We start from the raw sequence: 121,896 nt of genomic DNA, 5'->3' as shown, positions 1-121,896 counted from the left end.
TCGAAGGATGGCCAATATGGAAAATTACACGTAGGTTTTGCAGACATGCCAAAGACATTATAAATTTGAATCAGTTTCATTTTTCTAGTGGACCTCAACTTTCTCATATCAAAATATACATCATTGTGACACACAAATACATATGTTTGCATAAATATTTTTCTCCACTGACTTTGCCTTTTCAAATGTCATTGTGACCAAGAAGGCTGTACATGTTCTGAATGAGATTTACAATGTTGTCTTGTGAGCGTTTGTAGCGTCATAGTGAGCATGAAGACATAGGGCAGGTCCTATATAAATATGGCAGACAATGTCCCATCCTTTAAAGTGGAAGAGGAGATCCCTACATGAGTTATTTATCCATTGATTCCACGCTTTTTTTCTTTATTCACTTTTCTTCGTCCCATTATATGCTCTTTTGTGTTCACATCAGGTCTCAGCAGGATGATGTAGCACTTGGGGAAGAATATACAACTCAGCAACCCAAAACTCGACGCCAGGATGGCAAAGATCTCCACTGACACCATGAGTGCACCCCTTGTGCTCAGGTAGGCAGGGACAAAGGAGACCCAGACACTAACAAACACCAGCATGCTGAAGGTGATCATCTTGGCCTCATTGAAAGAGTCCGGAAGCTTCCTAGCCAGAAAGGCCACCACCAGTGTGACAGAAGCAAGGAAGGACATGTACCCCAGCATCAGCCAAAATGCCCAAGTGGAACCGTCATTGCATTCATTTAGGATCCGCTTAATGGAGTACTGGAAATTCAGCTGTTGGGATGGAGGTGAAAGGATTAACCAGCAGATGCATATGAGGAGCTGAATCAAGGAACAAGTAGCTGTGATGCAGTACGGCACTTTAAACCCAAACCACTTCTGAAGCGGACTGTCAGGCTTGGTGGCCCGGAAAGCCATTATCACTGTGACGGTTTTTGCCAAAATACAAGACACACAGAGTGCGAAAGCAATACCAAATGTCACCTGGCGAAGCAGGCAATTCAGAGAACGTGGCTGCCCAATAAACATTAGCGGGCAGGCAAAGCACAGGACAAGGGCTAGGAGGAGCATGTAGCTGAGGAGCAGGTTGTTGGCCTTTACAATAGGAGTTTGATTGTGTTTGATGAACACCACAACAATACAGAGTGAAAGGAGGCTGCAGAGAAGAGAGACAGTGGTCAGGACTATTCCAAGAGGTTCCTGGTATGAGAGGTATTCGATGGGTTTGGGAATGCAACTGTCCCGTCTATCACTGGGCATCTGCTCAGCTGGGCAGGGGAAGCATTCAGTAGAATCTGAAAATGAGGCCAATAACCTTGTTAATACTTGTGAATAGGACTACAATTTCCATTTCATTTTGGAAAAGTATTCAGTAGCACTCAGCAAACAGAGATACATAGAGACATTCTGCAATACATACATAGCTTAATAAGTCAGCTAGCTAAAACATATGCACATATTTCTGTAAAAATAGTTGCATTATGGTCTGAACAAATCATTGTCATAAGAGAACACTCAATAAAGTAACATTCACAGGCACATTCACATTCTCCCATCCTCAGACCGCATTATACGTCGAGAATAACATTTTGCGCAATAACAGCCCAGGAAAGTTCTATTGTTGCATGATAAAGAAGTTAATATTTGTGCCCACTACTCTGGCTTTCCAGTTGGGTATTTCTAAATGACATGGGTGTGAAAAAATATTTGAACCGTTCTACTGTATGACACTCTATTTACGTAATGCTTTGGCTGCTCAGTTTTCTCCAATTATTATCTTAAAGGAATGGCAATAGTCAAACCCTGGGGTTGAATCAGAATTAGTGTGAAACAGTTGATTAATTTTGAATCGACTCTCAGAATGAGTTCATCAGTATGATAATGTGGACGTGTTCCAAGTCTAAATTACGCATATGATATCTATGAAATATAAAGACAATTTACAATTAGTGCATACGATGTGTATATTTAGCATAGATTCATTCAATTCCACATTGATCATTAAAGTAAAGTTAGAATTGAAAAACTCAACTCAATAAACGAAGCGTTGTCAGAGAGACTGCATCTATTGAGAATGTATGCAGAATTTACCCACAGCAAGGCATTTAAAAGGATTTTTCAATATTTATGCCTATAAAAGTGTAGACTGACACAACCTGATTCCACTCTTTTTTTAAAGGGATTTTTTTCTTATTTACTCTAAGATGGTGTAGAAAAAACATGAAATGCATTGTAGTTTGGAAAGATGTGTAAGGATTACCATCTTGAGGTTAGACGTATTTGTTTTGTATGGATAGCTTAACATATAGGGCAGGAGACACATATTGTAAGTGAATTAACAAACATATTTTATGGTCACTGCTCTCCCAATTTAAACAATCTTCCTGACTTTCTGCACATTAAATACTTCATTATACATTTACAGACACCTGACACAGTTTACTATCTTTTATTTCCTCCCATTTTAGGTCTCGGCTAGACAGTGCATGTACTGTCTCGAAAATAAATGTTGTGTTTAATCTGTGAGCTTTATCCCATCCACAGGATTACCATTTGCTCACGTTATTGTCTGTCTCATATTCAATATCACCATTTGGCCCTGGGATGTATGGTCATGCATCTTCTTGTGTTTAGCCCTACCCCCAGAGCATGGACAAAGTACTTATGAACATCCACTGCTCCCATTTTTATGTCCATTTTAGGACTTACTTTTTTCTTTCTTTTTCAGCAATCTACACAGTGTCATGCTTTTACCAGCTCTATATCCAGCCTGCAACCCACCCTCATGCCCTATCCACAGATCACTCACCTCCCCGTCGCTGCTTTTCCCTTCATTGCTACTTTCTGTTTTCCCCACCTCCCTCCTCCCGTCTCTGCTTGCACACTTGCACCTCCCGGTGCTTGCCCCGTCCACAGATCACCGCCTACCCTGTCACTGCTCTTCCCATCAATGCAGCTTTTCGTTCCCCCGCCTCCTCCCTCCTGTCTCTTCTTGCTCCGTCGCACCTTCCAGTGCTTGCCCCATCCACAGAACACCTCCTACCCCATCACTGCTTCTCCCATTGTTGCTGCTTTTCATTATCTCAACCCCATCCCTTCCGTTGCTGCTTCTTCCCTCACAGCTCCTGGTGCTTGCCTCATCCACAAATCACCATTTCTTCCGACCCCATCACTGATTTAGACCCCCATCGTAGTATGTTTTGTTATGGTGAGTGGTGGTGTTCTGCCTTTTAATGTTCGGTTAATGTACAGCTGACGTGCTGATTGGAGCATGTGTGCAAGGCTGCTATTACCTGGCACAGTCTCCGTTTATTTTCCACTCGTGTGGGTACTAAGTGTGTGTGCGTGTTTACATCATATGTGGTCATTCCGCAATGGTGTTTATAGCTGGAAAATCAGACCTCAAGTGAATTGGGCATGCATTATCACAGCACATGTCAGAGCTCCTAAAATACGTGTACCTTCTGCTGTAATTGCATAGCCAAATTTCTCCTGTGCAAAATGATTGAACAGTTTGTTCCACATTTTATAGGGTGGAACTTTTTCCGCATTAATCGCTGAAGCGTTTCCATGCATCATTGCTGCCTAACTTGAATTCTCTTGAAAGGAGCCAGACTGAATCTTGATATCATTAAGGTCTGCCTGTCCCTCCATGTCCGTTGTAAAAGTAGTCCTTTTAATGTGGTTTTAATGGTTTTAACGTGGTTATCGATGAGATGTATTTCCTCATGTTCACTACTGTAAACCAGTCTAAGACTGATTCTTTCTGGGTTTTTTGTGCAGTTTTATATAGTGCCAACACCACCCAAAGGTAGTGGAGCACTTTACATTGGCATTATTTACTTTTTTGTGCAGTTTTATATATATATATATATAGCACCAACTCCACCCAAAGGTATTGTAGCGCTCTACATTAGCACCAGTTCCTTTACACGAGGACACTTTCATTTTTGTAGGCACTTGCAGGCACATGCATCAAAGGATTTTGCGATCGCAAACGGTGCGAACCGCAAAAATCGGCCGTTTGCGATCGCAAAATCTGCTTTTGGAATGCATGAAGGGTGAAGGCCCTCGCAATTTGAGAATTCGCAAATATTTGCGAATTCTCAAATTGCGATTGCATTTAAGGAATCGCATTTTGCGATTCCTTAAATGCAATGCATGAAACTTTAAAAAAATTGCGATTTCACAACTAGGGGGAGCAAATTACCATGAGGTTGAACCTCTTGGTAATTTGCGAAAACTTTGAAAAATGCACTTTTGTGCATTTTTCAAAGTTTCATGTTGTGCACACACATGCCCTTAGGGCATGTGTGTGCACAACATATGTGCACAGATTGATTTCAGGGGTGCAACAGGGTGTCCTTTGGACACCCCTGCACCCTTGAAATCGCATTCTCAATTTGCGATTCGCTAATTGCGAATCGCAAATTGAGAATGTCTTCCCATTCATGAATGGGGAGGTATTCCTTAATTGCGACTTGCAATTTGTGAGTCGCAATTAAGGAATATTAAGAAATCGCAATTTTATTAGCGATTTCTTGATGCATTGCATTTTGCGATTCCTTAATTGCGATTCCTTATTTTTCGCAATTAATGAATCGCAAAAAGCAATATTAATGCATGTGCCTGTTGGAGATTAAGGGATTTGCCCAGAATCAAGAATGTTAAGCCGACATCTAAACTCGACCCTGGTTTCTCTGCTCCATAGTCGGCAGCTGTGGCCCTTACGCCACATCCTCTCCCAAGAGGACGCCACACGTTCTCTCCCTAGCCTCTGCCTCATTTCCACATTTTGTGATTATGGCCAAATCACTTATTCTTCTGGTGGCAGCCCGCATTTGTTGTTGGTTGCCTGTCCACCTCTCGGCTGTGGCTGCTTGCCCCGCTGAACTCCATTGCACAGATCACTTCCTTCCCGACTCTGCTTTTCACATTTTCTTCTGCAGTTTTATATAGCACCAACACCACTAGAAGATAGTGGAGTGCTTTACATTAGCACCAGTTACATTAGAGAAGGTGAAATTCAGTTTTTTAGGAATGGCGAGATTAAAGTACTGATTACGAACTTGGCAGATGGTATACTCCATCACAAACATGATGGATATACTGTACACTGTATTACATGTTCCAGAGGGTATAATGGTATTGTAATATGGCAGATGGGATATCTGTCACATTTGAGATAGAGTATCGCATCTGCCAAGATTGTAATCAGGCCATAAGTGATTTTCCCAGAATCAAGGATGTTAGGCTGATGCCAAAACTCAAATCCAGTTTCCCAGCTCCATAGTAAGCAGCTCTGGCCCTTACATCACATCCTATCCCAAGACGACGCCCCATTGTCTCCCTAGCCTTGGCCTCCGCATCACATTTTGTGATTACGGGCAAATCACTTAATCTCCCCAAGGGAGCCCGCATTTGCTGTTGTTTGCCCGTCCATCTCCCTCCCTTCGCTGCTCAGCTCTGCTGAACTCACTCTGTGGGAACTGGCCCTTTTTGCAGGGTAATCCCCAAATGTTTTGCCTTCTTCCTCCTATTTTTTGGACATTCTTTTTTGTTGGTTTTAGGACTCTGGGCACATTACCGCTGCTAAAGTGCATGTGGTCTCCCCCTAAACATGGTATGATTGGTATACACCTTTGTGGCATATTTGATTTACATGCAAGACCCTTGTACAGTGGTATCCTGTATATCCAGGGCCTGTAAATTAAATGCTACTAGTGGGCCTGCAACACTGATTGTGCCCCCCACAGACTTAACCTTTCAAACCTGTCTCAGGCCTGCCACTGCAGGGCGTGAGTGCGCAGTTTCATGTCACTCTGACTTGGCATTTAAAAATACTTGCCAAGCCTTAAACTCCCTTTTTCTCACACATATCACCCCTAAGGTAGGCCCTTGATCATCCTATTGGCAGGGTGCTGTTTAAGTAAAAGGTAGGACATGTGCCTTTATTGTGTGGCATATCCTGGTAGCGACAAACAGCTCTCATAGTCACGCATTGGGAATTCTCTTATATATGTTTAAGCAGTAATTCCTGATCTGAAAGGAGTAGCATTGCCATGTTTGGTGTGCTTAGAATGGTAGTGTTAATCCTGCTTATGGTATAGGCGGATGGTTTTACATTACCATTTTAGAAATGCCACTTTTAGTAAGGGGGAATTTCTCTGTGCTTATGACTCTTTGCGCTTTGCAGCCTGACTCCAATCCATGTCTAGGCCAGGGTGATAGGTAATCTGTGTGCATACTTTCCAGACAGCCATTGTACAGAAAGGGTTGGGTGTGGCAGGGTTACACCAGCATTCATCTGCATACTGATGGTCTTCCTGGGCTAGGAGAGAGAGGGGCGTCACACTTTACATTTGTATAGCTGTGTCCCACCCTCATGGAAAGAGCTGATTTACCCCCTACTGATGTCTGAGCCAAGGCTGGGGTTGATAGGGGGTGTTGTGCACTTTTAAGTTTTCCTTTGAAGTCACCTCTTGGAGAAAGACATTTTGGAGTATAAGTATAGGGGCTCTGACCCCATAATCATATATCTTGCGTGGACTGGTAACCAGATGCTGCTGGCTCCCCAGACAGCACGTTGCCAGAGGACTGTTGTGCATTTAAGAGGAACCTCAATTGGAACTACTTGCCTTGTGATGACCTGCTTGCCTGCTTGACTGCTGGAGGAACTGCCACTCTGGTCAAGGGAGCAAGTGTGCTGGCCTGCTAACTCCTTGCCTGCTCTTTGTACGCTCAGTGTTCTCCTATGGCTTGCCCAGTGTATTAGCAAACAACTTGTGTTGAGGTGCTCCTTGTTCCAAGGAAGTCAGTGCATACTCAGCGCTTCTAGGGCATTGAAAGTAGCGTGTGTGCCCAGTGCCGTAAATGCAGAGTAAAAGCTCACCACCAGCACGAGGAGAACCCTCTCCACAGCCACACTTGCATTGTTGTAGCAACCAGGCTTGCCTTCCACAGAGCAGCTAGGAGGAAGGCATCGCCTGGATGGAGAAGATCACATTGCGTGGCTGGGTTGGATTACCTTGCTTGGTTCAGGAGAGGTTGCCGTCACTACCAGGATCAAACTGGAAAAAAGGTACTGTACGTTGGACCTCCGTTGTCCCCTTCACTGCTTCGTGCACTAGCAAGTGGCAGAGTAGCCTTCAGTTCCCTGGCCTTGGAGGGGAGGGCCGCACTGAACCCTTGTTCAGTACTCGGACCCCCGTCTCTTGGAGCAGTACTATGATGATTTGAGGCCAAACAGTGCTCCTGCACGGGCGGTTCCGTCTCCTTTCTTTGTGTTTAAGCAGCTGCACTGCATGCTTGCAGGAAGCTGCATTTGAGCATATTAAGGTAGAGGGACCAAGTGAGGTCTCTGGCTGGTCTCCTGAGTTTGTTCCCCTTCCGCCTTGTATGCTGGGTGACATACCTGAGGGCACTTGTCCTTTGATTCAGCAGAACCGGTGCGGATCCTCAAGGGAAGTCCCAATCCCCATAGGGGAGTTGTTTGTTTTGGGAACTTGCCAAATTACAGAAGTTTCTGGAAAGTGTGCAGGTGCCCCTGTGCCCTATTATCATATATTATAATCCTTATGATATTCTTCCTAGACCTCCATTACCGTTAAGTGTCTAATAGGAGAGGAATGTTGTGCCTTGTTCTTAGCACTATAGGGATCCATTGCGTCCATAGGCTATAGTGGAAAGTATCCATTGTGGCTATGTAACATTTGGTGATTTATGTGTTTTCCCTAACTTAAACTGCTGCAGTTCATACCCTGATATTATAATGTATGTTGTTTTGATTCTTGCATTGTCAAGATAATGACTACTCTCTCAGGATTTGCATAGTATGCACAGTGTTTATGATTCATGTCCCTTTGGTCTATGTTATGCATAATATACTATATTTTTATATAATCCTGTGTGGTGTCTTTTTTGTGGTGTATTAATTGTTCTCTGTGTGAGTGTGTTGCGCATATAATTTACACATTGCCTCTGATGATAAGTCTGACTGTGCTGCACCCAGCTACCAGAGGGTAAGCACAGGTTATCTTTGGTGTGTAACGTACTTGCCCTGACTAGAGTACAGTAGCGGCTGGTAAGGTTTGTGAGTGGTAAGGCTGGGCTTGGTCTGAGGAGTAGGTGGAGGTGTTCACATTTGAGGTGCACAGCATTTTATGGGGAGGTTAGTCACCATTAATGGACTAATCTTAAGTCTCTTTCAGCACAAGCCCCTCTCTGTCACCTGCTGCTTCTAAAAGTCACCCAGTAACTCTTCAAGGCATCTTTTGAGGCCTCATTACATGGCCCGGACAGCACATGCATAAATGTCCTCAGTAATTAACTGGCGCTTGTGGTCAGTGCAGTCATTAACTGCCCCAGGATTTAAGGGGCATATGCAGTGGTCATGGACACGTGTTTGTCAAAAACCAGTTGCCCCTTTGCACAGCTGCCCTACCACATCACCAGCCTCTCCACCAGAGCTTTTACCTCCGGGCTTACCAAAGGACAATGCTATGTGGTCATGTTTCGGAAGGAGCAAAAGCATACAAGAGAATAAAGTCAATTACATGCATTAAAAATGTGCCTCGCATTTCCATAATAAAATGTTTAAGTGCAAGGAAGGAAGATATGTCTTTGTATACGTTAATCTCACTGCACAGTCCTGGCTTAAAAAACATAAGCATTTCAGAAGAGTCTTAGTACCCCGCCGGAGGCATTAAATGCGTGAGCACGCCAAACAGGTCGGTCACTGACCCACAATGGAACACATCTGAGGAGAGCCACCGAGCTGCAGACTGTAGACGCACCTTTACACACATGTTGCAGTGCACGTTTCATACAGAAAAGCACACATTTTGATTTATCAAAGTCATTCTCCTCCCACCTTGACACTTTTGTATTTACCAGGAGCTTCACTCTTTTCTTTGACAAACTACTTTAAGGAGGGAAGGGCGAGGGCCAGGTTGTTGCTTTGCTTTACATGCTCATCTGTGAGCTATATCTTTCACAGCAGATGGTGTAGCACCTTGTTCAGCCACAGACCAGATAGACTTCACTCAAGACCAGCTAATGAAGCTCCAAGCAGTGGTTGATGCTACTTCGCAGTACTCAGTAATAGAAACTGCAGCGTTTCAAATAGTGACAGAGAGATTGACTTCCCTCCGTGTGGGACAGACTCTGCTGGGCCTGTGAATGAGTTACAGACATGGAGTGACTTCACTGCATCACCGGTATAGCTGGCCTCTTTTCACATTGCTGACACAGGACTAACGCCCGTGTACGAGTTACTTTGGAATACATTGACAGTCCAGTCATTTAATCTTGAGGTAATTCTGACCCTCTTTGAAATTGTTGCCATCGTGCTGGACCGATCTTAATTACCGGACCAGTGATAGCTCTGACATTGAAATTGCGGAGTGAATCTGATTCCTCTGGAAATTGAACCAACTGTGCAGCGTCCATTTTCAGAAAACTGGATCCCTAGAAAAAGGGTCATTGCTATATTAAATATTCACCGTCCTGAAGATGGTCTGATAGACTGACGCCACGAAAGACCGAAACGTCGACTTGATCATCTACTTCCTAAATATTCAATGTACTTAATTTGTTTGTATCAACCGATATGTCACTTGTTGGATTATATTGAAATAGATGTTTTTATTCATGAATAGTAGGATAAGTTGCACTATACTTCCTTCATGATCTATTGCTGAATTAATTTCTGATTGACTGTACCCTTCTTAACTTGATTTATATATAAAAATACATTTGTGTATTTACAAAAAGATATTCCCGTGTTTGTTTGTTTCTCTCTGGTCATTCATTGAATGTGTAAATTTGTGAATTTCATTATAATTAATTACAAATCATACTTTTTCTAAATTAAATCCCTTATAGGCACCCTGACTTGACACTGTTTGAACTGCCCAAGCTTCCAAGGGTATATTGGGTTTCCCCACGTCCTTACTCTCTATTCACTGCATAACCGGCACCAGTGGGCCTCAGTGAATGACAGACACAAAAGAGCTCTTCTTAGTCACAGAAACAGAGGTTTTTCGTGTTCCCTGAACTCAGACCTTCACAGAAAGAAAAGCAAGTTTGTAAAAAAAATGCAGCGCTGCCAAAGCTGCAGTAGCCATAGGTGGAGTTGTGCATGTAGACGTAGTCTGGGGGAGAAAAGTGTGTCTTAAAGCAAACTTTAAAAAGACTGGCCGTGGTACGACTTATCACTAGGTGCACAGACTAAAACAGTCCTTTTGGGCAAGGCTTAGCGTGGACTTGCGCGTGCCGCCATTATGGTGGTCGCGCCAGTCCCCTGAAGCGCCCAATGGCTGTGCCCGGTGGGGGCACGAACCCGAAGCACTTTAGTGCTTTCGGTTCAGCCAGATTCGTCAACGTAGGGGCCAGGCCGGTCCTGACCGGTCTGCCCTGTCCCCCCATTAAAATGGGGCTGGGGGAGCGAGGACAGTCTCTTGTTCTCTCGCTCCCCAGCATACGGGTCTGGGCCATCTGAGGCCGGTCATTTGCTTTTCCCCACCCACCATTCCCTAAGGCAGGCAGTTCACGTGAGTGTTGCAGTCATATGTGTTTTGCCTTGTTTTCTTAAATTTCCTTGCCGGTATCTCAGGGGATATGGTGAATGTAAAGTGGTGTATTTGATGTTTGTGGTATGTTGTAATAAAAGTGTCAGTATATGTTGGTTTTAGTTACAGGTAATGTTTAATTTAAAGTAGTGTGTTGGTAATGTTTAATTTAAAATAGAGTGTTAATGCTTTAGTAATATGTAATAAAATTGTCGGTATATTGAATTTTGTTGCAGGTTATTGTCGCATTTTTTGTTTGTGTTTCCCTGGTCAGGCCATGATTGGGAAGCATAATTTTCGGTCCTTAGCGGCCAGCACCATGGAACTCCAGGGGCAGTTACAGACGGTCAGTAGGCTGAAAGGGTGCGGCGACCAAGGAGTCACGTTTTCCAGTCGGCTGGTCGGCCACCCTTGCAAGCGCATGCGGATCAGTGCGCAAGGATGCAAAAATTGCAGTGCCCCGTTATGGAGTTAAGGCTCAGGGTGTAGGTGGGACCGGGGGAAAATATCCGTCCAAGAAGCTGGACTCCCTATGCACTCTTACTCCAGTGGAGTCTTTGTAGTTTTACCGGGATCTGGGGCTGCCAGTCAATGACCTTGTCCTAGGCTCTAGCAGAGACACGCAGAAAGTAAAGTAGATACATGTTTAAATTACAGTAGGAATGGCTCTGTACTAGAAACATGTTAAGGTTAGCCAAGTAACATCATGTATCTACCAATGTATCTGGACTTTCTGCGTAACTGTACAGAATGTAAATAATAAGTTAATGTTTTGATTATGTAATAAATACAGCCGGGGGGGTTACTCCCCCTAATCCAAAAGAGTGTGGTTTGAAATGCTTGCCTTGGAGGAGGGAGGGAGTCCACATCCAAGGGTGGTCTTGGGTTTAAAAGTAAAAGGGGACTTAGGCAGTACCAGGCTAGATCTACAAGGCCAGACTGGCTGAACACTTAAAGCACCCAGCACGCCTTCCAATGTTTCATGCGAAAAGTGGTTGCTTACGCGACACATGGAGATATTTCCTTACTACGAACACACCAGGCTTTCAAGTATTTCCGCACTGTCAAGGGGAGATTTTGCAGCAGGATGAAGAAAGGTTTAATTGTCTCTTTACTTAAATAATTTATAAGTATTTCTGAAGGGAGAGAGTGAAATTTTTTTTCTATTACCAAGTTTCTCCCAAGGAGGAACATTGTTCCGAAAACTTTGTTTTGACACGTTTACCATAAACCCGTCCCATGGACACTTCGAGAGAGGGGGCATATAGCATTGTTGAAACGTATAAAGATGCATACCCATCTCCCCACAATGGCGAGGGGTTAGCAGCAGCGCCTCTGGGGTCGGTTGACTTCAGGAGACGGCAACCACCAGACCGGGTAGTGTGTTGCTGCAGCCAGGTTCTGACACTTTGTTGTAGACATGTTGAAACAGATCGGTCATGCTCTGCATGGACACTCCAAACAACAATGCACTAACTCACCTTGTTTGATGCTGCGAATGCCAGACCCATATTTTGAGATAACTCTAGAAGAAGCTTATGTACAAAAGCCAGTATTCTGCGCAAATCCCAGGTAGTTGCATAAAAATAAACATACCTGGCTCATGGCGTCTATCCTCGTCACCTCTCCGTGGCCGTTCCAGTAGACATGTTGAAACAGATCGGTCATGCTCTGCATGGACACTCCATACAACAATGCACTAATTCACCTTGTTTGATGCTGCAAATGCCAGACCCATATTTTGAGATAACTCTAGAAGAAGCTTCTGTACAAAAGCCAGTATTCTGCGCAAATGCCAGGTAGTTGCATAAAATTAAACATACCTGACTCATGACGTCTCTCCTCATCTCGGCTCCGTGGCGGTTCCAGGCAGGAAGCACCCAGGTTCCCTTAAGCCAATCACAACGCTACAACGTAGCATTGTGATTATTCTGAGCACCATGGTTTGGCACTCAGACTGGGACTGGGAGCCTGGGCATGTTCTCCACACAGGTTTTAACGCAGCCTGGGTGGAGAACATGTACGGTGCTCATGACGCCTTTGCCGGCCAAACTGTCATGCACATTCAGAGTGCTCACCACTTCTACCCCTGCTCCGCTGTCAGTAGAGCAGCCCTGCCCCGCCAAACTGGCTCAGCAAAAAACAAAATGAAATTAACACAGAGTTATTATCATTTTATTTTTCCTTTATTTACACTGCTGAAAAGCAGTGAGGTGACGTTCCTCCGCCTTAGCAGAGGAGGCACCACTGCTAGAGTGGTGTGTTCTGGTTGGCTTAGGAGCAGCATACCCTTGGCCAACCAGAAACACCATTTCTAACATCCTCCTCCACCAACTCTGGTTTTCTCTTTTTATGTGCAGTTCTATGTAGCGCCAACACCACCCAAAGGTATTAGAGAGCTTTACATAAGCACAAGTACATTTTATATAGCACCAACACCACCAGAAGGTATTGGAGTACTTTATATTAGCACTATTAACTTTGTTTTGTGCAGTTTTTTATAGTGTGAACACCACACAAAGGTACTGGAGCGCTTTACATTAGCACTAGTTACTTTACACAAGGACACATTTATTTTTGTAGGCATGGCGAGAGTAGGAGATAGGAGTACTTGTGTTTTCAAACCATCTCTCTTGAAACTTACACACATACCACTAAAATGCATGCATGTGTACATAAACAAATGCATTGCTTCAAAAGTTGTTAAAACACAAACTGCACTTGTTTCTTTTATTTTTTGCACGATCCAATGATATCGGAGCACTTGCTCTGTCCTCTTTCTGCCATAGCGCGAACACGAGCCAATGGTATTGGAGTACTTTATGTGCTTACCAGTTACATTCCACAATACATTCATTTTTGTTGCTGAACCTACTTCAGTTAAGGTATTTTTTCTACCACTTCATTGTTGCTTCCTCACTCCTGTCATTGCTTGCCCATGTCCCTATTCCCTCCTGCATCCCTACTCGACCCGTCCTTCCACTACATTCCTCATCACTGCTGCTTTGATTTATTTATTTGTTTTGTACGATCTGATGGTATTGGACCAATTGTTTCATCCTCCATTTTGCCATAGTGCTAACACCAGCCAATTGTATTGGAGCCCTCTAAGTATTCCACAGTTACATTACACAATGACACATTAATTTATGTAGGCTGGGGGAGCGTAAGTGATTTGCCCAGAATCACAAACTGTTCAGCTGACCATGAGATTCAAACCTGACTCCCCAGTTCCCACTGTTGACAGCTCTGGCCATTATGCCTCATCCTTGCTTCAATTTAAAGCTCCTCAACTGTTTCTCACTATCACTTCCACATTTGTTCAACTCCAAACAAGCATTGGCAAAGCCAATAGATCTCGGCAATTCCAAGACCTATTGGCCTTGTCAAGGAAATGTCTTTTAGCCATGTTGTCTAGCAGCTTATCTGTTGTTCAGCATGGCTGAAAGTCACTGAAAAAAGTGCTTGGATGTGACCAGCGCAAGCCAAGTCATAGCGCTTTTTTGTGTTACGAGGAGCAGGACAATTAACTCAACATGAGGGGAGAAGAGACTCGGCGTTGGCTCAACATCCAGTGATTCTGGGCTTTCAGTGACTTTCAGCCATGCTGAACAACAGATTGTCGTTGTCAGCAGCCACATTTATTTTCCCAGTTCGTACTTTACTGGGTCTCTTCGATATAGTAGTAAGCCTTGGCGGAGTTCACAAAGTTCTACATGCAAAAACAAATCTGCCGCGCTACGCGGAGCTGCAACCACTCGCAATGAGAAATCTGACTGCACGTTTTGAGACATGTTGCAAGGAGGTTGCTTTTCCATGCTCGCCAACTTGATGTTAACAATCGCCATTGAGGAAAAATATCACCTGAAGGTGGATTTTTAAAAAACTCTGCTCCGCGGAGCACAGTTTTTCAGAACTCTACGAGCCTCGGGTAATGTGGAGTGCGGAAAAATGCAAACTCCGCGAGCGGAGCAGAGTTCACTGCCCAGACTTATATAGTAGTAGACTCCATTATGTTTCTTGAAAGACACACACTAGTCCACAAGCCTTAGCATTTCTGGAAAAAACAACTGTATTTTCTGAATAAAGTAAAATACAATGGCCTGATTTTTTTTATTCCATGTACCTTAGAATGGGTCATCTTGAAGTGCTTACTGGGTACTGAATGTTATTCAATTAAATCCAAATGTATTGATATAGACCAACAACTGAGGCCAAAAATACAATGAAAAATGCTCAAAAATAAGGAGAAATGATATCCGTCAAAGTACATTATTATGAGATAAACTAATTATGGCTAAAAGCACAACCTTAATTATAGAAATGAGGATGGGAGTGCCTAACGAGGTACACTATTACAGTACTAGATGGTAAATAAATTTGTTAAAGCATCTTTAAAAAACTTTAAGAAAAATAAAAATGCTATTATAAATGCGTTCATTTATATGTAAATATATAAAAGCAATTAAAGAGAGTGCACTTTTGAGTTTTTTACTATTTCAAGTAAGAATGTATGATGTTGCCGTACAAGGGCAGGACACATAAGAAAGATGCTTTCCACATGCTTTACTCCTTCACTGCTTAAAGGGCCAATGATCAAAGGGGATATGCTTCTGTGGGACCAAAACCGATTGAATTGGAAGTTTATCTGACCTTACTAGAAATAGTGCTTTTTCAAGCTTATGATCAATTAAAAATATAAGTATGGTTGCATCCTGTGCTACAATACTGTGCGCAAACCATCTTTCCATTTGCCCTCCAATGTATCTATGCTTTCCTGCCTGAAAGGTGTTGGGAGTTAAGATTACATCAATCAATTTCAATCAACAGTGTAACCCATTTGGCTATAGATGAGGACCAAGAATCACTGACTATAGTTAAGAATGTTCATTTGAGACTTCATAAATCCACTATTCTGAACCTGATTCCCATTTGGCATGTTACCAGCATTGAAATGACATTCCTGCTTCCAATGCTCCAACTTGCCGCAGACGTGGCAAGGATTCAACTTTTTCAAAGTTGCCATATCAATTCCCGTACTCGGATCAATTGGACAACCACCACCTCTACTTTGAGGTTGAAACCCATTTCCACCTTGCATTCCCCGCTGATACACTCCCTGCATGGAGCAACCATTCCCAACAAACTGTTGACTCAGGCCTCACTGTGCAGCTTTCTGTTACGCCCCCACTCACCTGAAAACCAGGAACGAGGAATGTCCCACCACTCGCCCTGTGCCTTAACCATTCATGCCCAAGATTAAAACAGACATGAGTGGAAAATGCACCGGGGGAAGGCAGGTAAACAAGGAAAAGGTATGAGTCGTATCTTGATATCACTCTCTGGGGTATCTTAGGAGAAAGGCAACAACCACAAGCATCTTAAAAGAGAGAAAGAATAATAAAGATTCGTAACAGAATAGATTTAGTCAAGGAAATCTCTCCACTTAAATCATAGGAACAGTTATTGACATCATTATACACTCAGCTCACCCCTTAACATGTATAGCGTGGGGCCATATGAAATCCAGAGGAGAATTCTACAATATCTTCACCTCAGGAGTAATAGGAATTAGTGTATTTCCAATAGGCAAAACGTGAAGGACTAAAAGTGAAATAGAAGGGGGAGTGGAAAAAACCACAAAGACAAAAAACCCGCTATGTAGTAAAAAAAATCAGGAATGCAGATTAGTCCTTGGTGTAGATTATCCAAAATGAATTCTGTGCACTGAACAAAAATAAGAGCAAAACACAAAACAAAATAATCCAATAAATCAGGTGTTCACCGCTATTTTAGGGTGAGTCCGAGTCCAAGGAAGAATAAAATACCTCCAACACCAGCACATGAAGGCAATAGAAGAGCTGCCAGCAAATCGAAGAACATGAAATCCAAGGAGGTGCTGGCGAGAAACAACGTAGTATCAGCGGAAATGCTGATGGTGAGAGTCCTTCTGGGGCAGGAACCAGAAATGGAACTAAGCAACAATGGGGAGATAGGTGGCTCCTAAATACTCACTACCCACGTACGGGGAACATCACAGCGGCTGCGGCCCAAACATCCCTGCAAGCGGAACTAGGATCAAAACAGGCGTCAGTCGCCAGGAAGGAAGGAAACATGAAAAGAGACCCGAAAGTAAGGTAAATGGACAAGGTAGAAAAAAGAACCCAAAAAAGGTGCAGTGGAAATTGGAACTAAGGTGGAAGTGAACCACGGGTCATAACACTTTCATCTGTGCTATCATCAACTTTTCGTTCAATTTCTTAAGTTTCATTTCCAATTCATCAATGCAGTATTTTGGTATATAACAATAGCTCATCAATGGGCTTCCTGTAACAAATCAAATGCTGTTGAATCATCGAACTAATATCTGGTTTCAACCCATGAACAAACCTATACACAAAATTAGGGGTTGGTGGAGCTCACGGACTTGCACTATGTAGAATTCCGTGGAGTTGCATAAAAGCTCTGTGGAATTCCGCAGAGTTCTACTCCGCCCTAGTTACAGCCTTGAAGCTCCCAGGTAAATGGTTACTCCCTCTCTTGGGGGCTTATTTACAAGGCCCTTGCGCCACTTCTACGTCATTTTTAACATGGGAAAAGCGTCGCAAAATGTAAATGTAAATGTTTTTGTACTTGTATAGCGCACAGCTACCCGCAGTGGGTTTCCCGGCGCTTGTACGAATACCGCAAGGGAACCCTTCCTGGCTTTCCCTGTGAAGTGTCCACTCCTGGGCACCCCCATGGTGCAGACCAGGCATCCCTCGCGTTGTGGGGGCCGTTGTGCAGACTAAGCAAGCTATTGCCCAGAGTTGCAGCGCGGGACCCATGATCAGAATAGGCACTGAGGCGAGAATATCCGGTCAGGGGAATTAATGAGACCGAGACCCGCCGAGGCGGGAATCGAACCCTGGTCCCTGGCCAGAGCTCTGCATCGAGGTCTGCCTGCTCTAACCATTGAGCCACACTTCTCCAAGGCGCAAGGGGCTTGTAAATCTGCCCCTTGGTTTGTTTGGGGGGTGAAACCCCTTACATGTGGCTCTGGTGTGGCCAGCAGTGGGAAGGTCAGGTGTGAGCATTAAAAGCAGGACTACTGGACCTATGCATGCCACTCACCATTTGTAGTGTTGCATGGAGGGAGGGTGTAGCCTCTTACCTTCTTCCCGTGACTCCGAAGAAGCCCCTAAACAGATCATAGACACTCATGATGAAAGCAGCACCCACCGGGAACTGAAAAAGTTATGGTTTAAGGCCGAGATGAACACAGAAACCAACTGAATCTGTTAGGACTGTCACGCTGCCGGTAGACAGGCAGAGCTGCACAAATGTCCTAAACTGCCACACTGCTGGAAAACGGGTGGTAAAGACTGTCATAAAAATCTCACCCTTGCTCGACTAATGAATAATGATGCCCTTTAATCGACATCAGGGATCAATGTTTTAGGCTGATGTAAGACAGAGCTGATGTCTTTAGTGTCAGTGGGGCGGGATAGCAGCGCTACTGGATCGGGTCACAACCTGTAAGGTTGTTGTTTAAATTTTTATTAATTTGTGAAGTTTTGGGGCAACCTGTTTGACAATGGTTTTGTGCCCATATCTAAAGTAACATCTATGTTGTTTGTAGTGAGAGTGAAGGCAGGTTGTTCTTTTTCCACAGTCGCCCGTTCTTTAGGTACGACACAGGAGCCTACTTTTCTGGGATGCGTAGATGGGGTTGGGAGTGTGGTCTATTTCAATTATTTACTGTGGCAAAGTAAAGCAACTGTGTAGCTCGATCGCCTCAGATGTGTGCGCAGGAAGAAGGGTTTATGTTTAACGTGCCTGCCACCGTGTGGTCATAATCAGTATAGGTTCCAGTACAGCAGAGCACAATTATCCTTGAATGTTTTCAGCTTTAGGCAGTGCTCATATCTCTCTAGTGGGGTGGGCAGAGCGGTCATGCTCCACCTCGTGGCAGAATCAAAGATTTTTGCTGAACTCTGTGTTTCCAGCGGAGTGCAAAGTTATCAAAACCCCGCTGGCGGTGCGGAGTTCACCACCCACCTCTACACAAAATGTCTCATGTCTTTAGTATCTTTTTTTTTATTTTTATTTTTTTATTTTTTATTTTAATCTTTATTCTGTTTGTTCTTCTGGTAGCAGGAGAGTGCGCATCTGGTGCATAAAGGGCTTGGCATGAAAATTAGTTTCTCTATCTACAACTCGCCAGAGCAGTCTTTGTCCGTCCAGGAAAGTTTATTGTCCAATTGAGCGGTCACAAAAATCATATCAGAGGTAGAGGGTAGCGTTGTAGGAGTGTTTCCAGGAGCAGGGAGAGGCATCGTCTGGACCTGCCACGCCTGTGGGGGTAGATCTTAACGCTTGTGGATTGTGGGGGTGATCATTTTGGGAAAGGCATAGTACTCGCACTCCTTGGGAGGTACAAGATCCATCAATTTAGTGCTGATATCCTCCGCCTTGAAGCCTGCTTCCAGCAGCTGTGGGACCTGCGTCTCCTGAAACATCTTCTCAATGTCGGTGTATTTCGTTTCTTGATGAAGTTGAACTGGTGAGTGTGCCAAGTCTCTGCGGACAGCGGGTACGTGTCGTACAGGATGCCATCAAAGTGTCCATCGGGCAGCGTAGGAACAACGTCCTCCCACAAGCCCCTCAAGGGGACGATCTTGTGAGGCTGTTTCTTGGCCCACTCCTCGAGCCGCCCGAAGACCCCATTGTTGCACTCGATGAACCAGTGCTCCTCGATTGGAAACTCCTCCACTTTGGTGGCAGCAATGGCCATGCCAAAGCCGATCTCCAGCACGCGGCCGCCTCTGCTGGCCGCGGGCCCCGCCAGGCTGTGCATGTAGGGGGTCTCCCACCTCTCCATCACGGGCTTGCCCAGGATGCGCAGGTGCTCGTCCGTCTGGTCGTAGCCAGCGTCCGCCTCCCTCTAGCTGCCCTTGCAGTCCTCCCCCGAGGAGAAGATGGTGGCCTGGGCCGCCGGGGCGGCGTCAGGAGCGCTCATGGTGGGGCTGAGAGAGGGAGAACTTACACACACTTTTGGTAACCAGGTCATAGTATCAATCGTCTCTGACCCACTACACCGCTTAAATGACTTCAACAATCTCTCATAATAGGCATGTAGGGCCAGATGTACGACCCTCAGGGTTTGCAACTCGCAAATTGCGATTTTTTGAGACTCGAAATTTGCGAATCACAAAACCTGATGCACAACAGTGTCTCCGACACTGTTTGTGATTCCCAAATGGGCTGCAAGGGACCTGTTTCGCTAATATTCATGAGTCAGGTCACAATTTGAGACCCTTTGGGAATGGCAGACACTCACAGGGATGGTGGCTTTCTGTGGTCAGCAGACCACTATGTCTGTGACTGGTTTTTAAATAAACTCACACACACTTTGGTAACCAGGTCATAAAAGCAACAGGCGCTCTGAACTATGTATGGGGAAAGCAGAGCCACAATATCATTGAGTGGTGCTCAAAGAAAAAGGAGCGGCTACCAAAACAACCCTAATATGACCCTCAAAAAAGAGGCAAAAATATATTATACAATAAATCCGAGCACTCAAGATTTGAGAAAGTCCAATATTCAATCTGAAAGTTGATACTGAAAGGTCCACTTTAATCCAATTCATCATTGCAAGCCAAAGGAGGTGTTATCCATAAATCTTCACTTGAAATCAGTTGAAAGTTCACACAGCCAATAAGGGAAAATTCCAACAAAAGTAGAATTTACACTGCCAGTATAAGACAGTTCAGCCAACACGTGTTTCGTCGGTAGGCATATCATACTTCGTCTTTTTCAGGGCTGATGCGTGGAGGGAATCAACAAAAGACAAATTGTTCAAAGTAACAGGCCCAATGGTGCGGGGCAGTACAACTGGTGGTCATAATTGCTATGGTATTGCAACAAAGTAGCGGGCATGGTTGAGGTTTTACGGCCCGGCACAATTTTTTCATTTTTTAAGGGTCCACTGCCTTCTCTTAAAAAATATTTTCGCATACATTCACAAGTTTCATGGCAACCCCTTCCTGTTTGCAAATGGCTTACCACCTACTCGAGGTAGGTGGTAAATTGCGATTGCTTTGCAACCGCATTTGCGGTTGCAAAACAATTGTGCACCCCCCTGTGACTCGCTGTTAGGAAGGGACACTCTTAGCACGCCCTTTCCTAGTAGCAACTTGCAAACCATATTTTGCGCGTTGGTAATAGGTTACCAAATCACAAAATAGGGTTTGTACATGCTACAACCCTTTTTAGCGGTCTCAAACAGCATGATTGTCTGCTTGCAACTGTTAAAAACATGTACATCTGGCCTTAAAGTAATATGACTCAATGGTGCTGTCTCCTGCACATGTAACACAGAATAGCGACTTGACATGCTGTGCCGCATAACATGATGTCATTGTATATATGTAGCCATGGCCCAAACATTTTGAATATTTATTTTTTATCTCCTTGTTTACATCAAATGTTAGTGATTTGCATATAATTCTTTGAGATATTACATCATTACACATAGTTAAATCAATACATGGTATTGAATGTTAACTCAAGTTGAAACAAGAAGACTTTCTAAAAAAATGTTAAGTTAGGTTGGGTGAAGACAAGGTACACTCCTTTATTACTGATATCATCTGCTTTCCCTGACTTAACAGATAGACTGCCAGAATGTTTGGCTTCCGTCTGGCACGGGGTTCCAAGAGGACCTTGGACGGTGCTAGAGAATAGCATCTGTCTGGAGCCTGGCATGTGGCTTGCCCACTCCGCGTGGGAGCTGTGTGTGAGTCCCAGTGCCAGAAAACAGATGGCAAATGTCGTGATTGGGGTGTCCTGATAGGATCATAAGAGTAGGAGTTCTTTTTCTAGCTAAGAAGACAGTGTTCAAGTCCAATGTAAGATTCATTAAAATATATGTGTTAGTTATAGAGTTAAGTTACCAGGAGTTGCAACAGGTTAGATTTAGGTGCTACTGGAAGATAGTTATAGTGCCCAGCTCTGAGATAGGAGAGGTGCTGCAGTCATCATTGAGGTACCTAAAAAGAGTTTGTATTGGGATCCAAGGGGCATATTTGCAAGAACCTCGTTAAAATTATCGCCGTTTTAGCGGCAGGAAACTGCCGCTAAAACGGCGATAATGGGCTTGCTAATATGTGGTATAGAATTCCAATAGAAGCCTAGGTTGGATGTCCTGCACATCTAACCTGGGCTTCTATTGGAATTCTATAATGCCTATTAGCAAGCCCATTATCGCCGTTTAGCAGCAGTTTCCTGCCTCTAAAATGGCGATAATTTTAACGAGGTTCTTGCTAATATGCCCCCAACTTTTGAATAGTAGGGCGCCTGCAGGACAGAAGCAAGGTGAAATGTAAGTCCTATGTGTGAAATCCCTCACTGGAACAGCAGTGTTGTTGTAGGTCTTTTCTTTGGTGCCCGGTCTAACAGACCTCTGTTTGGGGGTTTCAGTGCTGGAGTAGCAGGGGTATTTGTAGAAAGTTTTAGGAAGGAATGAGGTACTTTGACAGAGCTATGCGTTAAATTTCAATATTGCAATATAAAGGTTATGAGTGAGGCGCAGTGACAGCTGGCTGAAGTGCCAGTGCTGCAATATCAGGTGGTGTTACAGTTAGAATTGAGGTGTGCAGTAGTACAGAGCTGGTGCGGGCACCATGAATGAGCACACAAAATTTAGAGACATATTTTCAAAACAATGTCTGAGCCCGGCGATGCGCCAAATTTGGCAGTGCTGCGCTTCCTTTTTAAAGTGCAGGTATCAGCCATATTCCCAAGAATACGGTGCACCCCTGTGTTTGCCCTGGTGCTGCCTCAAAAAAACCTGCCTAACGCCAGCACAGGCACCCTGCCGCCATGTGGCAAGGGTGCCTGTGTTTCAGGGACGGTTGTTTATGTGCAGGACGGAATACCTTTCTGCGCATAAGCAATCAATGGTTGGCGATTTGCTCTTTCTATGTGTGCTGCAGAATCCAGCACACATGGAGAGAGCAAAGAACAAGGAGAAGTGAATAGTTTCTCCTCCTTTCGCCATTCTATCACCTGCTATTCCATGGCATTCGTTTTTGGTGCTACCTCAGCCTTCTAAATCTGGGGCAGCATAAAAAAGCAATGGAGGTTGTGGTGGAACACCCACAGCAACACCCATTGCACGCCCCTTTGCAGCAGAGGACTATGGCGGAAAGGGGCATAATTACAAGGTGTCATTAAGCCACACTAAGTGGCTTTACACCACATTGTAACTATGGTAAATGGCATTATGGACTAAGAGAGTAAAAAAAAGTGACGCTCCGGTGGCGATAGGGGGTTGTAAATATGCTCCCCAATGTGCAGATGAACCACATACTTGATAACACGACCAACACATGCAGTAGGTTGCTTTCTTTTTGACAAGATCACAAGCTATCGATTTATTTCAGTCATTGTAAAAAGCTTTTGTGCAATCTATGGATTGAATCTGTTAATAGCCAAATGCCAGTTCATGGGCAGCATGAGAATATTAAATACCCTCTGAAGATAACACAGTGTAATGTAATATGCCTGGCAGATGCATTTGGAATTATGGACTGACGTTGTGTTAGTAAAGTAAAGCAGGTCACAGTGATCATACTACACACATAAATATAGGATAAAGTACCTCCTGCTGCATATTATAAGGAAATTGCAAGTCACTGAGGAGTTATTTTACCACATAGTGGAATATGGCTGAAGGCGTAGTTTCTTTATAAGGTCATAGAACTCTGAGATGACTTGCAATAGCCTTAAAATGTACATCTTTATAATACATGGTCACACTATCACCCTTCCTTCAAACCACGTGCATTCTTGTTATCTTGCTCTTTCGAATGTACGACAATATATAGTTGATATGCTTACATGAAGATTAAAAAACTTTGGCTCATCAAAACACCTTTTAGTGGGTTGTTGCAAAAGATATTAGATTCTGTCAAATTAAAAGCTGATAGTGCTCACAATGTGTACATAAATGCAGAGATTTTCTGTTTCCTGTAATGACCTTTAGTGTGCCAAAATAAACATGTACCCATAACTACATTCTTTCTGCTCATCACTGTTCATTTGGGAAAAAGATCAGATTAATTAAAAAGTAATTTTAGTTTTTGCTCCTTTTTTAAAAACTGCAGTTGTAATGGTGCTCATTGAACTGCCTTTCACCTTGGCTGCTGGGAGCAGGCATAATGACTTTACAACTTTACAGTAATAACTTATTACAGTTGGGCATTGTAAGAGATGGGGTTATTAGTTGAGAGGAGTGAAAAACAAACTCAAGTAATAATCACGATTGTAAGAAATTGGAGTAGGTAGCCAACTCCAGTAATAATTACAAACCTTGATAGTGTGAACCCTTAAAGTGACAACATTAATTAGCGCTCTACCCCTGGAAGGTATGGCACAGACCAGACAGTCCCAACTTAGAGGCAATGTGTAAAATATTTATGCATTACTAAAAAAAGGAATACATTGGAAACACAAAACAATAAAAATCCCCAAATTAATTATGAAAATAGAGTTACATTTAATAAACAAAATAACTCAAAAATTGCAAAAAATCCATTAGGGGTAACCAGAGGTATGAATTTAAAACTGTTTAAGTCGAAATAGCAACAAGAAGCACAAATTTTCATTGATAGTCAACTTACCTGTCAAATTATAAAATAACTTCACTGTATGAGGAAGGGGCGGGCCCTTGGAGGGGGGTGAAGACTGGTGCCGAGAGCTATCCAAGTGGCACTGTGACCCTCACCACACCCGCCACTCCCCCAAAAAAACAAAAACAAAGTGTCATTCAGGCTGCCGCTAATGTACTGGGCTGTTTTCACACCATTTAATGGACAACAGGTACTTACTGCATTCGAACATGGTAATCCACTGTTTACAATGGTTTCAGCTTGTTTTCTCTGAAACCATGTGATTTTGGCTCCTCACCCGGTGACCGGGTGAAAGGAGCTGAAATCGTGTGATACATGGTGGCACCATATTAATTAGCAGGTCTAGGTTAAGGGTCGTGGTGGAACAGGACCTAGACGCAATTTGACGATGAACATGTTGGAGTGCAGGTCAGATACACTAACCAGATTTAATCTGGTCAAAGATTTTACCTTCTAACTTTAGTCCTTCAAGTCCCAATCCACTAAAGGAGTACTTTTTTAAAACCTCCAGGACCTCAGTGGAGACCCTGACAGACTCACTTGTGTGGCAGACAGAGGCCACATCTGGGTCAAGTCTAGGTCCAGTTACCACTGGTCAGCTATCTGGTTGCAGGGAAAGGCCTCTTGCAGCTTGTAATTTACCTGTAGCTTCAAAAGGAAGTCACCCTTTTGACCCTTGGAGTTCACTTCTTTGTCCTGGGTACAAGAAGGAGAGCAGGTCCAGTCTTCTAGGCTATTCTCAGGTCTCAGACAGCAGGTTCAGCCCTCGTATGATCCTTCTGTATCCCGCCCGCTCGTTTCCCGCCGCTGCGTTCCCTGAGGCCCCACTCCCTGCTCGCCCATTCGCCATCCCGCTCCCGCCTCACAGCTGCTCCTCCCTCCCACCTCCCCATATATGGCGGCCACTGTGTGGCTGCGCCTAAGGCAAGCCCGAATGTATCTGGACCGCGCCCAGCGCCAGACCCCCTGGCCCCCGCGAATGCCATGACGCCAGTCACCGCTACGATGCCAGCACCCTCCACTCACTCAACAACGGACAATCACACACCTGCTTCCTGGTCGCCCTGAAACGCACCCAAGGACCCTTCTCCTGCCGGAGCTGCAGCTTCACCAGCATCCGATCCGCCAAACCATCCATTGAGAAAGGACACAACCACCTCAGATGCATTTTACTCAACACCCTCTCCGCCCGCAAACAACCCGTCAAACTCTGGGACCTACTCAACTCCACCTCCCCAGACGTCGCCTTCCTGACAGAGACCTGGATGAACCCCTCCTCGGCACCCGACATCGCCATAGCCATCCCGGACGGCTACAAAATCACCCGCAGGGACCGCACTAACGGAGTAGGAAGTGGAATCGACATCATCCACAAGAACACCCTCAGGGTCACGTCCAGTACCGACGACACCCTCACACCGCCGAACACCTACACTTCCAGATCCACACTGATCCCAACACCACCCTCAAAGGAAACCTCATCTACAGACCCCCAGGACCCCAGCTACCGTTCAGCGACTCCATAGCCGACTTCGTCAGTACGCACGCCCTCGCCTCCACAGACTTCATCCTCCTCGGGGACCTGAACTTCCACCTCGAGAACAACAACGACACCATCTCCACCACCTTGATTGACAACCTCGCCAACCTCGGACTCAGAAAGCTCATCACAAAACCGACCCACTCTACCAGCCAAACGCTTGACCCCATCTTCTCCGCAAGCTCCCACGTCTCCTTCAGCCACACCACCGAACTCCACTGGACCGACCATCGCTGCATCCCCTTCACTTTCTGGAAACCCACCACACACCACCGCACTCAACAGATCGCCCACCGCTGCTGGAGCAAAGTCACCAGAGGCCAGCTAAACATCACCCTCACCCAAAGCCCACCCGTCGACCCCACTGACTTCGACACCGCTGCCCGCAACCTCATACAGTGGATCGACTCTGCGCCAACACTCTAGCCCTGATCAAGAAACCCTCCAAAAGACACACCAACAAGAAAGCCAGCTGGTTCACCGCGGACGTCCAGGCCTCCAAGCAAAACTGCCAAAAAACTAGAGAAGAAATGGCACCGCATACAGACACCAGACAGGTATGCAGCCCACAAAAACGCCATCCGCAGACACATTCACCTTATCAGAACCGCCAGAAGGACCTCCTTCAAAGGCTGCCTAGACAAGAATGCGCACAACAGCAAAGAGCTCTTCAATATCGTGAAGGAACTCTCCAACCCCAGCTCCAACACCAACGACATCCCACCTTCGCAAGACCTGTGTGACTCCCTTGCCACCTTCTTCCATCGCAAGATCGCAGACATCCACAACAGCTTCAACATCCTGACGGCCCGCCAGCCACCAAGGCCCCCAACCTCACGGCCACCATCCACACCGATCCCCTGCTCACCTGGACAAACATAAATGACGACAACACCATCAAAATCATAAACACCATCCACTGCGGCTCTCCATCAGACCCATGCCCACACCACATCTTCAACAAAGCCAGTGCCACCATCGCACCCCATCTCCGCAAGACCATCAACATCTCCTTCGAGACCGCGACCTTCCCGGAGAGCTGGAAGCCCGCCGAGATCAACACCTCACTCAAAAAGGCTGATCCAAAGGACCTCAAGAACTTCTGACCCATCTCCCTGCTCCTGTTTACAGCAAAGGTCATCGAGAAGACCGTCAACAGGCAACTGACCCGCTACCTGGAGAAGAACAGCATCCTGGACCCAACCCAGTCTGGGTTCTGCAGCAACCCCACAGCACCGAAACTGCCCTCATCGCTGCCACTGATGACATCAGGGTCCTGCTGGACAATGGCAAAACCGCAGCCCTCATCCTCCTCGACCTGTCAGCCGCCTTCGACATGGTCTGCCACCGCACCCTACGCACACGCCTCCACAACGCAGGGATCCGAAACAAAGCACTGGAATGGACCACCTCCTTCCTCTCCGGCAGAACCCAGAGCATCCGCCTCCCCCCTATCTGCGGCATACCCCAAGGTTCATCCCTCAGCCCAACATTGCTCAACATCTACATGGCACCGCTCGCTCACGTCACCCGACTGCACGATCTCAACATCATCTCCTATGCGGACGACACCCAGCTGATCCTCTCCCTCACCAAGGACCCCCTCACCGCCAAAACCAACCTCCACGAAGGAATGAAAGCCGTCACCGAGTGGATGAAGAACAGCTGTCTGAAGCTGAACTCAGACAAGACAGAAGTCCTCATCTTCAGCCCCACCCCCTCGGCCTGGGACGACTCCTGGTGACTGACCGCACTGGGAGCAGCACCAACACCCACTGACCACACACGCAACCTAGTGTTTATCCTCAACCCCACACTCTCCATGACCAAGCAGGTCAACGCCGTCTCGTCCTCCTGCTTCAACACCCTCCTCATGCTCTTCAGGATCTACAGGTGGATTCCCACCGAAACAAGAAGAACAGTCACCCAGGCCCTCGTCAGCAGCAGGTTAGACTACGGAAACGCCCTCTACGCAGGAGCCTCGGCCAAACTCCTGAAACTACTACAAAGCATACAGAACACCTCCGCACGCTTGATCCTCGACATCCCTCACCTCATCCACATCACACCCCACCTGAGAGACCTGCACTGGCTTCCCGTCCACAAGAGGATCACCTTCAAGCTCCTCACCCACGCACACAAGGCACTCCACAACACCAGACCGGCATACCTCATAGATTGCTCACCTTCTACACCCTGAACCGCCAGCCCCGCTCCACCGACCTCACCCTTGCCTCCGTCCCCGCATCTGAAGAGCAACCACCAGCAGCAGATTTTTCTCCCACCTCACCGCCAAGACCTGGAACACCCTCCCCATACTCTTACGGCAGACCAAGGACCCACTCACCTTCAGGAGGCTACTCAAGACCCGGCTATTCGAGCAGTAGCAGCACCCCTCCCCCCAGCGCCTTGAGACTCTCATGGGTGAGTGGTGCGCTTTACAAATGTTCTAATTGATTGATTGATTTTGCAGGTCTAAGAGTGTTCTAAAGTGGTTGCGTGGAAATGTCAGATTTATGCTTGGCAAAAGCCTGTGAGAGGGAATGGCCCCTGGGGGCAGGACATTGGGTAAAGACTCCCAGGGCTAACAATACCACTTAGGGCCTTTTTAAGAAGGTCAAAGTCCTCAGCCACACAAACTTTGGCTCTGAGGTCTGAAGGTGTGTGTGGGAAGTGTACTCTGGTGATCCCAGTGTGCGCCTCCATATAACACCAAAATACAGATTTAGGTATTCCTTGTACCACAGCAAACTCAGAGAAAGAAAGAAGTATGGTAGGGCAAGAGCCAGGCTTTCAGCAACCAGAGAGCAGATAGACACAAAGTGTTTTGACTTTCTGGTTCCCTTCTTTGAAGTGTGGCCCAAATGCTATATATAAACCCAGCAGATACATCAAACAGGCTTTGACATGTGTGCCCCAAGTGTCATATGAAAAACCTTAGAAGACCTGTCAGGCAGGATGTGGCATTCAAGCAGGAATTGACACTTTAATATTAAAGAGAATCCTCAAAGCCTCCCCTGTATATTCTATTCGATTCAGATGGGTCATCTCTTTCCATTCAGATTAGGCTATTCTTTGCTCCTGGGAGCAGATCACCCCGCACAACGTGGGAGCCATCAGATTGCAGGCGACAGATTGGGAGAGAAATCTGGAATGAAGCTCCCTGTAGGGTTGGCGAATGTTCACTCATTGTTTGCGGTTTGCCCATCCTTTGTTGCGTAGTGCTTTGTAAGTGTGTGTGAGCAGCTTGACCTGGTAGCCAATTGAGTTTTCTAAGGTGAGGGTTGACTTGCTTCTGTCTGGGGAGGTCGAGGATCAGTCTGGCAGTTGTTCTCTGGATGGCCTGGAATTGCCTGATGAGTTGGGCAGTGATCCCCACGTAGAGGGAGTTGACATAGTCAAGTCTACTGGTGAAAAGTATATGTATATAGTAGGTTTGAGTTTTGGGGTAAAGGGGTATTTTTAGGGTTCAGGGCTAGGTTTGGGTTTTGGGGTACAGGGGTATTTTTGGGGTTTAGGGATAGGTTTGGGTTTTGGGGTACAGGAGTATTTTTAGGGTTCAGGGGTAGGTTTGAGTTTTGAGGTACAGGGGTATTTTAGGGTTCAGGAGTAGGTTTGGGTTTTGGGGTACAGTGGTATTTTAGGGTTCAGGGTTAGGTTTGAGTTTTGGGGACAGGGGTATGTTTAGGGTTCAGGGCTAGGTTTGGGGTTTGGGGTACAGGGGTATTTTTAGGGGTACAGGGGTATTTTTAGGGTTCAGGGCTAGGTTTGAGTTTTGGGGTACAGGGGGATTTTTAGGGTTACGGGCTAGGTTTGAGTTTTGGGGTAAAGGGGTATTTTTAGGGTTCAGGGGTAGGTTGGGGTATTGGGGTACAGGGGTGTTTTAGGGTTCAGGGATAGGTTAGGGTTTTGGGGTACAGGCGTGTTTTTAGGGTTCAGGGCTAGGTTTGGGTTTTGGGGTACAGGGGTATTTTTAGGGTTCAGGGCTAGGTTTGGGTTTTGGGGTACAAGGGTATTTTAGGGTTTAGGGGTAGGTTTGGGTTTTGGGGTACAGGGGTATTTTTAGGGTTCAGGGCTAGGTTTGAGTTTTGGGGTACAGGGGTATTTTAGGGTTTAGGACTAGGTTTGGGTTTTGGGGTACAGTGGTATTTTAGGGTTCAGGGTTAGGTTTGAGTTTTGGGGACAGGGGTATGTTTAGGGTTCAGGGCTAGGTTTGGGTTTTTGGGTGCAGGGTATATTTATAGGGTTAAGATGGGTTAGTGTTTAAGGGTGTTGGGGTATTTTAAGGAGTAAGGGTGGGTTATGATTATGGGGTGCAGGGGTATTTAAAGGGACCAGGGTGGGATTCGTTTTTAGGGTGTAAAGGGTAATAAAATAAAAATAAAAAATGAAATAATTTAAATAATGCAATTTAAAAGAATAACAGCCTGATTCATGTACGGGCCGTTTTGCGTGTCCCTAATAGCGATCAATAGCGACTCGCTATTGAGGAAACGCAAAACGGCATTCATGTACTTTTCGGAGAAAAAATAGCGACTCGCATGCGGGCGCTAAAGCCGTTAGCGACCCACAAAAAACGCAGAATAATCGCTATTTCCGGCTACCTGCGATCGGGATTGCGACTCGCAATCCCGATCGCACGAGATTGCGCTCGCAATCCAGATTGCACGGGATTGCGAGTCGCATTCTCGCGGGATCTGGAAAACGGGAAGACGCATTCCGAGCACCGTGATGACATCACAACCAGGAAGCAGCCAAATCCCACCCCCAAACACCACAGTGACGCAATCAGTCGACTGTCCACGACGGAAAGCTGCCACCAACCCGCCGTTTGCGCATCCCGACCCCGCCGAAATAGCGACCGCTATGTCAGACGACCCGCAGCCCGGACCCAGCAACAGCGCTGGCCGAAAGCGCAAATTGAAATTTTCCGAACAGGAGCTGGAGAACCTCATAGAGGGTGTGGTGGCAAACCACGACCAGCTGTTTGGTGCAAACTCCCGGAGGGTCCCAGAGCAGGAGAAGAGGAGGATCTGGGTGGGGATTGCCGCAAGCGTGAACTCTGTGGGCGTTGCGGACAGGTCCCTGGAGGAATTAAAAAAGCGGTGGTACGACCTCCGAGGGCGTGCCAAGGAGAGGGTGGCGGAGCGCCTTGATGAGGCATCAGGCACCGGAGGTGGTGGACCGACTGTCCCACCCAACACCCCCCTGGAGGACCGGGTAGAGGACACGTTGGAGAGGGAGGCGTGTGTTGGCGTGACCCCTCTGGACTCCTCCCGCCCCACCCAAGACACCCAAGGTAAGTGGCATGCGACTGCGACCCTGTCCCCTATGACCGCCCCTGACCACATAGGCTCACTCATTGGCCCTTAGTCATGCCGTGCATCAGGAAATGCCCTGAAGCATTGTGGGAGACGTAGTATGTCCACAATGTAGTAGTACCACAATGCGGCCCCAAAGGTTCCAAAGTGCGCATATACACAGCCACCCAGGGAATGACACCCAGCATGCATGTAACATCTGCACGTCTGACAGTCACATGCACCTAATGAGTATCCACTTACCCTCACAGGTGCGGGAGATAGCAGCGACAGTGAGAGGCTGCTGATCGACGAGGAGGCCCAGGAGGAGGAATCCCTACCTGCTACCCAGCCACCAGCCTCTGCGGCAGTGCCAACACCAGCAGCCAGGCCACCCACCTTGCCTGCTGCATCCGCCTCAGGCCCACCGGCTGCCAAGGCCAGGCCACCCACCTTGCCTGCTGCATCCGCCTCAGGCCCACCGGCTGCCAAGGCCAGGCCACCCACCTTGCCTTCCGCATCCGCCTCAGGCCCACCGGCTGCCAAGGCCAGGCCACCCACCACACCTGCCGCACCTGCAACACCAGCTGCTGCAAGACCTGCAGCTCGTCCACCACCATCTGGGCCAGCCACATCCGCTACACAGCGGCCTACCACCAGGAGGGGCAATGGCCATTTCCACGCCTGCATGAGTGTGGAGCGGCGCATGCTGCGTTTACACCAGCGCCAGTCGCAGCAGCAAGGAGCCATCCAGCTCCAGCTGCAGAAGATCGGCCGCAATGTGGCGGGAGTGGGCGAGAGGGTGGACCGCATGACGGCGGCCATTGACCGCATGGCGACGGCTATGGAACACAACACTGCAGCGCTGGTGAAGCACCGAAGTGTTGCTAGCAGGCGCCACCACCAGTTGCTGAGCCGGCTGTCTACCTATAGCCGCTCCAATTATGCCTCGGCAAATGCCACCACCCTGCTTGCGCGGCGCTCGTTAACCCAGCAGCACCAACTCGTCCAGTGCTGCGAGGATATTACCCGAGTGCTGGAGCATTTGACAACCGCCGTCACCGCACTGCACGCACCTGTGATTCCGGCAATTGTGGGGGGTGATGATGCTAGTGAGGGTGCCTCTAGTGTCAGCAGCCACTCTGCCACGCAGGCCCCCACACCTAGGCGCAGCACAAGGGCTGCCCCAGCTCCAGCTGCCCAGGAAGAGGAAGAGGCTCCCAGGCGCCTGGGAATTGTGCGCCGGAGGCGCCAATGACATTGTGTCAGGGACACAGGCGCAGGCTGAACTTAAGCCTGCCACGGAGCGTCTCATGCAGTATGCATGAATACTGCTTTTTGTAAATAGTTGTTACGGAGACCCATATATTTTTTTGTGATTCTAACAAATACATTTATTTTGGTGCACACATACGCCTTGTGTGATCATTACAGTTTGCATGCAATTGTGATATGTGGGGTGGGGGAAGGGGGTGGGCTAGAAATTGTTAGCTGTGATGTGGTTGCGACGTCTGTGGCCTTCAGCTGGGTTCTCCCCGCGTGCATGGTGCGCATGTGCTGGTGGCCGATCGTCCCCCTCAGATTCACTGCCTGAGATGTCAACTGGTATCCGGCGCTTGGTTGCAATGTTATGAAGCATTGCACAGACAGCCACAATGCGGCAGCACGCTGCAGGACTGTAATACATGGCCCCACCTGTCTTGTGCAGTATACGGAACCTGCTCTTGAGCAGGCCAAATGTCCTTTCAATACAGTTCCTTGTCCGGATGTGCGCAACATTGTAGCGGCGTTGCTGAGGTGTGGCAGGGTTGAGGTAAGGGGTCAGGAGGTATTCCCGTAGGGCGTAGCCACTGTCACCTGAATGAGAGGAGCAGATGTTGATTGCCTGTGCAGCGCAGTTACTTCATAGCAATGTGACATTGTCGACAAAGTGTACTTACCAAGTAGGTGTCCTTCCCCAAACTCTCCCCTGATCAGTCGTGTGTGGAGTCCGCTGTGCCTGAAGATAAAGGAGTCATGGGTACTCCCTGGGTACTGGGCCACAATGTCAGTGATGATGGTCTTGGCATTGCAGACCATCTGTATGTTGAGGGAGTGGTACGACTTCCTGTTGCGGTACATATACTCCGTGCCAGCTGGTGGGCAGATGGCGACGTGGGTACAGTCTATGCAGCCAAGGACATGGGGAAAATGGGCAACATTATAAAATTGTAGTTTTGTGAGGTCCAAATCCTGTTGGCTCGTGGGAAATGTGATGTGCCGGTGGAGCTGGGTGAGCATGGCGTCAACAAAAGTGTGGAGGCAGCGTGACATGGTGGGCTGGGAAATCCCCCCAGCAGCGGCTACTATGCCCTGGAAACTGCCGGATGCCAGGAGGTGCAGGCTGCACAATACCTGCACATGTGTGGGCACAGAATTGTTTCGCCTTGTTGGGTGCTGCATGATGGGGTCGAGTTCTTGTATCAGCCAGGTGATCATTTCCCCATTCAGCCTGTATTTCGCAAAAATCTGTTCTCTGGTTTGCCCCAGCAAGGTGACCCGCTGCCGGTAAATCCTTGCCTGCCTCATGCGTCTCCTCCGTGCTGCTCGCTGTAGCCTTCGCCGCCTCACCACCATGTACATCCCAGGCATTGTGGAACGCCTATTGCTGCTGCTGAATGTCCTTATGTGTGATTGGTCAGGCCTGGACCTGTTGGTGATTGGCTAACAGTTTTTCAAATTTTGGTTAATCATGGCTTTTATGGTTACCACCTGCTTTGAGTTGTCCTTAAATTGCGCCGCGCTAATGTGCGATTTAGCGATTTTTCGCTAATGTATTTCTTTCATGAATGCCGATTGAGACAATATTGCGTTTCGCTATTCAATTCGCAGATTCCGTGGTTGGTCGCTATTTCATTATCGCTAATGCTCGACTTCCCGGAGTCTGCGACTTTTACAGCGTAATCGCTATTCCGCTCGCTATTATTTTTTAGCGATTTCGCTATTTCGTACTTGAATGCCGATTCCGTGTTTTGCACCCGCAATTGCGTTTTCGCAGCCATTGCGGGCACTATTTCGCTTCATGAATCAGGCTGTAAGTGTTTTAATTAAATAAAAAAGTGTGTGTATATATATATATATATATATATATATATATATATATATATGTATATATATACACATATATACAAACATATATCATTTTTTAATAATCTACTTTTACAATGTATATGACTTTACCACACATGTATTTGCGTTATAATGGCATGTGTCATAAAGTCATATGCGTTGTAAAAGTTTTAGGAATGAAGGTTTTGCGGAGTAATGGTCCCACGTTATAAAAATTGCGGAGTGATGGTATGGGGGATGTTGGATTGCGGAATATCGTCATATATTCGAATAGGATATGCTACAATAAAAGGAAACGTTTCAGGGAGGGTAGATGATAATTATAGGGAAAAGCATAATGAGTAGCAAAGGAGGTATGGAAATTTGTAAAGAAAAAACTAGATGTATTTGAAAGCACTGCTCAAGATTGTGTTTGGAAAAGATGTGGGTGATTGAGTATAGTAAATAAATTAATAGCATACAATGTGTACAAAGTCACAGAGACAGGCAAGCACTAATATACTCAATTGCAGTCCTTAAACAATTATGAACCCAAAACAGATGTAACCGGCAGTAACTAACATCCTGAGAAATATACAAATTAAACAATCACACACCCATTCACTCACTGATAGAGGCACTTTCGTAGTCACACTTACTCCCATGCAGGCACTGTCAGATTTACTCAGACACATATACAGACATTCATGTATCCAGCAATCACTCTGTCACAGATAGATGTACACTGTCATATACACTTAGTCGCCCAGCCATACAGGCACTGAAATACCTATTTATAAAACCATAGAGCCAATCATACATTCAGTCAGAGGAGATCAGAGTCACTTATACATTCAGTCACACATCTGCACTGCACTTATGTATCCAGCACAAACAGAGCCACTTGTGCACCCATTTAAATACCCCCAGACTCACTAACAGAGACAGTAAGACATCCATACAGGCCCTTACAAACCCATTTAGAGACCCATAGAGACATTTAGACAGCTAGTCACACATCGACATTGTTACTTACATATCCAGTGACACATCTACAGAGCCACTGATACACACACTTAGATGTGTACTCAAGTACTGAGACAACCATGTCACTCATCCATACACTAAGTTATAAATCCATTTATATATCCAAAGTGCTAGACTTACACTGCCTGTTACACACTGCATAACCACTGCAGGTATACACCCAGTTACAGTCTCAGAAAAGTACTTATGAACTCAAAAGTGATGTAGCTAAACAGTAACTGTGCACTGTGAAACACAGTAATAAAACCATTCATGTAACCTCTTACTCACCTATATATGCACTCACATTGTCATTCACACCGCATGCAGGCAGTGGCAGACTCACTCAGTCACATATAAAGACATTCATGTATCCAGCAATCACTCTTTTACAGACAAGTATGCAGCCATACACCCAGTTAAACACCTAGTCGCATACTCATGTAGGCACTGACATACCTGTATACAAAACCATAGAGCCAGTCATACATCTAGTGAGAGGGGGACAGAGGCACGTACACATACAGTTACACATCTACACAGCACTCATGCACCCAGCAGTAACAGAGCCAGTTGCATACACAGTTACATACCCCAACACTCACTAACACAGCCAGTAAGCAATCCATAAAGCCACTTCAATACACATTTACAGACCCATAGATTTACAGTGAACCAGTTATATAGTGATATGGTTACGTATACAACCAGTGACACACCCACAGAGGGTCTGCTACACTCAATCAGATATGTACCCCAATACTGACACACCTAGACCCATATCCACACAAGGAGTCCTTTAAACATATCTCAAGCCTGCTACTGTAGAATCTGTGTGTGCAGATTAACTGCCAGGCCAACTTGGCATTTAAAACCCCTTGCCGAACCGTAAACCCTTTTTCTACATAAAAGTCACCCCTAAGGTAGGCCTTAGGTAGCCCATAGGGCAGGGTGCTATGTGCTTAAAAGGTAAGACATGTTTTTAAAGTTCCATTGAGTTAGAGACACACTTAGAGACCCATATACCCAATTATACATCCAGTCTCCCACTCATACTGCAGCTAACATACCTATGTACAAAACCATAGAGCCACCACGCATCCAGTGAGAGGGTGACAGGGGCACTTACATATCTAGTTACACATCTGCACAGCACTTATCTATCCAGCAGTAACAGAGCCAGTTACACACACAGTTACATACCCCAACACTCACTAAAACAGCCAGTAAGCAGTCCAGACAGACACTTACATACACATTTACAGACCCATTGAGTCACTAAGAGGGCCAGTCATATAGCGACATTGTTACTTATACATCCAGTGACACACCCACAAAGGGCCTGATACAGTCACTCAGATATGTACTCGAGTACTCACATTCCTATTCACCCATCCACCCAAGTAGCCCTTTGAACATGCCTCAGGCCTGCTACTGCAGAGTCTGTTTATGCAGTTTTACTGCCACGCTGACTTGCATTTAAAACCCCTTGCCAAGCTTGAAACACCTCCTTTTCTACATATATACGTCACCCCTAAGGTAGGCCGTAGGTACACCATAAGGCAAGGGTGTCGTGGTGAAAGGCGAGAGGTGTTCGGCTGTTTCCCTGCTGTTTAAGGATACCGGACCTGCATATTGGGGCTGATTGCCTGGGGACATTGGTTAGAGCGGGACTGCGAGTCCCAGCGGTGACTGCGGCGCCTAACCGGCCACACCTGGAGACTCTTTCCAGGTCCTTTTCACGACTCGCGGCCCCCGCTCCGCGGGAGCCGCTCGTAGTCGCGGTGAAAGGCGAGAGGTGTTCGGCTGTTTCCCTGCTGTTTAAGGATACCGGAACTGCATATTGGGGCTGATTGCCTGGGGACATTGGTTAGAGCGGGACTGCGAGTCCCAGCGGTGACTGCGGCGCTCAACCGGCCGCACCTGGAGACTCTTCCCGCCCCCGCCTCCTCCTACATAGCTCCTCCCACTACCGCGCACGCGGGACGAGCGCGGGACGGTGCCGGGTGAAGCCCGGGCCAAGGGCGGGCCCGTTGTAGCCCGTTCGAGCCCGGGGGAGACCGGACCAGGCCACCCCTCTGGGCCTGTAGCTAGCTTCCCCGGTCTTACCATAGCTTGTGTTCCATTGTTCTATCCCGGTGGAGATCCAGCTACATCAAGACTAAGGCAACATGTCATCAAGGGAGACAAGGAGTAAAGCCACGGCATTGTCTATCATGGTTACAGGTACTTTGGACAGTTTTCTTATTAGAGCTAACACTGCGGTAAATAATGAATTGACGGCCCTAGAAAGACAGCTCGCGGATGGGATTGAAAGTACTAGGCGGTCTTCCATAGGATTAACTGTGAACACTAGATCCCCGGAGATACTGGACGCTTCCCATCTATCTCTTTTGGATAGCATTGACCAAACAATTGAGCCTGTCTTACAACAGCTAAGGACTTCCTCAACTTCTCAGCGAGACTCCCACCAGATCATACCTGAGGTTGCTCCACTTCCAACATCTGACCCAGTCCTGAGACTGGGTGAGGGGAGCAAACTAAACCTATCTCATTCACGGGGTCTTCGAGAAGATGCTGTTCCTAAAAGAAAAAGAGCTAGACAGTCTAAGGGTGTAAAAAGGGCTAAACTGGATCATGCCCCCAGTACCACTGACAATATGCCTGACATAACGGAATCCTCTTCTCCCCTAACTGTCAATGAAACTGTGACTCCAATACAGCCCTCCCAATTGCAGGTGCCAGGGCAGGCTGGCCCGTTTATTTTTGGTGAGGGGTCTGTGGTGGGAGGGATCAGTCTATATCATTTATTACCAATGTTTTGAAGAAACTCCTAGACCCCCTATTGGTGAGGCTTGATTGTATTGATACTAGACTACAAGCAATTGAAACTGTGACTGGGGGTATGAAGGACCAGTTAAGAACCTTGGGTAGTAGTCTAGGTGCAACTTCAATGAATGCGGGGAGTCCTCTTCCCTCTAACCCATCTAGTACCTTAATCACAAAGAGTACTAACCCTCCTACGAAAGTAGTACCCACAGCTAGCCCACCAAATCCTGTCCCTCTACCCCTCCCAAAGCAAGTTCCGCCCGTGCCTTTAGCGCGGAAATCAAAGTTGCCTGTGTCAATGACCCTAATGAGACAAGAAAAGACGCCCACCAGGATCGGTGACCGCCCCGCCCAGAATGTTCCCAGCCTAAATCGGTCAAATATAGTCAATCTACCTCCAGAGATGGCAGACCATACTGTAATTTTGGCCGGAGTCCCGGAGCTTTCCAACTCTGTATTAGAACCCTTTGATTCCTTGAGAAACAAAGTGATTAGTTGGTTAAACATTCATAGGCCCCTGCCACCAAATATGAGAGGTGAAATATTGATGGTCAGGCGAGTCCCCTGGGTGGGATATACAACAAAGAAAATAAAGGGTGACTGCATTCTGGTAAATTTTAGGGATTCGCAGATCGCTTCCCATATTAGCAATTGGTTGGGCAGCCCGGGAAATACAACTATTCAACTGTTACCATTGTCCTTTTTCTATCCCCCAAGAAATCAAAACTTGTATTCTGGGGTGAATGATGGCTGGACAAGGGTGGGATTTGCCATTGATGGCACAAGGTATAGGCCCACACGGTATGATATACCAATACAGAGTAATTATTTACATCCCAACAGGTATAGTTGCCTTGACGAGGTGGACTGACTTCAGCGGGATGAATGCACTGGAGGAAGAGAAGGGGTGGTGCCCTATACAGCTGAGCTGGGGACAGTGGCAGATATCTCTGATACTGGAAATCCTCCCTGTGAACATTTACTCGCTGGTCGGCCAAGTACTATTATTATAGAATCCCCCATACAATCTCCCAGTACCGCCCCCGGTTCCCATGTACTAAAAATCCTCTCTTGGAATATAGCGGGCCTATGTAATAAATTGGCCTGCTCTGACTGGGGGTCATACATAGACTCAAATGACATCTGTTTATTCCAGGAAACATGGGCACGGGAGGACCAACATCGCTTAGGATTCGCCTCATTTTCAGTTGCTGCTAAAAGGGTGGGAAAAGGTCGCCCGTCAGGGGGGTTAACAATTTGGGTGGCAACTCATTTGGGCTGCAGTGCTAAAACTATGGATACAGCCTCAGATGATGTCCAGTGTGTAATTTTAGAGTGGCTGAATGGTTTCAGATTGGCAGTGGTCAATATCTACTCAAGACCTGTGAGTGTCACATCTGTGTCTGAAACCATTGAAGAACTATCCTCCTTTCTAACTAATATTCCAGAGGGTGCCACGTTTGTGGTGGGAGGAGACTTTAACTCCCAATTTGAACCACTGGATGGCTTGCTAGATGCCGTAAATCAGGAGGAGGATGACGTCTGGAAAATCCCTCAAGTGCCAGGCCCTCCGGCAAGAGCATGGACCCCCCTAGTTGTACCAATCACTTCATTGACGTTGACCCACTCGATTAGGGCATGCAATGGGCGCATAAAGTCTGATAATCGCCCTGCCTTCACCTTTTATCAGTCAGGGAGGAAGGCATGCCTTGACTATATTTTTGTGGAGTGTAGGGCTTGGAATAGAATAGTAGACTTTAGGGTCACACACAGGGGGGAGAGTGATCATAATCCTCAAATTTTAGATTTTAAAATTCCCGGTACCCATAAGGGCAATGTATCACCGCAATCTGCTACACCTAATATGGCTACCCTGTCAAGTAACAGACGTAGGGTAAGATGGGATAAGCTGGCCAAAAATCCTAATGGGTTAGCCAAACTGTACACCCAGGTAATCCCAGTATTGGAGGATGTAGCTGCTCTTATTAAACAGCATCCTGTGAATTATTTTCATGAAAGATTGGGAAAACTTAACAATGTATTAATAAGCACCCTCTCAGAAATTTTAAATCCCTCAGGTCCATGTGCAGGAGGGGTCCCAAGGAAGCCATCCTGGTATAACAAGGCATGTAGACAGGCGAAAAGTGAGCTGCTTGTGGCACTAAAGCAGAACAACAATAGGGATCTCATAAAAACCAGGAGGCAAGTATACCGGACCTCATACGCCATGCTAAGATCGAATGGGAGAATGATAATTGGGTAAAGTTAACATTGGCTCTTGCGGCTAAAGACGCACGTAAGTTCTGGCAAATTGTGAGCACTGGCTCAGTCGAACCAGAGCTGGCAGTAGCACCTAATATTGCTGCTGAGGTATGGGAAGAACACTTTGCTAGACTGTACGAGGAGGATATCCCTAGTACGAATATCCCCTCGCCTGATGTAGCGAGCACTCTAGTCTCTGTCTCGTTGGAGCTTAGGTTCACCTTAGGTGAGGTCCGGGCGGCTATAGCTAAGCTCCCCGCGGGAAAAGCCCCAGGGCTGGATAAGGTCCCGGGGAACCTCTATAAACAGGAACCCGAGATAAGGGCCCCCTATCTCCTAAAAATCTTTAATGCAGTTCTTGGGGGAATGGCACTTCCAAACACTTGGCTGGGAACTGAGTTGGTCCCTATCTTCAAGAAGGGGTCGCCTCTGCTCCCAGCCAACTACAGGCCAATCAGCCTAATAGATGTATCTCAGAAACTTTTTACTAGGCCGATTCTGGATCGCCTCTTGGATTGGGTTGAGGACTCAGAAATTTTAAGTGGCTTCAGAAGGAATGTATCCACCACCGACCAGATTTTCAGATTAAACTTGCTTTTCTGGAAAACGGTCAAAGTGGAGGGCGGTTCGCTTTACACTGTTTTCGTCGACCTTCGTGCGGCCTTTGACTTGGTTCCACCAAGGAAACTCTGGAGTGTATTGGGGGATTTAGGCATCCCAACCCCCCTTTTAAATATCCTAATACGCCTCCACTCGCAGAATTTCGCAAGGGTCAGGTGTGGGAGACAAGGCAATCTGTCATCTAGATTCTCCGTTGGCAGGGGGGTAAGGCAGGGTTGCGTTTTGGCGCCAACCCTGTTTTGCCTCTATGTCAACGGAGTAATCACCCACCTGAATACGGTCCCCAACAGAGATGCCCCAAGGCTCGCTGGTGCAGGTATCTCTGCGATTATGTTCGCAGATGATACCCTGTTGCTGGCAAAGACTCCAATGGGCATACAGCGAGTCTTGGATGGCTTTGTCTCATTTTGGCAAGATCGGGGACTAGAAATAAATACATCCAAAACGAAATTCATGATCTTTAATCCACCGAAAACATCTCACCCAAATCCTGCTATAGGTGGTGTTCGTTTGGAAAGAGTGCAAACATTTGAATACTTGGGATTAACTCTTAATGAGAAAATCCCTCAAGTGCCAGGCCCTCCGGCAAGAGCATGGACCCCCCTAGTTGTACCAATCACTTCATTGACGTTGACCCACTCGATTAGGGCATGCAATGGGCGCATAAAGTCTGATAATCGCCCTGCCTTCACCTTTTATCAGTCAGGGAGGAAGGCATGCCTTGACTATATTTTTGTGGAGTGTAGGGCTTGGAATAGAATAGTAGACTTTAGGGTCACACACAGGGGGGAGAGTGATCATAATCCTCAAATTTTAGATTTTAAAATTCCCGGTACCCATAAGGGCAATGTATCACCGCAATCTGCTACACCTAATATGGCTACCCTGTCAAGTAACAGACGTAGGGTAAGATGGGATAAGCTGGCCAAAAATCCTAATGGGTTAGCCAAACTGTACACCCAGGTAATCCCAGTATTGGAGGATGTAGCTGCTCTTATTAAACAGCATCCTGTGAATTATTTTCATGAAAGATTGGGAAAACTTAACAATGTATTAATAAGCACCCTCTCAGAAATTTTAAATCCCTCAGGTCCATGTGCAGGAGGGGTCCCAAGGAAGCCATCCTGGTATAACAAGGCATGTAGACAGGCGAAAAGTGAGCTGCTTGTGGCACTAAAGCAGAACAACAATAGGGATCTCATAAAAACCAGGAGGCAAGTATACCGGACCTCATACGCCATGCTAAGATCGAATGGGAGAATGATAATTGGGTAAAGTTAACATTGGCTCTTGCGGCTAAAGACGCACGTAAGTTCTGGCAAATTGTGAGCACTGGCTCAGTCGAACCAGAGCTGGCAGTAGCACCTAATATTGCTGCTGAGGTATGGGAAGAACACTTTGCTAGACTGTACGAGGAGGATATTCCTAGTACGAATATCCCCTCGCCTGATGTAGCGAGCACTCTAGTCTCTGTCTCGTTGGAGCTTAGGTTCACCTTAGGTGAGGTCCGGGCGGCTATAGCTAAGCTCCCCGCGGGAAAAGCCCCAGGGCTGGATAAGGTCCCGGGGAACCTCTATAAACAGGAACCCGAGATAAGGGCCCCCTATCTCCTAAAAATCTTTAATGCAGTTCTTGGGGGAATGGCACTTCCAAACACTTGGCTGGGAACTGAGTTGGTCCCTATCTTCAAGAAGGGGTCGCCTCTGCTCCCAGCCAACTACAGGCCAATCAGCCTAATAGATGTATCTCAGAAACTTTTTACTAGGCCGATTCTGGATCGCCTCTTGGATTGGGTTGAGGACTCAGAAATTTTAAGTGGCTTCAGAAGGAATGTATCCACCACCGACCAGATTTTCAGATTAAACTTGCTTTTCTGGAAAACGGTCAAAGTGGAGGGCGGTTCGCTTTACACTGTTTTCGTCGACCTTCGTGCGGCCTTTGACTTGGTTCCACCAAGGAAACTCTGGAGTGTATTGGGGGATTTAGGCATCCCAACCCCCCTTTTAAATATCCTAATACGCCTCCACTCGCAGAATTTCGCAAGGGTCAGGTGTGGGAGACAAGGCAATCTGTCATCTAGATTCTCCGTTGGCAGGGGGGTAAGGCAGGGTTGCGTTTTGGCGCCAACCCTGTTTTGCCTCTATGTCAACGGAGTAATCACCCACCTGAATACGGTCCCCAACAGAGATGCCCCAAGGCTCGCTGGTGCAGGTATCTCTGCGATTATGTTCGCAGATGATACCCTGTTGCTGGCAAAGACTCCAATGGGCATACAGCGAGTCTTGGATGGCTTTGTCTCATTTTGGCAAGATCGGGGACTAGAAATAAATACATCCAAAACGAAATTCATGATCTTTAATCCACCGAAAACATCTCACCCAAATCCTGCTATAGGTGGTGTTCGTTTGGAAAGAGTGCAAACATTTGAATACTTGGGATTAACTCTTAATGAGAATATGACTTGGGCACAACATCAGACTGAAACCCAATTAAAGCTCTCGCAAAAAGCAGGGGGGATCCTTAAACTCCTAAAACAAACTACGTCAAAACCTATTTGTCCACCTCTTGAAATCTATAAAATGCAGGCACGGGGAGCGGTGATCTATGGTGGAGAGCTGTGGGGCCACAGTTGTCACCCAGAAATCACTGTTACGGAAAATAGGTTTCTTAGGCAGTTGGTATCCCTGCCCGCTAGTACGCCCCTAATTCACCTTAGGTTGGACCTGGGACTGAGATCACTCAAGGAAGAACTAGGACTTAAGCCTCTTACTTTCTGGAGGCGTCTCTGGGTAACCCCTGAACTTGCCAGCTACAGGCGCGAGCTTGCAGAATTGTTAAAAGCCCCAAATGTTTGGAATTTCCCCTGGCTGAAATATATCAGGCAGGAATATGACAGGCTAGGTTGCCCTTTATTATGGACTAACCCTGAAGAAGCGTGCAGGGGTATATCCCGTAGGGAGCTAGTTAGTCTGTATTATGATCAAAATGTGTCCGCCTGCTTAACGAATGCCCAAATCGGGACAATGACGAGCACATTCCTGGGTTTAAAAGATCACTACAAACTAGAGTCTGCTTTTGATATCATCAGTCCTAATGGTCATAGGAAGTTGTACCTCCAATGGAGATATGACTCCATACCAATAAGAGCCCTGACCACCCGTTGGCACCCCAATGCTCCCAGAAACTGCCCTGCGTGTATTGCGGAATTGGAGACTGAGTTGCACATAGTTTTCTTCTGCCCTTCCTCCAAGATTCCTAGGAAGAAGTGGATCATTCCTATCTGCAAAAACCTGGGCATTAGGCAGTGTTTCCACTCCTATCGAATATTAAAAACAGATCTATCGCCAATAATTGTTTTTGCGGTTACGAAATTCCTGGCTGCCATGTGGAATACCAGAAGAAAGTATGCGGCAAAATGAGACGAAATGTAATCACGCAATATGCTCGGGTGTTTCGGGGGTATTGGTGACCAGAGGTTCTCCTGGCTGATTGGCCTTTTAACTTTAGACAATGTTTTTATGCAGAATGAATTTTATGGTACTTTGTACTTCTGTATTTTTTTTATCAATTGTAATGATGTATGTTGAAATTTTACTGTGTATTCTTTTATGACATCTTTTTTGTCGAAATAAAGACGAAATGAATGAATGAATGAATAAGGCAAGGTGCTATGTGCTTAAAAGGTAAGACATACTTTGAAGTTTCAGTGAGTTACATGCGCACCTACAGACCCCTACACACAGTTATACATCCAGTCTCCCACCCATACTGCGACTCACATACCTATGTACAAAAGCATAGAGCCACTAACACACCCAGTCACACAGTGAGACAGGCAGTTGCACATTCACTCACACCCACATAACACTTACATATCCAGCAGTAAGAAAGTCAGTGACACACAGAGTTACATACCCCAACACCCACTAAGACAGCCAGTATGCAATCTATACAGCCACTTATATACACATTTACAGGCCCATAGAGTTACTAGGAGAGGTAGTCATATAGTGATATAGTTACTTACACATCCAGTGACACACCCACAGAGGGTCTGATACAGTCACTGAGATATCTACTCAAGTACTGACACTCCTTTTCACCCATCAAGAAAAGTAGCCCTTTAAAAAAATGTTCAGGCCTGGCACTGCAGAGCCTGTGTGAAATTTTACTGCAAGCCTGACTTGGCATTTAAAACTCCTTTCCACGCCTTAAACTCCCCTTTTTCTGCATATAAGTCACCCCTAAAGTGGGCTGTAGGTGGCCCATAGGACCGTGTACTATGTGCGTAAAAGGTAAGACAAGCACTTTGAAGTTTCAGTGAGTTACACATGCACTTACAGACCAATATGCCCAGTTATACATCCAATCTCCCTCCCATACTGTGATTAACATACCTATGTACAAAATAACAGAGGCACTAACAGACCCTGTCAGACAGCAATAGAGGCTCTTTTTTATTTTTATTGTCCTCATCTCACCATTGGCACTTGCAAAAGAAAGACACCAGCAACCCTTTGTTCTCTCTTGTGCGCCCAGGGTCGGGTTCCTTGCTGCACCCGAAGCCGACCTGGCTACCCCTTTATCCCGGGGCCCGGTGTAATCATTGGACAATCTCGGAATCGGATACCAACCTCAGCTCGAGTGCCCATTCCCAAAGTGGGAGCCAAACTTTGGTATTTCTATTATGTATAGCCCCCAACTCTAGCCGTACAGTTTTTAGAACAGACTGTAGCCATTTATCATGCAGTGGGGGGGCTGGATCTTTCCACAGCATACACATTTCTAGCAATAGAGGCTCTTACACATTCACTCACACACCACTTATGTATCCAGTAGTAACTGAGCCAGTAGCACACACAGTTACCTACCCCATCATCCACTAACACAGCCAAAAAGTCAGTCATCCATACACTAACTCATAAATGCACTTATACACCAAAGTGGCAGACTTACACTACCTGTTACACACTGATATAAGTACGTATGCAGTTATTTAATTGCTTATAGTATGTGCCGCATCGTGTCATTTATTGATATTTTATATCATTGTTTCATAATCAAGATAAAAACCCACAAATAAAAGCAGCAATTAATAACATTAAATATCCATAAAATCAATCGAAGGATTGTAATCACAAAGGAGCATTCACCACCTAAGATTATGTGGCTTTTAACACTTTACTTCTAATTATACATGCTGAATACAAACTTCGCAGACTGCCACCATCACAATCGAGGCTGTATCACTTTTGCATATTCTATGTAGCTCTTCTCTCGTCAATAAATATCCATGTAGGCCTTGGTTTTGTATAGAGGGACAGAACAACAGCACATGCTCATCACTTTCACAGGAAATATTACAGCATGGGTAGCAAGCAGTTTCCTGGTTCGCCTTCCTCCATTTTACCATGTTGTTACAAATAAAACAAGTGTTAGGGGTATTAGGGACATGAACTCTGGCACAAATCAAAACATCTCTGTAATAGCAGATTTACCAGTAGAGATTTTTGGAGAACAGAAGTTACTGACATTATTTCATACGCTCACAAGATGCTGGAGTTTATGAGAGAATTCATAGGGCATCACAGAAACAGCATTTCAGATGGAGAAGGTTAGAACTACATGTACCATGAATCATTGTAGAGGTCAGTTACTCTATAACCCTTTGTAATTAATAACGCACCGGAATCCGTCTCTGGATCTATCTGGTACTTCTGCTGTTTTCATGAAAATCCTCATACTTGTGAGGTTGTAAAGGTGCTTGCACCGATTCCTATTCATACATTCTAAAAATCTAAGTCTGTGCTTTCTCTGTGACATTAGAGTAACGATTTATCTACAGAGTGCTTCAAATAACAGTTCTGATTTCAGAAAAGCTGTATTTGATCATATTCAGTTTGACAGAGTGTTTTCTTTTACATTTCCAAGTTCCTCAGTTTGAAATCAGATAAAGCTATAATTGACATCAAGGTCACCATAAGAAGTCGTAAATCTGGGCGGAGTTAATTATTTGCTGACTTGCTTAAACTGGGAGTACACCAAAGTTGCTGCTTAATTAAATCAAGAGTTGAACAATTTGCTTTCTAGAAACTCGGTCTCTTATGTTCATTCATGTATGGTGAAATATATGTGGATTGTTTACCAGAAGTAATTCATTTTTTGGAAAGAAGAGCTGTGCTTAGAAAAAGTGTGTCTCTCATGAAGATTTTCACATTTGGTTTCTATTGTTTTGTTGCTTTACTTGTTTTTGCTTGGTCATTAGACAAGCATAAGGACACACATACTACTTTTGAAACAGCCTCTTCCTCATCTTGGAATTACAAGAGCAGAAATATTCTTTTGTTTCGTTACAGGTAAAGCTTACGGTATAGGGAACATATTTATTATGTTAAACAATGTGTGGAGTGATTAATGTATGTTGTGCCAATTTCAGCCCTCCTTCCCAGCTGTTCCCTTCCCTTTCCTTCCCTCACTTGATCACCTCAAACTTCTGTGCTATAATGGTAGACAGAATTGAGGCTATTGAGTGGTGGACCCTATTGTGCATCGAACTAATCCTGAAGGCATTGATTGTCATTGTTACAGATGTTACAGATAAAGCCTGCGACAGGTAAGCACCAATTTCTAAAGTCAAGGTTAAGGCTTCATGCCTGCGGCGGGCATATAAAATCCAGGAATTGCTCCCCCTCACACACCAACTTATGGCAGAGGAATGCAATTGTCAGACTCTCCGCCATTGTGTTTCAGTCTCTACAACGAATGACTTTCTCTTCCACCATCTTCTTTACTACATCAGCATCCCCTCCCCGAATGGCCTGTGGCTCAATCCAAAACTTTCCGCGACACATATCATGCCAGGTTTTTTTGTGCACCCTTAGCTAGCCCACTCTACCTGCCCCATTGGCTGAAATGGCATCCATCAGGCCCTCCTTGAGGTGGCACAGTTCTTCATTGCTCCACACTTGTATCCAATACAATAAGGGTTTTACCACAAGGACTGTCTCTAACTCGTAGATTCCCAGATCTAAGTGGAGTGGAACCAGTGGCCTGCCCTTCTCTAGGCCCAACAAACCCCTAATGAAATTATTTTCTGCACTGCAGAGGGGGCTAGTGTTAGAATACCCCCATAGTTCCACCCCATATACAGCAGTCCCCCTGGCCTGCACCTTGTAAATGTTCACTGCTGAGCAGGCAGGCAACTAGGCTGATTGTTGCAAATTTTTGTATTTGGCTCCCACTCGATGTTTCACAATAAGAGTTTTTTTTTAATTTGTGAGTTCCAAGATCCACTCTCATCCAGCCTGATGCCTAGATAGTTAAACTCATGAAAGACCTGGTCCACAGTACTAACCTTCTGCCTGAAACTTGCCTGAAGGTTGGAGAGGATTTTGTTTTTTGTCACACCAATCTAATAGCCTCTCCAACACCTGTTGTCTAGGAAGCTAATACGACAGTGGTTGGCAGGCATTCTGGGGACCCCCCTTTTTAAAAATTGCTAACATTTCTGCACCCTTCCAACAGGAGGGTAACTCCCTCTGCCTCAATTGTGTTGCAGACTACATTAATATAGGGCACCCATATCCGTGGATTAGAATTGAAAACATAGTCCGGGATTTTGTAAAGGCGTGGGGCTTTCCCGGGCTTAAAAGAGGCAACTACATACTCTGTCTCCTCCAAAGAAATGGTTACTTGGTATTAGATCAAGTTTGATCATTTACACACATCCCTCCCTCTGATTTACTCTCAGTATCCACACCAGAGGCAAACAATCTCCCAAAGTGGTCAACCCACTCACTCGGGTAGATGGAGGTTTCGGCGGGTCTGGCCAGGTTGCCTTCTATTCTGCTTACATAAACTTTTTTTTGTCTTTATTGACTGCAGCATCCAATAGGTCCGCCCATATATCCTCAGCCCATTCTAGTTTGGCTGCTCTCACATTTGCCTGATAGATCACCCTGCATTCCTTATAATTTGTACATCCGCTCTTTTTATGGTTTGCAGAAGAGCTACTTTGGCCTTGTTTACACTGTTCATTAAACCATCTTCTTTGTGCTTTAGGATCCCCCCTCCCCTCTTTGGTTACAACACTTTTCAATTTATCAAATGCCAATTAATGCTGGTCATTGGTTCCCCAATTCCCCAATTCACAAACATTATTTCCATGTGCATAACTACCACAGCATACAGGTCCCTCACTTGCTCCAGTGAAGCACTTACTATTTTCCCATCTCACATTCTTTCTATTGTTTATACCCAAAAGGTGCACATAGCACTTGTCCACATCTGGGGCTCTAGAGAGGGCCATACACATTTGTAGCCTTAGTGCAGTGGATTGTGGCCACTCTCGCCTCTTTCTACAACATTCATATCCTCCAACTTTCTCCACATTCTTACTTCTAGAAGGATGTAATCAATTGTACTTTGGTAGGTCCCTCTTCTAAACGTCGATGCCAGCTGTTTGTCAGATGAGGTGCACCCATCGCATGACCTAATTCCATGGGCAATGACAAGGTCCATGGCCTGGAGTGCTGCTCTTGAAAAATCATCTCCTTTTAGGAAGGTCACTAAGCAGGTTACTAGGCTCAAATGTCAAATTAAAATCTCCCTCTATGATCACCTTTTGAGTCTTTACATACTATCCAAGTACTCTTTCCAGGAAATGTAATATTTGTGATTCCTGCCTAAGGCTAGTTCTCCTATTGTAGATGTTTATAAGCATGAGGGGATCTCATGTTGGCCCTGTGAATAGCAGCACTTGGACGTCTGGGGAGCCCAGGTGCATGGGTGTGACTATGTAAGAAAGAATAAGCTGAATCAACACCGTTAGCCTCCCTGAGGGACGCCCAGTGCTTGATTTAATTGTTGGGTGTAGTAACTTCTAAATCTACACCTGTTCACATGTTCAACCACCGATGCTTCCTGGAGGAGACAAACATCTTAACTATAATAAAAGGGCCCCAATATATGTCTCCTAACTTACTCCTGGTTCCTGCAATGTTCCAAATTAATGATGTCTGGGGCACACCAGGGGCAGGTTGATATGGTGGGACCATACACTTGTTGCTCCTCAAACGTTCTACATGGATCCGGGGCATTTCTAATCGGGCTCATTCACGCCACCCGTAGTAGCCAAGTGCCCTTCCTGCTGCTGAACAGTGCACATAAACTGAGTGGAGAAGATGACACTTCTATCTCTTATGTACCACCCCTCTCCTTTGCTGTCTGGGCATTGAGCCTTGTGGCCAGTCAATCAACCTCTGCTAAGGCAGATGATGGGTTTAATGTGACGGAGTTGCTATTTCTTCCAGTGACTGCCCCCCAGATCTGCTAAACTCTACAGGTCTTGGGAGATACCAACCTAATCCCTCTCTCTCACTCAAATGCTGATAAAAGAAACCCAAGGGTTGTATAACAATGTTAAATGCTCTCTGGTTTAAGTGTGTCCCTAAAATAAGTAAGTGACAGTCAATAAATTGGTCCATGAATTCGCAACAATACAGTCCCCCCAAGGGGCTTAGCCAGGGGGTTTACCCAGGCAACTCTCCTAACCATCAGTATTAGGAGTGAGTCAGCATGGGCAAAACCAGCATGGGAGCCAATGCAATGTTTTATTCTTAAGCTGGTCAAATGATGCCCCTGCGCCTTCTACTAAACGTGAGACAATGGTCAGTTTAACAACATACCTGCAGACCTCAGATGACAACCTTAATTTATCACCCTCTTGTCCCAAGTGATCCACTATTACAGGTCTAGCTTCATGGGGCCCACTACTCCTGCTCTCTCTTGTTTTGCCACCCACTGTTAGTCCTGCCATCCCTTACCCTTACCATAAGACACCTGTCTCATTGAGGATGTTAGTGCTACTCTCCAACTGCGAGCGCACTCTCAGGGCAACCTGGGTACGCTCTTTGCCCCCTATAGCACTCTTTTCCTTTTCAGCCAGGGGATAGGGTGCTACTTCATGCATTACATTTGTCTGGGGTAATGCATCCCTCAGTAGGTCTCGGTTTCAATTTTACCCAATCATCCAGTGAATGTGGTTTGCTTCGTTATTTAAATATGCATTATATATATAGCAATTTGCATTGAAGAATGAGTGGATATATAAAAATAAATATTTGGATGGAGGATTTAGTAGCAGTGTAATTGACTGTTTACTTGACCAATATATAGTGTCTCACTAAATATAGTGGATAGTGACTAAACTGTTTGAATATCTGTATCACTTTGTCAGTTGTTGTGTAAACAGGTTCTCCAGTTGGTTACTAGCTATGTGAAAGTCTATATTAGTTATTGATTAGTTAACTGAGTATTTGTATGGGAGAATGAATGTGTGTGTGGTTCGGTGGGAGGTGTGTGACTGCCCAAAGATGTGTGAATAGTTGATTCACTAGATATATGAAGTTAAAACTACATGTTCTAATAGTTGTTTGGGTGAGTGAATATCTTTATGGGTGTGGTGATGAGCAAATATATTGCTCAATGGTACATGTCCAACAAACTAGAAAAATAAAAGGCAGTGTATGTGTCAGTTGTTGTATATAAATAAGTATACATAAGACTCAATGATTGTGTGAGTGACTGTATGGATAACTTTATACTTGTAATAATGATTTTATAATTCACTAAGTATGACTTACTATCTAAATGAATAGATGAAGTTGTGTTTGTATAAGTGTGTAGCTAAGTAAATATGTAAGTATGATCCATTGTTTGCATAAGTGAGTAGGATGACTTCATATGTGAATAGGATGTGTGCTGGTGTGTAATGTCGATTTAGGTGTATAAGTATTTTTGATAGTGTTCTATTGTTTATTGACAGCATGTATGAGTGAATCTACAGGTAAGTGATTAGATGTGTGTATACATCTATGAATCACAGTGTGGGTTTTTAGATACTTGTATTGCTGTAACAATGGATTCAAATATGATACTCTGTATTTTACGAAGAGTGATGAAAGATTTTACTAGTGTATGAAAAGGTGTATGCTATTGTCACGTGGATGATGTCATCAGTGATGTCATCAGTGATGTCATTTGAGATGTCATCAGTGATGTCACTGACCATGTCATGAATGATGTAATATGTGACATCATCAGCAGTGGATTGCGGGTGCGCGAAATATAGTTAGTACAACTAACTATATAGGAGCAATTTCAATGGTTTTGTATGAGTGAAATGTCCAGCTAACTATAACACCCCAAAAACGTATATTTTTTTGAGTGAATTTTAAAGGTTTTTTAAATGCTAATTCCTAACTATATAAGGCCTGAAACCTATGGTTTTTTCAGTGAATTTCAAAGGTTTTTTAAATGCTAATTCCTAACTATATAAGGCCTGAAACCTATGGTTTTTTCAGTGAATTTGCAAGGTTTTCTAAATGCTAATTCCTAACTATATAAGGCCTGAAACCTATGTTTTTTTCAGTGAATTTCAAAGTTTTTTTTAATGCTAATTCCTAACTATATAAGACCTGAAAGCCCACCAGGAATCTACAGTATGCTCCGGCCCCCCGCGCACTTGGCCATATATGGCGACCGTGCGACGCAGGTGAGTGTGACCTAGTTCTAGGACACCCCCGCGCCGCACGGCCGCCAGCTGCTGCGTGTGCTCCTACCCTGCCTGACTGCCTCGCTACCGCCGCGTGACCACGCCCCCTGCCTCAGAGCGGCGTGGTCCGTGCTCGCCTGACCGGCCCCTGTTGTATTTGCTGTTTCCTTGAACTGTGTTTTGTCGATCTGTAGTGCCTGTTTTTCTTTTTTCCAGCTCTTTGTATTTTACTTCGTATTGCCTGTTCCCAACTGCCCTCGTCATCCCTCCCCGCTTCCCGCCACCGCCGCTAACCCCGCCCCTTTGCCTTCTGTACCCTCCCCGCTCCCGCCTCCCAGCTGCTCCGCCCCCCCCGCGCACTTGGCCATATATGGCGACCGTGCGACGCAGGTGAGTGTGACCTAGTTCTAGGACACCCCCGCGCCGCACGGCCGCCAGCTGCTGCGTGTGCTCCTACCCTGCCTGACTGCCTCGCTACCGCCGCTTGACCACGCCCCCTGCCTGAGAGCGGCGTGGTCCGTGCTCGCCTGACCGGCCCCTGTTGTATTTGCTGTTTCCTTGAACTGTGTTTTGTCGATCTGTAGTGCCTGTTTTTCTTTTTTCCAGCTCTTTGTATTTTACTTCGTATTGCCTGTTCCCAACTGCCCTCGTCATCCCTCCCCGCTTCCCGCCACCACTGCTAACCCCGCCCCTTTGCCTTCTGTACCCTCCCCGCTCCCGCCTCCCAGCTGCTCCGCCCCCCCCGCGCACTTCGCCATATATGGCGACCGTGCGAACGCGCAGCGTTGACGCGCAGCGGGCGCGCCGATTGTGCGCCGAAGGCGCGCCAAAGGTAAGCCCGTCTGCGCCCGTCCGCGCCTGGACCGCGCCCAGTGCCAGGACCCCTGTCTCCCGAAGACACCAGCCCACCCGACGGACCTACAACGCCGCCGAACTCATCACACTCAACACCGGCGGCATCCCGGGATGTCACCGAGCCACTCCGAGGCACACCCACGGACCCTTCAGCTGCCACGCCTGCAAGTTCACCTGCATCCGGACCGACACTGCACCAGCACCCGCCAAGCCGAACACCAGCAGCAACCACCTCAAGTGCATCCTGCTCAACACCCGCTCCGTCCACAGACACGCCATCGAACTCTGGAACCTCCTCGACACCACAGCCCCTGACGTTGCATTCCTCACGGAGACCTGGATGAACGCCTCCTCAGCGCCCGACATCGCCATCGCCATCCCGGATGGCTACAAGATCACCCGGAGGGACCGCACCGCCAACCAGACGGGAGGAGGCATCGCCATCATCCACAGGGACACCATCCTCATCACGACCAACACCGACGACACCCTTACCACCGCCGAACACCTGCACTTCCAGATCCACACCGACCCGAAGACCACCCTCAGAGGCACCCTGATCTACCGACCCCCGGGACCACGCACACGATTCAGCGAGGACATTGCCGATTTCATCAGCCCGCATGCCCTCCCCTCCGCCGACTACATCCTCCTGGGGGACCTCAACTTCCACCTGGAGAACAACAGCGACCGTAACACCACCACCCTGCTCGACAACCTCGCCAACCTCGGACTCAAGCAGCTGGTGTCCACCCCAACCCACCTCGCCGGACACACACTCGACGCTGTCTTCTCATCCAGCAGAGACATCGCCTTCAGCCACGCCACAAGACTCCACTGGACGGACCACAGCTGCGTCCACTTCACCTTCAAAAGAACGACGATCCACCACCACCAGCAACAGGTTGCCCGAAGAAGCTGGAACAAGATCACAGCCGACCAGCTCACCGCCTCCCTGAGCCAGCACCCTCCTACTGGCTCAGCGAACCCCAGCCAGGCCGCCGACAACCTCACGAAGTGGATCAGCAAATGCGCGGACGAACTCGCCCCTCTGAGGACCCCGCCCAGCAGACCCGGCAGCAGAAAAACCCCATGGTTCACCGACGAACTCAAGAGCTCCAAGAAGAACTGCCGAGCCCTCGAGAAAGTATGGAGAAGGGAACCAACAATGGACAACGTGACCACCCTCAAGCTGGCCACCCGGAAACACCACCAACTGATCCGCGCCACCAAGAAAACTGCATACAAGGACTGGCTGGACAACAACACACACAACTGCAAGGAACTCTTCAACATCGTGAAAGAGCTCTCCAACCCCAACGCCGGAAGCAACGACATCACCCCGTCGCAAGACCTCTGCAACTCCCTCGCCTCCTACTTCCACAACAAGATCGCGGACATACACAACAGCTTCAGCATCCAACCGACGCACGCCACAACCGCAGCAACGCCACCCACCACCACCCTCCGCGCCTGGTCTCCGATCAGCACCGAAGACACCATCCGCACAATGAACTCCATCCACTCCGGATCTCCGACCGACCCCTGCCCTCACCACGTCTTCAACAAGGCCGACGCTGTCATCGCATCCCACCTGCGGGACATTATCAACACCTCCTTCGACACCGCCACCTTCCCGGAGAGCTGGAAGCACGCAGAACTCAGCGCTCTACTCAAGAAACCCACAGCGGACCCCACCGAACTCAAGAATTACCGTCCCATCTCGCTCCTCCCGTTCCCGGCCAAAGTCATCGAAAAGACCGTCAACAAACAGCTGGCCACCTTCCTCGAGACGAATGGATCCCTCGACCCCTCACAGTCTGGCTTCCGAGCCAACCACAGCACTGAGACCGCCCTCATCGCTGCCACCGATGACATCCGAACCCTGATGGACAACGGAGAAACAGCGGCCCTCATCCTCCTGGACCTCTCCGCGGCATTCGACACTGTCTGCCACCGCACCCTAGTGCAGCGCCTCGGCAACATCGGAATCCAGGAGAAGGCACTGGAATGGATAACCTCCTTCCTCAACGGAAGAACACAGAGAGTCCGCTTACCACCGTACAAGTCAGAGGCCACCGAAGTCATCCGCGGCGTCCCTCAAGGATCCTCGCTGAGTCCCACCCTCTTCAACGTCTACATGAGCCCCCTCGCGGCCATCGCACGCCAACACAACCTCAACATAATCTCCTACGCCGACGACACCCAGCTGATCCTCTCCCTGACCAACGACCCCGCCGCCGCCAGAGCCAACCTGCAAGAAGGGATGAGAGATGTAGCCGAGTGGATGACGACCAGCCGCCTGAAACTGAACTCAGACAAGACGGAGGTCCTCATCCTGGGCTCCTCGCCCTCCGCCTGGGACGACTCCTGGTGGCCCCCCGCCCTGGGCACCGCACCCAAACCGACGGACCACGCACGCAACCTGGGCTTCATCCTGGACTCCTCCCTCTCCATGACCAGACAAGTCAACGCCGTCTCCTCGTCATGCTTCAACATCCTACGCATGCTACGGAAGATCTTCTGGTGGATCCCCACCGAGACCAGGAAGACTGTCACCCAGGCCCTCGTCACCAGCCGACTGGACTACGGCAACGCCCTCTACGCCGGAACCACCGCCAAGCTCCAAAAGAGACTCCAGCGGATCCAGAACGCCTCAGCCAGACTCATCCTCGACATCCCACGAAACAGCCACATCTCCGGACATCTGAGAGACCTGCACTGGCTCCCCGTCAACAAAAGAATCACCTTCCGTCTCCTCACCCACGCACACAAAGCCCTACACAACCAAGGCCCGACTTATCTCAACAGCCGCCTCAACTTCTACGCTCCCAAACGCCATCTCCGCTCGACCAATCACGCCCTCGCCGCCGTCCCCCGCATCCGAAGAGCGACAACAGGAGGAAGGTCCTTCTCCTACCTGGCCGCCAAGACCTGGAACTCCCTCCCGACCGACCTGCGCCTGACCCAAGACCACCTCTCCTTCAGGAAGAAGCTCAAGACCTGGCTGTTCGAGCAGTAAAGGCACCCCCCCTCCCAGCGCCTTGACACCCTACGGGTGAGTAGTGCGCTCTATAAATGTCTTGATTGATTGATTGATTGAGTATGTGCTAGGGGACTGCATTGCAGAGAGGTGTAGTGAAGCCACGCCCCTTGTTACACCTCTCTGCAATGCAGCCCCCATGCATGTTTGAAGAGGGGGAACTAATTCCCCTTGCATACTGGGGGCCCCTGGGGGCCGACTAGCCCACCTGGAACCTCCATTATGCACCAGGGGGCTGCATTGCAGAGGTGTAATGAGGCTATGCCCCTTGTTACACCTCTCTGCAGCGCAGCCACCTGCCGCGTTTGCAGAGGGGGAACTAATTCCCCTTGCATACTGGGGGTCCCTGGGGGCCAACTAGCCCACCAGGAGCCTCCAGTATGCGCCAGGGGGCTGCATTGCAGAGAGGTGTAATGAGGCCACACCCTTTTTTACACCTCTCTGCAACGCAGCCCCCGTGCATGTTTGAAGAGGGGGAACTTATTCCCCTTGCATACTAGGGGTCCCTGGGGGCCAACTAGCCCACCTGGAACCTCCAGTATGCACCAGGGGGCTGCATTGCACAGAGGTGTAATGAGGCTATGCCCCTTTTTACACCTCTCTGCAACGCAGGCCGCTGGCGCGGTTGCAGAGGGGGGACTAATTCCCCTTGCATACTGGGGGTCCCTGGGTCATATCTGCCCAAACGCCGATATTCCGAACGATTGAAAATGACTTTTCTTGAGAAACATTTGGATTTGGATTATCATGTCCTATACTTTGGAATTTTTGAAAGACTGACTTTGAGGATGCTATAAATTACTCAAGTCTGCCCGAATTGTGTGGGTAAAATTGATACCTAGTCACTTTGCATAAGAATGTACTTACGTCTCGTCTAACATTTGGAAGAAATATCTAGTTATATGACAACGGGATACCTACATAACTTGAAGAAAATAAGAACGCCCTGAAGAAGTTCTGTTGTACAGAACGAAACGTGTCGTCTGGCTGTGGTACATAAACTTAAGGAAAATAAAAGCATTTGAATATACACCAAGATTCAGTGCTTCAATAAGGACTCTAAGTGATATGATTTGATTAGACTTATTGTGCAAGTGGTGCTGTGCCAAACTTTGGAATATTCTCCACTACTCTCTACTACTTACTCTCTCCTACTCCACTACTCTCTAATACTCACTCTCTACTACTCATTCTCTACTACTCTACTACTCTCTACTACTCTCTCTACTACTCACTCCCTACTACTCACTATTTACTACTCTCTACTACTCACTCTCTACTACTCTCTACTCCCTACTACTCACTCTCTACTACTCTCTCTCTACTACTCACTCTTTACTACTCACTCTCTACTACTCTCTACTACTCACTCTCTACTTCTCACTCTCTACTACTCTCTACTACTCACTCTACTCTCTACTACTCACTCTCTACTACTCTCTCTCTACTACTCTCTACTACTCACTCTCTACTACTCACTCTACTACTCACTCTCTACTACTCTCTACTACTCACTCTCTACTACTCTCTCTCGACTAGTCTCTATTACTCACTCTACTACTCACTCTCTACTACTCTCTACTATTCTCCCTCTCTGCTACTCACTCTCTACTACTCTCTACTACTCACTCTCTACTACTCTCTACTACTCACTCTTTACTACTCTCTACTACTCACTCTCTACTGCTCGCTACTACTCACTCTACTACTTACTCTCTACTACTCACTCTCTACTACTCTCTACTACTCACTCTACTATTCACTCTACTGCTCTCTACTACTCACTCTCTGCTACTCTCTCTACTGCTCTCTACTAATCTCTACTACTCACTCTCTTCTCTCTATTACTCACTCTCTACTCTCTACCTCTCTACCTCTCTCTACTTCTCTCTCTACTAGTCTCTATCTCTCTACCTCTACCTCTCTACCTCTACCTCTCTACCTCTCTACCTCTCTCTACACGCACACATATACACATATATATATGCATATATATGCATATGCATTTATATATATGTATGTGTATATATATACACACATATATAAACATATATAATCTGTATATCTATATAAATACAAATAAAAATGCATGCATACATATACATATATGCATACATATGCATGTTATTTACATGAAAGCTTAAAAAACACTAATAAAAGCAAAGCTAAAAAGCCACCTCATTACACACAGAATGGCTTTAACTTAAACGAGGGCGAGATCTATTGCATTTTCAATGCTTGTTTACTTTGGTTCCAACAAGAAGGCATTCGGATGTGTCACACATTTCCCATAAATTCTGAATGTTAGCACTCTAGTTGCTCATTAGGTCACTGTAGTAAAGCTACTGCTCACCAGGGAAGTCTGCTGCTGGCATTCAAAGTGCATGTTTCAGTCTGCATGTCAGAATTTTTTTAATGAAATAGAAGAGGATTTGAGAAGTCACTCAAAATGTGCCCTGATTTTTCTTTCTGAAGCACTAATCATACTTTCTATGGCAAAATGAACCCCCTCATTTTGTTCCTTTTTAAATTAAATGTTTTCAGACTTACCACTTCATTCCAATCAAGATGGCTTCTGGTGTGCCATACTTTTGTCATAAGTAAGACTGTTAGAGCTCTAGTTGTTCTTTAGAACACTCTGGGACATTCTGTCATTGGGCTATACTTGGGCTACATCTGGGTGTTATTTGGGCTACATTTAGGCTCTTTTGTCTATGGTGGCCATCTTGGGAGACTGCATGTCAGAATTTGTTAATGAAATTGAAGAGGATTTGAGAAGTCACTCAAAATGTGCCCTAATTTTTCTTTCTGTAGCACTAATCATACTTTCTATGGCAAAATATACCCCCTCATTTTGTTCCTTTTTAAATTAAATGTTTTAAGAGTTACCACTTTATTCCAATCCAGATGGCTTCAGGTATGCCATACCTTTGTAATAAGTAGGACTGCTAGCGCTCTAGTTGTTCTTTAGAACACTCTGGGACATTCTGTCATTGGGCTATACTTGGGCTACATCTGGGTGATATTTGGGCTACATTTGGGCTATTTTTTCTCTGGTGGCCATCTTGGGAGACTGCATGTCAGAATTTTTCAATGAAATAGAAGAGGATTTGAGAAGTCACTCAAAATGTGCCCTAATCTTTCTTTCTGCAGCACTAATCATACTTTCTATGGCAAAATATACCCCCTCATTTTGTTCCTTTTTAAATTAAATGTTTTAAGAGTTACCACTTTATTCCAATCAAGATGGCTTCAGTGCGCCATACCTTTGTAATAAGTAGGACTGTTAGCGCTCTAGTTGTTCTTTAGAACACTCTAGGAGGCTGCCGTAGAACACAAAGGAATCAACTGACAGTCTCTGTCCTTGTTGGATGTACATGTTTTACTGAGAATGTCAGACTTCATTCTCACATGACTGAGAAAGATAATGTGAATTTACAGAAAATATGCTTTCAGTTTAGCTTATAGATCCCCTTCCAAACGACTCTGGGAAAAGAATGAGATAATAGTTTTCTTTCAAACATGATTCATGATATCACAGCAGAAGGCTTTTTCACATAGTAAAATCACCTTAGAACACACCACAATTCCTAAAATGAGTATGGTACCATCAACAAATGATTTATAATGTAACTAAAGTCCTAAAACCCTCTATTAACTACAATGCTTTTTAATGAGGTGCTATCATGTACATTGGTCCCAAGATGGCTGCCAACACTTCTTGGATGAAGTGCTGACAGCCAATCAGATCAGATGTGTGGTTAGGCTCCGCCCAGATATATATGTGTTTTTGAAGTTAATTTTCATAAAAACCACTGGAGCAATTTTCACCAAATATAGCAAAGGCACTTCTGCGTACCAGTCCCTACAATTTTGCCAAGTTTGGTGTAATTCCGTTCAGCGGTTCGGGCTAAATAATTAATTGTTTGCAGAGGAATGGTCCCAATCCCCCCAGCCGGGCCGTGAGCCCCCCGCATACATTTAATTAGAGCCCCGGGGGTGGTGGTCCCTGGGGCTGGGGGAGCCTCAGAGCCCCCCACCCATTTAAAAAAATCCCTGGGGGTGGTGGTCCCTGGGGCTGCGGGGGGGGCCCTGTGAGCCCCCACATACATTTAATTAGAGCCCCGGGGGTGCATTCCCCAGGGCTGCGGGGCCTCTGAGCCCCCCCACCCATTTCAAAAAGCTTCGGGGGTGGCGGTCCCCTGGGCTGTGGGGTCCTCCCACATACATTTAATTAGACCCTAGGTGGGTGGCGGTCCCTGGGGCTGCGGAGGGGCCCGTGAGCCCCCCACATATATTAACTAAGAGCCCCAGGGGTGGTGGTCCCCGGGGCAGTGTCGGGGGCATTGGGAACCCCACACTTTTTTCTTAATAATGCCCCCGGGATTTGGCCCCCCCGGGGGGCAAATGACCATATTTACAGGGAGACCGCGTTTCTTTTTTTTCTCTATTGCTGGGATGCGCAGATTCTACGCGCATCCTGCGGTTTTTAAAAATTTGTAAAAAAAAGTTGGCCCTGGGGATCCTTGTGGGACCCCCTGAGCGGGCCTACGGGGTCAGGGTGTGTCTACCCTGCCCCCTTTTCGCGTTTTGCAGCGTTTGTTTTTGGTTTCTTGTGCCTCGGTTCTACCGAGGCACAAGATGGCTGCCAACACCTCCTGATTTTGATAGTTGTCAGCCAATTAGCATTCAGCTCGTGCACGGCAGGGTGCTTGTAGGCTGCGCGTAGGGTACGCAGATAGATACGCAAATCCACCACACCCATAGATATATATGTGACTTTAACTGTCATTTTCTCAGGAACTACTGAACGGATTTACACCAAATAAGCAAAAGGCACGAGTCTGAACTGAGGACTACCTCTTTGCCAAATTTGGTGTCATTCCGTTCAGCCGTTCTGGCTGTAGCCATGGCTAAAGGTCCTATGTGAAATTGCATGGAGAAAACACGTTTTGGGACCCCCCTATTTTCTCGGCCCCGGCTTGACCAATCACCCCCAAACTTTCAGGGAAGGAGCAGCTTTTAGCTGGCCAAATGTTTGGAACATTTCATGCACATTCATGAACCGGCGGCAAAGTTATTCCAAGTGGAATGTTGCAGATTTCCTATGGATAATAGGTCCTAACTATAACTACCTACTGGCGATATATATATATATATATATCTATATATCTATCTATATATATATATATATTACCTACTGGCGGTCGCCAGTAGGTATATATAGTTAGGATTTTTTCTCTATGGGTTTTTTGAAAATTCTATGTCTAATAACTTTGGCGTTTGTGGACGGAATTGGCTGAAATTTTCAGGAAAATGGCACATTTTGTTTCTGAGCAGCCCTTGAAAATTTGGGGGGGGTTCGTCCAGTGGGGGCCGAGAAAAAAGGGGGGTCCCAAAACGTGTTTTTAACATTGAGTTTTCCATAGGGCGGTTGGCCTCACTTTTAGCCCGAACGGCTGAATGGATTTGCACGAAACTTGGCAAAATTGTAGGGACTGGTAGCCCGATGTGCCTTTTGTAGGTCTCAATATATGTGCTCCAGTGGATTTTGAGAAATTAACGTTTAAAAAAAGATATATATCTGTAACAGCGGACCGGGCAGAGCTCTGGTTCGCGGACTTTTCGCGCAACGGAGCTTTGTGAAGCGAAGCTGATTGGTTCTCCGGCGTCTGTCAACATTCCAAACAGTCCGTAGCGGCCGCCATCTTGTCTCTCGGTAGGATCGAGAGACAAGAGGAGGCCGAAGCGAAGGGGCAAATGACCATAAGGGGGCATAGTACATTGTCGCTCACCCCCTAGGTTTGATGTGGAGGTTTTAAAAGGGCCCCGCGGGGCAAAAAAAAATAAAAATAATAATAATCGAACAGCTGAATGGATTTGCACGAAACTTGGCAAAATTGTAGGGACTGGTAGCCCGATGTGCCTTTGCTAGATCTCAATATATGTGCTCCAGTGGATTTTGAGAAATTAACGTTCAAAAAAAGGTATATATCTGTAACAGCGCACCGCTTCGCGTACTTTTCGCGTTACGGAGCTTTGCGAAGCGAAGCTGATTGGCTCTCCGGTGTCTGTAAACATTCCAAACAGTCCGTAGCGGCCGCCATCTTGTCTCTCGGTAGGATCGAACAGCTGAATGGATTTGCACGAAACTTGGCAAAATTGTAGGGACTGGTAGCCCGATGTGCCTTTGCTAGGTCTCAATATATGTGCTTCAGTGCATTTTGAGAAATTAACGTTCAGAAACAAGATATATATCTGTAACAGCGCTCCGCTTCGCGGAGATAAAATTATATGTGTATTACCTAGCTGTTGCTAACACCAGTTAGCGACGGCTAGTAGAAGATAGCGACCATCTTGGGCCCCACTTTGCATGTGAGTGATATTTATCACTAATGACATGCAAAGTGGGCATGCCAAGATGTTAGCGACTGGAAACAGTCGCTAACATCGCTATCTCCTATTATCAACTTTTGGAAATATTCGAGATAAGGGCGAATATCTCTAAAAGCTACCACCTGCCCTGAGCAGTTCTTAGCCATGTTATCCAATGGGAGGTGGATAACATGGCTAAGAGCATTAGCTCGGTAATGCATGAATATCGCTGAGTTTTCAGCGATATTAATGCATTGCGGTCGTTTTTTATCGTATTTCCGATAAACCTTGATAATAGCAAGGTTTATCTGCGATAATTTCTGACGGTAAAAAAATCGTTGCTAAGCATCGTTAGGGATAAATATCGCTTAACTTTGGTAATATGCCCCAACGTCTGTTAACGTTCGATTCGAAGGAAATCAGGAAGTGTTGAAAAACATTGTCTGCGCCATCTTGTCTTTTTTCAAATGCCACACTTTTGTCGTGCACGGCAGCCATTTTAGATGCCTTGACCAGACCCACTCTGTGCACGCTGTCGATCCTTAGCATGGCTCCCCACCCTCGCAAACATCTCCCCCAGGCAGTGGTCACCCCCGCTCTCTGTCTTATGCATGGGTAATAAACCTCCCCCATCTGCGCTGCTGTTCCCTGAGAATCACACCCTGTGCCCGCCCGACACCTCCCTTTCGCCCTATTCACTACCGCACCCTCTGACACTCCTTTTCCTCTGTGTCCGATTGTCCAGGCTGGTCCTAGGGTATCAGCTAGCCCTGCAGATGTAGTTTATGGCCACAGCTGTAAAGAATCACCCCTCTTCAAAGGAGTTATAGTAGATCAAGGCCCACACTCGATGAGATTCGTCACAGCAGAAGCGTTGCTATTATCTGAAAACCATCCTGTATTGTGATTGGGGAGGGGACCGAGCCTGAAGCGGAAGATTCCAGGGATGACTGTTTGTACATCAAAGTTTTTACAATTATGTGTCACATTAAAAATATATAGCACTCCGACAAAGTAGTAAGATTATAAAACTTTAATAATTTATAAATATATACAAGAAAACAAAAATAGTAATAACATATAAACATTTTTAGGGAAAAACAACGAAGTAGCGGTCGGCTGTGCGAATAGTCCCAACGCAGCACAACGTCCAGATTTCCGGCGTGGGGCGTCGCGGGGGGTGGGTCATCAGTAGCAAACTGTTGTGCGAATAGTTCCAAGGCAGCAGAACGCGTTGAAATCTAGATGACACGAAAGTGATGTCTAGTAAGTTGCCACCCAGCAAATAACGGCATGGGGCGTCGCGGGGGGTGGGTCATCAGTAGCAAACTGTTGCGCGAATAGTTCCAAGGCAGCAGAACGATGGCACCAAGGTGATGTCCAGTAAGTTGCCGCACTGGTTTTGGTATCCTACAATGCTGCTCCGAATAACGGCGTGGAGCGCCCCGGGGGAGGCGGCGTGAACGGGCCTCTCCAGGTGGAGTGTCATCTGTTGTAGTGGGGCGCCCCTTTACCGTTTCAGTTGCCATTCCGTCCGTTTTTGGTCCACTGTGTCAAAAGCCGCAATTCAGCTGAGTTGCGCCCACTCTTGCGGTGCAGCGATAGGCGGCTGTCACAGGACTCTCAAAATGGCGGCAGGCTGTTTCCTTTTTGGGCCTGGTCCACTGAAATGGCCCTGGGACACCTTGGAAATCGGACGCTTGTCTGCTAGGTCTTGGACCTCATTCTCGAAAGCGTCCCCTCCGCCTTGAGAATTCATCAAAAGTTTTGGGGGCTCCGACTCCTGCAGGCTTCTGGTGGGGAGCGGCTGCCATGATTGCTCGCGGAATGACCACGACTGAGCTACGAGATGGTGGTGCTTTCATGCTGACGCCAGCTTCAGTCTGAAACATCCAGAAACAAGGTGGGGCTTTCATCGTTTGGGGAAAAAAAAAAGTTTTCATCCTATGAAAAGTGTTGTTTTTAGGTCACATGATCAAGCCTTCCATCATTAGGAAACCAAAAGTAAAATGAACCAATGAAAAGTTTTATAAACAAGTCACATGACCTGTTATGCGGCATAGGGTGTAAAATTAGGAGAAAATACGTTGGCACGTGAGGCGGCGTCAGTAGCGGACCGATGTGCGAATAGGCCGAAGGCAACACAACGCGCCAAGATCTGGATGGCACCGAGGTGGTGTCCAGCAAGTTGCAGCACTGGTGTGGCCATCCTACAATGCTGAAAGTCGGCGTGGGGCGCCCCGTTGGCCTGTGAGTTTGCGTCAGTAGCGGACCGATGTGCGAATAGGCCGAAGGCAGCACAACGCGCCAAGATCCGGATGGCACCGAGGTGGTGTCTAGTAAGTTGTCGCACTGGTGTGGCCATCCAACAATGCTGAAAGTCGGCGTGGGGCGCCCCGTTGGCCTGTGAGTTTGCGTCAGTAGCGGACCGATGTGCGAATAGGCCGAAGGCAGCACAACGCGCCAAGATCCGGATGGCACCGAGGTGGTGTCTAGTAAGTTGCCGCACTGGTGTGGCCATCCTACAATGCTGAAAGTCGGCGTGGGGCGCCCCGTTGGCCTGTGAGTTTGCGTCAGTAGCGGACCGATGTGCGAATAGGTCGAAGGCAGCACAACGCGCCAAGATCCGGATGGCACCGAGGTGGTGTCTAGTAAGTTGTCGCACTTCTGTGGCCATCCTACAATGTTGAAAGTCGGCGTGGGGCGCCCCGTTGGCCTGTGAGATGGCGTCAGTAGCGGACCGATGTGCGAATGGGGCCAAAGGCAGCGCAACAATATTTTCTGATTTGAAGACACCACAAGGCGCTGAGATGCCAAGATCCGGATGGCACTGAGGTGGTGTCTAGCAAGTTGTGGCACTGGTGTGGCCATCGTACAGTGGTAAAAGTCGGCGTGGGCGCCCTGTTGGCCTGTGAGATGGTGTCAGTAGCGGACTGATGTGTGAATGGGGCCAAAGGCAGCGCAACAATATTTTCTACTATATTTTCGGAGTAGAAGACACCACAAGGCGCTGAGATGCCAAGATCCGGATGGCACCGAGGTGATGTGTAAGTTGCGGACGGATGTGCGAATGGGGCCAAAGGCAGCTCAACAATATTTTCTGAAGAGAATACACCACAAGGCGCTGAGATGCCAAGATCCGGATGGCACCGAGGTGATGTCTAAGTTGCGGACCGATGTGCGAATGGGGCCAAAGGTAGCGTAACAAGATTTTCTGAATGGAAGATACCACTAGGCGTTGAGATGCCAAGATTCGGATGGCACCGAGGTGATGTCTAGGAAGTTGTGCCACTGGTGTGGCCATCGTACAATGGTAAAAGTCGGCGTGGGGCGCCCTATTGGCCTGTGAGATGGTGTCAGTAGCGGACTGATGTGCGAATGGGGCCAAAGGCAGCGCAACAATATTTTCTGACTGACACCACAAGGCGCTGAGATGCCAAGATCCGGATGGCATCGAGGTGATGTCTAAGTTGCGGACTGATGTGCGAATGGGGCCAAAGGCAGCGTAACAATATTTTCTGTATGGAAGATACCACTAGGCGTTGAGATGCCAAGATTCGGATGGCACCGAGGTGATGTCTAGCAAGTTGGTGTGGTCATCCTACAATGCTGAAACTCGGCGTGGGTCACCCCATTAGCCTGTGAGATGGCGTCAGTAGCGGACCGATGTGCGAATAGGCCGAAGGCAGCACAACGCGCCAAGATCCGGATGTCACCGTGGTGGTTTCATAGTTGAGAGGCACTTCATCTGCAGTGGGGCGCCGAGATCCGGATGGCACCGAGGTGATGTCTAGCAAGTTGCTGTACTTGTGTGGTCATCCTACAATGCTGAAACTCGGCGTGGGTCGCCCCATTAGCCTGTGAGATAGCTGTTCTTTGGATTTGGGCCTGGTCCACTAAAATGGCCCTGGGACACCTAAGAACTCGAACGCTCGATTTTTTTTTCCTTTCCTGTACATGCAAAAAAAGGTAAATGCCCGGTATGTTACACGCTTCATCTGCCACGATGAACTCTCCAGAGGAACCGAAAAAATATATAGTTGTGGTAACTATACCATGCATCGTCATATGGAGAGGTGGCACCAATTAATTATAGTGCTGCATAAAAGAGAGATTTGGAGGAGAACCCCTGACCTGCTAGTACATTCATCAAAGAAGTGGCACTGAGAGCTTCAGAGGCAAGGGAAACGGTCCCAAATATTTAGAAGAACTTTGGAAAGATTAAAATGACATGTTTAGATTGTGGTAAATTAATTTCATGTGGGCAGATGAGTGTTACTCTAATAAATACAGCATATGAACATCATCATAGTCGATGGTTGGTAGAGACATTTTGACTATATCCTGGACCTGCCCGTCCTCGCCCAAAATGGCGCCGGAATAAATGGGACTCGTAACTCCTTGTTGTGTACTGGTTGCAGAACCTTGAAATCATGAGATACGTATGCAGTTTTGAAGCACATGGCGGGCGGGGACGAGAATTGATTGAATATTTCGACATCCCTATTGATATTAAGTTCTGATGTGTTATTGATTACTGTACTGTTGAAAATTCGAATTAACGTCACCCATGGTACTTGCCCGCAAATGTATATCTAGATAATTTTATTGTAACTGGCCCTGTCGTATTTTAATTATAAAATGTACGTCCACCGATTCCGTAACTGTTAGACACCTTAGTTTTTGCAACCTAATGGCCCGCCCGTTACGTTCCTCTACAGTGTAAATGTCTATTCATCATATACGATTACAGTTTGCTCCGTGGCAGGCCCACGTGGTTATAGGCTCGTATTTGTATAATGAAATTTTCACAATAAAGGTTTTTAAAAGAAAACATGGTAGTAGTGTATACATTGGTAAAGTTTTTAATAATAGTCACTGTTTTAGAATCATTAAAAGGCAAGTGAAATAAAGCAGACCAATTACATGAAGGGTAAAAGGTATAATACGAAGGAACGCAGTAAAGATAAATGGTCAAGGGCTGTTGTGTTTTCTATTCCTGCAACATAAAGTGATCGATAAGAATCTCATATTCAGGCGTATCGGCGACTAAGACAGCAGGTCGACCCTCTTTTGCTCAACGGCTCCGTCATGGGACGAAGAAACGCTCTTTTTCTCGAAAAAAGAATATATTTTACTTGCAGGACAGTTGTAAAATTTCCGGGAAAGTACATTAGCCTGGAACATTATAACATATATTTAAGAGAAAATAATGTTCGGAAGTAATTAAAAGCGTAATTTTTAGGTGATATGACCAAGGCTTTCATCATTAGAATAAGAAAAGTAAAATGAACCAATGAAAAGTTTTATTAACAAGTCACATGACTTGTTATGCTTACGTTACGCGCTGCGCGCCCCGGATGACTTCCGGATGCGCTAACGCGGCGCGTCATATGACGCATTACGCGACAACGCAGGTCCAGAATATAGTCAAAATGTCTCCACCAACCAGTGGTCGAAACACAACCCCTTTCAGCAGGCTAAATAGTTCTGTTAAATGACAACAGAAAGGACAGGCAACAAGAACCATCAGTCAAAGAGGGGAGGGCTAGTTCTTCTCTACCGGGTTACATTGGGGCGCTACCGGAACTGATCGAATTGGTAGTCTACAGTGTTTCTGGATGTTTCAGACCGAAGCTGGGGTTAGCATGAGAGCAGCACCATTTCGTAGCTCCGTTGTGGCCATTCCGCAACCAATCATGGCAGCCGCTCTTTATCGTTATTTTGGGCGGGGTGGGTGGCGGAGCCGAGCTGTTTTGCAGCCATCATTGTGTGGAGTTCAGTTCATCTCACTAGTTTTGTATTTGTCATGAGGGGTTGTTCCTAATGTTTCTATTTTAGCGAGGTCAAAAAGAGATCCCATTAGTGGCCTACTGATTTTGCTCGATTCCTTTTCTTTTTTTTTACACGATTTTTCGTTATCTGCAAAGACTAAACAGAGTATTGCGACTCTGTGTTTGTTTGTAAATAGAGAATGAACCAAAGAGAACTAATTCTAAAACAGTAAATACTTGGATAACAATCAATCAAATGGAGAGAGAAGCAGGCACGACGGATTACAACGGGGGCAAAGGCCTGCGTTAACTACCTTTCACTATCTGCAAAGAGAGAGTACTCCTAATAGAAATGAGGGGGGGGGGCACCATTCAAAGCAGATCAGTGTGCATAAACACGAAAATGTTTTCACTTACCACGTACTTGACATTCGACAGCTTATGATATTTGCTATTAAAAAACCATTGAAATTCACTGAAAAAACCATAGGTTATAGACCATATATAGTTAGGAATTAGCATTTACAAAACCTTGAAAATTCACTGAAAAAACCATAGGTTATACACCATATATAGTTAGGAATTAGCATTTAAAAAACCTTATTTTACTCACACAAAACCATTGAAATTCCATATATAGTTAGTTGCACTAACTATATATCGCGCACCCGCAATCCACTGCTGATCATGTCACATATTACATCATTCATGACATGGTCAGTGACATCACTGATGACATCACTGATGACATCTCAAATGACATCACTGATGAGATCACTGATGACATCTCATTTGACATCAATGACCACATCACTGATGATATCATTCATGTGACAATACAATGCATCTCCTCACGTTTTAATATAACCTCTGTTTCACCCAGTGTTAAATACAGAGTATAATTTTTGAAACCATTGACACACCAATACTAGTTACTACATACGTACTCACTGATTCCTACGTCTACACACACATTCACTCATTCACCCATACAATCATTCATACATACAATCACTCATCTTTACAACACTATCATATGCACTCATACACCTATACAGACACTTACACTCTGCCACTCATCCATGGAGTTACTCACACACCTAGTCAGTCCTGTAAAGAATCAATCACACTTCCATTTTCTTGTCTATACAGTTAAACATAGAGCACCTTACATTTTCAAACATATACTAACACATACTTACTTTCTTATACAATCATTGATACAAGTACACATTGATCTGCACAGAGTCACACACCTCCCAGCCAGCCACACACACACTCAGTCTCCTATACAAATACTTGGACAATCAATCAATAACCCATATAGTTAATCATATAGCTACTGATCAACACATGCAGCAGTTTACAGAACAACAGACATAATGATGCACAAATTAAGACAGTTTACTCACTAACCCATGCACTCAGTGAGACACATTTAATCACTCACTCATACATTCAGTCATGCACCTACTAAATCCTTCGTCCAGACACTTATACATCTACTCATTCTTCAATATGTAAAACATATTTAAACTTTACAGAAACACACAGTCACTGGATGATGTCATCAGTGATCTCATCAGTGATGTCATTTGAGATGTCATCAGTGATGTCATCAGTGATGTCATTTGAGATGTCATCAGTGATGTCATTTGAGATGTCATCAGTGATGTCATCAGTGATGTCACTGACCATGTCATGAATGATGTAATATGTGACATGATCAGCAGTGGATTGCGGGTGCGCGATATATAGTTAGTGCAACTAACTATATATGGAATTTCAATGGTTTTGTGTGAGTAAAATAAGGTTTTTTAAATGCTAATTCCTAACTATATATGGTGTATAACCTATGGTTTTTTCAGTGAATATATATATATATACATATATATATATGCAAAACAACTAGGGATGCCCCTGTGAGGATGTTCACACGAAAAGTAGCCTCCCTGGATGCGGGCTCGGGCACCAAAGCAGTTTCCACTCTTTCAATCAGTCAAAGTATGGCTCTACGCGTTTCAAACTTTCGTTCTTGCTCACAAGCCCAACAGACTGGAAAACGGCAACAGAAATGTATAACACCTGCTCATTTTATTCAAAAATCTCCGCCTTGTGGGTGTGTGCTTTTGCCTAAGTGGGCGTATGCAGTGTTGCATCTTGGTATTTGCATTATATACAGTTCAGTATTACCTCAGTTGGCGGTGCCGTTGGTCAAATTTGTTGTAAAATGTCAATCCCAAGTGGGTAGATAAAACAGGAATACTGGATGATGCCCCCTTGACACAGTCCACAAGCTGGAGCTTTTCGTCCTAAACAGCGTCTCAGTAATAAGGCGTTGCAGGTCCGCACAGCACGCGGCGGTTCATCCTCGCGGCTGGGCCAGCCGCCAAACATGCAAAACAACTAGGGATGCCCCTGTGAGGATGTCCACACGAAAAGTAGCCTCCCTGGATGCGGGCTCGGGCACCAAAGCAGTTTCCACTCTTTCAATCAGTCGAAGTATGGCTCTACGCGTTTCAAACTTTCGTTCTTGCTCACAAGCCCAACAGACTGGAAAACGGCAACAGAAATGTATAACACCTGCTCATTTTATTCAAACCTCTCCGCCTTGTGGGCGTGTGCTTTTGCCTAAGTGGGCGTATGCAGTAATTTTGACATTTTACAACAAATTTGACCAACGGCACAGCCAACTGAGGTAATACTGAAATGTATATACTGCAAATACCAAGATGCAACACTGCATACGCCCACTTAGGCAAAAGCACACGCCCACAAGGCGGAGAGTTTTGAATAAAATGAGCAGGTGTTATACATTTCTGTTGCCGTTTTCCAGTCTGTTGGGCTTGTGAGCAAGAACGAAAGTTTGAAACGCGTAGAGCCATACTTCGACTGATTGAAAGAGTGGAAACTGCTTTGGTGCCCGAGCCCGCATCCAGGGAGGCTACTTTTCGTGTGGACATCCTCACAGGGGCATCCCTAGTTGTTTTGCATGTTTGGCGGCTGGCCCAGCCGCGAGGATGAACCGCCGCGTGCTGTGCGGACCTGCAACGCCTTATTACTGAGACGCTGTTTAGGACGAAAAGCTCCAGCTTGTGGACTGTATCAAGGGGGCATCATCCAGTATTCCTGTTTTATCTACCCACTTGGGATTGACATTTTACAACAAATTTGACCAACCGCACAGCCAACTGAGGTAATACTGAACTGTATATACTGCAAATACCAAGATGCAACACTGCATACGCCCACTTAGGCAAAAGCACACGCCCACAAGGCGGAGAGTTTTGAATAAAATGAGCAGGTGTTATACATTTCTGTTGCCGTTTTCCAGTCTGTTGGGCTTGTGAGCAAGAACGAAAGTTTGAAACGCGTAGAGCCATACTTCGACTGATTGAAAGAGTGGAAACTGCTTTGGTGCCCGAGCCCGCATCCAGGGAGGCTACTTTTCGTGTGGACATCCTCACAGGGGCATCCCTAGTTGTTTTGCATGTTTGGCGGCTGGACCAGCCGCGAGGATGAACCGCCGCGTGCTGTGCGGACCTGCAACGCCTTATTACTGAGACGCTGTTTAGGACGAAAAGCTCCAGCTTGTGGACTGTATCAAGGGGGCATCATCCAGTATTCCTGTTTTATCTACCCACTTGGGATTGACATTTTACAACAAATTTGACCAACGGCACAGCCAACTGAGGTAATACTGAACTGTATATACTGCAAATACCAAGATGCAACACTGCATACGCCCACTTAGGCAAAAGCACACGCCCACAAGGCGGAGAGTTTTGAATAAAATGAGCAGGTGTTATACATTTCTGTTGCCGTTTTCCAGTCTGTTGGGCTTGTGAGCAAGAACGAAAGTTTGAAACGCGTAGAGCCATACTTCTACTGATTGAAAGAGTGGAAACTGCTTTGGTGCCCGAGCCCGCATCCAGGTAGGCTACTTTCCGTGTGGACATCCTCACAGGGGCATCCCTAGTTGTTTTGCATATATATATATATATATATATATATATATATATATATATATATATATATATATATATATATATATATATATATATATAAAAATATATATATATATATATATATATATATATATATATATATTACCTACTGGCGGTCGCCAGTAGGTAGTTATAGTTAGGACCTAGTTTCCATAGGAAATCCGCAACATTCTATTGGGAATAACTTTAGCGTTGATGGATGGAATTAGCTGAATTTCTCCAAGAAAATGGCCAGCTCCGCTCCGCTCCTTCCCTGAAAATTTGGGGGGGATTCGTGAAGTGGGGGGCGAGATAAAAGGGGGGTCCCAAAACATGTTTTCCCCATGTTAATTTCCATAGGGCGGTTGGACTCACTTTTAGCCCGAACGGCTGAATGGATTTCCATCAAACTTGGCAAAATTGTAGGGACTGGTAGCCCGATGTGCCTTTGCTATGTCTCAAGATATGTGCTCCAGTGGATTTTGAGTAATTTAGGTTCAAAAAAATATATATATCTATAAGCGCGCCCCGGTACGCGCACCGGGGCGCGTACCAGCTGATTGCTGAAAGCTGATTGGCTCTCGGGTGTCTGTCAACATTCCAAACAGTCCGGAGCGGCCGCCATTTTGTGTCTCGGTAGGATCAAGACACAAGAGGTGGCAAAAACAAAGGGGGAAATGACTAAAAGGGGGCAGGGTAGACCCCCCTGACTCTCTAGGTTTGATGTGGGGGGCCTTAAAAGGGCCCCGCGGGGCAAATTATAATTTTTTTTTCAATTTTTGCGGGGGGAGCGCCCGGTACGCGCACCGGGGAGCGTACCCTGGAGAAAAAAGAATGACAGAGTTTTTTTTAAAATTTAGCATTTTTTTATAAATTGGAGGTAGTTCTAAAAAGAACTGTTTTTTTATTCTTTTATATATTTTTTTGTTTTTTTGAACATTTTTTACTTTTTTTGGCTTTTATGAACAATTTTATATTTTTTTTGTATTTTTTATGGGCACAAACAAAAAACAGGGAATTGTAAACGGCTCAACTGGAGCAAAAAAAAACAGGAAAAAATTAAGGCTTCTTTCGGCACTGGTGGTTGTCTCCAGCACAGTTTATGAGTTTGATGCTCTGCTCCCCATAAGAAATTAAAGTCCCACAAAATATACAAGTAATCTTGTAATCTCCAAACTGGCGTTGGATGTTTCGGACCATCTCTCTAGTTTCTGAACCCGATGGAGTGGGTTGTTTGGAGGTGCTCGGAGAAGATTGGGGAGGGTTTCTGGTCAGTTCTCTGACCTCTGCTGCAGAATAGTTATTGGGGTGCTTTCGTTGCATGTGGCGACGCATTGTGTGATTCCCAAATGAATATTTTTTTGCAGGGTTCCCCCTGGAAAGTACAGCGCCACAGATGAGACAGGTCACCTTTGCAGCATTTACTTTCTTTGCACCCCTTGGGATTTTAAAAAACTCCCATACAAAGTGCTCCTTAGGTTTATATGGGGGATTGTCTTCAGGCAGGAACTGCCTTCTCTCCTCCTCCTCCTCTTCTTCTTCACCACCAATGTGGTGTTGTGGTGGTCCTTGTGGTGGTGGTGGTGGTGGTGGTGGTGGTGCAGATGCTCCAGCTGCTGCTGCTACTGTAGCCATTTCTCTATCAATAGAAGCAGGTCTTCCTCACTCAAAGAACAAAGTGAGAATGAGGAAAAAAGGTGGGGGCTTTCATCATTTGGAAAACAAAACTGTTCTGAACCAATGAAAAGTGTTATTTTCAGGTCACATGACCCGACGCGCTTACGCTACGCGCCCCGGCGGCCCTTACGTTGCGCGATCGTATGCGATCGGGCGCTTCCGGGTGCGCTTACGCCATGCGTCATAAGACGCATTACGCGGCTACGCGATACGTCACGATTATGTTTTCGTTCGCGGCAATAGCGCAAACGGGACGCTCACCGGTACGCGCACCGGGGCGCGCCGGAACATTGCGCTTACCCGTGCGCTCACCGGTACGCGCACCGGGAGCGCACCAAGACAAAAGTTTTTTTTTAAAAAAGGGAAAAATATACATAAAAAAAATAGTATTACATAAATATACAATATAAAATTCATTATAAAAAATATTACATTTCATACCTATAGAGATTTGCTATTAAAAAACCTTTGAAATTCACTGGAAAAAACATAGGTTTGAGGCCCTATATATAGTTAGGAATTAGCATTTACAAAACCTATGAAATTCACTGAAAAAACCATAGGTTTCACACCAGTTATAGTTAGGAATTAGCATTTAAAAAACCTATGAAATTCACTGAAAAAACCATAGGTTTCACACCAGTTATAGTTAGGAATTAGCATTTAAAAAACCTATTAAATTCACTGAAAAAAACATAGGTTTCACACCAGTTATAGTTAGCTGGAAATTTTACTCGCATAAAACCATTGAAATTCCCACGTTATAGTTAGTTGGACTCACTATAACTTGCGCGTGCAATGCACTGCTGATGATGTCACATATTACATCACTCATGACATGGTCAGTGATGTAATATGTGACGTCATCAGCAGTGCATTGCACGCGCAAGTTATAGTGAAGTCTTTAAGCATAGGATTAGCACAGTGCTATCCATGCCGAGATAGAAATGGACAAAGTCTTTTTCCATTTCTACAGCAAAGTTTTTACGCATAGGACTAGCACAGTGCTGTCCTTGCTGAGCTGTAAAATGACAAGTTGGTGAAGTCATTTGAGATGTCATCAGTGATGTCATGAGTGATGTCAATGACCATGTCATGAATAATGTAATATGTGACGTCATCAGCAGTGCATTGCTGAACTAACTATAACGGGGGAATTTCTATGGTAGTTTATAACTATAACATGCGTGAAACCTATGGTTTTTCAGTGAATTTCAAAGGTGTTTTAAATGCTAATTTCGAATTATAAATAATGTTCATTAAACCTATGGTTTTTTCAGTAATTTTGATTTTTTGGGGGGATATTTAGTAACTTTAATATCCTAAAAAGAGTTTTTTTTGTCTGTTATTAAAATAATATAATCTCTTCTGTTTTCTTAAATATTAATATATATTTTTTAAAGTGGAGTCGCGCACCTATCTCGGTGGGTGTACGGATTCAAACCGCCATATTGGTAAAGTCATGAAGGATACACATTTCAGCCAGCCCACTACGCTTACTCTTACAGGGAGAGAACTACAACGCTACATGTCCCAGGTCTTCCCTGTAGTGATCTGCTGATCACAGGTCCAGTTGTCAGCATGCCACAGCCACTCCCTCACAGCTGGTTTACACCCACACCACACCCATGCAGCACAGGCATCACAGGACATGTGACCCTGCCAATAAAAAGGGCCGGGCACACATGCTCGACGCCATTTCCACTCTCTAACTGGGTGTATCTGCGTGCTTATTATGTTGGTGTCAGCCGAGGCACTTTGGCAGACACGGGCCTCCCGCAACGTGGCGATGACTTGAAGTGCACAGAGTTGGTAGCAGCCAAAGCACTTTGCCTGACACTGGCCACCTGCCAAGCGGCGATGATTTGAGGTGCACAGAGTTAGATGCAGCTGAAGCACTTGGCCGGACACTGAGAGTATCAAAAAATGTATATGGAGTGTGATAATTCTAGACATGAGAGCTTTCCTCCACAGTATCCACAATGTATCTTATTTTACTACTGTCATCTACAGAGGGCACCTCACCAGTGTGTTTATCTGATTTGTGCACAAATGTATAGTCACTCTCTACATTACGACGAGTAATCTCTTTAAGACTCGTAGCACAGTCAGTGATATTTCCTACAAACAACGTCCACTCGTGTGGGCTATGACTACATTTTTACTTCTGGTTTTACAATTAGCCTGTAAATACCTTTTTCCAGTTTTTTGCCAGCCACAGCCTCGCTTTGGGACATCTGGCTCCTAATACTATATTATGACATGGCGGTCCTAACCTATTGGACGCGCTATTTTCCAATACGCATGCACATATGATTAGTGCGCCCTCCCTTCTTGACGTGACGCGATCCTCTGTGATCCTGCTCACGGAAGTTCAAGTAATTGCATACGCGCATGCGCGAGTGAACAATGTTTTAAGGACGCATGCGTGCAACGTGGATGGTGATCTTAATCACCAATGCGCATGCCCGCTTTACTTAGAGTTCGTCCTTCACAATCACGGTATACGTTTCCCAGCAGCAGCGCCCCATTCAACTTAATTTCGGCGGGTAACTAGTGGGCTGTTCTACCAATTAGTGCCTGCATAAAAGGGAGGAGTCCGGTCTGCGTCGGTACCTCCACTTCCTCTCGGACGAAGGAGCGAGGCACCGACGGACAGGTATGGACTCCCCTCGTTACGTTCTTTTGGTAGCCTTTGTGACACCATTTCTTGAACTTTTTAATCATCTACCCCTGTTAATGTGGGGTATACAATGTGCTTTTCCAGTGGCAGTTAGCTAATGGTTGGACTTGATTTGTCACTTAGAGGACAGAGAGTAGTTGGATGCTTGAGCCTAAATGGCATGGCATATGTATTTGAGAATTATGCCTCTTTCTTTTTGCACCTCAGAGCGGGGCCTCATTATTCCCGAGCGGATGCCGGGTGAGGTGAAGTCTTTTCCCACGCAGAGCGCTGTGAGTACGCACTATGAGCTTGTTATATGTAAATAAGCATGGTGTTAGAGTAAATATACCCAGCAGCAAGCTAAGTACAGTATTTCTTAAGCTTTGTGTTGCCTGTACAGTTTCTTGTGATTTATTGAGTATATTGTAAATAGTGTTCTTTTATCATTCCTCATTAGGTTTGAGAAATAATGTATATCTCTCTTGTGAACATTGGGGCTCCAGGTTCCTGGTAGATGTATGTACTTTCTTTACTATTATGATTTTTGGTTATTTCACCACATTCACGTTTATGTAGTAGCAGTAGCTTACCAACTAGGTACTGATGAAAGCCAGATAATATCTAGTTTGGCTGAAACATGTTGACCACCTGCATAGCGCCATAGTGTAGTTATCTATCCACTACCAGGCGTGCTTTTAAGTTTAACACTTAGACATTTTCTATTAAATATACAATTTTTGTCTAAGTAGTTGATTTTAATTTTTCACCACAGCACTGCACCACACACCCTGATGACCATTCTTGAGTAACAGCTTGGCTAGAGATTTCGACCCTGCATCCATACCCGCACCATCTTTTGATGGGTTGGGCGGTTATTTGGATATACTTACAAATATCCCACATGATGAAATTCCGCCAAAGGGGTGGTCTGATGGGAATATCTCAGTCAGCTGTTATGCTCTTCACTGTTTTCAGTTCTCAGTTTTTCTAAGTCTCGAGTACAGCAACACACACTTGACCTTCCACTTCTTTGTGTTTATTAGTTTGTGTATAGGGAAATGAAATGGTAGGTCGTTAAAAATATTCCCTTGACCCTTCCCAAATTTTGTTTTTTGATGACTTGAGGTGCACAGAGTTGGTGGCAGCCGAGTCATTCTGGCCAACACGGGCCTCCAGCCAAGTAGCGATGACTTGAGCTGCACTGAGTTAGTGTCACCACAGCTGAGCGGGTGTGCCGCCTACGATGATGCACACACGCTGAGTGCTTCAGGTGGCACTAACTCTGTATAGCTCAAATGAACACCACATGGCTGTTGTCCCTTCCTGACTGCTGCCTCTGGCCTACACTGCGGTCAGCAGGGCTGACTATTCAGGTTGAGTGGCGATTGAAGATGACGCAGTCCAGTAGGCAACAGACATTGCTCCCAGTGCGGCCCACCCGGACCACACACCATCCCTGGCCGCGCACACGCTGAGTGCTTCAGGTGCCAATAACTCTGTACAGCTCAAGTGAACGCTACATGGCTGTTGTCCCTTGCTGACCGCTGCCTCTGGCCTACAATGTGGTCAGTAGGGTTGACAATTAAGATAAAGTCGCGATTACAGATGACGCAGTACAGTAGGCAACAGACATTGCTACCAGTGCGGCCTGCCCGTACCACTCATCATCGCTGGCTGCCCACACGCTGAGTGCTTCAGGTACCCCTAACTCTGTGCAGCTCAAATCAACACCACATGGCTGTGGGCCCTTGCTGACCGCTGCAGGCAGCAGGGCTCACAGTTCAAGATTAGTGCCAATGCAAATTGTGTAAGAGAGTTTAATCGGTTAACAAGACGAAATACTCCCAATCTGTACAGCTCAAGTGAACGCCACATGGCTGTTGTCCCTTGCTGACCACTGCCTCCGGCCTACACTGCGGTCAGTAGGGCTGACAATTCAGATAGAGTCGCAATTGCAGATGACGCAGTCCAGTAGGTAACAGACATTGCTACCAGTGCGGCCTGTCTGGACCACGCATCATCACTGGCTGCGCACACGCTGAGTGCTTCATGTGCCACTAACTCTGTGCAGTTCAAGTCAACACCACGTGGCTGTGGGCCCTGCTGACCGCTGCCCCCGGCCTACAATGCAATCAGCAGGGCTCACAATTCAAGATTAGTGCCAATGCAAATTGTGTAAGAGACTATAATCGGTGAACAAGACAAAATACTCCCAATCTGTACAGCACAAGTGAACGCCACATGGCTGTTGTCCCTTGCTGACCGCTGCCTCCGGCCTTATTGTCATTAATGAAAGTAGAGAGATGTATATATTTAAAATAGTTGTTACAATTTTTGGCAAATTTGCGAATCACATTTTTCAGATTTATTGCAATCATGTGATTAGAATTAATTACCATAGAGTACTTGTAATCTTGTGTTTTCAGACCTGCGGAGGTACAGCTGTACCCAAAATTAATTTAAAAAAGATAAAACTTGTTCAATTACATTTACCAACACATTATATATTTTACATTAAGTACATATCTGATTTAGCATGTCTGAAAGTCACAGAAAGCCCAGAATCACAGGATGTTGAGCTGACGCCTAGTCTCTTCGCCTTTCATGTTGTGTTTATTGTCCAGCCCTTCTTAACACAAAAAATCTCTATGACATGGCCTGCACTTGCCAAAACATAGTGTTTTTTAAAAGCCATTCACATTAACAAGGCCAAAAAGCTCAGGGATTGCCAAGATCTTTTGGCTTTGCCAATGCTTGTTCAGTGTTGACGGGATCTTGCTGAACAAATGTGGAAATGATAGTGAGAAACAGTTGAGGAGCTTGGAAGTGAAGTGAGGATGTTGAGAAACAGCCAGAGCTGCAGACAGGGGAACTGGGGAACCAAGTTTGAATCTTGGGGATGACTGAACAGTTTGTTATTCTGGGCGGTATCACTTATGCTTCCTGCTGCGTACGACAATGAATGTGTCATTGTGTAATGTAACTGGTAAAACTTAAAATGCTCCAATACCATCAGCTCGTGTTCACCCAATGGCAAGACTAAGGATGCAGCAAGCGCTTCAATACCATTGGATCGTTCAAAAAAATAAACAAGTGCTGTTCATGTTTTAATAACTAAGAAATTCATTAATTTATATACACACATGTATTTTAGTGGTATGTGTGTATGTGTACAAGGGAGACTATGGTAAGATGGGGGACGGAATAAGCGCTCCAATATCATCGGATCATACAAAAAAATAAAAAATAAAAGCAGCAGCGACGAAGGAGGTAGTGGGGGGACAGTTCAATTAGGTAAGCAGGAGGGGATGGGGAGATGGGCTAGCAACGACAGCAGAGTGCAGGGAGGAGCAACAATACCGGTGTAAAAAAATAACCTTAATTGAAGCAGGATCAGCAACAAAAATTAATGTGGCATGTAACTGGTGAGCACTTAAAGTGCTCCAATACCATCAGCTTGTGTTTGTGCTATTGCAAGACGGAGTCTGGAGCAAGAGCTCTAATATCATCGGATCATGCAATAACGTTTTTTTATAAGTGCTGTTCATGTTTTAAAAACATTTAACAAATGCCTTTTTTTATGTACTCGCGCATGCAATTTAGTGGTATGTGTGTATGTGTACAAGGCAGACTCCCTGAAAAAACAAGACCTCTTATTGAGTGCTTTAAAACAAAGAAAAAATAGCTGCGCACACCGGGAGCAGTGTAAGGAGAAACCTACTTCGTCCATGCACTATGGGAGGGCTAAACACAAGAAGAGGACATGAAGCCTGCAAGCGATGATGAATGGCATCAAAGAAAATAGGAGTGACCCTGAAGTTTACCAATAGCAGGAGATGGGCGGCCTGTAAGCCCTCGGACAGAACACAACAAATCTCTTTGAGACAGTGCATGTGATGTCTAGCCAAGCAGCGCATGCCCTGTGTATCCGAGACCTAAAAACAATAGATATCACACAGGCGATACCTACTAGCTTTGCTAATGCTTGTTGTGCTTAGAATTGGGGAGATTAAGTGATTTATCCGTAATCATAAAATTGGTACTGAGGCCGAGACTAGAGAGATGATATGGCGTCCTTTCGGGAGAGGATGTGACTTAATGGTTAAAGCTGCTGACTATGGAAATGGTAAACCGGGTTCAAGTTCGGCGGCATACAAAAAAGTAACCAGTGCAAATGTAAAGAGCTCCAATACCTTTGGGCGCTGTTGGTGCTACATAAAACAGCACAAAATAAATGTGAAGAACAGAGTTGTTGGAGAAGGGGATCTATGCAACAGAGTTCAGTGGGTCAAGCAGCGATGGACTGGAAGTGGACGGGCAACCAGCAGCAAATACGGGCAGCCATGGGGAGATTCAGTGATTTGCCCATAACCACAAAGTGTGGAACTAAGTCCCAGGCTAGGGAGATGATGTGGTGTCCACTTGGAAGAAGTTGTGGTGAAAGGGCCTGGGCTGCCAACAATGGAGCCGGGAAACAGGTTTAAGTTTCGGTGTTGGGTTAACATCCTTTACTCTGGCCAAATCACTTAATCTCCCTGTCCCTACAAAAATGAATATGTCCTTGAGTAAAGTAACTGGTGCTAATGTAAAGCACTCCAATACCTTCTGTTGCTGTTTGGCGCTATATAAAACTGCACAAAAAAAAGTAACTGGTGCTTATGCAATGTGATCCAGTACCTTCCGCTGGTGTTGAAGCTACATAAAACTACACAAATAAAACAAACGTGAAAAGCAGAGTCGGGGGAGAAGGGATATTTGGCCTTAAGCCAAACATGTTCTGGGTACCATTTGTGGGGATGGGTTCTGATATGATTTATGGTAAAGTATGGGGACCTAGATATAGTAAATATGTGATAGCAAGTAATAGCTCTCTGCATTTTGTGTGTTTCCACTCCACTCCCAAGATAACTTGATGTAAATGGAAATGTGTTCATAATTGTTATTATTGTGAATTTTATTATTAAAATTATATTCACAATAAATGTGATTATATAAATTGACATTAATTATAATAGTAAAAAAAGCAAAACCAACTGAGATTGTGTGGAAGCATAAAGCAATGTACGATAGAATCATTCTTTGAATGGGCACCTTTAACACCATTTGCAATTTCATGTCCATTGAAGCAGACATGATAGCAGAAGGATCAATATCATCAGTACTAGAAGGTCATATGTACAGTTGTGCAGTTTGAGTACACAAGGGCATGTATGAAGCTATGTTGAGAATTGCTTGGTTTAAATTTATACCCTGGGTCCAGAAGAATTACGAAGAGAACATTTAGGTAGCCTACTCCTTCATTGAGGATGTTAATGATTTTGCAAAAGACCTATGCCAACAAAGATGAGACTATCTCTTGCAGAATGCTGCCTTTGCCGAAGTAAAATAGCTTTGGGTTGCATTCCTGGAACAACTTCATCACGGTAATGGAGATCGGTCTGCATTTTGGATGTCGTATGTGGATATTGTTGAAAATGTCTTGCTGGCTCTGCTGTTTTCTGCTCGAGACGGAAACTGGCATTTACACCATACAGCCATCCGCTCTATGGTCCCATGGTGTTTTGCAAATGACAGGATGAACTACGCTAGATATCTTCCTGTATACTATGCTGAAATGGCATTACTTGCAGTGAAACATCCAGATATACACTACAACTTCATCAACGGATGCTTTTCAGTTCAACTGTCAGATGTTATTATGTTTATGCGATTTCCGGATGATCAATCGATAGATGTAACAATTAATAAAGACACATAGACTCCAGGTGGTTTGACAAGGTTCAACCTCAAGATGGGCGCTGTGTAAAAAATGTTATATGATAACTGAACCCAGAAGAGCCTTTTTGAGTCATATAAAGCAAATGGTTCATAATAACAGATCAGATCTTCCTCATGCAAACCTACATAAGTCGCAAATTGAAAAACACTAAGATACTATTAAGAGAGCTGTTAGTCTGGTTCAAAGCTGGATAAACCCATTTTAGGCATCTCAAGACATAGTATCCAACATAATGAAGGAGCCTGAAATAGGTGAACAGTGCTGTACAGTCTTCAAACATGAGCGACTTGAGAATAATCCACCTATTAAGAAGTTTCATGACCCAATGAAAATTAACATACTAAAACCCTTTACTAACATGTCCAAGAAGAAGGCAGTGAATAGCAATGGCAGGAAAATAATCATAAAAGCAGACAAAGAACTATTTGGTCGGATATTTATGAAAGCACCGAATCGGAACCTTCAAATGGCAGATGTACTCTCTCATGCTTTAGTACCTTTACCATGGGCTTTAGCAACTCCAGACGGTCTGTTGCGAAAGACCAACAAAGCTGTTTTAGCAACATACTTGCACAAAAATGTTACCCCTGCTGAGGAAATACCTGGAAGTTCATCCACACAGATTGATGGTATGGTACTTGTTTAGAGAGTAAAAGGAAACGGAATCAAACTTTGGTGAGGTGGCTATGTCTGTCTTGTCCACGGCTTTGCAGTAAGGAAATAGGAGTTAAAGAATCGATCTGGTGTTTGATACATACAATGAGACGTTTATTAAGAAAGCGAAAGGACAATCAGTGGGGAAGAACATGGGCACCAGTTACAGAGCATCTCACCTTCCTAGATTGTCAGACAGTGGAGGAAATTCCTAAGCCACGTAAGGAATCAATCAACTCTAATCGCATTTCTTGTTAACAAATGGAGGAAACCAGACTTTTTCGCAAAACTTGGGAATCAAACACTGTTCGCAAACTGTGCAGATCAATGCTACAAAATCACATCTGAAGAGAGCCACGAAGTGCCCGATCTCAACAGCACACACGAAGAAGCAGATGGTCGTTTGTTGCTGCATGCTGCACATGCTGCTATTGAGGGTTATGACGCAGTACAGACAAGCTCAGATGACACAGATGTGCAGTGGTTAATTTGTAAAAAAGTAAGTGCTAGGCCTCTTGTCAGGAGGCAGTTTGCATCAGCCCATTTCTCCTACTAGCACTGCCTAAAACAGAGCCAACCACTAACCTTGAAGTGGGGAAAGGATGTGTTATGATGGCAAGAGGTGCCGACTTCGGAGTTGGGGAACCAGGTTCGAGTCTCTGGGTTGGCGCAACATCCCCCATCACTTAACCTCTCATGCCTACCAAAAATGAGTGTGTTCTTAAATGGTGCTCATGAAACTATAGCACTGGTGTTGATGATTAACAGCCTTATTCATCAACGGGCCGTTTTGCGAGCCCCTAATAGCGATTCATAGCGAATCGCTATTAAGGACTCGCAAAACGGTATTCATGTAGGAATTGCTAAATAAATAGCGATTCCTACACATTCCTTATTTGCGAGTAGCAAATTGCTAATCGCAAATAAGGAATAACTCCCCATTCATTCCTATGGGCCAAAAGGCCCATAGGAATGAATGGGGAGTATTCCTTATTTGCGATTAGCAATTTGCTACTCGCAAATAAGATAGCGATTTAAAGGGTGCCAGGGGTGTCCAAAGGACACCCTGTAGCACCCCTTAAATGCAAATTGAAACAGGTGTTGCGCACACACATGTCCAAAGGACATGTGTGTGTGCAACATGCAACTTAGAAAAATGCTTTTAAAAGCATTTTTCTAAGTTTTTGCTATTTACCGAGAGGTCTGACCTCTCGGTAAATAGCGGCCCAAAATTGCATTTTCGCAATTTTCAAATGCTTCATGAATTGCATTTAAGGAATCTCAAATAGAGATTCCTTAAATGTAATTCCTCGCAATTTAGCGAATTAGCAATTACTGATTTTTGCATTTGGGATGATGAATCCCAAATGCAAAAATTGCTCTCGCAAAGGGCCAGATTCTCAGACAATTCGGCTTGATGAATCAGGCTGTAAGTGCCGGTGCCAAGTACTGCAACCCGCCGGCTCAAATTAAGCACTGTCGATGTGTTTATTTTCTGCTTGGGATTCCATGACAGAATCATGCCTAAATTGTTTCTGAAATTTGTTACTAAAATACGCATTTGAATCCTTGACATTGGGGAAAATAGCTTCAGATCTTGGTGAAAACGTCTCCATACGTTTACTGAATGTGACACTGTTGGTAAGTGGGTTATTAGTAGTGGCAAATATGCATCCGCCACTGGCAGTAAGGCCACTAACATAGTCTAAGACCCAGAATAGGTCTCAGAAAATTATTCCCCTGCTCAACACTTGGTAGCTTGGCTGCGAGCAGATAGGCTTAACTTCAGAGACAGGTAGGTAAAGCATTAAAAAACACCAATTAAGTAAATAATTGAGCCACACTACACAATAAAAATCCAACACCATTTTTTAAAAATAGGAACTATTTTCATCTTTAAAATTACACTAAAATAAAAAAAAATCCATGGGAGGGAATCGGAGATATGAATTTATTAAGATTTAGCACTATATAGCACATAGAAACCTATAGCGCCTACTGAGACATCTGGTCGCGCTAGTCTGGGACACAGTCAAAGTGTCAGGCTGGCCTAGATGGAGCCTGTGTGGCTACCCTTCGTGGTATGTCTCGGTCATAGTTTTTAACTTCTAACTTAGAAACGGACCTGAAGCTTTTCTTTCTGGGGTCCTTCGAAGTGCTCAGCCAGTTCGGCTTCAGTGAGGGTCCGTTAGATTGGCTTGTGACAAGCTCTTGGTCAAACCTATGAAGTCAGACCTCCAGAGCTTTCCAGGCCGGCTTGTGGTTGAAGGTGAGTGCCTTGACTTTTGCGGTTGGTCATGGTCTTGTTTTCTGCATTTGGACTTGGAAACATTTACAGAGCTTTTTCTCTTGGGGTCCCTTGATGCTCTTCAGCAGGCCAGATTTGGTGAGGGTGCACTGGCTTGGGTTTCAACCAGCTCTGTGTCAAACTCCGGAAGTCGGACCTTTGGAGCTTTTCAATGGGACAAACCTGGAGGGCAGGCCGGCTCAACGTTGAGACCCACCGGCTTGGCTGGCCAGGTCGAGTCGGTCCACTTATGGAGCTTTTTTTTCAAAGTTGCTCCAAAGGGTCCCAAAGTATCCAAAACTTACTCCAGGGGTCTAAAAGCTTCAAGATAATTCTTGAAAGTTTGGGACTTCAATGCCCACAATCCACTGGGACACAACCCTTACAAATACACTGGTAGTACTCCAGGCTGGGGATTCTTGGTGGTGGTGGTCCAGACTAGCTCTGTTAATCTGTAGATTGCAGGGGGTCGACTCTTTAGTCCTTTTGAAGCAAGTTAGGTCCACAAGGCTGTAGTTCCAGATTGTGCAGCAGGCGCAGTCAGTCAGACTGCAGGGCCTGATTGGTGCAAATCAATCTTCTCAGCATAGACCGTTCTTCTTCCTCTTGTTTCAAGCAGCAGACCTGAGAGGCACTGCCCCTCTCAGATACTTATTCAGTGTTCTCTCCAGTCACACAGTAGGGCACTCCTGTCTAATGAGGTGTAGGGCAACACCACAGAGAATGACCATTTCCTCGAAAGTGTGGCACATTGGTCTCCCAGAACACACTATTTCTCCAAAATTCAATATATCTGAAGTCTCAGCAGAGAGGCAAGAGCTAGCTAAATCAACCTCCAGGATGGCTCATCTCCATATTGTCCCTCCCCCGGCATCTGCATATTCCTTCCTTAACCCCTTCCACACTCATGACGAGCTGGGCTCGTCATGAGGTAGCCTCCTGCTACGCTTGTAACATGTGTTTTTGTTGATTCCAGCACACAGCGGGAAAATGCATAGCATCGATGTGGTTAAGTCTGCCACCTGGCTGGGTTCAAAGAGTAGGAGCGTAAATGAAACTGGCTTCTTCTGCCTGTCTCAGGTCAAAGCATTGAATCTTTCTGTGGCAGCCCTAATTTGTTGTTGATTGCCCATCCAACTGCCGCCCGTTGTTGCTTGCCCCACTGAACTTCGTTGAACAGATCCCCTACTCCTGTCATAATGTTGTGGTTAATTAATTTTTAATTGCCCTAAACACCTAAGTCGAGTTTGGCCACAATACAGGGCTGCTTTTAAACTGACCTCAGGCCTCAGCAGTGCACACTCGCAAGCAGCCGTGGCCGGTAGTGGGAGTACTGGCCGGGCGGTGATGTGGGGAGGGGGAGGGGCAGGGTGGGGGCTAGTAATGTATTTGATCCGGACCTTAACAGGTAAGTAAACATAAAAATAAATACAGCCGCGGGCCGTGGAGGGTGTTACGGTGGGGCAGGGAGGCGGGGAGGGGGAGGGGCAGGGTGGAGAGGGCTAAAAACCGGCACATGGATAATTACAGGTAAGTAAACAATTTAATTAATAAAACGAATTTCGTAGCGCGCACTGCATCGCAAAATGCGATGCAGTGCGCGCTACGAAATTCGTTTTCTTAATTAAATTGTTTACTTACCTGTAATTATCCATGTGCCGGTTTTTAGCCCTCTCCACCCTGCCCCTCCCCCTCCCCGCCTCCCTGCCCCACCGTAACACCCTCCACGGCCCGCGGCTGAATAAATAAAACGAATTTCGTTGCGCGCATTGCATCACCAAATGCAATGCAGTGTGCGCATCGAAATTCATTTTATTTATTTTTATGTTTACTTACCTGTTAAGGTCCGGATTCCATACATTACTAGCCCCCACCCTGCCCCTCCCCACATCACCGCCCAGCCGGTACTCCCACTACGGCCGCGGCTGCTCGCAAGTACAGAAAGGGCTGATGGGCTCGAAACTGGCATGCCTTATGATATACTAGGGACTTAAAGGTAATTTTGATCCCCCTGCCCAATAATGTACAAGGGCCTTATAGGGGAGGTCAACCCGGTGTCCAAGTGAAGCTCTCTACTGCCCTTAGGCCAAGTTTGTGCTATATAAAAATGCAAAAAAATAAAAATAAGAAACAACACCCACATCTCTCTTCCCTGCCCCTCTCACTGAAAGTCAAACTGCCCACTTAATCTCAGTAGCAGAGACTGTGGCATATTCTGTCGCTCACACACTTTTTTGAATGTGAAACAGCCTTCTGAAGGCCTCTACACCCATAGATGTGATGACATGCATAATTCAGTAATTCAAGTTGCAGAGCCTGTGGTAGTTCATGTTCTTCAAATTCTACACCACCATTTTTTAGATTTCTACAGCTATTTGGGCGTATTCTTCCTGCACTTCATTTGCTTCAGAGTGTCCATAACAACGGCACACTCAGCAGCCTCTTGCTCGAGAAAAGAAAATATGGTGGTGTTTTTTGCATTCTTTCACTCTGTGATTTGTTTGCTGTGCAGTGTCACCCCCCTTTGTCTCTTTCAGGCTAGGGAGATGATGTGGTGTCCACTTGGGAGAGGATGTGGCATAAGGGCCAGAGCTGCTGACTAGGGAGCTGAGAAACCAGGCGTGTGTTTCGATGGCGGCTTAACATCCTTGTTTCCGGGCAAATCACTTAATCTCCCCTTACCTGCAAAAATGAATGTGTCCTTGCATAAAGGAACTGGTGCTAATGTAAAGTGCTCCAATACTTTCGGGTGGTGCAGTCGCCAAATACACTTTATCATAAAGAAAAAAGTAGTGCCATGAAAAGTGGAAGAAAAGTTCAAAGGGAGTACTTGGTCCAAGCTCCACTGATAAGAAAACACACAAGAGGAAATAACATGCTGCAACCAACAGCAGGCAAGGAAAAATGGGTGACAAGCATACGAACAAATGGAAAGTAAGGTCAGGATGTGAGCCCATTTAACCAAAAAAAAATACAAAAGGTTTTGCAAGCTCAGGTTTGTAGACAAACCCCAAAAAGGACCCTTTCCACACCATAATGTACATTTCTGCCAAATCACATGTAAATCCACACAGCCATTTTGTCGCTACGTCTGTTTAAAAAGTCTATGGAAAATGCATTGGTGGACAATCGTGTTTTTGGACCCCTCTTTTTTCTTTGCACCCTCCTAACTAATCACCATGAAACTATGCATTATCAGCCAATGTATTAAAAAGATTAGGCCTGCAAATCTGCGTGGAGAGTTATTAAATGGTGGCAAAGTTAGTAGCAGGCAAAGATCTGAATAATAATAAAAATAATCCACATTTGTAAAACGCACAATCACCCGTAAGGGTCTCTTGGCGCTTGGGGTCGTCGCGAAGATTAAGCGAGCTATTGCCCAGAGTCACATAGTGCTGGGCTAATCTGCCGCCGGTGCCAGGGATCAAACTGTGATCCCCAGATTCCAGAGTCAGCCGCCGTAGCCACACCTCTCTCTAAATCATATCTTTAAATACAGAGTGGACACTCCCACTCTGAAGGGGGGGTTGTGGTGATGGTGTTTTGTGTGTGAAGCAACCGCAGCTGAAAAAATACTAGGCCGATAACGGATCGGCTATACTTTGAATACATGAACATTGTGGATATTAGACTAGCTGTGATTCCTTTCATACTATGACTGTGAAACCGGGCATGACTATAATGCCTTATATAATGAGAACGTAAGGATACCCTAGTAGATATTAAACTTTGTGTACCGCACCAATGCTGATCTTGCTGCAGGGCTTTTAGCCATCATGAACCTTATGTACATGTGAAAATAAAGTAGCTGGAACTTGTGTCCCGGAGGAACGTTTCTACCACTCCTGCAAAACCTGCCACTGATCCTGCTTCATAGTGTGCTATAAGCAATTCAAACAATAGAACAACCCAATATTCTCTTGTGAGCTTGGGTATCTACCTATAGTAGGGTAAACTGTTGACAAAGGTGTCATTCAAAAGAACAAAAATTTGACATGATTATAATGCCCAATAAGTGGCATCAAAAAATAATTTGTATCATTCAGATAGCACTGTTTAGAACAAAATTGGACCATGAATCCTTGGTAAAAAACAGACAGCCTTGTAAGATGATTGAATCAGAAAAAACATGTGTTCATAAAGTGAAAACAATGGGGTCCAATACAAATGATATCCACATATACATTGACAATGCGTTATTCTATATAAATACATTGTTCAATGATTCCATTTGCCAATGTATAATAACCCACTCTCAAGCAAAGCAATGCAAATGTCTGCCTTTTTTTTCCAAGACAAAATTCCAGGTTGATGGAGAGCATTGGACCAGAGAGATGGGCTTTTCGTCGACATTTCAGTCTCCATTGATATCAATCCACAAGACCATCCTCCGGACCAGTAAGCTTTTATGTGGAGATACATGGATGACCCCGCTGGAACAAATAAAAAATTTGAAAAGCAACAAAAATATCAAATATTACAAAGAAATATGCATGTCTTAACCAGGACACTAAGACGTTGCCAAGATGTAGTGGGAGGTCATTTGCTTTTAATCTGTCTCCTCACCTCACTGCGCCCAGCAGTTTTGAAGATCCTGCAGCTTTCCCCACCATCCTGTCCACTTCAAGCGGCCTCGATTCTTCACATGAGATGGAAGAATCTCCACTAGTCACTGTGCTGTATGTTACCAAGGAGCTCGGCATTTGGTATCACTAGCTTCTCCATAGAGACATTTTCAGTCCTTTTCCCATCATTCTTAAGCAGAAAGACTACAGAACGAGTACCACTGTAAAACAGCAACTGACAGATCCACTTCCTCCATACTAAACATATCCCACATTTCTTTCTGACTTAGCTCCCTTCAAGGAAGCACACTACGGGTCTAAGTCAACAGCTAAGCATGCTTCAGATATCCATGAAACCTTCACCAACTTATTTCCAGCATACTTGCATTCACTGAAACCTAGTTAGGGGATATTTCTCCCTGTTTACCAGTACCTTTTACGATATGACAATAATTATCTCCTGCACAACATATCACATGGGTCAGAAGGATGGGTGGCTATGTCTACCATGAATCAATCCAGGACAAACAAGATGCCTGTCTTCAAGATGGGAGTCATTCAAATGTACACTTGTGAAAAGCATCACTGGACAAAAATCTTAATTTGTCTATGTGGTAGTTCACTGTACACATAATATCTTTCAATGAGCATCTGCTACTATCCTCTCGGACCTAGCCTGATAACATACTGACCATCTAACATCACTCCCTACTATTCTTTAACAACAGGCTGATAAATAATTCAATTCATATCACCAAGGAGTGATTTACAACATGGATAGCCTTGGCTTCTCATACATTGTTGATCAGCTTACTAGAGACCCACCTAAGAAGATCCCAACAAAAAGCAAACATTCAGTTTCTTACCCCAGATTCCTGAACTGTATTAATACAGACTCCCTTCTCTAAACTCTTTCAGACTTCAAACTTCCTTAGGTCCAGGTGCGCAACACCCATTGGGCTCACGGGGCTTCAGCCCTCCCCCCCCCCATCGTGTGTGTCAGCCCGGGCGGAGACAGCTTCGCGGGCTGGTGAGCATCTAATTGCAGCCACACCCGAGTACGGTAAACAGTCATAATATCGATTCCAAAATATAGAATGGACATAATATCGAAGTAAAAATATAGAATGGACAAAATATCGAATGGAAACAATATTGTCATATAGCTCCTGTATATCCTTATATCGTGTTAAGTTAGCAGAGGTACATTTGAGGTTTAAACGCCATTTTTCTTTCTTGCAACTTCTGCACACGACACTTAATTGTTGACTTAGCTTTCAACCTAGTAGTTTGCCGTGGTGTATGTGAGAATAATATGTTATTGCTCTGATATCAGCTTTGCTTAATAAACTATGTCTGCACGAAGAGTGCTGAAGTTTCAGGAACAACACGATATGGAATTGTTATGAGGTCTGATCTCCACGCCTTCATAGTCATAACACAAGTGCAGCCTTTACCAACTCTGGCTTCAGGCGGGATTGATATTGCTTTGCACGAGGCACATAGAACACATTTGATGCGGTGCACATGCAGAGAGAGCTGGTGTATGCTGATGTGAATCCTTCATGCTAGGACACTAAGGTATGGGCCCGCCCTAAAACAACCCAAAGAGACCTTCTTAGCTAATAATATAATACATGTGTTAGGGTGAGATATAAGTGTTGTTAACTCTTATTCATTACAGTATGTTAACATGCTGTCACCATTCGCTTTTTATGTCTTAGTAACTATGCTGATAATTTTGCTACTGATAATAAGTATACTTGTATTATCTAAGATACTGCGCCTGAGAAGACGGCATTAGTAAATAAACATTTCAAATGCACATGTGTCTTCTTTACTCCATGTTCTGGTTTGTAATGATAATATAACGAAAGAGTGTTCATGAGTTCCACGTACCCTGAGGTACTGTAAGTTCATGTTCTGGTTTGTCTAAACATTGGGAGTTTGATATGTCCAATGAGACACTGTAGCTAGCTCGGTAAGGGGTGAGTTGGATACTAAGGTGAGTTTTGGGACACCCTAATTCGCCGAGGTTCCACTCCTCTGTGCACAGTTCTGTGTGAGAACAGAAACCCTGCGACATGGCGCCCAACGGTTTCGGTGGTCTTATGTCGTGACACTTGAGTAGTATATCGTTCATACCTTAACCCCTTCACCTCCGTTTCCGGAAAGCGGGGTGTCGGTGAAACCTACCTATTTTTTGAAATAGGTCTTATTCAAGCTTGATTCTTTCTTAAACGTTTTCTTTGAATTACTACCCGGTTGTGCTACAAAGTATTCTTTGTATTTTCTTGTTTCCAGTGTTGTCATGGCGGCGGTGGCCATTGCGCAGCTTAGTCGCGTGGCGGTCCGCAACCATCTTCAGACGTACCAAGTCCCGGTGGATGGGATGGCTGTGATTTTCGTGGTGTGTGCAGATCCGGCGTTCCCTTTCGAGTTGTTTTACTCTTGGGTTACGTTTCCGGCTGTGGACGCAACTTCTGGTTTGTTCCACTCCTACACCGCCTCGGCTGTCCCGGCTGAATATACACCGTACAGGGCACTGGAAATACCTATTGATCATTGGCAGCATCGAGTTTGGTTTGATGGCGCCCTCCCCCACTCTTTGTCCGCTGCGAGGTTAGGTCCACTCTCGATTCCAGGTACTAACTGGCCTGCGTTGGGTGGTTTTACCCCGCACCCGAATCACGGCGCTTGTACCCTTCAGGAAATTCGCAGGTTACATGTTGTATCTATTTCCGTGATTCGAGCACTAGTGCAATACATGGGTCGCCATCTTCCTGGTGGTCCCCAGGGGGGTGCGGCCGTTCCCATGGATCGAGGCGGTATGCGTCTCAATCCAGTGATGGTAAATTCGGTTTTTGGTACACGTCCAGTTGACAATGATGACTTCCCGTTCTGGCTAGCAGAGAAGTTTGATCAACTGGAGGCGGTTTTTCCGAATTCTGCTCCTGCTGATAAGCGTAGAATGTTGACGATAACTTTACCGAAGGATTTAACTCCTGAACTTGTTGACTGTGAAAGCTGGGGGAAAACGTTTGCGGCTGTTTATACGCGGTGCTTCGGCACCCCGTCTAGGAATGCCCTGCCTGACATCATTAAACGTGTTCAGAATGATCACGGTCCGGAGGCAGCGGTTGACTTGGGTATGCGCCTGTGTGGTTCCTTTGAGATTGTAAGTGATCTCATTCTCTCCAATGTTAAAGGAGGTGCGGTGAACTTTCAGGTGTCGAATGCTTTGGCTGCTCTGCCCGATGCCGATAAACCCCGTCAGTTAGCAAAGATCGTTGTGGCCGCTTATAAGACAATTGGCCGCACAAGTAGAGGTCTGAAATATTTTTCAGTAAAGGAGAAAAAACAACCTCAGGGACAATCTGCAGTGACAGATGCCCAGCCCAAGTCCAAACAACAGAATTGGCCTAAAAAACAGACACAGGGGAAGCAAAATAAACAGACTCAGGATTCTTTTCCTGCAGTACAGGCTCCTGCGCCGGCAGAAAAAGTTTATGATTTGCGCGATCGCGCGATGATTAAATCACCTGATCGATTTCAGGGTTCTGATCAACGCTCTCCTCGTTCCTTTCAGGAAACATCGGCCCCGAAGACCGGTGGAGGAGGGGGTGGACGTGGACGTGGTGGCCAACAAGGACGTGGTCAGTCCCGCCAGACGGACGGCGCAGTGAAGCAGGAGGATTCTACGCCTAAGCGACCGCAGCTTGCGAAAAAGAAAGTCGCAGCCTTAAAAGCACATAGATATGCCACAGAGAGTGAGAACGCGGCTTCGGAATCTGACGTGGGCTCTGACCTTGCTGGACAGCGCGGCGGAGATTACCATAGTCAGAGAGGCGCTCCGTCCACTACTGAGGGTGACAGCGACTGAAGTGTTCGTTGTAATAGAAACAGCCGATACGAGTCTAGCTCCCCCTGAAAGACTTTTTGAAATTGTCCTGTTAATTGAAGGTGACATCCAGCGTACTGTCAGAGGGGTATTTTGGGAGAACCTTTCGTCTACGTACGACATTTTGCTTTCTGAGGCTGACTGGCCCCCACCTTTTGTGCTCGCGGCTCCGTGAGGGGAGGAAGTAATCCTTCCCAGTTTCGCGCACACTGTCTCAACTGAGCATGCGCAGCATTTTGCAGAAGAGTGGGCTCGGGCTCTTGCGCCGGCTCTGTACCGCAACCAATGTGGTTGGGATAAATTGTCTCCTTGCCACGAAATTCCTTTGCGGTCTGAGCCGCAGCCTCAGCCTCAATATCCCATACGGCGTGAAGCTAAAGCTGCCGTCGCAGAAATCCTTGAACAATTGGAATATCAGGGAGTTATTGAAACGTGTGTGTCACCGATGAATAATCCCCTTTTTACTGTGACCAAGCATGACGGATCGTATCGTTTGGTATTGGATTACCGGCATTTGAACTCGCATTGCCGTAACTGTGCAGTACAGTAAACTCACGGCTCTGCCCTAGTGGATAGTCTAGTGCGTAAGCGTTTCAAGACAACGCTTGACATTTCCAACGGTTTTTATGCCCACAGACTGGATAGCTTTAGCTCCCAATGGACAAGTTTTACGTCCGCTGGTGTGCAAAAACGCTTCCGGCGACTCCCGATGGGCTACAAAAATAGTCCTGGAGTCTTCACCTCCAGAATAGTCACTCTATTGGAGAGTATCGATCCAGATGCATGTTCTTATGTGGATGACATTTATCTCACAGACGACGAAATTTGGATGCATCTGTGTCGAGTGAATTCGATAATTTGTAACTTTGCAGATATGGGTTACAAGTTTAATTTTGCAAAATCGCACATTGCAGAACACACAGTGTTGTTCCTCGGCTATGAGCTGAACAATGAAGGTCGAGGATTGGCTCCTCACTTCCTGGAGAAATGCGCACAGTTGCGCGCTCCTACAACACTGAAAAAATTACAGTCTTTGCTGGGCTTCTTGAATTTCGGCAGAACTTATGTTCCGGAATATGCCCAGCGTATCAAGCCTTTGTATGCTTTGATACAACCAACTTTTTCAAAATCATGCTGGCTGCCAGAGCATTCGGCCATTTTGTAATCTTTGCAGGCCGATCTGCTCGCATCTAAATACTTACTGACTCGTGATAACCACACCAACCTGGTGATAAGAATAATTCCAGGGGCGGTGGGTTTCACGTACCTGACTTTTAATGAGGGTGACACAGTACCTATTGCTTACAAGTCACACTTGTACACTTCGGCTGAATTGCGGTTTCCCACTGTGGAGAAAGTTTTAACTGCTGTACAGATGGCGATTCTTAAAGAACGAGCTCTGTCACAGGGGAAGCGCATGTTAGTGGTAACACCCTGTCCTCATTTGGAGGCAGTCACAAAAGCCAGTGTACCAAATTCAAAAGCTTTGCACCCTCGGTGGATTCAGTGGGCTGCGTCATTGACATCCACGGATGTCACGTTTATTTTTGACGCCTCCTTACGGTCGCAAGAGTACTTGCAGTATGAATTCGTTCATCCTGCTCCTCTGGCTATGCGACCTTTGGAGGACTTCCATTGCATCATTTACACTGATGGGTCGGCGCAGGTTGCGCATGGCTCTAAACATGCCTACGTTTCCGCATGCGCCATTGTGGTCGGTGCTATGTTGAATGATGAGTTCATTTCCAGGGAAGTGCACACGTTGCCCCTGGGCGATTGCACCGCACAATTGGCGGAGCTTCGTGCTCTCTTACTAGCGTTGGAGTACGCGGATCCAAGTGTTACTACTCTGATTGTAAGTGATTCTTACTACTGTGTCCAGTCTTACAATGAAAACTTGTTCTTTTGGATTCAAAATGATTTCCATGATTCCAAGGGTAGCACAATAAAACATAAAATGATCTGGGTTCGAGTGGCGGAGCTTAAGGCTATGTTGCCACTCGTTTATGTAATTCATACTCTCGGTCATCAGCGCGTAGGAGTTCACGCTGTTGGCAACTCGCTTGCTGATGAAGCAGCGAAATCAGCAGTATCTACATACTTAGTTGCAGCGGTTACTAGGTCAAAAACCAAGATTGATAGCGACATCTTGGCAGCAGTTGCTGCCTCTGAGAAGGGAAGTAAGCATCCTGCGGGATTCCCTTCAAAGTACAAATACCACTTAAGTCCCGAAAAGGTTCCTTTTGTGACAATTCCTGACGTTGGGGAACGGCTGATTCCCAACTCGGATCGCAGAGCAGACTTGATTACAGCGGCACATGAAGGTGTGGCGTCTGCGCATGCGGGCGTCTCGGCCACTGTAACTCAATTACAACAACGTTTCTGGTGGCGGGGACTGTACAAACAGACGCGTGATTATGTCCTTCTTTGTGACATATGCCAGCAGATTAAACCTTCTACTGCTACGCGTCCGCCACAGACTCAGTTGTATATTTCTAATAAACCGTTAGGTTGTGTTTATTTAGATCACTGCGGTCCTTTTTCATCTGATACTGCGTATAAGTACATCTTAGTAGCGGTTGACTCATGCACACGCTTTGTGTGGGTATGGCCACATCGCAGCGCTGATTCACGGACTGTCATTAGAGATTTGCGTGTCTTTATAGTGATTTTTGCCTGTGGTACCTTCCATTCGGATCAGGGTCCGGCTTTCGCCTCTAAGGCGTATAAGGATGCCATGACTTCGTTGGGGGTCCAAGTCAAGTTTTCGTCTCCCTACAGACCTGAGGGTAACAGTGTAGTTGAGCGAATGAACCGTGATTTAAAGCAATCTTTGACAGCCCGAGTTATAGGCACTGGCAGAAACTGGCTGGCTCACCTCTATGGCATGCAGCGTGCTCTTAATAATCTCCCTAGAAGGTCTCTGGGTGGGCGGACCCCATACGAAATGCTCTTTGGCATCAAGATGTACGTCCCTGACCTTGACGGTCTAGACTGTGTGGTTCGCGCCACTTCCTTTGACGCAGATGAACATTGCAATGTTTTACAGAATCTACAAAAGACCAGAGACAGTCTTGCAAAGGAACATTTGCCCTCCACGTCGGATGATGCGTTGCAGATCCCGGTAGTTGGCTGGCTACCCCAAGTTGGCGAACTGGTTCGAGAGAAGATCGATAACAAGAAAGAATTTGGTCCTTCCTATCGAGCTCCGGTTCCTGTCCTTGGAGTGAAGGGCACAAGAACAGTCATTTTACCACCACTTCCTGGTCGTAAGGAAAACAGGTTTATTTCAATTGACAATGTCAAGATACACAGAGTGGCCGATTCTTCTTAGCATGACACCGGCTGTTTCCTGTCCTTCCATTGTGAGAAATTCAGTTATGCCCACTGCTTCTAATATTGAACCTGAGGTGGCCATCGAATTACCTGCTCTTTCCTGTCCTTTATTAAATACTTTACCCGGAACTAACATTGATGAGATAGACTATGCCTACCCTACGGATTTGTCCATACCTGACCTGCAAGCACGTTTAGCCACGGAATCCAGGTTTTCATTTGACTCTGCTTCCATTGCCTCAAAGAAACCCTCTCGAATTGCGCTTTATGCTAGCCTGTTTAAAAAACATTTTTTGATTCCCCCTTGGACTTACGTTTGGCTGGTCCTTGTTTCGATTTACCTTTTTATGTCAAATGGTTTTGTGTTTTATTTTTTTCGAATCATCAATGGACATTATGTCGAGGAAAGAACATGCATTACTCATTTAAATGGAACTTTGGCCCCACTTTCCTCTTCACATTCTACACACAGATTAAAAAGAGACTTGACTTTGGTTAACATCACAGCATGGCCTGTCATTGATGGAATCGTGTGGGATGCAGTTCGGTTTCAGATTCATGGCCCAACGGAAGTCGTTAATGTTCCTAATGTACTTAGAGTGAATATGGGGGATGTAGTGAAACAGAACATTCGTTCTGATGACTGGGATGTTAATGCTGTAGAAAGTTTGTTTTCTGATTTGCAATATTATGCTGCCTTTGATGCTGAGGATTTATATTTAGAATCTGCTAATTATGGTGAATTATTCTGCTACCAACATTATGGCAATCACTTCTTACACAAAACATCATCCCGAAGGGATACTGTTAATTTTACTCAGTGGGAACATTGCCCAGCACCTAAACAAGGGAGTTCAGAAACATTTCTGAAAAATGAAAAAAGTATACTTATTTCACTGACTTTAACCAGTCCAATCCCGAGTCCTTTTATTTTAAATTTCATAACAAGCCAATGTCCAAGGTTAGACTTACCGATACTAAATTGTTGTATTCGAAGACCTTCCTAGATCAATTAGTTACTGGAGGCTATGAGCTATGGAAGGAAACGATAGACCTTAAATCTGTTTGGGGTTCAAGGGCCTGGCAAGTACAGGGCATTGAGGCTTTGCATCGTGCATGTCTCATCCCGAATCATATGTTGTTTTTAAATGAAACAATTTCCCAGACTACATGCTTTGGATTGGCTACTTCTAAAAAGTTAAACACTCCTTCTTTCCCGGAGTTGGAGGAATATGATGGTTGGAGTAATTTTACTCAGTTGTCCATTAGGGAATTACAGACTCTGCTTCTTAATTCCTCCTTTAACGTTTCCAGTATGAATCCTAAGGGTTGGCTGCTTGCCAGAATAGATTTTTGAATTTAACTACCGGTTTTAAAGCTGTTAGATCTGATCCCCGGTTTAACTTGGGTCATACTGTCACCTCTTATTCTGTAGGCAAGTTGTGTCAAAATTGGCTGAAACATTCAACTTTACCTGCGGTTAAGATTCACCTATCTAAACTAAATGCAGACGTGGACTTGAATGATTTCATTAAAGGCCCGGCTAGTGGCAGGTCGAAAAGGTGGTTATATGGGGTTTACAATGAAATTTGGAAACTAACACAGATTGAAGCGGCTATTGATCAGGCGAATCTTGAGAAAGTGCTTGCAGTGGTTGACAATAGCATTAACGTGCTTTCTTCTAGAATTTACACCTTGGATAATATTGTGTCGTCAGTTGTCGATATTGTGCATGATGAAGTGTCAGTATTATACCATGGTCAGAATCAATTACGTTCAATCATGCAGTTTGCATGGACCCTTCAAACTCTAAAAATGGGTAAAGTTCCCTGGGGGTACATGAACGTTTCCTCTTTATTTGCACCGTTTAATTTAACTGACAAACAACGCTTGCTTTCAATGCGTGATGCTTCCTTTTCTATGTTACATATTGAAAGGTTAGAATCTTTACCTTTTTCTGTGGCAGAAGCCACTGCTGCAACGTGGCTTATCCACGGTTTGATAACGCTGCCTTTTGCTTTATATAAGTTTTCAAATTGTATGAAATATGTACCCATAGGTCGTTATGAACCATTAGGTAGCGGTTTCCTTCATGAAGTCTGGTCACTCCCATACACATACAGATGTTTTAAAGATGACCAAGAAGTTTATCTTACAGGGGAGGAGTGTACTGAGACACCAGATCATTCTTTGATGTGTAGACACATACAGTTACACGGTTCATGCAACAAGGACCGACCGAATATGGCTTGCGTTTTACAAGGCACGCCAGTTCCTGCTATCATCCCCACGTTTAAATTATTAGAGAATGGTAGTTATTTGATGCTCAATAATGAAAACTGTTGTGGGTTAATTAAAGGTATAGCTTTCATAGTAACAGTAAGTGAGCGGGTTATTTGCTGCAGAAATGTGCTTTATCCTCCCACACGTGAACATAGGGAGTCTTCCATCTGGCCACAGATACCAACCTTGGGAGCAGAATTCAGCGGCATGGCAAGAATAAGGGCTCTTTTGTCCCAGAAAGAGGTGGCCTTGAGCTCGGCCCGTGAAACTTTCGTGCTTCACATTGCAAACACCCGTACGGAGGTTCAGGCACTTTTGAATACTGATTTGCCTTTGCATTTCGGAGCTATGGTTCGTACTATCTTTAACGCATCCTCCACACAGGGCCTAGCGCATTTTTTTAAAGTTGTTAGCAGTGGTCTCGTGACTTCCTTTGAAAAAATTTTTGGAGTCATCCCTGCTTTCTTCCATTCTATTTTTTCATCCTTGTTTGGAGGGTTCCCATTTTTACTTGCATTAGCAGCTGGCGCACTAGTGGTTTTTTGTCTCTTTAAATATGGATGTCCTTCCTGTGCAAGACCCCGCGCAACAGCTACTGACGCGGTTTCGCAACCGCATGCTTGAATATTATGGCACACTGCCGTTGGCGACATTGAGCACGGCATATGGGTTATCTTTTCGATTCTCCTACTTCACCTGTGTCCAGCCTGTATTTCACTGCCTGACCTGTGATTTCCATTGGGCCATTGATTTGTGTCTCTGCGGACCGGTTTCTCCTGACGTCGATTTTAATCAGCTGATGAGTCCTATCATTGCTCACGAGTTGGTTTGTTCTGACGAGAGGATTATGGCCTTAGCAGTGGCGCATGGACTAATGGGTCCCTGGGATATATTGTCGGCAGCACAGACTTTCTTGGAACTAAGTTTTCTTGAAAACCCACGAGCTGTCCTCTGATGGTTATAGAGGATCCGGTGCTGGGAGAACACGTATGTTCCTTTCATCTTTTAAATTGGATGGCTGAACTGTTTTCGGATGAGGACAGTGATTTCCTATTAGAGGCTGTTGCTGCTTACTTTTCATATACAGTTTTATCATAGACACTGCCTCGGATTGACGTGCTGATTCATAGCATTTCATTGAATTTATTGACTTATTTGTCAAGAATTTTTTTTATTTCCTTGCCTATTGGCTTGAGCCACGTTATATTTTTGGGCTATTTTTTAGCATTACTTTTTAAAGTTTAGTTTCGATTCATGCTCGTTTACTGTTGAGTTCTGCTCTCATGAGATGGCACTTCTGTTATCATATTTAGTCCGTTCTCGGATCATGGGGGGGTGTCATATAGCTCCTGTATATCCTTATATCGTGTTAAGTTAGCATAGGTACATTTGAGGTTTAAACACCATTTTTCTTTCTTGCAACTTCTGCACACGACACTTAATTGTTGACTTAGCTTTCAACCTAGTAGTTTGCCGTGGTGTATGTGAGAATAATATGTTATTGCTCTGATATCAGCTTTGCTTAATAAACTAGGTCTGCACGAAGAGTGCTGAAGTTTCAGGAACAACACGATATGGAATTGTTATGAGGTCTGATCTCCACGCCTTCATAGTCATAACACAAGTGCAGCCTTTGCCAACTCTGGCTTCAGGCGGGATTGATATTGCTTTGCACGAGGCACATAGAACACACTTGATGCGGTGCACATGCAGAGAGAGCTGGTGTATGCTGATGTGAATCCTTCATGCTAGGACACTAAGGTATGGGCCCACCCTAAAACAACCCAAAGAGACCTTCTTAGCTAATAATATAATATATGTGTTAGGGTGAGATATAAGTGTTGTTAACTCCTATTCATTACAGTATGTTAACATGCTGTCACCATTCGCTTTTTATGTCTTAGTAACTATGCTGATAATTTTGCTACTGATAATAAGTATACTTGTATTATCTAAGATACTGCGCCTGAGAAGACGGCATTAGTAAATAAACATTTCAAATGCACATGTGTCTTCTTTACTCCATGTTCTGGTTTGTAATGATAATATAACGAAAGAGTGTTCATGAGTTCCACGTACCCTGAGGTACTGTAAGTTCATGTTCTGGTTTGTCTAAACATTGGGAGTTTGATATGTCCAATGAGACACTGTAGCTAGCTCGGTAAGGGGTGAGTTGGATACTAAGGTGAGTTTTGGGACACCCTAATTCGCCGAGGTTCCACTCCTCTGTGCACAGTTTTGTGTGAGAACAGAAACCCTGCGACAATATAGTGGTTAAAAATATCGAATTTAAGGTAAGTAATATCGATTTTCAAAATATAGAAGTCAAAATATCGAAGTATACAATATAGGCATTAAATATATCGATTTTTTTAATAATATCAATTTTTTAAAGTGTTTTGTATGTTAGTATATGTGTGAAAAGTGTATATTAATTTTTGTAATGTATGTTTAATGTATTTTAAGTAATGAATTTTATGTTATTTAATTTTTGCGTAATTTAATTCTGTAGCGGGTTGTGGTTTTATAGGGGAATAGGGTGGGAAGTAATTTAATTATATTAAATTAAATATTAATTTTTAGCAATTATTATTCATTTTTAATTAAATTTAGCTTTTTAGTTCTGTAGCGGGTTGTGGGTTTATAGGGGAATAGGGTGGGAAGTAATTTAATTGTAATTAATTAAATATTTTTATTTATTTATTGGTATTCATTTTGAATTTATTGTTATTTTTTAATTGGTAATTCATTTTTATTAATTGCCAATTAATTTGTATTAATTGATTAATTGTTAATTATGTTAATTTTTTTAATTTATTTTCTGTAGCGGGTTGTGGGTTTATAGGGGAATAGGGTGGGAAGTAATTTAATTGTAATTAAGTAAATCTTTTGTTTCATTTATTGGTATTGATTTTAGATTTATTGTTAATTAATTTTTAATTGGTAATTAATTTCTATTAATTGGCAATTCATTTTTATAAATTGGTAATTATTTTGTATTAATTAAATATTTGATAATTATGATAATTGTATTAATGTATTTTCTGTAATGGGATGTGGGTTTATAGGGGAATAGGGTGGGAAGTAATGTAATTGTAATTAATTACATATTAAAAATACTTTTTGTGTATTGATAATTAATTTACTGTAAACTTTTAATTGGTATTAATTTTTATTATTAATTAGTTTTTGTTATTGAAAATTAATTAGTTGTTCAATAATTACGAATAGGTTATTAATTTTTAATAACTAATATGTAGTTGTATTTCTAATTAATTATTACATAATATTAAATTGGTTATTAATTTCAATTAATATTTTATTGGTATTGATATTTAATTTATTTTTAATAATATATTAAATCATTACTTTCCCTACTGTTAAACTCACTGGAGTGGGAATAGTAATTTTCACCCTCCCGCTATCCAACGCTTTCCCTACTGTTGCACTCTCTGGAGTGGGAATAGTAATTTTTACCTCTACGCTATCCAAAGCTTTCCCTACTGTTGCACTATCTGGAGTGCGAATAGTAATTTTCACACTCCCGCTATCCAACGCTTTCCCTACTGTTGCACTCTCTGGAGTGGGAATAGTATTTTTTACCGCTACGCTATCCAACGCTTTCCCTACTGTTGCACTCTCTGGAGTGGGAATAGTAATTTTTACCCCTACGCTATCCAATGGTTTTCCTACGGTTGTACTCTCTGGAGTAGAAATAGTAATTTTTACCCTTCCAATATCCAACGCTTTCCCTACTGTTGCACTCTCTGGAGTGGGAATAGTAATTTTTACCCCTACGCTATCCAACGCTTTCCCTACTGTTGCACGCTCTGGAGTTGGAATAGTAATTTTTACCCTCCCGCTATCCAACGCTTTCCCTACTGTTGCACTCTCTGGAGTGGGAATAGTAATTTTTACCCTTATGCTATCCAACGCTTTCCCTACTGTTGCACTCACTGGAGTGGGAATAGTATTTTTTACCCCTACGCTATCCAACACTTTCCCTACTGTTGCACTCTCTGGAGTGGGAATAGTAATTTTTAACCCCTACGCTATCCAACGCTTTCCCTACTGTTGCACTCTCTGGAGTGGGAATAGTATTTTTTACCCCTACGCTATCCAACGCTTTCCCTACTGTTGCACTCACTGGAGTGGGAATAGTATTTTTTACCCTCCCGCTATCCAACGCTTTCTCTACTGTTGCACTCTCTGGAGTGGGAATAGTAATTTTTACCCTTACATTATCCAACGCTTTCCCTACTGTTGCACTCACTGGAGTGGGAATAGTATTTTTTACCCCTACGCTATCCAACGCTTTCCCTACTGTTGCACTCTCTGGAGTGGGAATAGTAATTTTTACCCCTACGCTATCCAACACTTTCCCTACTGTTGCACTCTCTGGAGTGGTAATAGTATTTTTTACCCCTACGCTATCCAACGCTTTCCCTATTGTTGCACTCACTGGAGTGGGAATAGTATTTTTTACCCCTACGCTATCCAACGCTTTCCCTACTGTTGCACTCACTGGAGTGGTAATATTAAATGTTACCCTTCTGCTATCCTACGGTAGAATATTGTAATTTTTTTATTAATAACTTAAATTAATTATATCTTAATTTTAAGGTTATTTGAGTATTTTAAGTATGTTTTAGTTAACTATATTTATTATTTCATTAATTTTAAATTACTTTTAAGACATTTAAAAAAATTCGATATTTTGACTGACTATATTTTTTACAGACTATATTTTGGATTCGATATTTTTGTACTTACCTGTTTGTAGATAGGAATTCGATATTTTGGCATTCTATATTTTGGTGACTATGGGCCAGATGCATCAAGCATCCATTTTGTGATTCCTTATTAGCGAAAAATAAGGAATCGCTAATATGGAATAGCAAAATGGAATGCATCAAGCAATCACTACAAAAATAACGAATCCTTAGAATTCCTTAATTGCGACTCGCAAATTGCGAGTCGTAATTAATGAATACCTCCCCATTCGTTCCTATGGGCCCAGAGGCCCATAGGAATGAGTGGGAAGACAATCTAAATTTGCGAATCACAATTAGCGATTCGCAAATTGAGATTGCGAGTTCAAGGGTGCAGGGGTGTCCAAAGGACACCCTGTTGCACCCCTGATTTTGATCTGTGCCCATATGTTGCGCACACACATGCCCTTAGGGCATGTGTGAGCGCAACATGAAACTTTGAAATATGCACACAAGTGCATTTTTCTAAGTTTTTGCAAATTACCATGAAGTTGTACTTCGTGGTAATTTGCGTGCCCTATTAGCGAATTCGCTATTTTTGAAATTTTCATGCATTGCATTTAAGGAATCTCAATTTGAGATTCCTTAAATGCAAACAATCGCAATTTAGCGAATTCTCTATTTGCGATTTTTGCATTTGGGATGATGCATCCCAAATGCAAAAATACCGGTCGCAAAGGGGCAGATTCGCAGAATCTGCCCCTTTGTGACCGTTTTTTAGCTCGATGCATCTGGCCCTATATTTTGGTAAGTCTATATTTTGTCATTCTATATTATGTCAGTGATCCCTGAGTACTTAACAGGTCTTTAAAATACAAATTACTTGTAAATGAGGCTTTTGTTGTGTGCTCACCCCTTCTTACTGCCACTCTGTCTATGGTTGGAAGAATTAGCCCCCCCCCCCACCCCGAAATTTGGCTCTAGTTGCCCGCCTGCTTAGGTCTGATAACTATCAGAAATATTTGCAGTATTGGTGAAGGCTGTAACCATTGCCTTTGACAAAGTGGGCACCCTTGATGAAAAACAAGGCCAAATCTGCAAAGTGAGCAAAACATAAATGTATGTCTCAAGAACTCCACTGCCTCAAATGCAAAGGACTAGCACTTGAAATGGCATAGAAGTAGTCTCATCTTCCCACTGAACACATACATCATTGTGAGTTGATTCATACACTTTTTAGATCAAATAAATGCACTGATATACCCTCTTCTTGGAAGATATAAAACAAATATCTCAGAATTAAGTTTGCCAGAAAAAATTAGTTTGCTGGTAATGCAAAGAACACCTACTGGCTAGCTCAATAGAAAGATGCTACTTCCCAAAGAAGGGCCATTTCAGGTCTGAAATGCAACGATAAACAATGGAGTTAAAAAGGCAATGAACTATTTCATAAAGGTTAATTCATTACTAAGCGGGAAAAGGGCTTGGTTAGAATAGCACCGACATTGAGGTTGAGTACTCTTACGTGGACAATGATTAGTGAACAGGAAACTCTACACAATGAACTGCAGTGTGAAAAGAATTTTCCATAATATCTGGACTATGTGTACTGAGCCTTAGCACACTATGATAAGGTAAACTGCTGAAAAGGGCGTCATTCAAGAAATCTAAAAGATATGGCAAGATTAGATTGCCCAATTAGTGGCATCAAAAACGAATTTGTATCATCCAAGTAATCTTTATTCAGTTTTTAAAATATACCATAAAAGTACATAAAACAGTTCTTTCATTAAGAATACAATTCATAAACCCCATGATTATACAATGTATACAAATATCAACACTGTCCCCTCGAGATCCTCAACCTTACAGCAATCCTAATAAAATTCATTATGCAAAACAGCGTGTGAGAATCATTGGCCCTTTGCAGAAACAACAGTGCCAGCTTAGCACTTTTAAACTTTGACTGTTTTAACATATCCACTAAAAACTTGCGCCTAGGTACAGAATAAAATGAACATAACAATACAAAATGAAGGGTATCCTGCAGAGACCTATTGTCGCAGCCGCAGGTACCCTTCTGCTCAACCGTATGTGTAAAACCTGCTGGATTTGCCAAGATGTGATGTAAAAGGTTGAGCCTAAAACGCGTCATATAAAATCTTTCTTGGGCATTATAAAATAGTGCTAAATAGGGTTCCATCCCCACTTCTGTTTTTAGTGCTCTATAGGCACAGACTGTAGCTTTTGATTCTTCTCTAACCGCCCTGTATGCAACAGCCTGCTCCCTAAATATATTTTTCACTCTCACTTTGTCAAAGGTAGTAATTTTTTCTGGGTTGACAAAGAGGTTCAGACAGCCCATGCCCTCCATTGTGGTCTTTACATATCTGAGCCAGGGGATGTTCAGTCCCTTATCCCCTTTCAGGCAATCTAAAATAATTTGCCTGGTAAGAGCTGCCTCCCCATTGATCCAAATCTTCACCCAGGCTAAAAGGAGTCTAATCTTTATTAAATCTTCAATGAACTCAGCACCTAATTCATCGTGTAGGATGCGGACCGATGTGCTTTGCGGGGTTTTTAATACCTTTCTGAGGTATTTGTTTTCTTCCACTTGTATTTTTTCAGTGTTTACAAACCCCCAGACTTCTGCCCCATAAGTCACTTTAGAGCAACAGATTGATCTATAGAGATTCATCACTTGTTCGGGCGACCACCGTCCCAGCCTCCGCCCATAATTCATTATCGCCCCTGTTGCAGCCACCAATTTAGAGCAGTGTTTTTCAACTAACAGATTGAAGTTTAATAGCCCGTCAAACAATATGCTCAGATAAATAAAAGACTGAACCCGGCCTATTTTATGAATACCTATCCTATACGTAAAATTCGTGCAGGCTTTAGCCCCTGCTAACATTACATGGGATTTATCCAGGTTTGCATATAAATCAAGTGAGGACCTGAAACTGACGAACCCATCAATCAGCTTCTGCAAGGCCTTCGGGGTGCGGACTAGCAGCAGCGCATCGTACCCGTACAGCAGAACGGGAACAGGGCGAGAACCTATCTGGGGGGAACCCGCTCTTAATTTGCCTAATTCCATATCCAGATTGTTAATATATAAGTAAAACAAGAAGGGGGCTAAAATACAACCTTGCCTGACCCCGCTGTTACACGGGAAAGGTAATGTACAACCTCCTTCTGCACTAAACTGCACTTTGGCTGATGTATACCAGTGCAAGGCTTTTAATATATTCACCAGATCAGGTTCAACCCCTAGCTTTGTCATCAGGACCCACAGTTTTTCTCTGTTTACATGATCGAAGGCGGCGGATAAATCCATGAACCCCAGGTACACTGCCTCATTACTTGCTATTGTGTACTTGGCAACCAAAAGGTAAATATTCAGGCATTGATCCGTCGTGGACCTTCCTTCCCTGAACCCATACTGAGTTTCAGTGATAATATTATGTGTGTCAGCCCAGACCTTAAGGCGATTCAGCACCACGCGCCCAAGTACCTTCGCCGTTACATCAATTAAGGATATCGGGCGATAACATTGAGGGTCGTCCCTATTCCCTTTTTTAAATATGGGGACTATTACTGCTGTTGACTACAAGCGTGGGAGGCCCGTCTCTACTGCTGCATTCAAAACCCTTGTTAGTATGGGGCCCCATAGTTCCACCTTACTTAGGTATAGGTCAGGTGGTATTCCATCTGGACCTGGGGCCTTGTTTTTAGATAGGCCCTTATTGCCCCTACAATTTCTTCCAGTGTAAATTCCTGCCTGGCAACCCACTGGGTGCTTGGTTCAGTAACATCATTAGACGCTCCTGTGTGGTTATACAAGTCTTTAAAATGAGTATGCCATTGTTCCGGGAGTATTGTATTACATATCTCAGGGGCGTTTGTATCCTGAAAACATGGTTTATTGATAATTTTCCAGAATGCTGTGACGTCTCTATTCTCCGCCGCCCCCCTTAAATCCTCCCAGACTTGCGTTTGGAGCGATTGTTTCCTAGTATATAATGCTTTCTTATAAGTGCTTCTACATTGGGCGATGTGTAGCTTATCCCTCTGGAGTGCCCTTAGGCTGTCTTTCAGGTTCTTGTGGGCCTGTGAGCATGCTTTGTCAAACCATCTTGGGGCGCTAACTGGACTTGCCTTTTTAGTGTTCGTTAAAAAACCCTCAACGAGGTGCGCTATTTCCTCAAATGCATTTACCACAGCTGCACCTTCTAGGGAAAGGTCAAGACACACTTTAAAGGCGTCTCACCCTTTATCCATTAGCGATTTATAGATCCTTGCCCCGTCTATTTTAGCCCACCTCAGGCGCCGCCCCTGGTCCGTAGCTCTTTCAATATTTTCCATAGCCCGGGGGACCCTTTTGGTGGGGGGTTATATTAGCTCCAGCACTAGGGGATTGTGATCGCTATGTATATTCCACTCAATGTCCGCTCCCTTCACCCAGGATCTAAACAGTCTCGAAACCACAATAAAATCGATAAAGGAGCGGCAGCCTCTACCCTTAAAGGTGGGTGCGATCTCCTCTCCTTCTTCAACTTTCACTAGGTCAATAGTGTGTATCAGGTTTTGGCCTTTCATCAACCTGTCCATTTCCGTCCCATCTGTTGTGTGCAGAAAGTGTGGCCCATTCTCCAACGTGCAACGGGACCAGTCTCTAGTGATAGGTCTAAGAGATGGACAAATGTGGCAATTAAAGTCGCCCGCAATTATCCGGAATGGAGCCACTGCCCTTTTTCCATGAACGGGCTCGGTGTTAAGAAAGTTATCGAGTTCTTTAATTGTAGTTCCCTTCCCATTACTCCCCACTGCATTATAAAGATTAATTATAGTGAGGTTTAACCCTTTCATGTGTAGCCCCAGGGCCTGCAAGTTATGTGATGGCCAGTTGAGGTCCATCCACGCCCCTTCAATCTGCAAATCCACATAAGTAATCAGGCCTCCCATGGCTCTTCCTGATGGTGACTTCTGGGCAGGGATAGTGAAACACTTATAACCCGATAGAAAAAAAGGGTTATAATTAGTCACCCAAATTTCTTGCAGGCATATTATCTGAAACCTCATAATATAATCCCTCCAGCCCTTGTTATTGAATTTCACAGCCAGTCCCGCTATATACCATGACATGATCTTTAGCCCCATCTTGGTAGAGGACGTACTCACCGATTATGTCCGGTTAATGTTTTCTACCTTGTTCCCTTCCGGGGCTCCCTTACCCACTGATGTCGGATACTGGGAAGATATACCATTGCTACCCTGACTTTTTATTTGGGGGTCTGCCGGAAGCTCTTCTTGTATCACCTTTCTAGGTTCGCCTACCCGGTCACAGGGGGAGTCTAATAGAACATTTAATGGGATATACTGGGGATTCTCTTGGGCCAAGCTGTTCTTCCCTAGTCAATCTAGTTCTTCCAGAGACATCAATGGGTCAAATCTGTTCATCCGATATACAGCTCCTTGATTCCTGATCGGGGCATTAGGTACAGATCGTCGTAGTCCCACCCTGTTCCACTCCTACTTTTCACTGCCGAGTCATAAGCTGAGCTAAGCGTACCCTTGGATAGAAAAAATGTAAGGGCATGACTCTAATGTTGTTGTGTTGTGTGGGTAACTCCCAATGTACAATTTTGTCAACAATACGGGGGTTCCTAAAGTTCACCACCACAGAATCCCCACTGATGTCTTTATGCCTATTACCCACCCAGTTCACCCTGCGTACCAACAGAACTTTCCCCTGCTCGTTCTCTTCACGAGGTCTAAACTTATTTAGCCGAAACATGACTTTATTTTTAAGCTCTTCATGGGTCTCGGTCTGTTCTGGCCTTAGCTCGGGCACCCCCGTAAGGATAATTACATATGGGGCAGCTTGCGGGGGCAGATTTAGACAAGGTAATATGTTCTTGGTTCCCTTATTCGGGGATCTTTATGCCTGGAGCCGTGACGGGGCGTGAAAGGCGGTCTGCCTATGGACTATAGCCTGATGCATGATCTTAGGCCCCATCCGATTTTCCTCCCTCGCGATGGCAGTATTCTCCTTTACGACCTGGGTTATGAGTGGCCCCTGTGGACCAACCGGCTTGGGCGGGGATGTAGTGAAGGTAACTTGTCCTAATGCAGGTTTACTATCTGTCACCTTCGTCAAATTTGTGGGGATAGTCTCCCCTCCTGGGATACTATTTAGAGAAGGGTGGGTGCTCCCAGCGCCTGGCCCCTTTGCTTTTACCATGGACACCACCTTGTCCAACCTGCTGATAATTATTTTCATTTGAGTATTAATGACACTTTCAAAGTGGGCCTGAAGGTCTGAAATCATTTGAGCAGCCCACCTGGGGGGGAGTTGAGTGTGTGGTTGCTCCTCGCTCCTTGGGGTGCTCACTCTACCAGGTTTATTACTCTCTGTTATAACTGAGGTACCCTTCCTCTGCTTCTTCCAGAGACTTAACATCTTTTTTTTTTGCCCTTTTGTGCCAGTGCCTCCCCTTTATTGCCCGCCTGTGCTTTTAGATCCACCTCCTGGCCACAGGGTATGTCCGTTAAGTCAGGATCTGGTAAAGTATATGTATCAATTAGGGGCTCTTCCAGTTCGCAATCTACTTGTGAGGCTGTTAAATCAATTTGTGGAGTTAATGAAAAACACCTCTCTGTTCGCTCTATTTCCTCTAATACTACCACAATCGCTTTGCGCAACATTTTATCTATTGCTGTTGGTTTACCAGGTACCATACAGTGCGCTCCCTTTGATTTGCCAGATGAGCGGAGGTCCGGGGAAGTACGTAGACTCTGCCTAGCCGACCTGGTTTGCACAGTACTGGCCATTGTTATATTAAAATTTTTCCCAGTTTAATTTAGAGACAGTGACTACCAGATAGACTAGATAGGTTAGCTACCACAAACCCCCTCTCCGCTTATTCCTTTGCGCTTAATCAGCTTCTGCCCCAGACCCTCACGCCTTCTCTGGTTGCCCTTTGTTTCAAGACCACGGAGCTGTCCCAGTCCCACTTTCCTGGAGAAGGTCAACAATACCTTGGTTTATTTAAGGTAAATTGTTAGAGGGATGGCCCGGCCTGGCCTCTTCTGGCCCCCGATGGCCACAGATGGTTCTGCCCTTGTCCCGGGCTTCTCCCGGCGCTGCCCGCGCGCGGTGACGCGACGCGGGGGCTTTGCTGCGTCTTATGCGCCTCCTGGCGCGAGAAAAAGGGCGGCGGCGGCTTCCGCAGCTAAGCAGTCTGGAGGATGTAGTTCCTTGACCAGGTCCCCCTCCATGCAGCGGCCGTTAGGGATTGTAGGTGAGGCGGCGGGAGGGAGACAAACAGGCAGCGAAGCTGGCGTTCAGGGAGGGCAGAGTGCAATAGTCCACAAGGTAAGCCCCCAACGAAAAGTGTTGCCCGCTCCACCGGGGCTTTGCTGCGTCTTATGCGCCTCCTGGCGCGAGAAATGCGGGCGGCGGCGGCTTCCTCCGCTAAGCAGTCTGGGGGATGTAGTTCCTTGACCAGGTCCCCCTCCACACAGCGGCCGCTAGAGATTGTAGGTGCGGCGGGAGGGAGACAAAAAGGCAGCGAAGCTGACGTTCAGGGAGGGCAGAGTGCAATAGTCCACAAGGTAAGCTCCCCAACGAGAAGTGTTGTTTTTATCATCCAACTAGCACTGTTCAGCACAAAACTGGACAATGAATCCTTAGTTAAAAAACAGACAGGCGTGTAAGATGATTATATCTGAAAAATGTGTATTCATAAAGAAGTTATGATGTCCTCATTCAGACTCTTTTTATGCTTATTGTTGGGGCTTAAGTGATGTTGAAGAAAACCACTTTGAATCTCACTAGGCAGGCAGCTAGTATTGAACATCTAGGTGTGCCCAGCTAGAGGAATGAATGAATAAAACACAATTATCATGTTGTAGACATTACTCACACTACTTCTTTTTTTCTGGTCCGGTTTTCCTTTAATCTCTGATTGGACAGTATAAACAGCTTTTGATTGAATATTCTCTTTTATGAAAAGTTGAGACTTGTCAATCACCAGAGGTGAAAGAGCGAAGAGGGCGTAGAAGAGGCAGAGCAAGAAACAGAGAGAGAGATAGAGAGAGAGAGAGAGAGAGAGAGAGAGAGAGAGAGAGAGAGAGAGAGAGAGAGAGAGAGAGAGAGAGAGAGAGAAAAGCACGATTTTTCTTAAATTAACACTGACCTTTTGGATCTGATATTTCTTCTTCCGAGCAAGGGACGCAGTCAAAGCAGCAAGGAGCTTCCCCCTGACGGGAAGCCCGTCTAAAGCCCATTTGGCAGGGCATACTGCACACAGAGTTAGGGATCTGTTAATGTGGAATGTCACAGATAGATTAGAATTCAAAAATGCATTTGTTGCCTCCATTTTTCAATTGAAAGACAATAATTTGTTTTTAATAATATCAAATGCTTCAACCCAAAAAGAAAGCAGAGTCCATGTATGGGTAGTGTGCGGCAACAACACAAGGAGAGCTATTCATTTTATTTACTGGTATTTAGTTACAACTGAACACCAGAGACATAGTGTGCTGCTGAAAGCTACACTGTTTTCTTAAATATTCCTTTATACCATTTGGTGGGAGGGCTACTTAGAAGGTCTCCCACTCAAGAGCTCCAATATGCCCATGCTAGCCTGTGATTTCAAAAGTATGCATGTCAGCCTTCCAGAGACAGCCTTTGAGTGGGTGCTTCACACACCATTACCAGCTTACACCAGCACAAATACTCGGACCTCATTTATGAAAACAATGCATCGCTGCACCAAAACGGCAATGCAACAGTTTCCACTCCCTCCTCCTTGCGACACAATGGATGTGCTGTACATTAATGTACTGGTAAACCAAAGAAGGATTGGGTCCGTACGCTACCTAGATTGGAGCACTTCAATTTTATAAACACACAAAGTATCTAGATAGCTCAATTTAAACAAATTGTTAAACAGAACAAGCCTGTGTCCTTGATTCAGAATCCTGTGTGATTTATTTCACTTTTCTTTTTTTACTTTCAGGAGAAAAATATTCTTACATTTTGATCATGTCATCTTGTCAGGCAACACTTCTTTTTGTTTTCGATCATATGTAAAAAACACTCTGAAAATGTACATAACAGACAAATCATAAAACAACACAGTCAACAGGTGTAACATATCAATACATAACTAACCATATATGACCAGTCCCTTATTACATTTAGAAACACTTGGCGGACAAATGTGATTTAACAAAGAATGTCTTATATGTTCCTGCCAGTGTTGTTGGCTCTGGGAGTTATAGTTTTTTGTAGGGTGTTGTCAATAAGAGAGAAGTATTAGTACACCATGTGAGTGCCTTATCCCAACATGTTTCAAACCCCATCTTGTTGGGGGTTTCTCATCAGGACCTGGACTCCCATCAAATATATTTGATGGTAAAATACCGATTCAGGTGTGCATGCACATGTGTGCATGCACACCTGTGCCATATGACAGGCAGACCTGCCCTTAGGGCAGGTATGCCTGCCACATGGCCCGAATCTTTTTTGGGGGTGCTAGAGGGTGTCAAAGTGACACCCCCTGCACCCGTGTCAAAATCTGTATTTACCGATTCGGTAAATACCGACCGGTAATGCCCCATTCATTCCTATGGGCTTCAAAGCCCATAGGAATGAATGGGCCATTACCGGTCGGTATTTACCGAATCGGTAAATACAGATATTTACCGATTCGGTAGAAGGAACATCTGGATGTTCCTACATCTCAACCCCTTAGATTTACCGATTTTTAATTACCGAATCGGTATGATTCGGTAATTAAAAATCGGTAAATCTATTTTACCTACATCGGGCCCTTAATCCATTCTTACTTGGGTAGAAATTGTCCCACAGACTCTTTCTTTAGCGGCGCACAATGCAAGGGCAAAACGGAGGGTCTAAAGACAAGCACCAGATTAGCTGATGCAGATCCAGCATTTTTGAGAAGGCTGCCCACATCTATAAGAACTCAGATCAAAAGTGAAACTGACATAGTTGAGGACTCACTTGGGCAGAATGCAAAAATTCTGCACAGCAAGAAAACAAGCAACAACCAAGATAGTAGTAATGTAGCCACCCAATCACCAGAAATAAACATGTCTGAGGCACTCAGTAAAGGAAAACAAACCAAAGTGCAGCCAAATCAATTGAGTTCTTTTTCAAGAAAAAAACGATCTTAAGACCACTAGCCAGATTCATCATTGTAAAATTGGTTCGCAAAGGGCCAGATTCTGAGAATCTGGCCCTTTGCAAGCGCAATTTTTGCATTTGGGATTCATCACCCCAATTGCAAAAATCGCAAATTGCGAAATCGCTAAATTGCGAGGAATTGCATTTAAGGAATCTCTATTTGAGATTCCTTAAATGCAATTCATGAACCATTTTTGAATTGCAAATTCGCTATTTTTGGCCGCTATTTACCGCGAAGCCTGACTTCGTGGTAAATAGTGAAAACTTAGAAAAATGCACTTTAGCATTTTCTAAGTTGTATGTTACACACACACATGTCCTTTGGACATGTGTGTGCGCAACATCAGTCTACATTTACATTTCAGGGGTGCTACAGGGTGTCCTTTGGACACCCCTGGCACCCTTGAAATTGCATCCTTATTTGCGATTAGCAATTTGGTAATCGCAAATAAGGAAGCTGTAGAAATCGCAAATAATATTGCGATTTCTATATGAATCCCGTTTTGCGAGTCATTAATAGCGATTCCTTAATAATCGCTATTAAGGACTCGCAAATCGGGACATTGATGAATCTGGCTGCACATCCTAGAGCGAGAACTTGTGGGCAACTTAAATATGCAGCAAGCGCCCGTGAAGTACATATCTGCGCCCGCTCCTAGTCCATGTCACAGGTGCATTTCACCCTGCCCTCAGCTGACGGAGGACAACTCGATCATTTAACTGTCATCAGCTTACTAACGGAATCAGAACCTACAACAAAGGCAGTGGCTCAATTTCCGTGCAATAAACCAAAATTGGGGAGCCAGTACCATCAATACTAACAGGTCTCGAGGATACATTGCACCTCCAGCACAGCTGGAGCAGCTTGCTGCCCCACTGCTTCATTCACTACATTAGAACGTTGCAGAAGTACAACCCCAGGACACACAAGGCCAATGCACCTTCACTCAGCAACATAGAGGACACTCCAGACAAAGGGGGGACAATGCCAGAGTCTATTGGAATCCCTGACTTAAACTTCTTGAGCCACTGTACACAGGTGACCACTGATCGAATGTGCTATACCTGCAGAAGAAGCAACAAAGTCACTCCACAGCGAACCAGCCAGAAGCAGCTCGCCCTCTATGCGTGCTCTGTCATTTATTCGGTTGCGTTCTACTCTGTATAGCTGAACAACTTGTGGAGGAAACGTAGAGGGTGGGGCATCCCAAATAATTTGCTGCAGTCAACCATATCATTGTATACCTCGAATAATGGCTTAAAGCAAGGATGCATGCTTGCACCCTTACTATTCAATCTTTACACTGCTGTCATGGGCTCAGCACTGAAACAGGCCAACTTAATCCTGCTAAAAAGTTGAGCTAACAAAGTCATGATATTACAATATGTAGACGGCATTGTCCTTGTGGACCACCCCAGAATGGGGATTCACAAAGCACTTAATGTCCATTACAAATACAACGTAGCCAATAAAATGGTGGTGAGCGGCACAAAGACTAAAATAGTCACCTTCAGCAGGTCCACATAAGAAATTGATTCTTGCTTTGAGCCTGGGTCCACTCAAGATTCAAAGCACCATATCAGACAACTATTTGGGAGTGTGGCTAGTGTCAGAGGGGAGGTCAGTCTGGCATGGCGTCAGTCACAATAAAGCTGCGACACGTGCAGTTTGGAATGAGGCGCACATGGAACACTGCTAAATAGGCACCCACTATGGACATGTTTGATGGAGGCCCTCAATTGCAGTAACTTATTAAACAAGCAAAAAAGAACTATCTGGCTTGACGCGGCTCGTGTGCATTCACGACTAGATTACACAACAGATTTGAATGTGTGAGTGAACAGTACTCAAGGTGACATTGCAGGCTTCGTTCACCTCAGCTCTCTTCCACAAAGATTTGCGAGAAACAAGCGCGTTTTTAAATGGTTCGTTTCTACATCGGGCGAAATGCAGCCGTCCCACATTACGCCTAGTGTTGCTGAATGGTACATACGGCCCGGGAGATTAAACGATATTCGCAAGGTCACATTTGTGGCCAACAGCACACCAAGGGGCACATGCATCATTGTAGGAATTTGCGATTCCTAAATTGCGAAAATTAAGGAATCGCAATTTAGGAATTGCAAAATCCTATGCATCAATATATTTCAAAAGTTTTAGCGATTCCTTAATTTTCTGTATTTGCGATTCCTTAATTGCGAATCGCAATTAAGGAATCGCATTACATTGATTCCTATGGGCCTAGAGGCCCATAGGAATCAATGGCAAGGCATTCTCATTTTGCGAATTCGCAATTAAGGAATCGCAAAATGAGAATGCAATTTCAAGGGTGCAGGGGGGTGTCCAAAGGACCCCCCCTGCACCCCTGAAATGTGCATGTGTGTGTGTAAAATAGAAGTTTCAAAAATGCACTTTTGTGCATTTTTGAAACTTTTTGCAAATTACCATGAAGGTTGACTTCATGGTAATTTTCCCCTTCCTAATTGCGAATTCGCAAGTTAAAAAAAATCATGCATAGCATGTAAGAAATCGCATAATTTGCGATTTCTTAAATGCTATAGCAATTTAAGAAATCGCTATAAATTGCGATTTCTTAAATTGCGAAAAATGAAAAAAAAATGATGCATCCCAAAAATGGCTTTTGCATTCGCAAACGGCCGATTTTTGCGATTCGCACCGTTTGCGAATGCAAAAACCAATGATGCATGTGCCCCCAAGCTTAGAACTCACGTTCGAGGACATAAGAGACACCAAATTCTGGGGGCGGCAAGTAAAGCCTTGGGGGCAGCCCAGCCAGGGTTCTGGCTAGGTTCTAAGATACAAAGCACGAGCCAAGCCATCAAAACGTTAAACAGGCAACAATGTCATAAAAAACAAGCTATGCCAGTCTCGACTGAAGGTAAAACAAGCGCGGTAGGCTGCCGGAGCAGAGGGAGGCGCACGCAGCAGCAGGGGGGAGGAGGGGGGCTGCGAGATTCACTCGCTGGAGCGATAATTGCTGCGATTTGGCGGCGCGCACTCCCACAAGTGAATCTACTGACGTCCATGCGTTGCCATTGAAGGCAATGGAACACATGCACGTGCTTGGCTGAAAAGCCAAAGTGATCCCAAAAGGTATTTTTTGCCTATGCAGCGCGCGATTCAAGGATTCCTGGCTGTCAGGGGCTTGGGAAAAATCATACGCTAACACACAGCCACATTGCCTCAGTCAGGAACCATACCACCACCGCTCATTCCAGTATAGTCTTAAGCAAATAACGGTTGCAAGGCTAATGGGACTGCAGATTAAAGAAAGAACCCCCACATGCATCAATGTTCGTTTTTGCGAATCGGTATTTGCGATAAATAGGGAATCGCAATTACCGATTCGCAAAAAGCTATGCATCATGTTTCTCGCAATTTTTTTGCGAATCGGTAAAAATCGCATTTTTTACCGATTCGCATCAAAAATGCGAATTCTTAATTGCGAATTCGTAGATAGCGAATTCGCAAATTGCGAATTCGCGCACATGATGCATCTCATTTCAATCACAGCCTGCAATCTCTGCTACCAATTAGACCCACCTGAGGCCCAGTTTGAACTGCTGGAGAGGCTTTTGTCAGTTTGAAATCAGTCTGCTGGAGCAGTAAGAGGCTCTCTGTGTGTTTTGTGCATTTTGAAATGGCAGAAAATCTTTCCGAGGAGCCACTTGCCAGGAAAAGGAAAGTAAAATTTAGTGAGCAGGAGCTAGAGATTCTAATTGAAGAGGTGACTGCGCACAATGATCAGCTTTTTGGAAAGCTGTCCCTGAAGGTTCCTGAAGGGGTGAAAAGGAAAATTTGGCTTGGAATACAATCCAAAGTTAATGCAGTTGGTGTTGCGCACAGAGACATCAATAACCTTCAAAAGAGATGGTATGACCTGCGTAGTCGTGCAAAAGAGAAAATTGTGACACGCACCAAGTCTGCAAAGAAAACTGGCGGTGGGAATCCCAGGGACAGACCAAACACCCCTCTGGAGGACCTGGTAGAAGGAACCCTTTCCACTGAAGCCGTCATTGGAGTTATAGACATTGATACTTCAGATCAACCAGGACCATCTCAAGGTAAGAAAATGTTTTTTTTTAAAGTGCATTTGTTGTTAGTATGACACACATGTCCTGGTCTTGCATACTGTGCTGCAGTTGTGCTTTTTACAGGATGTCTGTTAATTTAATGTGTTCTTTAGTGGTAAAAGCAGTGCATCATGGGAGTTGTAATTTTTTTAACAAAAACCTGACAGAAATGCTTTTTTCTGAAACATATAACATTACCCATCCATGAATTATTTGTAGGTAATAATTAGACTTGACACAAGAGAATGTTAGTGAAAGTTTTTAATTTCAAATGACAATACATGTGTCACACTTTAGAAAATTAAAAAAAAAAAACTCTTTTTAATCTTAGATGCAGAAGTGGACACTGGCTTCATTGAGTACGCTGAGCCATTTACTCAGAATCTACTGAACTCTGCTGAAATGAATTCAGGATCAACTTCACCCACAGTGCAGCCTACAACTTCACAGCGCAGAGTGCGTCATATTCAAGAGTCAGATAGTGATGAGGATACTAATGTCACTGTTAAAGTTCAAAACTTGTCAGAAACCCCTGCTCCTGTTCAAAGTCAACTAGGCAGGCGACAGAGGATCCAACCATTTGTGAGGCGGAGGGCACGTCCTTCAGTGCACAGAACAGCCACAGATGGAGACACAAGTGCCAGCGCAGTTGAGCTGAAGCTGCTCAAAGTTCAACGACTGCAGGGAAAAGACCTAAGGGTGATAAAGGGTAAAGTTAATCAAGTCACTAAGGACATCAGTGCCATTAGCAGTACTCTCTCTCACATGACCAAGGTATTTGAAAAAGCACATTCTGTGTCATCAGACAAACTGGACCGCATGGCAGTTGCCATAGAAGCTATGTGCAGCACAATGCAGTCTCGGCAAATTGCAAACACCAAAAGATGTATTAGGTCAATGTTAAGTAATCAGGCATGTTGTAGATCAATGAATATGATGTGCCGCACCAATGCTCAGCTTATTAAACCAGTCCTGGACATGCAGAAGGATGTCTCACAGTGCTGTCGGGACATATCCAGAGGAATGAATGCACTTGAAACCATTGCAAATGACATGCAGATTTATACTTCAAAGAGATCGTGCAAGGAAGGGTCTCTAATTGACATTACTGCAAGCAATATTGCTGAAGGAAGTACCAGTAAAGTTGGGGAACGCCGTAGCAATAGAAAATGTGACTCAGCAATTGGTAAAGACATTGGCACAGCTAGTGCATCAGCTAAGGCTTTAGGGGTGCGTGGTAGAAAAAAATAAAATGTTTGAACTCTCCAGTTAATTCTAATAGTTTTTGAGAAGTTAATATTTCCAGACATTTTACATACTAATGCTTTATTATTTGGTTTGTGGAGAAACACATTAATGTCATAATTTTTCAAAAAACACTTGTGTTTATGAACTTAATGAACAAAACATGTTAGCACACTCTAAACATTTTAAGCGTCATACCTCTGCTAAAAGTAATGTTGAGTGATCTCCGCCCTCCTCCTCCTACCCTCGGCTGCGTCTGGTCCATGTGCTCTTGCTAGAGGTTGCTGAGGTTGATTGTCAATGTTGGGAAAATCTTCCTCTATATCAAGTTCCAGGCCTCTCTTGGTGGCTACATTGTGAAGCATGGCACAAGTTGCAACAATCTTACAACATATATCTGGTCTATAGTGCAATGCTCCTCCTGTTTTATGCAAAATTCGAAATCTGGATTTCATGACACCAAAAGCCCTCTCTATGACATTGCGAGTGGCAATATGGGCATGGTTATACTGCTGCTCTTTGCAGGTAGATGGATTTAGAAAGGGTGTAAGTATGAATGATCTCACTCCATATGCACTGTCACCTTTGGGTTTAAGCAATAGAAAACAAAATGCATGATTATGACCCTATAGTAGCATGCTTTGTTCTTAATTCACTAAAAATTAAATTACTCGCCAAGTAAATAACCATCATGAAACTCTCCACCAAGCAGTCGCCTATGGATGGCACTATGTCTGAAAATGTAAGAGTCATGGGCACTACCAGGGTAGCTTGTCACTATGTCTGTGAATATTGTTTTGGCATTACACACTGCTTGTATGTTCATGGAATGGTAGCATTTCCTGTTGCGAAATATGTACTCATTTTCAGAGGGTGGGCATATGGGGATATGTGTGCCATCTATACAGCCAATTACATGAGGGAAATTAGCAATATTATAGAAGTCTAACTTAGTTTGCAGTAATTCATGTTGTGTATTTGGAAAAGAGATGTAATGTTTGATCCTATGTAGCATGGCATTTAAAAAATTAGAGAAAAATCTAGAGAGGGCCCTCTGCGACACTCCACCAGCAACAGCAATGACACCCTGAAAGGACCCTGAGGCAAGAAGGTGAAGGGAACACAGTACTTGGACATGAGTGGGAATGGCTTGGGTTCTAAGGGTTAGTCTTTGCAGAAATGGGTCCAAATCTGCTATTAGCTCTAAAATAGAATCCCCATTCAGCCTGTATTTGTCATAAATTTCTGCCTCAGTCTGCCCAAACAAAGTAATGCGCACTCTAAAAATCCTGTCATTGATCATCCTTCTCCCCCTTGCAGCAGCTCTCAACCTCCTCGGACGTGCAAATGCAATGACAGCAGCCATTGTGGAAAAGTGTAAACTGCATTATCACACACCTTTTATACACTGGAAATGAATTTCACCTGATTCCCAGCTTGTAAAAAAAAATACCACCTGGTCAGAGGGCTTCTAAATATAAGAAATGCAATTTGCGATTTCTTAAGGAATCGCAAATTGCGATTTTTGATGCATGCAGTTTTGAACCTTAAAAATGTGATTCCTTAAAAAATGCGAATATTTAAGGAATTCGCAAACCATATCTGCGATTCCTAAAATTGCGAAATTAGTAAAAAAATGATGCATCCAAAAACATGATTTTGCATTCGCAAACGGCCGATTTTAGCGATTCGCACCGTTTGCGAATGCAAAAATCATTGATGCATGTGGCTGGAAATCCCAAGTGGCCCTCTCTCTCAAAAACCATCAATTGCAGACTGCGCCTATAAGATTGAGTCTTTTAACCATCAACTCTGTTGCTGCCCGGCGCTTCTGCATGTTCAACGTGCCTTACCAAAAACCTTTATTCAAGCGTCTGGAACTCGAACCTGTAATAAGACCTGGATTCTTATGTTTACAATCACAGAGCTGGCCAGACTTGGCATGTATATAAGCCTCATACAAGCACACTTTAAAGAGGCGAA

At 45.0% G+C, this 121,896-nt stretch overlaps 1 protein-coding gene and 1 pseudogene across 1 annotated transcript; both read right to left on the bottom strand.

Moving 5' to 3' along the window:
* Nucleotides 1-356: 356 nt before the first annotated feature.
* Nucleotides 357-115,848, bottom strand: LOC144790825 (vomeronasal type-2 receptor 26-like). Its single transcript, XM_078665499.1, has 3 exons — nucleotides 115,819-115,848; nucleotides 112,559-112,682; nucleotides 357-1,291 (listed from the first exon to the last, which is right to left on the bottom strand). Exons 1-3 carry the CDS (start codon nucleotides 115,846-115,848, stop codon nucleotides 357-359), a joined length of 1,089 nt encoding a protein of 362 aa, XP_078521625.1.
* On the bottom strand, nucleotides 18,860-19,568 carry LOC144792910 (guanidinoacetate N-methyltransferase pseudogene; annotated as a pseudogene).
* Nucleotides 115,849-121,896: the final 6,048 nt, after the last annotated feature.

This window comes from Lissotriton helveticus, chromosome 11, assembly GCF_964261635.1.
Source record: "Lissotriton helveticus chromosome 11, aLisHel1.1, whole genome shotgun sequence".
NCBI classification, from domain to species: domain Eukaryota; kingdom Metazoa; phylum Chordata; class Amphibia; order Caudata; family Salamandridae; genus Lissotriton; species Lissotriton helveticus.
The sequence above is the reverse complement of the archived record's forward strand: the minus strand, read 5'-3'. Positions and strand labels throughout refer to the sequence as shown.

Coding starts and splice junctions, on each gene's coding strand:
- LOC144790825 (XM_078665499.1), bottom strand. CDS start 115,848: ATGCATCCTTGCTTTAAGCCATTATTCGAG. Junction 112,683..115,818: donor GCTTTAAGCCATTATTCGAG/GTATACAATGAT, acceptor CCACATTAACAG/ATCCCTAACTCTGTGTGCAG. Junction 1,292..112,558: donor AGAAATATCAGATCCAAAAG/GTCAGTGTTAAT, acceptor CCTCATTTTCAG/ATTCTACTGAATGCTTCCCC.